At 47.6% G+C, this 144,179-nt stretch overlaps 1 protein-coding gene across 2 annotated transcripts; it reads right to left on the reverse strand.

Annotated features, from left to right (window-relative positions):
- Positions 1 to 23,732: 23,732 nt before the first annotated feature.
- LOC144158615 (serine/threonine-protein kinase TBK1-like) lies at positions 23,733 to 87,531 on the reverse strand. 2 transcript variants are annotated; one of them, XM_077689627.1, is made up of 21 exons: positions 87,304 to 87,531; positions 81,768 to 81,891; positions 80,176 to 80,316; positions 75,269 to 75,398; positions 73,369 to 73,459; positions 70,923 to 71,013; positions 65,483 to 65,640; positions 58,634 to 58,744; positions 57,650 to 57,829; positions 51,555 to 51,744; positions 49,044 to 49,225; positions 47,483 to 47,584; positions 42,710 to 42,818; positions 41,347 to 41,471; positions 36,113 to 36,189; positions 35,311 to 35,350; positions 34,291 to 34,392; positions 30,902 to 30,998; positions 28,513 to 28,715; positions 26,568 to 26,639; positions 23,733 to 25,127 (listed from the first exon to the last, which is right to left on the reverse strand). In XM_077689627.1, exons 2-21 carry the CDS (start codon positions 81,861 to 81,863, stop codon positions 25,076 to 25,078), a joined length of 2,349 nt encoding a protein of 782 aa, XP_077545753.1. In that variant the 5' UTR covers positions 81,864 to 81,891; positions 87,304 to 87,531; the 3' UTR covers positions 23,733 to 25,075. The 2 variants fall into 2 exon arrangements, with proteins under 2 accessions (XP_077545753.1, XP_077545754.1); XM_077689628.1 differs by lacking the exon at positions 87,304 to 87,531 and having other exon boundaries at positions 81,768 to 81,894.
- Positions 87,532 to 144,179: the final 56,648 nt, after the last annotated feature.

The following is a 144,179-nucleotide window of genomic DNA, read 5'->3' on the forward strand; positions in this document are numbered from 1 at the left end:
TCTAGTCGGTGTTGAGCGGCGTCCTTTTCGTTTCGGGGGAGTGAGGGGCGTTCCCGCCGCCCTTTGTACGTGCTGGCTTAAAGGAGGGGACGGAAGAAGAGGACAACAAACGTTCCTCTTCTTCCGTCCCGTCCTTTTGCGCAGTTTTATTGTTATTATGGAACACCAACTAGCCCAACAACGTGCTTTACTCAGCTTAAAGGAGCACTGGCACCAATTTTCGGCGTTAATATTATTGCACAGTTCGCTTCGTTCACTCAACAGGATACCCTGGCTGAAATATGAGCGGCCTACGACGCGAAGAACATAGTTCAATTGGATCGCATTTATCGCGCCGACGGAGCAGCGCGCGGAGCGGCACTCAGCAAATGGACATCAGCGTGACATCACTCCAGGAGAGGAAAAAGAAGTGACGCGACAGCGCTCGTCAAAAACTCGTGACGTCACTTCACGCGCGTGGCCCCACGAGCGGCGAGCAGGCGCAACACCCTCTCAAGCGGGCTCCGGTGACGTCCGCACAAAGCGGTGAGGTCAAACCGGGAGGCTGTCCTATGCGCCGTTCGGGATGAAAGAGCGGGAATTTGAAACAAGCGATTTTCAGGCCGTTCAATGCAATTAACTATCGCGCGCTGAAGTATTTGAAGTGCTGTTTCAGGTTCGCCAGACCATTAAGCATCGATAAAGCAATAAAAGTGTAACATAAAATTTTCGTGTCAGTGCTCCTTTAAGTGGCTCGTGCACCCGGCGGTCGCTTTGTTCGCATTCCGGAGTAGGGGGGACGGGTACTTCGAGTGGTCGGGGAAGGCGGAAATGTATCCGTGAGTGCGACAGCGTGCACAGCGAGCTAGCTGCACGTGCGGTTGTAAGACGGACCGCGCGGGCCGGCGGGCGTCTCCCTCGGATCGGGTGCGCGGGTCGAAAGAGCGGATGCTCCCGCAGTCGTTTCGCGATGTCTAAGGTGGTAAAACTGAAAGCCAAGCAAACCTCTGATATTGTTGCATGGTCAGCTGCCACGACATTAACAAGAAGGCGAAAGGAAACAATCCATCCGTTAAATTCAACGAATTCCCGGCGAAAGCGCGCCAAAAAGAAAGACGGTAAGCATGGATCACTGTGGTTCGAAAGGTGAAATAAATTGGACCATTTTTGTTTGTATGTGTGCAGTTTCAGTTTACATTTCCCGGATTTGAAAATGCGAACTAGTGTTCTAACGAGTCCTCCCCTCTTCCATTTTTTTTTTAATGCGTGCTGCCATTGATTGTTTTCCGCTATAATAAATTAACTTGGGATTTGTTTAGCTGGTGCCGTTCGATACCGTCCATATATATGGCACAATAGGTTCGTATTTTGCATGGGTGAAAAAGAAAAATAGTTTCTAGCAATTTAACTGGCTGTAGTAGCTCCGTTCGTTCTTGTTATTATAATTTGTGTTCTCGACAGGACTGCGTGTTGTTCGTTTTTTTTTCTCCCACATTTACAAATACTGGTAATTAAAAAAGTTATACACCAAATTCTGCGTATTAATAGTAATTAAAAGTTATACACCACAAGCTGTTCTGTTGTTTCCGCGAACTGTAACTCTAACCCATAGCTGCACTCCAAGCGGGTGAAAAACATTGCGAACAAAAATTCCATCAGGGACAACTGAAATGGAAATGCTGTGCTGTGTAGCGCACCCCTTAATTAGCCTGTGCCTTTTTAATGCATTTTTATAAGATGCAGCTGATTGTTTCAAGAGTAAGAAATAACCTATTAACCATAATCAATCACATTTCTTGCAAGCCTCAGTGTTGCTGCAGTCCATAAAATCCGAATGTCCGAAGCGCGAACCCGCGAAGGAAGTAATAAACAAGAGAAAACTACGCTGTGACAAGCTGAACAGCTGTCGCCTTGCAGACGAAAAGACAGCAGCCGCCGAACAACGGGCTTCCCCCCTTGAAATCGTCGGGGCAGTCTGCCGGTCGAGCGGCGGGTAGCACACGGTGCGTCTGTAGCACACGATAAGACAAACGCCGACAAAAATTAACTCACTATATACTCTACGTTTAAACGGAATTTTATGGACATGTGCTGACGCGTACGGTTTCTTAAGTCGAAAGAAAATTTTACCCAGCCCTCGTTGCTTCCAGCCTGCAGACAGCATCAACGAGCACGGCAGAAGAAGCCGCTATAGCCCTCGCCATCGTTCACGCTACGACTCCAACTGTCACGGTGCTCACGCACTCTCAAGCTGCCTGCCGCCGCTACGCTCAAGGCAGAGTTTCCACCCTGGCACTCCACATCCTGTCCCAACGCCGCACTCTACCGTTAACCCGCATCGTGTGGACACCGAGCCACACATCCCTCCCTGGGAACGAAGTGGCTCACGCCACGGCCCGCGATCTTCTTACCCGGGCCCTCCCAGACGAGGCCTGCCGCCCCAACCTAGACCATGGTCCCCCTGCTCTGACCCCTCTTCAACAGACCTACACCGACATCCTGTACCACTACAGGGCCTCCCGACGCACTTATCCCCCTCCTCACCCTTCGCTCTCCGTTACTGACGCCCGCATCTGGCGAAGACTTCAAACTCACACATACCACAACCACGTCGCCCTCCACCGCATCTCCCCCACCTGCTATGCACCCAACTGCTCACGCTGCGACACTCCCAACACGACCCTGCACCTTGTCTGGATGTGCCCACTGAACCCCCAACCACCCGATCCCCCTTCTGTAGAGCGATGGGAGAGCGCGTTGCGCAGTTGCCAGCTCGAGGACCAGGAAGCCCTGATCTCTCGGGCGAAGGCGGCGGCGACCCTGCGCGGCCTACCGGAATAGGATGGCCACCCACCGCTCCTAACTCTCTCTCTCCCCTCCTCTCTCCCTTTTTCTGAATAAACGTTTTCCTCCTCTCCCTCTTCCTAGCACGAGAAATGCAGCACGCGCGCAGAGAAAAAAGCACGTGCCGAAGCGGCGGCCGCCCCAGCGTACTCCCGCGGAGGGGAGAGTGCAGCGCCACCCGGTGATCGTTCCGGAGCCTATGGTTCGCGATCAGTGTCGTCCTGTGGTGGTAGAGTTTAGGCAAGTGAAGTTTTCTAAGTGGAAGCCAATTAGTAAGAAGTGCCGGGTTGCAGGTAACGGTGGCTCTGCACCCTACAGTGTAGATAGTTTGCTGCATATGGCAGTTGGAGCGACATTTTATCAAGAAAACTATGCTGGAAATATGTTTTTTAATTACGAACTCCGCCTGCCTTCCGTCATCGCCTGAGCCGATGCGTCAGTTCATACAACCAACCCAACTTATTTGAACCGAGATAAACTAAACGTATCTCACGCGGGTAGCTCACTTCTTTTTGTGGTCGAGGAACACAACCGAGCTGAAAACCTTTAATGCCGGGTAGCGAGTTCCTGAACAAAAATAAAATAGGGTGAAGAAAACACGAGAAACGGCTTTATTTATAAAAAATGCCCGAACGAAGTGTAACCAAAACCGTGCCTTTTCGATGAAGACGCGCCAAATACGCCTTGCTTCCAGTATCAAAAAAAAAAATTCACAGCATATCCACGGGGTGAATGATGATGATTGGGCCAAGCTCCTTAGGGGAAATCATCGGTAAAACCGTGACTCTTCAGTGAAAGTTCGCCCACTACATCTGTGTCCGAACGTAACGTCTAGAAAGTCTCGCTTAAACCGCGCGTCGGCACCTTGGGGCTGAGCTCGCCTGATGCGTTTTGCAGACGCCTCACGAGCTCTCACTGCATCGGGGTCTGCCTGCCGATACGCGCGCTTTCTCGCCGCTTCCCGTTCTCTGACGTTTTGGAGATCCTCTTCGCGCCGCAGCCGTGCCGCTTCGCGTACGGCAGGGTCCTCGCGCCGTTGCCGTGACGCTTGGGCCTCTCGTTCTCGAACGCTGGGATCTTGGCGGCGTCGTCGCGCAGCCAAACGACACGCTTCGGCCTCCCGCTCTCGTACGGCAGGATCTTGGCGGCGGCGTCGCGCAGCTTCACGGAGCGCTTCTGCCTCGCGGGCTTGCACATCTGCAGCCTTATCCATCGGGCGACTCCGAGCGCGCGCCAACAGCGAACGGATTTTATTACAACGCTCCCCGCCATCTAGTAAACAATCCAAGAACTAAACTAGAGGTAGCCACGCCATCTAATAAACAATCCAAGCGCATCTTTTCATCATATACAAGTACCGCCATCTAGTAAACAATCCAAGAACTAAACTAGAGGTAGCCACGCCATCTAGTAAACAATCCAAGAACTAAACTAGAGGTGGCTACATACATGCGTCGAGGATGGACAGACCCACGCCTTAAGGAGCTTCGCCCCTAAAACGCCGTCCTTACAGGCAAAATACCAGCTACAATGAAGCTCGTTCAACCAGTCAGGAGGCAGTGCCGGCAAAATATCCCTACGGACTGATGGCCCGGCTGCCCGCAATACATCTACTTCCAAAAGAATTAAACTCAGATCTACCTACAGTAGTTCTGCTTAAAAAGCCGAAGTGTGGTTCTCCTGAGTCGACTGGAACGTAAGCAGGCACTCGCTGAGAAGGGCAGCGCCGTCGCCACGCAAATTCTATGGTTCGCGCAAAGGAATCAGCACCTAAACATCGGCGGCGAGAGGTTCCCTCCCCTCTCCCTCCATTAGCGGGACAGAAAGGAAACCACCTCTGAGATCACTTAGCCCTCTGTCGGTTTCTTCGAGGCCGTCGGCGTGCCTAGAAACCTGCTCCTACGCCTGTGTGACGCACGACCTTCGGCAGGCGGACCTACAATAGCTCCGCTATTTAGAAAAATGGTCAGCTCCCTGCCCTCGAACGCGTGCGAACTTTGCGTACCCGTAGAAGTCGTCGCACGGGTGCACGCTCGTGTTAACGGATCCCAGGAAGTCGTCCTCGAGCGAAAAACAGCCCGTCGGACAGCCGACGCTGCCTGTGGCCCAAGCAAGCAGAAAGGGCACCACCACCATGCAGACCGACGTGGTCGTGCCAACGCTGGCCACAAATGCTGCGTACCGGGGCAGGCAGGCCACACCCGAGACGTCCGCGAGTTGGAGGTCGTCGTAGTTCTCGCTGCGACGGCAGCGAAGCCGTTGGAAGCCAGAAGAGAGAACAGGGTAGACCACAGAGCGTTTGGCTCTGTCTGGAACAGCCATCGTCATTTCTTTCTCATCCCCTTCGTGCTATTTTCCGTTGCCCGTGGGTGGTGGAACACGAAAGAACGACCGCTGCTCTAAATGTGCTGCAGTGCAAATGCGTAACAGGAGAGATGTTTTTTTTAACTGTACGCTCATGAACGGTGCTCAGTTGTTAGGCTAAAAGTGATGTGGCATCATGGAAGGTCGGTATACTGAAGAGACTTCGATGAAGATGAAGTTAAGATGGAGCTGCGGAATTGAAGATGCAGGCCAGCAAGTAACATAAATGTGCCAAAGAAAAAGAAAACATACGGGACAGGCTTAGAACTTCCTAGGTTCTAAGCCTTAGAACTTACTAGGCGGAAGCCTAGTAGGACTTTCTGTTGATCTCTGGGGCCGCGCCCATCATCACTTGATCTACCCCCTGGACAGCACCCAGGGAAGCTCGTACTTCTCGTTCGCCGTCCCCAAGAGCTTCTTCTGTTCATCTCTGTTCAAGAGCAATGCCTTCTGCGGGTGTATAAGCATTGTTCACATGGCAGGGATATTTGAACAAAATAAAACACAGTCATCTGGCGGGAAAACGTGGTAGTGAAAGTGCACTATATATTTCTGCGGAGTACATGTAGTGCCACAGCACACCGTGCTCGTCAGTTTGTTGCCGGCGTACGGGGGTGCACGTGGTGCACATTGTACTCTGGTTGCGTGGGTTTCCTCACTGCTGTTTTTTTTTTTAATCATGAATATCGGCCGTGCTGTCATGATGGATCGAACTTAAAGTAACACCCTCTTCAATTCGCCTTGCCGAACAACGGTCGAGTCTCTCAGTGCTGTGCAAATTACGACTGCGCAAGTGACAGGTGCGGATGTTGAGACTTCCCCAAGACGAGGAACAACGTAGAGAATGTGTGCGCTCGATTCCACAAGAGAACTTGTGTCCTGAATAGTATTCCGGGGTGAGTTTGCCCAGCGCAATTAAGAGTATACGCACCGTTTTGCCTTCAAAAAGCACATAATATTGGAAGTCTACCCAGCGCGCACCTGAAAAAAGTTGATTTAAAAAAGGACTCGTTCTTTTAAAGGTCTGCGAGCTGCTTTTCCTACCCGAAGAGGAATTCCGAAGAGGAATTCGTACGTTGACGAAAAAACAAGCTGAAGTGTGAGAATTGCACAGAAACATTGACACTGAAACATTGACACAGAAACGTTGACACTGTCAGTTGCAGAAAAGCACAATGCACATGATGGATCGAGGACACCTTGTGAATCCAGCAGTGTCTGCTGCAAATGTTATCTCATATAATTATGCCATCGAGGAGCAATTGTTGTCGCAAGATGAAGTGTTCTTGAAGCTATCTGAACCAGCGCCAAATGGTTACAGACCTCACCGCGGAGCTCCTGACCAACGACGAGTCGTCAGATTATGACACACACGACGACGGACACACCAGCGAGCCAGTTCTGAAGCACGTGTTGTGGAATAGCACGAACATTCTCTTGAAGACCTTTTGTAGAATAACGAATGACCAGTTTTTGCAAGCTCGTTCGGACACAAAAAAAGAGAAGAGTTGCAAACGCTAGCTAAAACATAGCATGAAAGTGCCTTTGTTTGCGATGTAACTAAATTTGTTTAGAAAAACGCACTCAGTCTTTCGAGCTCGTTTATAAAGCATGCTCGATCTCTTACGACCTGCATAACATCTGACAGTGGCATTTGTTTACTATACCTACCCGGCTGCTGGCAATCACAACTAAGAAATGATAATGTTTGGATGTGCATTATATATATCGCCAGACGAGATCGAGTCAACCTTTAATTTTTGCTTAACATCGAATGTCAACGCGCTTCTACGAGTCATTTCTGTTATTTTAACATTCGTGAATGCTTTACGTGTACATAAGTCTTTCCGAGATGCGACTATGACGTGCGTTCAAACTGTTGTTTTTGTCCCATATATTAGTTGGAAATATACATAGCTAAAAATACAAATGAGCTTCTGGCATCAGATATCTCTGTTCGTGTTTACTACCGCGCTGGAAATGTAGTGCTGGAAGTTCGACAAGCGACATTTTCAAGCGCTCGCTATTCCTTTTGAGCAAGCATTTTTTTGGGCGACTAGAAAGAAGGAAAATGCTCAGAGCTCTCCTTAACACCCGCCATGGTGGCTCAGTGGCTATGGCGTTGTCCTGCTGAGACCAAGGGATTCGTTGCCCGACCGCGGCGGCAGCGTTTCTGATGGAGGCGAAAAGCGAAAACGACCGTGTGTTCGCCATTTTGGAGCAGGTTAAAGATCCCCAGGTGGTTAAAATTAATCCGGAGCCCCCCATTACGGCGCTCCTCATAGCCTGAGTAGCTCGTTGCCATAAACCTCACAATCAATCAATAGGTAACCGGTAAAACGCGCAAAGGCTCATGGGTACATTGCATGCTCCCGCGGAGCTCCGCCACTTCCGGTTTGAGAGCTCTCCTAGCTCCCGTACGCCGGCGGCTCTCACGCGCGCGTGTTCTTGTTTATCTGTTTCCACCGGAAACAAAAACTCTCATGCATCGCGCATTAACTGAATAACGACGACGAATCCTACTAGGGGCTCCTCTGAAAGGTAAGCACTCTGTGACAAGTAAACAACACGCACACACGCGCGTGAAAGCCGCTGGCGTACGGGAGGCCAGGCGACATAGGCGTAGAGTTTTCAATTTCCCGGTGGGGGCAAATACACACACACACACACACAACACACACACACACGCACACACACACACACACACACACACACATATATATATATATATATATATATATATATATATATATATATATATATATATATATATATATATATATATAACTGGCATGCTGGCGATGGGGCCGAAGGCGTGGTGAACACAAAGTAACAGCAACAGCGGAGGGTTTATTTCGACGTTTCGACTTCGAGACAAGTCTTCTACGGTAATGATGGCTTCGGTCGCTTCGGAAGAGAGCATATATGTCGAGAGTGGAAACCCGGTTTATGAATGGAAAACGACACCACACACAAACATACGTGAATAACACAAACACGAAGCGGGAATCTTCCTTATTATAAGAATGAACAAAAAATGAACAAGACATGAACAATGAAGACAGAGACGCCAAGATAGTTAAAAAAAAAAGGAAGGAAGGGAGAAGAAAGAGCACTGAATAGGAATTCGAGTGGTGGCGGAAACACGAAAAGATCAACAGCGCCCGAAAGTGGGGTTGTAGAACAAAGGAGAGAAGGCAATATATCTTCCGCCGCTAGCCGTCACCATGTAAACGCCCAGACGCTCGGAGGGATCGCGTTTCCGTTGATTGAAAGCGAGTGTCCCACCATATGTTCGGAAAGTGCGAACAAGGCATTTTACAGCCCGTTTATGAGCCCTTTCCCGGAGCTGAGACAATTAAAGGACGTTTTGTGGTCGTGCAAAAGGAAACGGTCCGCCACCATTCCACCGTTCCCTCGCCGGACGGATGGGACCGACGCCTTCCGAGAACGGGGCGCTAGGCCGAGTTTTCAGGTCTTTGTTAAGAGCTGCCACTTTGCAGCTCAGCGACAACCCGTGCGTCGTCGGTGTCTCCCCTCCGCTGAGTGGGGGATGCGGAAAGGGGGGGGGGGGGGGGGGGGGGCAGCCAAACCAGAACGCACGCTGCTCAACGGGATGGAGGGGAAAACGGAGAAAATAAACCCTGATGGTTCGGTCACGGCCGCTGGATGAAAGGCGCACTGCGTGCGCTCTCATCCAGCGGCCGTGGTTCAGTAGCCCGGCTTATAGAAGACGACTGTAGGTGCAAGGGAGGGAAAAATAGATTTGCAAGCCGTCAAAAATGTAACCATGTCCGCGGGGGCGAATAGTGATAACAGCGGCAAAGATATGTGCGCTAGAGAGAATTGTATTGCTTATTTTCTGTGTTATGCGCCATATCCAATTGAACGTTCAAATCTCCCAACCAATTTTTGAACACGTGTTTTGGGGAGAAGGTAAACAGAAGTTATTGCTGAAACAGCAGCGGCACTAAGCAACATTACTTAATTGTAAGATTGTGATGGAGATTTAGAAAAGGTTTCCAAAGAACACAATGTTATAAAAGAGAGAATTAAAAAAAAAACGGAAAAAGGATAGGAGTGAACACAAATAGCGGAAAAGGAGAGAAGGAAGAAAAATGAAAACAAAAACGGAAAGACATCAGCAATGTGGGAAAAATCCACTGAACAAACGCTCACGTGCATGTGATTTCGAGAGTCTGGCTCCGGCTACATACACAGCGCCACTGATACGGTTAGGTAGATGACAATGTTTTAATCGCTGCAAGTGTGCCTGGGTCCTCATTTATACCTTTTTTGATTATATTGAATCGGTATATGAGGTATGAGTCACGTTGTTTTCGTTCCCGGTTTGACCTGAAGCCCGTCTCTAAGAGCGTGACGCTTAGTTATCGAAAGAATGATCTGGAAGGCTGAGGTGTCTGGAGAGGGGCAGGGTCGGGCGCGTTTTGGCGTGCGCTTTGTGATTATTGAACCGGAGCCTGAAAGAAGTCCCTGTTTGCCCTATATATCGCATTCGACACACATTGCATTCAATCAAATAAATCACATTGGAAGTGTCACACGTCATGTTCCCTCGAATTTTTAAAGAGTACTCTGAGTTGGAGCTTTGAGCAGTGCTTGTCTGTTGCATTGTCTTGCAGACAAGGCACCGCGGTTTCAGGCATGGCCGGCATTCATTATGCGCGGACAATGAATTTGTCCTTGCGTTCACGAGTGTGTCTTTGAGGTTCCGGGATCGTCGGTAGACGACGCCTGGGACGGACGGAAACGCCCATTTGAGGCGTTCACTTTGTTCGAGAATGTTGTAGTGCCGCTTCAAGATGTTTTTTACGTTAGGAAAGTCTGTTCGTTGTAAGTCGCGTTGTGGTGGACGGTCCGCAATTAGGTCCACGCGGTTGAGTGCGTCGGCCTTTTTTATGGCGTCATCAGTTACACGCGCTGGGTACCCCTGCCCCTCCAGCATGGTTTTTAAATTTTTGGCGTTGGTAGTGAAATCTTCCGATTTTGAGCAGATTCGTTTGAAACGGTGGGCCTGGCTATAAGGAATGCTATTTTTACAGTGACGTGGGTGGTCGCTTTGGTAATGCAGATATTGCTGGCGATCCGTTGGCTTCCGATACAGCTTTGTCGTGAGTTCACCGTCTTCAATTGTCACGGTCACATCCAGGAAGTTTATGCTCTCTTGAGAGTAGGTGTGAGTAAAATTGATGTTCAGGTGTGCAGAATTGTAACAGTCGATGAAGTGGAGGAGCTCATCCTCGTTGTAGGTCCAAATAAAAAAGATATCGTCAATGTACCTTTTGTACAGGAGGGGTTTTAAGTGGGTTCAGACAGGAATGTGGCCTCTAACTTCCCCATAAACAGGTTGGCGTAGCTTGGTGCCATCTTGGTTCCAATGGCGGTTCCACTAACTTGCCGAAAGTACTCATTGTTGAATTCAAATGAATTTAGTTCTAAGACGAGGGCCGCTAACCTCGTAGTTGCGAGGTGAGCGACCCTCGCGTAAGGTTACACCGCATACGCGCACACGCCGGCATGGTTATAGCCTCCTCCGCAGAAGTGGCGCAAGGAGGGGAGCGGTTCTTTATCGAGGCTGCAACCATGGCCGCCGAACCACGTGCACTTGTTTCGAAGAAGTCGCTTCCTTTACTAGTTGCCGACGACTGGGGGGTCCGCAGAACAGCCGGCCAGCCCCATTTTCCGCCTTTGCCGATGCCTACACTGCGTGGAGGCTGGAGCGTTGGGTTACTGCGGCTTCCCTGTGTCCCACTGGATTGAAGGCCGCACGCTTCCCCACCGGCCGCCTCCTTTCCAGCATCCACACCGTTTCTACGAACCGTGTGTGTGCGTGCGCGCACGGCTCAGGACGCATTCCGAGAACAGTGCGCCGGCAGCTTCCGAGGCATCACGGGTGCGTGTTCGTTTGCCGTTTGGGTATCGGAGGGTCCTGTCAGCATGCGGCATTTCGGGACGTTCCGCATGCGTCACGACGAACGGTTTTAGGCCATCGACTGATTTGTAGTGGGGGTGCGACCTTTGACGTCACGTTTATGCGGGGAGCGCAGGCTTGGGAACAAGTCAAAGATCCTCAGAGGTGCAATAAAGCCTCTTCGCTTCTAACTGATTTCGGAAAAGGGGACCGCTACACCTGCATGCTGCGGAGCATCGAATAATAACGACGAGTGCCCTCTGATTTCTTCTTTACTGCTTTTTTACTGTCTTCTTTTTTACTATTTTTTCGGTATCGAAATTCGCACCCCCCCCCCCCAAAAAAAAAAAAAAAAAAAAAGACAGAAAAAAAAAACAGTCTCTGGGACCGCTTATGCACCCAGCCAGGGTTGTGTGGAAGACGTTCACGCTTTCGTTGTTTTTCTGGGAAAACCGAGATGTCGCAAATTTAATTAAGCGCACAACGGGCGGAGAGCCGCACCTTTGCGGTCTTGCCAGCAGAAAGGCCGATAATTTGTATGGGAGTATTGAAAGACGCGTTTTCCTGTGCGACTGCGTCGAAGGGGCCTGAGAGACGTCGATGTTTCTCTTGTAACGCCGGCGAAATGTCAGTTGTCAGGGGTAGTTACCGCTTTAGAGCGTGCAAAGAGCGGGTGCGTACTGGTCGGTATAGTTACACTAGCTGCGAGGTCATTACAGGTTTCACCAACTATCAATAGGATGGCCCCGGCTGGCCGGACGGAGAGAGTTCCACACGAACTTCCCCGATGGGGGCGACGCCCCCACCGGGGAAGCTCGGTGGGGGCACGCGCCCCGTTGCCCCCACGTAGTTGACGCCTATGCCAGGCGAGATCTCGAACCGGAAGTGGCGGGAGCAGACGACGTAGCCATGAGCCTTTGCGCATTTTACCGGTCACCTATTGGCCCTCCTTAACCCTCCTCCCGCACTGCTGTTTCCCTTACCTGACACTCAATCGCCGGCTCACGGTAAACTTGAACTTGTTTTTTTGGGGTTTTGTGTACCTCACAACTATTGTTTGTACGTCGAACGCTCTTTCCGTGAAATATGAAAGTGTTGTGCTTTGGCCTCAAAAGAAAATGTAGACGTTGGAAAATTCTGGCCGGACGAACATCGGGTGCCCTGTGTTGCCCGTCGTGGCGACTGTCAGAGAACTCTCATGTGACGACCAAGAATAAGCCTCGTTTATTGTTCAGCACCAAAATATACACAGTCCTAACGGTCACATGACTTCCGTGGCGCAATGAAAAGGCCACACGCGCCAGGCGCACACACATCACGGTGACGTCACATCTCCCTTGTATTGGAAACACCATTGTCCACAAAAACGGAAAACACCTCACACCTCAACCGATGACCCCGCACCTCACGACGATGTACACCCTGTCTAGGAAACACCATTGTCCAAACGATAAACAAAAAACACAAAGCATATCAAATTTCAGTCGTCGAAGCCGAGTCTTTTAGCTGACCGAACAACTCGGCGTACCCTGTCGTTCTCTCTGGGCCAGTAGCATCCGTTCACTCACCGCTCTGCTACCTAAATTTGGTCGGCCGTTGCACCAGGATGGGTGGAGGTTCCCGTTTGAACCCATTCCCATTTCGACCTTCTCGTTTGTTCCCTGCCCCTTCAACGCGGCACAAAACGACCTTCCCGCTTCGTGTTTTCCCATTTAGCCCCTTCCCGGAATAACGTACCCAGTTCGACTTAGGGTAATTGTACCGAGGCGTGCGAGTTCTGAAATTAAGATTACGTCCGACTGTATTTTAACCCCATGTTTTGGGTTACCCCCGACGTAACTCAACGATGATGATGATGATGAATAAACTTTATTGGAGACCAGGTGCTGATGTTAGGGCACCCGCCCGGTGGGAGGCTTCCTTAGTCCGGGATGCCTTGGGCTATGCTGGCCATCCGTGCCCTCTCCACCAATCGTCGCTGGTGTGGAAGGTCGGAGCTGGTCAGCAGCTCCACCCACTGCTCATAAGTAGGGTTGGGGTTAGGGGTGAGTGGAGGGGATTGCTGGCACTCCCATACAATGTGGTACAGGGTGCCTGGGTGGGGGCAGGAGTTGCATGTGGCAGGGTATTGGGTGGGATACATGGCATGTAGCAGGGTGTTATGTGGGTAGGAGTTTGTCTGTAGGCGCCGGAAGGTAGTAGCTTCATCGTGAGAGAGGTTCGGGTGGGGGAATGGGTATTTGCGACGCTCGTTCCTGTAGTGGGCGAGTATTTCGGCGTATGTTTGCAGCGGGGTGGGCTTAACTGTTGCTTCCGATGGGGGTTCGTGGCCCTCGTGGGAAACGGCCCGGTGTGAGTGAGCGCGGGCAGCGGCGTGTGCCGCTTCGTTACCCCGAGGGATTCGTGACCTGGAGTCCAAACTATTTGCAGTTCTGGGAGTAGTTTTGCTTGTTGCAGAATTTTCAAGGCGGGTTGTGATATGCGTCCTTTTAGGTAGTTCCTGCAGCGGCTTGGCAGTCAGTAACAATAGTTAAAAAGTCTTGGCCTGTTGTGGCGGCAAGGGCAATGGCAACCTCTTCAGCCGTTTCAGTGGAGTTGGTAAAAACAGACACTGCAGCGAGCTCAGTTCCTCTGGCATTAGCCACGCTGGCGGCTTGTGCAGATTTGTGGGGGTATGGCGATGCATCTGTATATCGGGTGCAGGGGAGGTGGTGGTATTGATTATAAATGGTGCGGGATCTTGCTGCTCGGCGTGCTTTGTTGTAGGTGGGGTGCATATTTCTTGGGATTGGAGCAACGCGAATGTTTTGTCGTATAGCCTCAACGAATAGTATAACTCAACGAAAGTAAAAAAATTACTTGCGTCCGCCGTAACCTGAAAATTAAATTGAAGTTACGTCAAATGTATTCCACCGTAAAAAACGTAACTGCTGGTTTAGCCAAAGTATGCGAATGCCCTATTAACATCCAACTTTATTGCAATGGTCCGTCTTAGGACACGCGGCACCAATTAAAAAAACAACCCGTAGGTTGCTGCGTTACGCCCGACCTGGTCTGGAATATGTGTTGCTCACATGCGTACTGCGCCGTGTAGGCTCTAGTCCAGACGGTTGCACATCTCAGTTTCAAAGTATTGAATTGTTTTATATACGAATGCACATGCACATCTTTCCATATTCAATACGCCCAAAAAAAGAAAAGAAACTGGAATTAACAAAATAGAACCTTTCCGCGGTCGCAGTGCCTGTTTGTAGCGTTCGTAGCTCCTACCGAGTAGCGTCACTAAATAAGCTTTTATTTAGTGATGCTACTGCCGAGAACGAAGTTTTGTCTTTTAACAAATACAATTAATAATTTATTAGGGGTAGCAAAGGGCCACTGTTTTATTTCTGCGCAGGAAAAAGATCTCACAAAATATAATTCTTAAATCTAACTACACAAAAAAATTGGCTCCAATCCACGCTGTGAAAGTGGTTGGAAAGCAAAGCTTTAAACGGCACCCACAACAATTGCCCATGCGACGTGACTTGAATTCACACACGTGGCGCTACAAAGAGTGAAACCAGAGATTCTGCCAGCCGTTACCTGGAATTCCCGGGGGCAGCGTCCCGAACGCAGCAGCGTCGGCCACGGCGGGGCTGCAGCGGCGGACACCGCCGCTGTAGCCCGGACGTGCGACGGCAGAAACAAAACGTAGAGAAGCGTCTTTCGAAGGGTGCGACAGCGGTACCTAGCCACATAGGCGTGCGCAGAGTTCTCGATTAGGGGGGGGGGCAAAGTCTTACCGCTGCGCCCCCCCCCCCCCCCCCCCCCCCCCGGTTTCCAGCAACTCCCGACCTCTTCCCACTGAAGGGCTAGCGGTCCGAACGCAGTGCAAAGAGGGATGGTTATCAAATTTTTATTTCAATGCGATGGAATTGCAACACATACAAAATATTTCTGAGCAGAAATTTTTACTTTACTGTGTTACATTGGCAAAATATGGGCCAATTTGGCGCCCCCCTTCAGATGATTAGGAGGGGCGGCCGCCCCCCCTGCCCCCCCTGTGCGCACGCCTATGCCTAGCCATCCTGATGCGCTAGCTCGAGGCTACACCACCGCGCGCCGCAAGCGCAGACACCAAAATAATTCGGATGTGAGCTTAGTGATTCCCATTCTATTTAAAGGAGCCATGAAGAGAAAATACAAATTTGTTTAATTTGAAAGAACTAGGGTTCAGTATCTCACTCAGCTCCATTACAGCCCCAAAAGACGTTTTTTAACGAAATAAAAGCAAAAAGTATCTAAAAGCTTTCAAATTTTTCCGCCACAGTGACGTGTTATGAGCAAGAATGACGTCATACGGGCCAACAATAAAACATAATTTTCAGTGCGTTAACTGCTCGTTAGCATTGAAGTGATGCGGTCAAATAGAACTAGAGGCCCCATTACAGACGTCCAACCATGTGTCGTCGCGACAGGTCAGTTAGGCGGCCGCCAATCGCACAAACAAGTTTCCGTGACGTCATAGAAAAGTTGCGGGAAATTGGCTAGGGGGTCGCGACTGCTTCACACGTTTTCTTTAATATCTCCGTCATTTTTTCGAAGATTGCGATGATATTGGTATCATTGTTATCGGAACGAAGCGGTCTTTCTAATAAACCCAACTTGTATTTTGTCTTCATGGCTCCTTTAAACTAGTTAATTTTTTAAGTTTGAGAATTGCGAGAAAGCTGAGGAACTTTTAAAATCGCTATTTATTAAAACCTGTTTCTTTTTTTTATTGCGGAAGTTTGATATTCAGTATAAGGGGAGATTAAATGTACAGATACAATCCGGATTCCCAAAGGAATCGGAGCAGGGGACCATGATGTGATCCTTGTATCCACACCATGGAATCTGGCGGACGTCCGGGGTGCGGGCCGCAGGTGGCTTCGCAGAGCAGGGCAACTCCACACCAGGTGCTCTGCTGTATATAGCCTGGTCAACTGGAGCGAGGCAAGAGGGGCAGGTGGAGTTGAACGGGGCATGGTATTGAGGTGGCCAGGACCTCGTCACAGCTGGCGTGAGGGCGACTCCCAGGCGAAGACGTCTGAGCAGGACCTCATCTTGGCGAGGCAACCCGCCAGGGAGATCCGTACCGCGCGGGGGTATGAGAGCGCGCGCGGCGCGCCGTAGACGTTCTTTTTCACTGGAAAGGCGAACACCGTTTGACGAAGGTGCAAGAGGAGCTGGATATTGCACACACACGGGGTATGTTGCGGCATCTGCAGCCTGCATTGCGGGGTGGCTGTTCCGTTGGCGCCATGACACGTGCACACGACATGGATAAGTGTCCACTATGTCCTGGATTTCTAGGAGAAGTTCGTTGGACGTGATAGTTTTACAAAGCTCTCGGACAGCTGCCGACGAATCAGTGTAAATTGTACACTGTGGTGAAGCGTAGTTGATTATCAACGATGTGTGTAGCAGAGCATCCCGCACTGCAAGGAGTTCTGCCTGCGTTGATGGCCACTTCTCCGTTGTTATGTAAGTGCAGGTCACTGGATGGGGAGCCACAGTCGGACAAAGTAGAGCGGTATGAAGTAAGTTGCTCCTTCCGCCTTTTGGAATACCTCTTAAAACACAACCGAATTGATATTCACCAATTTAGAAAACGAAGTCCCATTCGTGGCAAGCAGTGCGCAAAAGGTAGCGTTTCTCTAGCGGCGAGATGTCTGTATGTGGTCCCTACATTTTGTTTTCCAGCCCTGCAAACCACGTTTGCCGTACGACCACTTAATTCCGTCGGGTCCGGGTTACCCAGGAGGTGCTGTTGAACAAGTTAATCAAGCCGTGCAAAGGAATCGCGCAATGGGCGCAAAGCTGCGCCAAAACAGGCCCAAAACAACCGTCGCTAAAGCAGACGACAAAGCCGACGGAATGTGTCCAACTAGGTGGCGTTGATGTGTCCTGCTGACTAAGGTTCTGCTGACACGCCCGCCGCTAAAATCCACCTTACCGCCGGGGAGCAGGCTGCAGCGCGCGGGGTACGCTGGGTAATAAGGCCCCTTTCTGCGTAACCATTCGCCGCGCCATCTACACTGTGCTCCGTGAGTGAAAAGCGCCCCCCGCCTCCCCAGCCGCGTTGGGAGTTTCTTGTCCCGCATGCCACGAAAGAACCGTTGGCTGGTTCTTTATAAAGTTTTGCTTTATAACGTAATTTATGGAAGCGGTAACTATTATGGGCCAAGCCAGTGGTACGATCCATTTTAATGTGTGGCTGACGGTCACTTTATGTGCAAATGTCTGTAAAAGAATGGCCATTGAAGTCTAAAGCTGACATTTTTTCTTGGAAGAAATGGTTCTCACACATTTTGCATCCAGACGTTAAGAACACCCCATGCTGTATTCTTTCGCCTGTTCTTTTTACGGATAATACATATGGGGGCGCGCAGTACGTGGAAAAGCAAAAGCAAACATTTAGGTAGTCATATGCTTAAAACAGATTTCGCGGAACCAGCTGCCGGCTTGAGAACTTTTCTGCGAAATGCCGGCCCAGACATGCATCACATGCAATGCATGCAGTTCCGTCGACTGGGTCCTTACAGTAGTTGTATGTGCACTTGGGTGCACGTCTCTTGACTATAAAAAAACCGTGCAATTGTCGGAATTTGAACCTACATCGGTGCAGATATTTTGTGCACAAGTTTTTTTTTGACAGTGAAATCTTTCCGGCCCTGACTGATTAGTTCGCTGTGGTGGCTGCTAGGAGCACCGGTAGCGGAAAAAAGACTTTCGGCAGCATAATTAATTGTTTAAGTTGTTTCCTTTTTGGCGAGAATCAGGAAGGAACGAACAAACTTTTTTGATTCCATACAGGAGGCAAACAAACGAAAAATACGGAAGCATTTCCTTCTTCAAAAAGCTTCAAGAGTACAGTATCCGCCTCAGATGTTCGCAAACTTTTATCGCCGGAAATATCGGCCGTATGCTCAATTTCAGATAAGTTGCTGCATAGAAGTTTTACAGTATGCATGGCCCTTCCCTTGGATGCACATTTTGGGGAACATTTTCAAACGCAGTAACGCATATTTTCAGAAATTGGAGTGGGTTGAAACTATACGGGTTCGAATGGGAAGGGTGTTTTGGGAGCGGGTTAAAACGGGAAGGGCGTTTTGGGAACGGGTTGAAACAGGAAGCGGTCAAACAGGAAGGGCGTATTGGGAACGGGCGCACACGGGACGGGCAAAACTGGATGGGCGTTTTGGGGATGGGTTCAAATGGGAATGGGTTGTTTCGGGCTACACCTGGACGGGTTGGGTCGATGGGTTGGCTGGTTCACCTGTGACACTTTCTATTGCGTCTGAAGACTGCAGTCTACTTCCTGGTCCGTGGTTGGTGCAGTTGTTAAGTATCGGGAAGTACGAACAGTTGGCGTCGATTCCTGCGCAGGACTTCATCCTTCGTCTTGTCGCAGTAAGACCTTAGAGTTTCTGAAAGACCCACGACTGTGCTCGCGGCCCTTCGGTCCTAGCGCCACACCTTGTCGCCTGTGGATGAAAGAGGTTTATAGCAGCATGACCTTTGTTAAAGTACAGTTTTTACTTGTGCCTATATATCTTAATTTCATCCTGCTTTTTCCAAGATGGGCCTACAGTGCGTGAATTTGGCAAGAAATTGGGAGGGAGCTAAAGAAAAATATAACGTTCAATATTTTGGTTTTACTGGTTTCAGTGTGAAAGTGTGCAAGCCAACATACAGATGGGCAATCAGACTGATAAACCTATAGCCTCACCAACCGGCTAACAAACCGATAGCCCCACCAACAGACCAGCTAAACCGACAGCCCTGCCAACAGACCCACAAGCTTACAACCCCACAGGCTGATAAGCTGACAAACCAACATGCTAAATTTTTGGATCGGCTGCCAATCCAACAGCTTGATGGTCTCGCAATTTCTCTTGGGGGGTTATCTAGCCACCATACTCGGAGGGCAACGCCAAGACCACTCACTGCACAAGGACCTGTACATGGCAGCGCTGGCCTGCCCCGTCCTCGAGAAGGCCAGACCATTTGGTCCACCAAACGTGAAGTTGTCAAATCAGGGTTCCTCGACTAGGGGACCCTCCCCGGTCTTTTTTATCTTCCTCCCCCTTTTTTTCTTCAATTGAGTATTTCTCTATTTCACGCTCTCCCGGCCAAGGCTACCACGGCAGTGTTACTCAGCCTATGCATATGACACACATGTGCACTTGCAGCGCCCCGTACTAGCCACGTATTCTGAAGCACGTAAAACACCCGACAGAAAAAATGGCTCAAGCGTTCCAATGGACACCGCTCCCAAGTACACTCATGCAAAGGAACATCATACGAAACGTGGTGCAGACCGCGTTTTTACGGTGGCTCGAACGCATTAGTAGCCACCATAGCATTAGGCAAGGAAACGCTGCATGGCGGTAATGAAAGACGATGAGGCAGTGAGCACTGTGCCTAGAGAAGACAAGCGGAACACTAATGCGTAGAGGCCATGAAATACAAGGAGTGTGGTTTCAAATCTTCGCTTTATGTCACTTCCCATGTTTGCATGAAAATCCACCATTTTTTGTGTACACTTAAGAACCCACTGCCCTCTTAAAGCAGTCCCCGACTACAGGATCCACCATATGGTGCTAACAAAAGGTTTCTTAATGTAGAGGACAAGGATATTATTCGTGACTTGTGTGCACAGGTGAATAAAGGTAGTTTACAATGTGTTATCTACAAATATTAAAGAGTTTCCCGTCAAATGTGCACTAACCCTGCATCACTCTTTTCACGTCACAATACGTATATAGTTGGCCTTTTTAAAACGGGTGGGCAAGAACACCTGCCCTAATTGAACTTTTAAACACTCCACTCCGAGCACTCCGAGTCCAGGGCACATGAAAGTCCAGTGTATGCACAGCCAGAAACCAATTGTCCCAAGCTTACACCATGGCAGATGCTTGTCCCACAGACCAGAAAAACCAACCACTTCTCCCACCATACACAAACTCTCTAAGCGTACAGAAGATAAAATTGATCACATGAGCTAATTTATAGGCAGAGCAGATGACTCAGCACCAAGCAAAACTCCAATGTCGTCAGTCGGCACAGCACAACGGGGCAGAACAGACAATTCAATGTCGGTTCGCATGCTGTTTTACGTGCCTTCAGCGATATTGTGGACTTTTTTGTAAACACAAACGAATCATTGAGCAGGGTTTCCAACTACTTCCGGTGTGCCTGGAAGGTAGTTGACGAAACGGCGGTATTATTACACGTCCTAGGTCATTATGCCTGGCCTTTTTCCGCGATGCTTAGGGCACAGATTGACCTTGTAGATCGCTGTGTTGGTCGCAGCTTTGAAGACAGCTTCGAAGAGTGTGTATTGTTCCCACAGCTGCTTCCAGTCGGAATGGCAGCTGATGGATGTTAGCTTCACACCGAACATGCAACGTGCAGTCACCTTCTGTGGTTTGGCTGCCAGTTTCGCACTGATGGTGTGCAAGCAATCCAAAGCCGCAACATCAGTGCAGCGGCTGTCAGCATACAGCACGTCACCTCACTGGGATTTGTGTGCACGTCCGTCAATAGTAATCGAAGCGCTAGTTTCCTGCTGCCAGCTGCCATGCTGATGAACGCCTTGGATGTGGTGGAATTGCCGGGAGAAATGTGGTCACCCTGGTCTTTGACATCAGACGTTCCATCCAATAAAAATCCATCGGCCATTCAACTCTGTGGCGGCGGTTGACCAGCGAAGCTGCATTGGCGACACGACGGTACGGCAGTACCCACACCTGGCCCCCATGTTGACGGGTGTTTGGGCTTACATGCCCATATTGCTCCACATCGGCATCGATCACAGACATTCACCATCTTCCGTCGAATTGCCGTGGTCTACAGCATTCCTGACAGCGAGTATACAGCGTGGGACTCAATGCAGGCCGGCCACCTTACTACAGACACTGGCTGTTTGGACCGTGACACCAAAGCCTTTTGAACTTGCTTACTGAGAGCTACCTGTTTCAGTACATTTAGCCCCACTCGTCTCCACAGTGATGCGGAGTGAACTCTCGAAATAAAAAAAAAAACACCGTACATTTTACATCACATTTGAGATTAATGTTTCTCGCTGCAGCGACACTGCCATCTTGATGCCGTTTCTTGCACTCAGCGCTGCGGCCTCTTCCTACTACCCCGTGGCCGGATTGGCCCGAAGGTGACAGTTACACTCGGCGGTACAAGTGCGCTCTCATTCTCTCACTGTCACATCGGTGACGGTGACATTCCCGCCGCTGCTTGCGCCGTCGTTCATCCAACGCGTTCGAGTTTAACTAAATTCATTTCGTTTCAGTTCAATTCTGGTTAGACTAAATCATGTACTGAAGTTCGCGAACTGGTTCGTGAACTTGCCCTCTGCTTGAGCGACCAGAAGCAACATACCCTTGCAATATCGCTACACACCCTTTTCCCAGTGTTGTGGCCATGAACAGAACACTGATTGTGCTGCGATTGATCTGGAGAGGCAAAATGCACGAAGTATTGCGAAGTTGATGGTGCGTGAAAGAGAGAAGCCCCGAATGGCATTGACTGCCCATTATAAACATTGAATATTCCAACCATTTCGTCGTGAACCAGTCACCGTTATTTATTTCAGATGCGAAGCATCTCGTGCTCGGGGCTGTGTCCCTCCCTCCCTCGTTGTCGTTGTCCACCATCCGCACTCTACTGCGCATGTGCGTCTCTTCAGCCCCTTCAGCGTTTGGGCTGACGTCAGCGCAGTCCACTATAAAAAGAAATAGTTAGGCGGCGCCCGCTTTCGATCCCACGACTCTCTGGCCGCAACGGGAGGTATGTGGCGCTCTTCCCACTGCGCTACAAACCGAGACGGGAGCATGCGCTACGAACACGCCTTGTGTCCTTCACTCATTAAAACTACGTCAACAAACTACTGACACAACGAAGGCACGTGAAGCTGAACGTCAATGGAAACGACGAAATGAAAACTAATGGGAACTTCAGTCGACCCCATGGCTGCTTCGCATACTACTAAGGCTTCCCCTCCGGGAAGATGGTGTAATTTTTTTTTCTAGTTCCAGTTCAGGTTCAGTGGGATAAAAAATAATGGTGCAGGTTCAGGTTCAGTTTCAGAAAAATACCGGCTCGGTTCCGGTTTTCGGTTCACTTTGACACCCCGATATAAATGTATATACATGATGCATGCGTCACTATGACTCCCACCAAATTCGGCAATGGTAGCCCCCCCTTCTCAGCTTTCCAGTATTCAAACAGGACTACAAATGCAGACTAAAATTTGCTGTGCGAGAAGCCAGCTCCTACACCTAAACCACGATAAAACTCCTACAGAAATTCCCAGATATGCCGGCTTGTGCAATGTGCTTTGAAATTAATGCGTGAACCAACATTCAATCATGATGAAACAACTTTATTTGCATCAACTGCACAATCGATGTGCATTTTAAACACAAGCGCAATACTCGTAACAGTGCGGCAGAAGCCTAGGCCAATGAACTGAGGCATCAAGGCTCGCGCATTCATGCATGCAAGTGCACACTTTCTACGGGCTCTTAACACTTGAAATATGGTAACCTTCACAACATGATTTCTTTCTTGATTTGGTAATGTACATGAACTGCAATCTTAAATGGTAACAGCTTAATTAAAACAGTTCAGAGAACATCGGGCACAGAGTGTCACCAGCCCAGTGGAAATGATGCCGTTTAGCTCATGCATTACAGCTCCACACTTTAGTTTGGTAGATTCTGGGTTGCTCAAATACAGCAAAGAAATGAAAGGAATTGTTTTGCTTTTCTGCAGAATTTTTCTCTGAGATATTTTCCTACTGCTACAGCCAAAAAGAAAAAGTAGGGGTGTGTGCATCGTTATTTTTGTTTTCAAAGTGAATATGAGGCAAATAATGACTTTTTTTTTCAAATAGTTGCATACTGGAGTAAATATTTCCAAATTCAAGCGAATATTTAGTTATTTCCAATTTCAAATAAAACTGTTGAAATTTATAATTTCTCAAGCACACTTCAGTACCTACATCCTGTAAACAAAAGGCTTATTAGAAGGCGTCGCAAAATTTTTCTATGGTGCAAAACAAACATACAGAAGCTATCGTGCTGCATTTATCTTTACTGACTGCATTAAATTTTCAAACATATGGAAATATCAATGGATAAAAAGGGTTGAGACCAAAATTGAAGCAAGTACTATATCTATATCTATATATATATATATATATATATATATATATATATATATATATATATATATAGTCGTGAAGTAGAGTTCTTAGTTGCTGCAGGAATATGCACAAAGTAAAAGTACGCTCTTCGGGGACTTTACTTCCAACGTTTCGACCTGAGAGGTCGAAACGTTGGAAGATATATATGTATATGTGGTAACTATACATGTCACTATATATGTCAGGTAACTATATATGTCAGAACCAAGTTGGCTTACTAATACATTTCCCCAGCATTGCGACCACATTACCATGATGCAAAAAGACGAGGAGATAAGAGGCCCTAGTTGCTGTAGGGGTTCCTTCGCTTCCTTCAGTGCAAAAATAAATACAAACAGCCATTTGCCTGCTTCCTCTCTCGTCCCTTTCTCCTGTTTGTCTGCTTTTTGCACTCAATGAAGCCAAGGTTCCTCTGGCCATTTAGCTTTGCTGAAGTATTTCTCATTTGCAACGGGACACAATTTCACGCATCTGTGTGCACTGAAACTTAAATATATTCAGAAAATTTACTAGAAATTTTCAAATACTTGCTGTTTGATTCAAGGGTGAATCAAATATCACATCATTCACTTCAATATTAAAAAGCCTCAGATATTTGCACACCCCCAAAAAACAGTGTTTCAGCTAGACAACGAGATAGACATCTGAACAGAGAAACAAACACTTAACGTAAGTGTCGCAACACAACAACGCAGTGGAAGTTCTACAATTACCACTTCGTGTGTACAGCATTCAAGCAGTAGTAGCATTACAGACATAAAGAAAGGCAAAACTGGTTGTACCCCATACACGATCCCAGATTACCAGAGCAAGATCGCACTGCAGCGAAGGGTAAAGGAATGTAAGATGCTGTTTCAAACACTTTCTTGGTGAAAGAAAGAAGAAGGATCTGTCTAATCACATGAACATCATCATCATCATCACACTTATTGTTTTTAGTACTTTGAGATATTAGAAACGTATATACACTTGCAAAAAGCTTAAAAACTTTGAAATGCTGACAACACTCTACCGTAACAATAACGCAGACATGAGAGACAAAACGAAATCAAAAGTGTATCAGCTCAAAGCAGCACTGCACATGATGCAAAATAAAAACTGGGTATGCAAATCGTTCATAAAATATAAACTGCCCTGATCAGAGTAATACTTAATATCAACACATTGAGCTTCTTTTAGAAATGAATAAAGCTGATCACAACTAGCAGACCAGACAGATCGCGGCACAGAGACTCTAAAACTGGCAGTGGATATTGCAGCATAAATGGAAAGCCAAGTTTGATGTTCTCGCCGTAACAAAACACAGGAGTGATTGACAACTAGGAAGATGGCAACACAACTACCATTCACACATGCAAGAAAAAGCCACGTTGTGTTAACTTACAAAGCCAACCTAGCCCCATCGTTGGCAGCAATACATACCAAAGTTGCCAGTTCCCGAGCTCTGCACAAACGCACACAGGCTCTTAAAAATGCATTTACAGTAAGGCAGGGTTTTTTTTTTTTCCACTGAACATTGTGGCTGGACAAAACACAACTGTGACCACAAACGCTGGCGGTCTGTCGAGTTGCCCCAACAGACCTGCGAGACTTCGCAGCATCGAACGGGACTGAAGTGTTGATGATGCGCAAATACTGCTTTTAAGGCCCCGGGCTGACAGAGGGTGTCGGCCGTGAGAAGTCTATCAACGGGGCTTGGCAAGTCAGCCCTCTTCATTGGTCGATTCCTGAGGCGCTAACGAGAGGTTGAAGAGCCTGGGGAAAAGCAATTTCTCGCTTGAATTCCAGCTCAAACTGGCACCAAAAAATGAAGGAAGCTACGCTAACGCATAAGACTTCAAGGTAGCAAAGCTGCACGCAACCATCACGACCATCACAACGGTTTAAGTCTACGATTGCAGCCGACTTGCTTCTTCGCCGCCCCAACACCTTTACTCCATCATTGTTGCTATAAGTGTGAGCTTTTTATTTTTTTTTTTAAGGTGATAATCATTGGACATTACGTTGGAGGGGCGTATGCTATTATGTGTCTTTCTCGTTCCGAGCAAGTTTTGCCTCGATTACGGCAAACGCTGGAGTTTTTTTTTTGGCTAATCTTGGCCAAGCTTGGCCAAGCACTCAGCGTTTTCTTAGTTTTTTTTAAACTGCCAGGCGGTCGACGCAAAGCCCTTGCTCACGAGTGCGCACTCCCCAATTTCTTGGTATTTTTAACTGCGGACACTAAAACTTAAATTTGCTAATGAGATTCGCTCTTAAAATTGCAGTCTAGAAAATTCGGTAAAGTGACCGTATAACGTGTAATTGATCCATCCCGCCATTTTTGCTTACATTGTGTTGTCGAAATGGTACCGTCCCTACCCTTCCTTTATTATTGGAGCATTTTTGTACAAGGCTGGGCAACTACGGTGCTCTCACAGTTCAGAGTGCATTCACGACATATTCAAAGCACTCTGATTCGTTCTCTTACACAAGCAACATTGATGGACTGTTCAAGCAGAACCATGGCCATTTAATAAAGAATATTCTGGGCACATCCTGCCTGAACATTCTTTGAACTCAAAAGGGGTAACACACTAGTCTGAACAAAGCCGAGTTCCAACTAAAATGAGGTCCTCTAAAAAAGCTCCTATTCTCTGTCTGGGAAGGTTTGTTCAGCATTTGATGAACACTGCTACCCATTTTTTTCATTATGCCATGGCGAGATTGGCGTGAAGCTAAAACCCTCGTACAAGGAAGTTTTGATTCCCAAATGGGTATTCGTTATGTTTAATCCTATTGGGAAACGCATGTCCTCCCAAAGAAGATAGGCAAAATATAGGAAATGGGCCAGTTCTTTGAACGCCCCTTTCCATCGCCACAAAGGAAAACAATTGAATAAAAAGAACGAAATGTTCCCACTGAGCGAACTTGGCAAACAACCTACACTGCATCTAAAGGATGCAATTAATGTTGGGAAGCTGCTGCTCTTGCTATCACGAGAAAGAGAAGAGCGCAGAGTCCTTGTTTGCAAAACGCACAGAGGGCATGGTGCTTTCCAAGAAGGGAAAAAATCTACTCTACTTGGGACTGTCTCACATTTCTCAACGTTAACAAAATTCATGATTAAGCACTCCTTTTTGCCTCTGTTCCTACAAAATTGTTAACCCCTTCCTCTAAAGAAGAAGAAATGACAAAGTAGAAAAAAGTGAAGCGTACTTCATTGTGACGGCGTAGTTGTCCTCCATGAGTTGAATCAGCTCGGCCGTGCTGTCTTCCAAGCTCATCAGCCTGCAACAAAAATGAGAAAAAAAGGAAAGGTTGATCAAAAAGGAAAAGGGCACTTGTACCTCAAGCAACAAGCCCTTGCTCTTAGCTTCTGTACTTCCACACATGCTTCCCACCCAGCCCTTCCAATGCGTGGGATAGGAACGTGCCTATACTCGAGTACAAGTCCAGAACGGCAATAGGTCATATAGTGCATCCCTCTGCCGAAGCTACACACCCAGATATCAGCATACATGCATGTTTTCAAAGAAGACTGCATTAGTGTGTGATATTGAGTCACAAACTCAGGCCAGGGCACTCAGTTTATTTGTCCTAGGGTGGACCATTGCGGCTTCCTCACCGCAGCTGGCTTCTTTTTTTTTTTTTTTTTTGTCGCTTCTTTTTTGTCTTTCATACCAGAGTAACCCTGTATTTTTTTTAGTCTATGTTTGCTTTTTCCCCCCTTCGTCCTTGCAACAGAGTGGTGTCTTGACAGCCACAACTGTCTCAAGCCCGTGCCAGCCTCTTTCCAGGAGGTGATGTCAAGAAGCGAGGGAGCGGAGGGCGGGTTGGAGGCAGATATGCCATTTTTGCCCTCCAGTCGGCTTATCGAGGATTTAGGGCTACAACGAGAGGTTTCTGCACTTCACAGTAAGGCAAGGTACTAAACAACCTTTGATCACACCAATCTTCGCTTCTTTGTGGCAAAATGCAGACACGAGCCACTTTGTAGGCTTTGAGAAAGGTGCTACCTCGGAAAACCCTCCAAGTCACTCATGCCAGCCCTGCTATCACATTACTGTTCAATGCTTTTCACAGCGCCTAAATTTTATTTCCTTGTGCTGCTGAGCACGACGATGCGGGTTCGATTCCCGGCCGTGGCAGCCACTTTTCTGATGGAGGCGAAAAGCAAAAACGCCCGTGTGTACGAGATTTCGGCGCACGTTAAAGATCCCCAGGTGGTCAAAATTAATCTGGGGCCCTCCAGTACGGCGCGCCTCATCGCCTGCGTTGCGTCGGCGTGTTAAACCCTACAATCAATCGATTTTATTTCCTATTGTGCTCAAATTGTTAGCACTGGTGGCTTTGGCTGTGTTTACCATCAATGGCCCACTGGCTAAGAAAGACCTCAAAGCTTCATACACTGCTATTTGATTTGAGCCCGAATTATATATCATATATTTGCATGCAGCTGGCTATCTGAGACTTGAAAGCCTCTTGCTCAGACCCCTTTTCACATAACCAGATGGCCGGAGGTGCGGCCCGCTGCTGCTGGCACTGCTATCGCACAGTGACTGTTCTTAGATCCTGAGGCGCACATTTCAAATGGGTCAGCTGGAACGGTGGGTGGACTACTGAAGGCAGCAGGCCACCCTGATAGTGCAGTACCGCTTGTAGCGCGGATTTTTGCGACTGCCGCGACATACATTATAATTAATCTACACTGTATCTAAATTATTTGCTTGAAGTTTGCGATACGATTCGTGCCACTGTTATCGGGAGAAAGCTGTCTTTGTATCTCCCCTAACGTGAAACCCGGGGAGGGTAGAAGCACGCAGTGTGTAAGTGTACACTTGGTGCCCTGGCATTCTTGCCTACGGAGATGAAACTGTTGGGGGGCAGAGGCATACAGCTTTGCTTGAAGCGCAAGTGTTCTAGCGTGAGGTGCTCGAAAATTATTGTCCCGGTGTTTTAGTTCCGTGACTACGGCGATGACGAACAGCAACGACAACAGGAGACGCTGACAGCCCGAGCCCCTAAGGGCTTGATTCGCTTCTAAAAAACTTATATTTGATCCTCAAGGCCCCCTTTAAAACTCATGGAGTTCCAACAATGCTCCCGGCATTAAAAAGCAAGTGCACACGACCCCAAGTTGACAGGCAAAAACAAGACGCACCCGCGCGTGATGGGACGCGGAAGCCGGTCTCTCCGACTTCTCGAGCTGTTGAACGACGACATGTCGCCGGAAGCATGAACGGAGTTGGCGTCCGGCATCAGTGAAACGGATGACAGCGTGCTGGGCTGTTCAGGCGACGAAGTCCTCTGGGCCTTGAGCTCCGAGACCAGACTGTTGGCAGTCGTGTCAAACACCTCGCCGGCCTGGGTGGGATGGGGGAGAGAAAGGCAAAATCATCATCATCATCATCATCATCATTCGTCAGGGCATGTCATGGGTCACGCGGGAACTCAGCCGTCCCAATGGGACGGCAGGGCGGGGAACATGAGGTCATTCAGGAGGTGAGAAGGGACCCACAGGGAGCCTGCGGGGACTGGACGAGGCGACGACCACCAGGACAGAAGCCGGAAGAACCGGCTCGTCTCAGCTAGCATCAACCAAAATTGTTCACTGGTAGCGCCGGAGTCAACCGACTCGGCCGCTCCAGCAACGTGGGACCCATCGACGACGCAGAAGACGGGAGCGCGAGAGTGGTTTGGATAATAAACCACCCCAGAGGATTACCGCCCGTTGTCCTTGCCTCTTGCCTGCCTCCCTACGCCAGCGCTGTCCACACGGCAGCCGCGTGCGGAGGATCGTCCGAGTCACACCCACGCCACAAGGAACACAGGAGTGAATTTGTCAAAATTATGTTTTTGCTTGCATTGCATAGACCAGCTCAAATAAACACACACTGCATAGTTTATCCGGTCAATAAATCAGTATTCAATTTATAAAGCCCGAAAGGTGAAAAAAAACGATGCGATCTTTGCAGCGGCTGCGACCTAACAGCTGTGGCGCATATTCAAGTTGCGATGTGATTGTACGATGTCCAAGACTGGAATGCAAACCAGTTTCGGTTTCAGTTCTGTGAAAAAACATTCTTGGCATCTGAAGTCATCGTTGGCTGGGCATTCTTGATATCTCACCAATCGGCATACCGCGCTCCTGCCATGTTCTTGGCTGTAGAAAGTGTCAGATAAGCCTGCCAGCACCACTTGAAATCCCAACGTTCACTAGCCGAGGTGTACGCAGCGGCTCAATGTCCTCTACGTCATCGCAAACATTCAACTGCGAGGCACTTTGCCCCTTCCCCGTTTTTGAGCTTGCAGCTCTCGTCCCGTGTCGTAAGAGGCGTGTTATCACCAGGCCAAGGGTCGGCTGATTCGGGACTGTGCCCGCAATCAGCCAGTGCTTATGGCAACACCACGACAACGAGAACTCGCCAGTGCGTCAGTGTCAGCCTGCACACGTTCCATGAACTTGCTCATGGAGCAATACGTCTCAGCGCAAAAATTGCGAATTCAGTATAGAAGACATTACCCAAGTACAAAAAAAGCTACTAAAAAGAAATACAAGTCTTATTGAGGATTTGAACTTGCTATACCAGTTCTTTCGACCACTCGGCTGTTGCCCCAGTGCTGTCAGGGACGGAAACAAAGTATATATCAGCCTGTTTGTTTGTTTTTTTGTTGTTGTTTTCAGCATTCCCAGCAGCTTAGATGACTATTTTTGAATAACGCTTGCCCAGTAAGCGTCCACCAAATTTTTTCATATATCTTATCACTAGAGACTGCGTTCCTGCAGTAATACGATAGCGAATGTGTGGTCATGCTGCTGACCACTGTGCTAGCTCACCTAGCGCAAAAGGTGCTTCCCGTACCTAGGTTTTATGCCTAACAATAAAAGTTGCAGTTGATTTTAATTCTTTGGTACCTAGATTATCTTGGCCCACTCTTCTCCCACCTTTAATTGGCCTTAGATGTTCCATAGCGTACCAGTCAGTGTGCTCGTGTGGAGCGACTTGAACTTTTAATACAGTCTACAAACTACCAAACTAAAGGCACATTCTTCCAGGCACTAACGTGTTGTGGCTTAGTTTCAACTGAGCGAACAAACTGCACCGACTCACCGATGGCCGGCCAACTAAACGCTGAGCCAACTGACTCTGTCGGAGGGTCGGCGAGGCATGCAGTAGCGCAGTCAAGCCAAGCCATCTTGCTTTGACGTCATACAGAACGTCATAGGAAATCAGCAAGGAGGATGCAAGGAGGAAGACAGCCTTTTCGAATTGATTTTTCTACTGATTTTTAGTTGACTTTTTGATTGATTGATTGATTCACTGATTTTAATTGATTTTTCTATCGATTTTTCTAAACGCAGCTAGAGTGGACAAAACATGGCCTAGAGACTCCAGATCACAATTTGCCCAAGCAATCCCACAATGTTTACAAATCACTTCAGTGTCCCTTTGATGAAATTAATTAATGGTGATGCGAGGGTAAAGGCTGTAACCGCAACGTCAGGCCCTCAAAAAATCATGCAATGCACTCTGGAAGACTGCACGCACCTTGGTGATGGTGGCGCTGTACGACGCCAGCATGTCCAGGCTGCCGTCCATTTCTGTGTCCAGCCGTCGGCCCTGTGCATACAGCTCCAGCGCGTCCCTGCGGTCAACACGGCGTACTCAGCATTTCTTCCCCCCCCCCACAAGCTCTCGCACAGCAGCACAGGGCCCCGCAGTGCACTGAACAGCACTGCATCAGTCCTGGCCACAAGCGCGAAAAGAAATGCCATAGAAACTACCCAGTAAGAATTGTCACACAGTGCATGGCAAGCATTCTGATTGACTGAATGATCGACTGTGGGGTTTTAGGAGCCACTTTCGAATCAGTTTGGAATATACACAATAGTGAAACAGCCTTTTGAGAAAGTGTTCTTTAACAGAGTATCACAAAGTATGAAATGCACTGCCTTCTCTCAAGCGTCTTAAATTGTCTGGAAGCCTTACGCATAGACAACGTAAAGTGCCGCCAAATATATCAAATTGAAAAATGCTCCAATCGTAAGCTGCTTTTGTCTACCATTTGAATGCTAAAAAAATTACTTCTGTAATCTCAGACTGCATTGAACGAATGTGTAGAGCCAAAGCAAAGGTTGCAGTCCTCAACCTGTGCTGTGGCTCTACACTCTACTGTGGCTTTGCTCTGCAACCTCGCTGCAGCCTACCAGCCCTTCCCTTACAATCCCCAAGGTGCACGTTTACCACTATCGTAATTAGAGTAATATTGCTATGTTTAGACACCTCCCATTTCCCCCTAAATTTCTCTTCACCTACGTCAACTATTAGTACTCGCACACAATAAATAGAAATCAGTCCCACTATCGGGCACTGCCTGAACACACCACAGCAATGCAGTGTGGGCCGCAACATCTAGCCTGTCGATCGTTCCATTCCCGAGGCTAGCAAGCTCACTGTCAAACACGGCAATAATTTGGCGTTTTATAACATCACAGTGAGGCCAAAAGTTCACTTCACGAACCCCGATTATAGATGCACGCACCGCATTTCACATTCAAAGACGAACCACGGAGAATTCGCGGGCACCACACTGTTTTCGATGAACGCTTTCGAGCTGTGCAACTTCCCGTAATCTGGCACACATTCTGAAGAATTATGGCCGCATTGTCACTATTAAGCACAGCAAGAGATAAAAACGACTAAATGGGAACCCAGCTGACTGCATAACCTAAACCAGGGAAAATTGATTGATTGATTGTAGGGTTTTACGCGCCGACGCAACGCAGGCGATGAGGTGCGCCATAGTGGAGGGCTCCGGATTAATTTTGACCACCTGGGGATTTTTAACGTGCGCCGAAATCTCGTACACACGAGCTTTTTTGCTTTGCGCCTCCATTAGAAAAGCAGCCACCACGGCCGGGAATCGAACCCGCGACCTCGTGCTCAGCAGTACAACGCCTTAGCCACTAAGACACCGCGGTGAGTTAAACAAGGGAAAAGATTGGTGAAGCACATTGACTGCCCAAACTACGCAGCAGCCATGTTTTTTGTTGCCATAGAGACCCCCAATCAGGAAGGCCATTTTCAGTGATCCCTGCTGGAGATCCAATCGCGCTCTAGAAGCTATCTTTTGCTTCATTTCACAGTCTTTTTTTTTCTGCTAGTGATTTCACGAGTGAGCAATGATAAAAGAGGTGACCGGAAGGCAGAAGATGCGGGATCGGCTGACCTAGCGATACCAAGGTCTGATCACGCCACCCCCAATAAAAACAACCCCTCTACGAGCTGCCTGGAAAATCATTTGTCACTCGGCCTTCTTGCCCGCTTAAAGGGGCACTGACACAAAAATTTCCCATCTTGTTTTTTCTTTTCTTTTTTTTTTTTTTTTTCGATAAGTAGCTAGTGACCTACTTATCACCTGTAGAAACCTCGTTTGCTTCAGCGTGCGACGGTTGTTTAATTAGAGGCATTTTCAATGCGGCCAGCCGCAGTTTCGGTTTCAGCGGGTGCTGCGAACCGGTGGATTTTGTGTCAACAAAGCTGACCACATGACCGTCGGAGGGATATCACAGAGCAGAGCTGTCGTAGCACTGTCGAATCCGCATCGACGGCAGTTTCTGCGAATGCCCCCACGTACCGATCTCGTGAGCCACTTAATTAAAAAGCGACCGTGGACGTGACGCAGGTGCTGCGAGTGCAAATGGTACCGCGGCTAAAGAACAACGCGCGACGCTCGAGACAGTGGGTCGCAAGACGGGCGCTGGGAGCAGCTGGCTGGTCTGCCTACAGGTCCGCCTACAGATGCGTTTGGCTTAGCACTGCGGCGGATATTCGATTGCCGCTCTCGTAAGCGGTGCAGATGACAATTTTTAATGCAACCCGCCGTTGCATCATTAACTGCTTTCTCATATAAGCTACCATGATTGGGACTTGGGTACAATTTCGTGCAGCGGTAACAATCTATCACTCCTGCTACCTACGCCGGCCTGGGCCACTTCGCGGCCGTGGCCGCCGCCTGCACAGCGACCGTGCGGCTCGCTCAGTGGGCTTTTCATGTCTCCGGCGCATTTTCGCTTCCAATGTAAATATACAGTAATAGAAACAGAGTGCCTGGAATCGTTGCAGAATTTTGGTCGTGGCCAGCTGCCCGATGAGCTGACGAAATCACAGCGCCTCCACCGCCAACGATCGGGTCATTCGTTTTCGAGAGCAGAAGCCCTGCCCTCCGGCCGTCCGATTGGAGCGGCGAGCCGGGCGAACCGGCGAAAAACGCCGGCAGTGTGGAAGCGGCAAACACAAACTCGTGGCGTGTTTGGAGGTTGTTTATTTACAAAATATCCGCGAGATGTCGATTGCGCGTGGTCCTCTGCTGGCTGCTCGGTTGCGTTTCGCACACTTGAAAACTGATTTTAAATATGTTCTAGGCTGTATTCGCCGCTGATATTTTGCAGATGATGTATATGTGTTCACACCAATCTATCTCCGAAGTTATCTCGCCTTCAAAATTTTGTGTCAGTACCCCTTTAAACTGACTTGAGTGTTAAAATTCTTGCTTTTCAGGCTGTTTTGGAGCAGTTTGGCACAGTTTTTGCAATTTTCATGAGTTCCATGCCATTGTATCAAACCTGCACAATATGCACACCTGTCTCACCCTCGTGACTAGAAGACTAGAAGGATGCCCGTGAGTTTCTGCACCGAACTACACCAAGGCGACACTATTTACATGACACACTGCATGAACTGGCACAGGCACTCTGACATGGCCCGGCAGAGCCTCATAAACACTCGCATACATAAAAGCACCAACGCATGAATCCTTACCCTGCCCACACTGCTACAGCTCTACAGTTCTACTTTCCCTGTCAGCTATACACACTCCACTGCATCGTAGAAGAGTTAAGCATGCAGTGACAGTGCAACAATTCTGCCGCACTCACTTGGTCCACGATTCGAGCGCCTCGGCCATCTTGTGGCACGCCTGGAGACAGCGCTCCTGGAGCAGCGACAGAAGCTTCTGGCACGTCTGCCGGATCTTGTTCCTGCAAAATGAAGTGGGGGAGACACCGCCGTGTGATTAGCGCCATTGTAGCCACAGAGTAAGAAGAAGACAGGAAGGGAAGCAGCACTTTCTGGTGCGGCCAGATCCCACCCCAAGTGGTTGGCGTGGGTGAAGCTAACAGCATCTCTGTGCGGCCACCCCGATCGCCATTCTAGCGCAGTGCTCCTGCATGAATTGTGTCTGCTATCGTTTCATCCATCAAATGCTGCTACCCCCTCCTTCGCCATAGCAGCTGCAAGGCTTCGTAGTTCATGTTTGTTTTAACTGAGACATTATCTGGTTGCTCGCCCGGGTTTGCCGCAATGGACTGTTCGCCCTCCTATATAATTCTTGCTCTCCGACTGTAGCCCACATTTGCAGCTGAGTGCTATGCGAAGAACAATCGGCAAAAAGTAGTCCCCATAAGTCAGTTCTGAATCAGGATTTTTAGTCTGCAGTAACTAGTGGAACGTATGGTTATGTATCAGAGTTGCTACCACAGAACAGGATACAATGAGCTAGCCCTTTGACTTTTGTAACACAGGTGCACATTTCCAAAGTAGACCAACTTGTTTATGTTGAATCCCGGCCGCGGCGGCCGCTTTTCTGATGGAGGCGGAAAAGCAAAAACGCTCGTGTGTACGAGATTTCGGCGCACGTTAAAGATCCCCAGGTGGTCAAAATTAATCCGGAGCCCTCCACTACGGCGCACCTCATCGCCTGCGTTGCGTCGGCGCGTTAAACCCTACAATCAATCAATCAATCAATCAATGTTTATGTTAAATGCAGCCCTGGCATACTGTGTTTTCACTGCAACTAAAGTACTCCCCCGGCATCAGCGACTGATCCAAAAAGAAAAAAGAGTACATAATATACCCCCCTTACCCCCTCCTTGAAAAGGTAGAGTCAGAATACTCACTTCTCGAGGGTGTGGAACTGCTTGTCATGAAAGGATAGCTCTGCAAAAGTGGCAAAAAGAAATACACATGGCTAAAAGGAATGCAGCTACTACTAGTTACGAGTGCTCTGAGCCACAAGTGCCTCCTCAAACACCGAGGTGAAATCAAAAAAGAAATGTGCGGATGCACGGACAAAAGATTCATGCAATGCTACCCAGCTAGATTGTATAGCAATTGATTTTTTTTCTTAGCGTGCTAAACTTCCAATGTCCCTATGCACTGTAGCCGCTACGAGTAAACAAAAACTATGCTGCCCTGATGAAATCACTTGATTGAACGTTGTTAGTCAAAATAACTTCGAATGGGCACATACCATGCCATTCATTTTCATAATATACAGACGTGTAAAAGTTAGGGTTTCGACTGTGCCTACTTTTTCATTTTTATATTTTTCCTCTTGTCTTTCTTTCTTTTTCTCTTTTTGTAGCAAGTTGGTCAAGCCTCAAAATAATTATGAAAGCAAAGCTGGGTCTCGAAATTAACAGTGCGCTTTTTTCCTGTTTGTTTTTTTTATGCCGCCCATTTACCAACAAGCTGTCAGCACTGGTACCATAGGAAGAAAAAAAATGCTACATGAGCGAAAAAACACCAACAAATTTTTAAATTTCTTTTGTTTCTCTCTGATAAAGGATATTTACACAACTGCCCACTGAAGGTAAACACAAAGCGCGATCCGACAAGCTTTTCCACAGACTTAAAAGCTACAAAGATGGCAGGAAAAAACAGCAAAAGGCTCGGGCAGTGAGCAGTAAATCCACTTGCCCCTGGCAGCCTTGTCCCTAGCGAGCGCTTGCCAGCTCTCGCGAATCTTCTGTACATGGGTGGCAGCGGTCTCGGAACTGCGAAAGAGAAAAAAAACACAGGAAACCATGAGAAAAATCAATTTAGAATGAGCTTGTTGAGGGGGCTTCACTATGACTTATTGCAGAGACAGACAAGAATCCAAACTAGCCAGAACCCTCACGCTTTTAAGAAACCAACACTCAATATGAAGATGCCATCTTCCAATCAAAGTTTAAGTTTCTCGCGCCTCTCTACCTAACGGGTCCTAGACTCAAGTTTATGCAGTAAGCTGCAAGCCTCACTCGTTGCGAAAACTTGTTCCAAAACATCTGTAGCCAAAAATCCCATAAGGCGTTTTTACACAGGCAGCCTTTGCAAAGGCGGCCATGAGGCGGCCTTTGCTTGGGCTGCATATTTGAAGATGCATATCAGTCAGTGACACTATTAATTGAGGAATGATACAGTAGAATCTCGGTGATACGAATTCGGTTGATACGAATTTCGTTGTGATACGAATTTTCAAAATTCCCCGGCCAAAATGCATTGTATGCAATGTAAAAAAATTCGGATGATCCGTACGCATTTATCACTCCGGTGCGGGTGATACGAACACGCAAGCCGCGAGCAGACGACTGCGGAGTGGACGGGAGGCGGAAGTATTGGTGCAGCCATGCGGCTTTGGTTGCGCGCGGGCACAAAAGCATTACTCCTCCCCCGCTGACAGTAATCCCGGTAATCCTGCTCGTGGGGTGCTCACAAAAGCGGCACGAGAGGTGCTGGCCCAAACGAACCAAACATGTCACCCTCTCGACGCCTAGCTGTTCTTTCTCCCTCCCGTCTTTTATCTCCTGCTACAATCTCTTCTCTCCGTACCTGTCGTTTCCACTGGCTGCAGCTCGGGTGCCTCTAGCTTCCTTTTTTGTATTATACTTTTTGAATGAACCACGGTAATCAAGCGTTGTCATTTTGCCTTCTCCGCATTCCTCGCTTCCCTCTATGCCCCGCACTCTTGCTACCCTGTTGTCGCCTTGCCATGTTGCCTGCACCACTTGTGCGTTGATTATGTTGACGCATGAACCGCATGGAGCGTTTTCTGCTCACGAAATTGTGCCGCGCACGCCACAAGCGAGCTGGCGCCGCCACGAATACCACCCGCATAGGAGGCTATGCCACCCGCATGCTGCGGCAACATGGCAACGTCACCGACCGCTTCTGCCCGCTCTTTCAGATGCCGCTTAACTCCTACGCTACCGCCGGAAAATTGACTAAATTTAGGGGTCCAAGAAGACATTTTTTTTTTCCTGCTAAAAAATTGGTTAGGCACTAATTGCAGGAACACAAAATGCAGATTATTTAACGGCCTTTCCAATAACACCAGTTTTTTGAAGGTTTTTATATATCATAGTTGTAAAAAAAAATATCAAAATCAAAATTTTTGTCAAGTTGTCGAAAAAAAATGATAAAAAAGGAGTTGTGTATATCAAACCACCGGTAGTAGAAAAAAATTAGAATATACATTTTGTAGGAAAACATTTCAAAAACACGCCCTAGAAAAAATGTCGACTTGCGCGGAACAGTTTGTCAGATATAAAAAAAATGTTAGCATGCACGGTGCTCGTGTCATGCGGTGAAGCCCAACCTCCAATTCAAAATGTGCAATTTCGGGTGGCTTCCTGGAATAAATCTGGCGGTTTGTCATTATCAGAGGCACCAATTTGCCCCCACACAACGTAAGAACATCTTGTCAATGGCTGACTTTTCATTTACAGCGAGCACAATATTTGGGACAAACACGCGAAGCAGAAAAAAAACATGCATGAAGATGGAAACGAAACGCCGTGGCTGATGCTTGTTGTCGTTCACGGTCAGCTATCTCTCAAAACATAAAGCTGAGCTTTCTTATAATGTTCTTACTCGCAATTGTAGCCTTGCTCGCAAAAATGAGGTACGATGAGCTAGAATCGTGCCCTGCGATCTTTGGCCGAGTAGCAGTTGCGCGATGAAAAAGATCAGCACAACAAGCCTCCCCTATTGCAGCGCCACCTAACAGTTTTTAAATGAAACAGTACAAAAACTTATCGGAGACTCCGTCCGAATAGACAGTTCAACTAAGCAGCAACATTAGACACCCGGATATACCCTCGCATGGAAACTAAACTGGAAGGCGAACAGCTGGCAGTGTAAGGCCGGTTTGAAGCGCTGTCCTCGGCGGAACAGATATCTGGCGACTGGGTGTGACCTTTTGACTTGCATCTGAAGTTCTTATCGCAGAAATCGGGTTAGGGTGGGGGGAAATCGGGAGCGGCGTGCTTTGTTCGAGGATCAATCGCGGCCGCTCCAGGCGCCTTGGCAGGGAGCCTTGAAGTTGGGTAACTGCGTAGTAGCGCTAAATGTGAATTTAGCAATGCAGAAACGAAACCGAAACTGTTGTAAACTGTTCGCGAATGGTCCTGGGGTAAGTAGAACTACCACAGAACTTAGACCAACGTGTGCAAAGGTAATAAAACTGCCTAAAATCATAAAGTAGCTTAGCAACCAGGCACTGCTTGACATTTTCAGCCGATTTCTGGGATTATTACTGTCAGAGTGCAAACCTGACGATTGAAAATCGTTTGCTGGTTCACCATTCACGCCCTGATAGCAAAAAACAAACGCTGGTGCAGAGTAATTACGAGTGGCACGCATTCTTCGCTGGTAGCAGTGACATGCGATGAACACGCCCCTTTTCCACTCCCAGGTGATTCAAACGCGTGTCAAAAATCATGTTTTTGTTGCAAAAATGAAAACAAAACTGATTTTGAAAGGCCATTTTCTGATCTAACTCCAAACAGCTTTACTTGTTCGAGCAATGCCTGGAACGCTATGAAAACGCGCTCCCAAAAGTATCGATCAAATTGATCGATTTTGATAGGCGCGGTAGCGAAAGAGTCAAGGAACAAATGAAGTTGCCTGTACAGTAAAGGAGCTGACAATGTGGGTGAAAACAACATAAAGCATCTTCCACACCGATAGGGAAAGCACCAATTAAATATCCGCCACCGTGATAAGCCTAAACACCTCCGACGGGCCAGCCGGCTGTCCAGAGTGCTTTCAAACTGCCGCCATGAAGAGCGCGCCTCCCCATTGAGGCAAGTCGGCAGGCTCCTCCCACTGCCGCACACGTCGCGCATCATTTTGCACACACGTCGCGCATCAATCGTTGACGCACATGAATCGCATGCGGCTCACGCTTGAGTTCGTGTGCGCGCCTCGCGTCGGCAATGAGCACACATTCTTTTAACGCCCGCGTTGACGATTCAGCCCGGCACCCCGTCGCCAGCCTCTGCCTCGGTTGCCGCGAACGGCAGAGGGAGGAGCCTCACGACTTGCGCCAATGGGGAGACGCGTGCCTCATGGCGGCAATTTCGAAGCGCTCGCAGCAGCTGGCTGGGCCACCTCCGCGGCGGATATTTGGTGCAGATGATATTTTATAGAGCAGTTTTCTCCCACACTGTCAGCTCCTTTCCCGCATGCACAATTTTGTTTACACCTTGAGCTGCGTTTTAACAAAAGGTTAGAAGCAGTCGCTGAAGCTACTTGCACCTCTTCAAGGCAAGAGCCGACGCCATGCTGCCGCCGCCTGTCGCATGCGCGGCACGTTTCCATTTTTTCTCGTTTTCTGATGATACGAATTTTTGGGTGATACGAATATTTTCGCCGCCCCTTGAGATTCGTATGACCGAGATTCCACTGTATTCATGTAAAAAAAACTGGCTCTAGAAGGCTCCCCCCCGATCTTTTAAAACACCGTAGAATCTTAACAGTGATCCTACAGCACGATTTGAACGATGATTCTGTCTCGTCGTTGGATGATCACCAAAGAAGGCGACCACATTAATCCTTGGGACTCAAGTGGTTATTAAACGAAACCTTCGTACCTGATCCATGAACAGGGTACAGCCACCAGCTCCACTAGTTGGAGTCTTGCGAGCGGTGATCGATTGATTGTAGGGTTTAACGCACCAACGTAACACAGGGTGATGAGGCGCACCGTAGTGGAATGCTCCGGATTAATTTCGACCACTTCGGGGTCTTCAAGCTTTTTTGCTTTTCTCCTCCAGAAAAGCGGTCACCGCGGCCGGGAAGCTTGCGAGCAGTGGCCGGGCGTGAGAAAGTCACCTCGAGCACACACACATGCGCTGAAGTGCGCATCCACTACAGATCCCACATGAAGTTTGCTCGAGGTGAGGTCGCACTTGGAATGATGTCGCAAAAAGGCCAATCACAACTTGCTGCTCAAAACTACTGACCCTCAAAAAACCAAACACACTACACTTGGCCCCAGCTACAAACGAACCCACTGCCACACTAGGACAGGGTCCGTACTGAATACTTTATGGCCAAGCAGGATACAGTGCCAAAAAACAAGCTTTGTGAAAGGAAATAAAGCAAGAGAACTTTGATGAGTTGCCAACGGCAGCTTATGGAAAGGCACTAAAATCATATACACAGAGGAAGAGAGACAAACACACCAAAGGAACAACAAATGCAAGATAACAGCAATGGCATCTGTTGTTCAACACTCATCCTGTCGCCCACGCCAAAGCAACACTAAACTAAGCCAAAACTGAAACTTGACTCCATTTGAAGGATTAACTAGAGATAACTGTTTGCACTTCACAGGGGGCAGATAATACGCAACAGCTTGTGTCTGACTTTGGCTTTCCCAAACCCATTTCTCCACCCAAATTTCTGGAAAAAAAAAAGAACGAAACATACCGTATTTGGACGATTCTAATGCGCATGCTTTTTCGCTAAAAGTAGCCTTCAAATTTGTGTGCGCGTTACAATCGGGCGCAAACCCGACATCAGCTTCAAAGCATCCAGCGGCATCGCCCTAGACACAAACCCCTCCCAAAATCCAACTCAATCAAATCCAAGACCATCCGTCAATGACACGCGAGTAAATTTTGACGTACTTATCTTCCGTTGGGCATACCTTGTCCAGCTGCTGCAAAGAATTATTTGTAAGTTACTTTTTAGATTAAATCTTTTCCAGATTTTCCTGAGTAAACTTACCTGTGCATTACAATCATGGAAATACGGCACTGCCGGCTGCATCGCCCCATTAGCGCAAACTACGAGGAAGGTTCTGAATAGGTCCTCTGAATTCCGAGCACTGCAGTTTCTTCAGGCATGCCAAGACAACCAGAAGATGGTGAGAAGGTACTGACCACCCCCGGAGGTGCGGCACGGCCCCGCACAACGAGTCCCAGCGCTGGCGCAGCAGACGCCCCTTGAGAATCTGCTGCTCCGCGTGGCTCATGTCCGTCGACAGCTTGGACAGCTGCCCCGTGATCTGCCAAAAGGAAGAAAAGGCACTCTTAGAGCTAAAGCTCTGTTACTCCAGGTCAAACCCAGAAAACGGCTCATTCCTGGAAGTGTCCATCTGACCTTCAAGCTCAGCCAAGGTCACACCAGCACCTCGCATGGTCTGGTGGAGTGAAAGCACCCATACTCAGGTACAAGTTAACAAAGGCAGCAGCTCAAGCAGTGTATCACTCCACCGAAGCTACTAACCTAAGTGTCAAACGTGCACAAGTGTTTTGAAAGGAGATTGCGCTTAATGCAATGACATAGCCTCCTCTTTCCCACATGGTTTGTCTGTAATTTCGGGAGTAGTTTATAAGCAGATTAAGCCCTAAAGAAATGGAAACAACTCTTGTAACTTTCAAAGTAACCGAAGTAATGCACTCTTTGCGTCACTCGGAGCAACAGGCAGCTGCGCTGGTGAGACGCAGGAAACAACATCCATTGCAGTCCTCAAGTAGTGCTTGAGCATAATTGCTTATTTGCTTCAAAGGGAGGGGTGCAGAGAGGGAGACACATGGGGAAGGAACAAGGGCGCATGAGACGAAAAAATGACACCGGGAGGCGCTGGCTGCATCAAATCTGAAAGGGACAAATAGCTCTTACACAACAGAAATAACTGGAATGTTTGTGTCTATTACCCACTTCTACGCACAAAGTTTTGGCACTTTTCTTGCCGGTACCCAAAACCAAGTGCATGCTACAATGAAGGGTCATCACTGGCATATCAAATGCCAATGCAAGGATTGAGACACAGCAAGAAAGGACTTAGTGGCTGGGGTTTAACAATGAACCAGAGTTAATTCACTTCCCTTTCACACAATGAACCAGAGTTAATTCACTTCCCTTTCACATTTTATTAATCCACGTCAGTACATTTCAATGAACCTTAAATGAATTACAGGGTTTTTTTTTTTTGTGTGTGTAGAAACTGCCCTCGAACTATGAGGCGCGCGCGCTCTCATCAAAACCTCATCACAGGAGCGTTTTCACATTTCACATCCATCTCAAAAGCGGCCGCCACAGCCGGGAATCAAACCAGTGTCCTTGTGCTCAGCAGCACAACGCCTTAGCCACTGAGCCACCGCAACAGGTAATCAACCTTAAATCAGCCCCACAAATTTCAGCTCTGCAGAAGGTAAAGTGCCTGCAATAACGCTAGAAAAATTTTCTTTTGCTTTGGCCTTCATTCGGCCAGACACCGGTCGACAAAGTGAACTAACTCACAGCTGCCTGGCTCTCCTGCTTGTCGGCAAGTGTACGGCCGATCCTCTGCAGGTCCGACGGCTGGCTCTGGGGCTTCACAAGCTCCACCAATTCCGACAGGTTGGACTGGCTGCAGAGAAAAATGAAGACAGCGAGATTGAAAGACGTGCACCCCAATGGTGACCCCGCATCTGGACTGCTAGCCGCTCTCTCGGCCAGAGTGTCATTAAGGGGGGACGTGGCTTTCAAAATCAACTTTTTTATTTCTTTGTGGATTTTGATGAAAATTGGCACAGCAACTGGAAATGCTTCTGTGATAACACCATAAAAATTTGAAGTTAATATTTTGATAACTTTTTTATGTATGAAATTTTCTTTCTGTTCCGCTTGTACCGAGCTTGAGCGGCTTATAAAACACGATAGAAAACTTGTTCGAAGTGCTTTGCATTCCCAAATGAATGGACGAGGTCGTGACAGTTTTAGAATTTTTTTTTTACAACACAATGTTTTTTAGTTTTCATTTTTTTAGAGGTTAATGTGCAACAGGCATGTCAACTGTGAACGATTATTTGAATAAAAAAATCACAAAAAACAAATCTGGAAAACTAAAAGTGTCACGACCTGAACAGTTCATCAAGGAATGTAATGCAAGAAACGGAATCAAAATAGACCCAGCGGTCACGAAGAAATCCCTGGGACAAGCGACACAGGTGGCAAAAAAAACTGTTTTGAGAAAACGGCTTCCGAAGTTGCAACATAGGTTTCACATATCAAAAGTCATCACGGTTGTAGCCTTTCATGTCTTTTTGAACATGGGGCTTCTGGAAGGCCTTGCCTTGAAATTGGAGTGCCTTTTCAGCCTTTCTCTTTCCAGAAAACATCATTTTAAGCTCCTCCGTGAAGAGTACATACCCCCCTTTGCAAACCAAACGGAGGGGAGATGGGTTTCAATGGGCTTTCAATGCAAAGTAGGTTAGTTGGTTGGCTGTATTGCACTGGACAACCTCCTTTTGCAGTGTTGTCACCATGGCAACAAGTTAAGCATTTTTTTAACTTAAATTTGAACATTTTTGGCTTTTTTTTTCATGTTTTTCTTGCCTGGCACAGCAACTTAGTACTCATAGTGCAGGTGTTCATTGCCAAAAGTTTGCATACCACAAGGTTGAAAATGAGCTACTTTGAAGCTTGGTAGAGTATTCTGCATAACTCCCAACTTCAATGCAAGAGCATATTTTTTTTACTACTTTTGACATTCAAGGCATCCAATATTTCTCGCAGCACAGCTAGTATGCCCTGAGCAATGGTATCAATAATTTCCCTAAAAAAATCACTGTTAAATGCTGCCACAGTAACGTACATTTTTAACGCAGAGAGCATATTTTTATTCCTATATTACTAACTCAAAACCTGTTTGCATGAAAATTACAAGTGCACGGGAAACGTTGCGCAAGAAAGGCGATATGGCTCGCGCGCATCGCAGCGCACGCTTACCGCGACATATCGAGCTTTGATTATACCTGATATGGCTGGTCAGGTCGCTTTTAAGATTAAAACTAACGTCGCAGGCATTAATTACAACTACTGGCGTTCAATCGTAACCGGTTGCCCAGTCATGTGATGCTCCAATGCGCGTCGGCTATGCCGTGCGCGCCGCAGCGTTTGACGCGTCGACCGTTTCTTTCTGAAGGCTAGCGAGCCCACAGTCAAAACACAGCAATAACTAAGCGTGTAAACATCGCAAATCCGACTAAAAGTTCACTTCACGAACCGCTATCGCAAGCGCGCACACCGCGTCACCCTCCGGGGTCTGGCGACGGTAGAGTCACGCGCACCACGAAACGTTCGATGACCTCCGCCTTTCGAGCCCCACAACTTCCCGTAATCTGGCTCGTTATCTCTGGCATTCCCATCGCGATAACGTCCGTGTTGAATACCACAGATTGAACAGAAACTCGGCCGAGCGAAGCGGCGAAAATGAACTCAATCCGCTCGCTACGCAGCTCAGGCGGCCGCCATCTTGCGTTGCGCCCGCGACATCCAATCAGGAGGGTCGCTGTTCTGTGCCCCGACCGGAGGACCAATAGCGCTTCAGCATCTATTTCTAGCTTCGTTTGTGCGTCGTTTCTTTTCTGCCGTTTGTGCGTTTGTGAATGAACGAAGATAAAAGAGACGAGCGGAACGGGAAAGACGATCGCTCGGCCGATCTAACCATATCAAAATGGCCGCGCCCGGTGGCACCGTTGCGGAGATAGAGCGCTCCGAAAATTGCCGTTTTTTCGCCCTTTTGCGTTGATAGTTTGTCACCGCGCCTGACAAAAGTATTTTTTTATGCCACTTTGCGACGCTTTTCAGCGTAAAAACTTTGCAGACGCACAGAATAGGAAACATAGAAGCCGAATATGTGGGTTTCAAAAAAACGATGTTTTGGTCACTTTTCCGAAGTTGAAAGCCGCGTCCCCCCTTAAGAGGTATAGGCTTCAAAAGCACTATGAAGGTATTAGAGTACCATTCTAACTGACCAGAATACAGGGCCGCTTTTAAAGACAACAGTCTTTTTTGGCCTACTTAATTAAACGTGAAAATTCTTGCATGTCTGTATGTCCATCTAGGCTAACTGTCTGTCCCTCTATGCAGCCACCCAGTCAAAAGTTAAATGAAATTTTGCATTAGACATTTACATATGCAAAACCTTTCCAAATTACAAATGTTGTGGCAATGGTCATGCTTCTCAACACTGTCTAGAAAAAAATACATTTGGCATATTTTAGGCAAAACATCAATACTAGATAAGTAGTGTTTAGAGCGTTCTTTTAATTAAAAATGCATGGCTGCTTGATTTTTGCAATAGGCTTAAGAAATGCTGTGGCCCAAATACACAAAAGGTGCTGCCCCACCACGATATTAGCTCTCCTGGCGACATTCTAAGAAGTCCCACAGTAACGGAATGTTCCAAGAGAATGGAGTGCGAGGAGTTGAACGTGTTAAATTTGCATTAACTGGAGGAAACCTCCACCGTGGGAGGAGTGAGACAGAAGAAGAGCTTGACAGTCGGGAGGGGGACAGATGATAGGAAGTTACATGGCAGGGGCCATGGAGTTTCATACAATAATAACTAGAGGGGAAACTGGCGCTAGTGTCAAAAGCGAACACGGCGGCGGCGCTTGCGCTTCAATGGGAATGATGGGTAGTTCTAAAACCGGATCGCGTAGGATCGAAACGGGCCTATGGCTGCACAAATGGTGTTTTTTGACAAAAAAAACTCTTATTGCCCAGTTCTACATTTACAAATTACATGGCGAACAAGAAAGTTAGTGACCAAAAACTGGTTTTGTACGAAATAAAACGGCGCATTTAAATAAAAACCAAGTGCGGAGTCGAGGAGGTTTGTAAAGCAGGTATGCCATTTTGCCGCCAACCACAGCAGGACACAGACTTCTTTAAAAACTACTTGCAAAAGTTTCGGCGCTGGTGGTTTGTAATAGGAAGAGAAAAGTTTTGTGCTAAAAAAAAAAAGAAACTGATTACCTTTGGAGAAGTTTTTTTGCCTGAATTAGTGACATTCAACAAGCTGCGTTCCTATCAGCCGCCGCTACTGCTGGTCTACGCAGTAGGAGACGGCGTTCACACGAGACGTGTGCCTGTTCCAAGCAATTCACAACCATCGTCACCTTCAACAATAAATTGCTCTTCCAAATGAGCAGTGCCGAAACTCCAATTTCGCGGACAACTTCGCCGCACACAGCGCCGTCATTTGTGCTTTCGTGCTCACTTTTCCGGCAATGAATTGATAACCCACGCAATTCACAACCCTGGTTATAAAACATTCCCCTCAGGGCAGCATCAGTGCACACGTGGCATGCAGTTCAAGGAGAAGCGTATTTTTGATCGCTTCTTCAAACAGCCTGCGCAGGCAAATGCATTCATGTAAATCCAAAACGAAAATGAAACTGCCCGCAATCTATAGCAACTTTCACAAGCCATCGAGTGCCGATCCGAATTCAGAACTACCCGTTACGCCCATTGCAGTGGATGATCGCAGCGCCAGATTCCTCTCTAGTTGTTATCGTATGAAACTCTATGGCAGGGGCGGCAGAGAACTGTCACCTTTCAGAGACATTTGCAGCAAAGTGAGCAGATACGCGGCCAATTTTCTTTCTTGCTCACAATCCACTGGGAACCGAGAAAAACTAATTGTGGCTCCTTGAAACACCGTTAAATTATTACACAATTTATTATTACTATTATTACCATTCAGTTATTATGCAGTTCGGTTAGCGCCGGTGAAGTGTAAGCCAGGTGTAATAGTAAACATACTTGCTTCAAGCAATGAAAATCTTGTTTGTAATTTACCCCTCTGGCCTACCCAGCACTCTACAGCAGCTCAAATGCAGAACACAGGATGCACAAGATTTTGCTTGGCCGTTCCTCTCATAACACATTTTAGATCAGCCCAGCTAAAGCGTCAAGGAAAAAGTCCGGTGCTAGCTCAATCTATCTCGCTCCTACTTCATCTACTGAATAGAAAGTAAGTTCTCTGGTTTTGTATAAATTAAGAGAAAAGGCTTTGGGAAGAAACACTAGCACAGCTTAGGAAGGAGCACTCAAAGGAGACAAGCTAGGCACTAATTCTTTGCTCTCTGTTATTAGTAATTTATATAAGATCTTCAAAGCTGCTCTTCCACTTCCAAGAAATGGGTCATTTCAGAGCTACATCACTTTTTTATAAATTACATTTTGCTCCGTAACTTCCAGAAAGGGCTAAACCTGCTACGATCAGACGGGAAGGTCGCTTACCTCGTCGTGAGTAGCCTCAGCTGCTGGTCAAGCAAGCTGTTGATGGCCTTGGCTTGGCTCAACTTGGCTAGTTGCTTCTCCACTTGTTCTTCTAGAACGGAGCTATGAGAACAGAGACAGAGAGAGAAGGAGGAGAAAAACATGTTGCAGTCCTCTATCGATTCCAAAAGTCCGAATCCCCGTGGCTACAAGAGCCACGAGCATTAAATACAGTTACGCACACCGCAAAGAAACTGGGTGCACTAACTGCAGAATCTTGATGTGCGCAACCCCTCGGCAGTGATATACCAGGTATTTCAGCATGGCTCTTAATCGACGTTGCTTTGTGAATGTACAAAGAACACCATCGAATAGGTTTGTGATGCATCCCTCACTGAAAGTAGGCTTGAAATGCATGCTATGTTACTGTTTTTTTAGAGGTAGCTGTCACTGTTTTCTCAGAGGTAACTCATATTGACGCGTAAAAGTAGGTACACCAAAATGCAGCACCGTGAACACGATGAGCTGTTGCGGCCATTACAATGGTTATTTCTTCCCTTGCAGAGGACAACAAATGGGTCACTATAACATTTCCTATCCAGCAGGCAACCCTAGCTTCGCAATACTGTTCCCGACAAGATGATGTGCAAAAGTAGTACCCCTGTCACATGGCAAATCTAACGTCATTCAAAGTGAATGACATTAGCTGCTAATGACATTTGGTTTGGTGCCGTACGGGTCTACACGGCGAAAAAAATCTTATTTGATAGTGATAGCGGTGAAAATTAGCAAGCTCGCAAAATTATAGTTCAAGTGTGTCTAGAATGTTTTCATCGATAAAAGTTTTTATAAAAAAACAAAGAATTCTTTTTTTTTAATTAAAAAGAAGAAAATCACCATTTAGGTGACATAAGTAGGCATCACAAGCTGAGAAAAGCCCTCAAGAAATCTGTATCAGGGTAGCGTGCGTATTAGGGACGAGATTTCTTTTTTGTAAGTTCAGTGCAGACCGCTTATAACGTATGTTATAACGTATGGGAGCCGCAAAAAATCACCACTATAAGCAGTACCGCACCATAACGTGCATGAATCCAACCACATCACAACCTGCTTGTCAAGTCATCCTATATTTATCATCACTCCAAGGCACAGCACTTTAAAACAAAGGCGAAGTCTTCATTTCGTTTTTTTTTTTTTCACATCAGGCGCTGCTGCAGGGTCTTATCAAGCGCGGTCTTACAAACGGCGAGCACAGCAGTAACTTCGTTGTGTGTGTGTTCTGAAGGACCACATTGACTGCGGTTTTAGTGTCTATGAACAGATGCTGCGGGAAAATGTGATAACGCCAGCAGGATCTTTTTTTTAACCGACCTCGTGTTCACGATGCCAAAAGGCAGCTGCGTATCAGCGCAGTGGTAGAAATCTTCGTCTTCCCGTGGGGGCAAGTGTTCCCATGGGAACACCCGCCCCCACAACCGACCTTAAACAGAGGCACCATAGCCCGCAATAAGCCAAGGTTCCCTCACTTGGTGGCAGCAAAATGTCCCTTCCCCTTAGGCTCCCCATCGATACCCATCCGCACCTCAATGCCTGCGGTGCCCTGGCGAGCTGTCGGTGGCACCGACACAACTTGTCGAGCAGTCGCTGCATGGCGTGCGCCACGCTGCAGCAGGTCTTGGCCAGTGAGGCGTCGTGTTCCAATGTGGCCGCGGGCGACGCAAACGCCGGGAATCGCGCCGTCTGGGCTCCCGCCCCCGGCTGCACCTGGGAACCACAAAGGTAGACACCCGACACCGTCAACCAAGCTCCCCTGGGACACAGCGGGGCTCTTTGATTATCACAGTCTTGGACTTGCCACAGCCTCCCCAGGTAGCAACGATTGATTGAGCGGGGGTTAACCGTATTTACTCGCGTAATGAATGCACTCGCATAATGAACGCACCCCCAACTTTATTCGTCAAAATTAGGTTTCTTTTTTTCCCCCGGTAATGCACGCACCCCCAACTTTCCAACCCTGCAGTCTCCCAAATTGCAGTACTGTAACTTTCTCACTTCACTTTCTGCCACTGATGATGATGCTAATCCCACCTAGAGCCATCTCTCGGCGTAAAAAAAAACAAACACTCCGGCGCGGCGGCGTGGGAAAGCCCATCACGACGACGCTCAGTCGGCATATTCCACTGAGCGTCTCAGCATGGTCTCAGCCCTACTTTCTTTCACAATTGCTTTGTTACTTGCTTGCTTTTCTGCTCGACATCCACTTTCCAGTCCGGGGCGGGCTGAAATGGCGGTTACGCGGCCATTTTTAAGTTAAAGGTTGGGGAGTACGCAGTTGAGCAACCGTTCTGTCGGTAGGCATTTGGGATTGATTGATTGATTGTGGGGTTTAACGCACCGACGCAACGCAGGCGATGAGGCGCGCCGTAGTGGAGGGCTCCGGATTAATTTTGACCACCTGGGGATCTTTATCGTGCTCCGAAATCTCGTACACACCGGCGTTTTCGCTTTTTGCCTCCATCAGAAAAGCGGCTGCCGCGGCCGGAAATCAAACCCGCGACCTCGTGCTCAGCAGCGCAACGCCTTAGCCACTGAGCCACTGCGGCAGGTAGACATTTTGGAATTGACGAAGTGAAGCCTTGACAAACGAACACGAATATATTTCAACAAAACCCCGGTGTGTTTGTCAATTGTTTACGCATATATTTACTGCGAAAGGTGGGTTATTTCATGCATTATTTTGTTTCGTGGCTCATCTTCGTCACTCCAGAAAAGTTTCCGGAAAATTACCCCCCCCCCCCCCCCCCGCATAATAAACGCACCCCCAACATTTGCTTCCATTTTACAGAAAAAAAGCGCGTTCACTACGCGAGTAAATACGGTGGTAAGTTCATCGTGAAGCCCAAGTTTGCTCCAATAAACTTCATTTCTTCAAGCACCCTGCGTCATCCCTGGCTATGTAACAGTATACTCCTACAGCACAAAGTATCCTCAGGTTACCTCGGCTTATCCGTGTCCGAGATGGGCGAGAACAAGACTGTAAATCAAAGAGCCCTCCCACGTGCCGGCGAAATGCGGCCGTCATCTACTTACGTGGCGAATGAGCTTGCTAAATTCGTACGCCTCCTACAAGAATCAATCGACACAACGTTCACACAGAGAAGCCCCCATCTGAACGTGCAGAAACGTGGCGACACGTCGGGCTCTTTTTAAAGCACAACTCACAGCGCTGCTTATTCCCAGGCAGTGGCTGGACAGAAAGAACAAGCGCTCCTCCGGCCTCTGCCAATCCCAGCCCCCATCTGAAGCCCGGGAGAAGGCGTAGATGCCTGAATGCTGGAAGGTGCGCAGAAAAGGAATCCGCGTACGGAGGTTCACACTCTCTGAAGAAGGGGAAGCTGTTCTGTACCTTCCTGCAAATTTAACGCGTGAGCAGTTGGTGGGCTAGCCAAATGCCAATCCCCCCCTGAAATGCAAATTCCTTCCCCACAAGTTAGTTGCCATTAAAGAACCCGTGTTCAAAGGTTTGCACTTTTTGAAGGGAAAGTGAACACAGCTGCTCTGAACGTTCCTGCAAATTTGAAGCACGAGCAATCGGTGGGCCAGCCAAATGCCAATCCCCTCCTAAAATGCCAATTCCTTCCCCACGAGCTTGTCGCCATTAAAGAACCCGTGTTCAAAGGTTTGCACTTTTTGAAGGAAAAGTGAACACAGCTGCTCTGAACGTTCTTGCAAATTTGAAGCATGAGCAATTGGTGAGCCAGCCAAAAGCCAATCCCCTCCTAAAATGCCAATTCCTTCACCACAAGTTAGTCGCCACAAAAAAACCCGTGCTCAAAGGTTCACCTTGTTGAAGGTAAAGTGAACACAGCTGCTCTGAACGTTCCTGCAAATGTGAATGCCACTCCCCTCCTAAAATGCCAATCCCTTCCCCACAAGTTAGTCACCACAAAAGAACCAGTGTTCACAGGTTCACCTTGTTGAAGGTAAAGCGAACACAGCTGCCCTGAACGTTCCTCCAAATGTGAAGCCCAAGCAATATGCCAATCCCCTCCTAAAATGCCAATCCCTTCCCCGCAAGTTGGTTGCCGCTTGCCTGGACACGGGGACAGCCTGCATCCAAGAGCAGGTAAGGGCTGTCCAGACTGGTGGGAGGCAGCTCCTGCGTGGCCGCCGCGCTGCACGAAAGCACGCCTTCCAGGAGTCCCCCCTCAGGCAGCAGCAGCAGCTGTGAGGTGGCCGGCAGGTTCGTCTGGTGGTACACCTCTGTCTTCAGGTCGGCCAGCCTGTCTCGGAAGATTGTTGAACACACAGGATCACCGCAGGGCAAGCTGAGGCCCCTCTCATGTGCCAAATGTAATGTCATCATACGAAGCAAATCACGCTAGCCGTTAATGAGATCAGGTTAGGCCGTATGGGTCTACACGGCGAAGTAAGTGTCCTGTGATAATGACAGCAGTGATGGCTTGCAAAGTCGCAGAATTGCAAGGAAATCATGTAAATGCCTCCATGGTGTTTTCATGGTCTTCAATACCTTAAAAACTAAACAAATCGAACTTTTTTTAATAAAAAAAAAAAGTATCCTAAGCAGCATGAGTAGACATCACAAGCCGAGACAAGTCAGCAATGTATGCGTACTCGGGTAACAGCAACATGGCAGAGCTTTACGAAGTTCATCAAGGAAAGAAAGCTTAGGAGAGGCCCCGGTGACCACGGCCGCATTGGGAGAAGTGTTGAGGAAGTCACATGGTTTTCTCACTCATCAGAGTTCACTGGCAACTACATCCTAGCAACAGTGTCAAAGGCCACAGGGTTCGTACAGGCTTGAAAAGCAAAAATCCAAGGGTTTTCAAGGACTTTCAAGGACCAGAAAACACATTTTCAAGGTCCCCATCTTATGTTTTATCTGGGATTGTTTATAACTTTTCCAACACAATGCAAAAGTTTTTTATTGCACAATACGTAACCACATTAGTGCACATTTAGATAGGTGCTAACGGGTTCGTGAATGCTCCCCCAGCTTTATTTTTTATTTTATGGTTGGTATTTAGAGGTTTTTGTTTTTTCTTCGTGTTTTTCTGAGGCTGTGTGATTTCAAAACTTAGTTAATGTTGCCTGCATCTCCTGCTTTGTCAGCAAGAGTATCAGCTGAAATTAAATCAGCAAGTGTTGCTGCAAGGCAGGACGAACTATGTCCACGTCCACCATTTGGACGTAAGAGCAAACGCAGATGGAGCGTATGAGGCACAGCACACATGCAACGAGCGAGCGTCCACCGACTAGATGGAAGATGCAAGATAGAGAACAGAAGCCGGCTTTCACTGGATTGTATCGTGACATGGATTCTATTGAGGAGTGCTGCTCCCAATGTTGCCTCGTAATAATGAGAATCCACCAAACTCGCAATTTCACGCAATACACTGAAACTTGATTGTTACAATGTTTCTTTACATTTGTTAACACCTAAAATCCACAACAAACACTTTAGATTCTTGTGAAAAGACAGGGCCATTGGTTCTCTCCAGAAAAATCAAGGGTTTTAAAGGACCATTTAAAAATTACAGGACTTTCCAGGCCCTGAAATTGACACTTCTAAATTTAAGGGTTTTCAAGGTTTTCAAGGACCTGTGCGAACCCTGGGCCAGCTCACCGCAGCCCTAGTGACTGTGCGGCCCAAGCCAGTAGCCAACGGTCGGCAGGTGATGACAAAGCAGACGACAGCGATCGTGGAGAGGTAGGCCGCTGCCTCAAATGGCAGAGTACAGGGGTGGAAGCAGGGTCTAGCCTTTTGGAGCAGGCACAGGAGCAGCAAAACTCTTATTTTGGAGCAGCTTTGGAGCAGCAAAAATCCCATTTTGGAGCAGGTTTGGAGCAATTGCGGGGCTATTTCGGAGCACTTGTGGAGCACACTGACGGCCTTAAATAATGCGGCTGAGCGGACTTTTGTATCGACTTTTTGGTTTTTACTTTTATAATAATGAACACTATGTTACTAACGGTGGCTGCTTTTTTTTTTTTTTTTTTGGTAAAGTAGTTTCCAGCTAAAACCGTTGCGTGCAGTGCGCCGCCCCGCTGCCGCACTCGTTCGCGCGCCGCCGAGGCCCGACACGGACGTTGCCGCCGTGAAATCAGGCATCGTGAACGTGCCGTACCCGCGCAGCTCTCGCCGAGTGCGCATCGTCTCGCATCGATAGGCCTCAAAACGAAGACGGGCGCCGTACAATATGATGCCGTATTTGCAGCAAGCTGGCGCCGCCACGTCGACCGAGACGGCAGGCATCATAGGCAGGCAAAGGCAGGCAGCGAAAGAAGATGGCGATTTCACGACGCCTCATTTCGTGGTAGACGCGAAGGCGAAAGCAGGCACGGCATCCCATCAAGACGCCCGCTTTCGCGGTCAAGTCGGGCCTCGTCGGCGCGCGCGAACGAGTACGGCGGCTGTGTGGCGCGGTGCACGCAACTGTTTTAGCTCCCCACCACTTCTTTCATTAAAGCAGCGCGAAAAATTCGGCTTCAAATGAACTTCTGATGCAAATGGCCGTTATTAACAGCGGAGCTGTTGTTACTCGCCGTAAGTCACTGGCCAAAGAAACTTCTGATGCAAAAGGGCCGTTATTAACAGTGCAGCTATTGTTACTGGCCGGGGAAGTGGCCGCGATCCGAGAGGCACGGCGTGCTACTGAAAATAACTGTGTTCGTCAATGCTCGCGTGAAACAGCTTCGCGATTCACGTCTTTCGCGCGAGTGCAAGCTTGCCTACATTTGTTTTTAAAAAAAGTTCATGCAGGTCCCGAAAAAGTAGATGTCAATCACCACAGTAACTGCGTACTCGCACAATAATAATAAAAAAAAACTACAGATGCGAAGGATGTGCGAAGGGGTCGTTCGTCTTACTTCTAGCAGCTGCAAATTCCAGAGGCCATGCCTCAAGTTATAACACTAGATAACTGTTCAAAGTACTTTTACTCATGCTGGTGACAGCCTTACGGGAAAGCCACGGCGATAACAACGTTGCGATAAACTCCACGAGGGAACGGCATGGCCATCATAAAACCTGGGAACTTGGCGCCCCCGCAGTGAACGGGCTGCTGCAATGGGTTTCGGGGCGATAGAGCAGGCACAGTAGGTTATATAGGAGGCTATGGTGCACCCATGGGTACAGTGTACTAGAAGGGTACACCATACTGACCATACCATGGGTGCACCGAACTGCCGTGGGTATGGATGCGGCATGGATGCGGCTGCTCCTATTGTGTAGCCAGAGCTCAGTGTTGCCCGGACGACAACAAGACTCGGCTAAATTTGGCGTTGTATGCTTTCAATGGACAATAATCGCGCAAATTGCCGTTTCTGCGCAACTTGGCGCAGCAGGGCAAATTGGCGCACAATGGCGCAATTGGCGCAGCAGTTCCACCCCTGAGAGTAGTTTCACAACATGTGACATCAAGGCCTCTCAAGATTTTTTTTTTTTCCTCCACAACAAAGGTGGAGTTTGACTTCTTTTCTTTGTAAAGCAACATTAGAAAGGTCACAAAACTTCTTTTTTTATTGATCAACCGATTTGTATATAACTTGCATGGTTTATGTATTTCAACACGCTGATTCTAAATGTGGTATCGTCTTCGTCCTGAAACATGCACTTATCAAGATATAAGCAAATTAATATTATTTGTTTGGACGTGAGTTATTTACTAACCAGTAGGAAGTATAAAGAAAATTGACACATAGAAATAATTTAGAGTGATCAGAGAGTGCAAAAATGAAGAATAAATGCTCTAGGTCAATTTGAACCAGAGTTACAGCAAGTAAAACTTACAGCAAGTAAAGCAAGTAAGTACAGCAAGTGAGAACCCGCTCGTTCGATCAAAAATAATTACTTTTCTCATTTTTTTTAGAATAGTAATTATGCCTACTTTAGCCTGATTGCATTCTCCAAAAGTGGTTATCTTATATAAAAAAAATTACAGCAATAGCACCAGTAGTGCCACATTTATCAACCCTCCAAAATCGCACCACCAAGAAAATTACAGTTTCGAAAAAACGAAAAAAAAATTTCAGAAGTTCACACCCACAACTGGCATACCAAAATGATCCTGTGTGATCATGGAGCGCAATAAAACAAAAATAAATGTTCTCCACCAACCTGAACAAAAGTTATTGCATTTTACATTCGAAATGGAAGGCCCGGTTTGGCCTTTCAGACAAATCTTGTTTTTTTTTTCTGGAGTTTATTGTAAAGCTAACAACTTTACCTTGGTCATGTTGCACTTGTAGTGACAAACTCTCACGAAAAAGAAGTAGCAGGGCAAGAGCTTTTTGAACTTCCAGAACTGCTGCAACATGAAAATCTGGTCCTGTGAGAAACACAGCCCTACAACATATTTTACCAAAGAAAACAAACATGAAACTTTAGAAGTATGACTAAAACCCAAAGGTGCATAGACTGTGTGCATCCTGTCATGGGACTGTGAGGCTCACAGTCTCAAAAAAAAAAAAAGAAAGACTTACGAAAAGTTTACCAAGTGTGACTAAAACACTCCAGGAGCCTATTCGGCGTGCAACCCGTCACGTAACGTTCTCCTCACGATGTTGGCAAGCCCAGGAGAAGCTGCCCACTTCTTAGCAGAACACATGCTGCGACGCAAGTTCTTTTTTTTGTGCCTTCTGGGAATCTGTGACCGTAACCACCTCTAACCAATTCCACACGTCCACCGCATGTCTTGCAACGCAAGGCGTCAAAGAACGTGTTTAGAATGTCTGTGTTCATAATTCCATATGAAGACGCACTGTCTATGGCTAACGTCATAGACAGCGCCTTTCACAGAGCTGACACCAGTCAGCTCTGTGAAAGGCGCTGTCTTTCATGTAGTCGCCGGCGTGGAATCCAGCCCATCAAGCGCAGCTTCCGGAGCACCGGGCAGCTGAAGGTGGCCGTAAATTTTCAAATTTAATTTTTTCAATATTTTGAAAATGCAATATTGCATTTTTAGATCGCTAGAACTCAACAGATATTTCCCACATTTTAATGAAACTTGGCGTATAGGTAAGGAAAGTGCTAGGAACCCAAAAATGGGGAGACTGAAAATTTGACTTTTGAGCCAATTTTACGAGTCTAAGAGCCGTGTCCCCCCTTTAATAAAGAGAAAATAATGATTTGCTGATAGTTTTTATACAAACATAGAATATTTCAAACGTGACACATTCTATGCTGCACGTGTGAAAAGTAAAACTTTCAGTTGAAGTCTAGCAAGCATCCTTTCTGCAGCTTTCTTTATCCTCCTTGTGTAGTTTTTCCTAGTGAAACATTCAAGTCATAGCCAACTAGCCCAACTCTTCACCTTAATTAACGGGAAGGTCGGTCTTAATTTAGAAAGTGTTTTTTTTTTGTTATTTTTAGTGTCAGCTAGATAAAAATTGGCAGTCTTGAGCAGTTTCTCACGCTGATTTCAACTATGTAATTGGTTTTAACATACCTTTAACACAGCTGCATTTGTTCAAGAAATACAGCACTTTGAAATTTATTTATTGAGGCATTCCTTCAGGGGGTCTGGAGCAATTTCGCTTTACCAGACTGAATGCTGATTTATATGGACATAACGCCAAAGGTCTGCTCTGCAAGGCTATGCTATTTTTATTTATTTCAAGGACTTTTGCAAAGCATGAAAGAGGTAAACATTTAATATCAACAATTCGTATAGAATTATCTCATCTTCAGTAATTTTTGCAAATAGGTGAACTATAGAGTAATAAAAATAACAGCACCTGCTAGACTTACTAACTCAATACAAATGCAATGATGCCAGTCTTGTCATCCTAGCCCAACAGCAACATTATCTTAGAACCCCCGTAAGGCAGTGCATGATCTTGCAAAAAAAAAAAAAAAAAAAGAAACTGAGAAAAATGCATTCAAAGTTTCAGATCATGGTAACTTCTTTTACGGCATAACTACAGTAATATAATTAGCCTCACTTTGTAGCTCTCTTCTTCATGAGGAAGAGCACGACAAGTTTGTGACTGTAATGCTAAGATAACTCTGGAATGACTGACCTAAATTTACCCGAATACTTTACAAAGTGTAAAGGAAAATCAAATTTTCTACTGTAAAGAGCAATGTCTCCCCTTAATGTGAAGAACTGGTCTTGCGCACAACTTCCACCAGTGCTGCCAGCAACAAAACGATGCCCGACTCACGTGGCTTGTGCGGGCAGGTAGGCGTGTATCTCGCGGCCCTCGTTGAGGTACAGCACGTGCACCAGGCGGCAGCGGAGCACCTCGGTCACCGACTCGAAGAACTGCTCGAAGGTCCACATCTTGGAGTCGTCGCACTCCAGAAGGCCCGCCAACAGGGGCACCACCTTCTCGCGCAGGCCCCTGCAAGACATTCGCCGGAACAATGTACACCCAAACCTCGTTATATCGAAATAATGGATTCCCCTTGAAATCTCCATGAAGAAGCAAGCATTTTAAACCTCATTGTAACGAAGTAAAATGGACCTGTCAATGGATATAACGAACTAATATTAATATCCCTCCAGCCAAACAAAGAACCTGACCACGGTGCCTGAAGTATTTCGCGGAGTTCGACGCCCGTCGGCGCGGCTGTTTTAAAATTTCCGCGTCGACCTCGCGGCCAAGCGGCGATGCTATTATTGCTGATGTCAGCAGACAAAGCGACGCAAGTGATGACGAAGACGTCGGGGTCTCCAATGCCACACATTCAACGTGCCAATATCGTCCGAGGAACTTGACACAGTTGACTTCCTACGTCATTGCTTCGGCGCCCATAGCCACGGCGAAAACGGCACCAGCGCGGTGGCCACCACTGAAAAGGAAGTCTTTCACCTGAGATGTCCGAAACAAATGAGCATCGCATGCTTTTTACCAGCTATAGCTAGCGGGCAATAAAATAGGAAGTGTGCGCATCGAGCAAGCGAAACGTATCTGTTCTGTTCGATTTCCGTCGCATGCATGGTCGCGTAGCGGTACAATGGGCCGCGATGCGGTTTCCTTCTTTGCATGCTTATCGTTGTGCACCTAACTGGGCATACATTGCGGTAAACTCTTACAATGGATATAACGAAATAATTACGAGTCCCCTTCCACTTCATTATGGCGAGGTTTGAGTGTACCCCGCTCCCCCCTCCGAGCGAAGCATGCAGGTGCAGCCCCACTCACAGGGAGAGGAGGCAGGTGCGGGGCAGCTCGCGGCTCCACTCAATGGGGCCGTTCTCCGTGTGCTGCACGCCCGAGATCACCCCGGACTCCTTCTTGGACGTGATGCAGAACCTGGGGAAGAGGAAACGAGCAGCTCTCACCACCACTGGGCAAAGGCTCTCTTTCACATAATCATCATCATCACTACAGCTATGGCGTGCGTCGTCGTCGTAATCTAGACAGCTGGTTCTTTGGAGAGAGAAATTCTGTTGAAATGAAACAACGCAGAAAAGTCGGCCTGATGGTATTAGTTCTGGCCAGCTGGAAAGGGAAGAGAGAGCATGGATAGAGGATGACAGAGATGAGATGGCGGAGAAATGGAAGATGAAGGAATGGCTACATACAAACTTTGACACGCAGGAATTTCGTGTCCACTTAGGTATTTGCTCTAAGCAGCTTCTGCTTAGTTCTGCTAGCTTATCCTTCCCGCCCCATGACTAAGGCAAACCAATCACAACAGCAGCAGTTGAGATGGACATTTAAACACGTTAGTTCGTAGTTGCCAAGCAAAACAAAACTAGCAGTAACTTGGATGTGCTTGAAAGTAGGCAAAAGCAAGTGTCATCCAACACAAAACAAGAGGCATGGTCAAGACCATAGGTCGGCGTACTCACTCGTGAGTACACTCATTTGTACTCATTTGTACTCAAACTCACGAGTGAGTACGATGATGAGTGATCACACACCCAGAAAAAAACAGTGAGTATGATGACGAGTGAGTACAGGGGTAAGTCCACTACTCATGAGTAAAGTACTCATGAGTACACTACTCATGAGTATGAGTACTCATGAGTACAGTATTCATGAGTATGAGTACTCATGAGTTTGAGTACTAATGAATATCAGTACTCATGCGTACACAGTACTCATGAGTACACAGCACTCGTGAGTACACAGCACTCATGAGTACAATACTCGTGATTACTGTTTTTGCGAGTGCTTGCACTCTTGAGCATATGCACTCCTGAGTACCGTAGTGCAAACAGTAGTGCAAACAAGAAAACGGACGACAAAAGCTGCCACCCGAAGACACACAGAAAAACGCAGTTTACGGCCACGCTGCACCGACAACCCCCGAGCTCCCCTGAGCCCGACCCGGCCTGAGAACAAGAGGAGACGCCAGACGCAACGCGAGTGCTTACATTCCGTTTCGCTTTCTCACATGTATTTGCCTTCGCGCAGTAAGTCGCTCAACGACAGTGCACCGCGTCAGACGTTTTCTTCCTCTGTCCTGATTTATATGTAACCTGTGTTTTTTTAATCAATTAAACAATTTATTTTTTCTCCTTAGTCTTTTATTCGAGCTACGACCTAGCTAACAGTGCAGATAAGTTGATTATTCGTGAGTAATACAAATTGAGTACTCATGAGTGCAGAATGAGTAGTACTCATGAGTGCAGAATAAGTAGTACTCATGAGTGAAAAATGAGTAGTACTCATGAGTAGTACTCACGAGCAGTAGTACTCATTGAGTACTCATGAGTACAGATTGAGTACTCATGAGTACAGAGTGAGTACTCATGAGTACAGATTGAGTACGAATACTCGTGAGGACAAATGAGTTTGAGTACAAGTGAGTACGATTACAAATGAGTATTTGATGAGTGAGTACGAGTGATTTTGTAAACAGACGAAGTTTTTGAGTCTGAGTTTGATTGAGTACAGCGTGAATGAAAAAAATTGTGATTGAGTTTGAGTGAGTTTTTTCTGTTTTGCCGACCTATGGTCAAGACACAGACGGGACACATGCAGTACTAGACAGGAGGACACAGACAGGACATCTGTCCCACACTCATCACACGCTACCTCCCCATGCGTCCCACACTAACAGTGTGTATTGCACTACTATGTCACTATGTCTGCACTGTTTCCAATGTCTCCATAGAGTGAAACTCTATGCGCGCACTGCGAAACACATCAGAGCCAATGCGCATGGCCCAGCATTGCCTAACAGTGGGTGGTGCTTGCTCTGATGGACACCTACTAGTTCTAGATGCAAAGCATCTCTTGCTTGGGGCTATGTCCGGCGTCCGTCCGTTGTCCGCACCTCTCCCCCTACACTATAAAAAAAAGAAATAGTTAGCGGCGCCCGGTTTCGATCCCACGACTCTCTGGCCACAATGGGAGGTACGCGGTGCTCTTCCCACTACGCTACAAAACCGGGACAGGAGCAAGTGCTACGAATGCGCCTTATGTCCTTGACTCATTCAAACTACGTCAAGAAGCTGATACAACGAAGGCACGCGAAGCTGAATGTCAAGGGAAACGACGAACAGAAAACTTTAGAGGAGGATGTTGAATTTCCCGTGGGAAAGCTGTGGCGGGAAGCGCCACACGCCTTGCAGCTCAACGTGCCCCGACCTCAGCGCCTCTGATGATGATTGTGGCAGGATTCCCCTAGGGACTGGCGAACCAAAGAATCCATCACGAGATGGCTTTGCGTTCAACCACTGTCGTCATTTTCCCGTAGGGGAACCGCTGCAGACGAACAAGGAGAAGAAGATAAAGCTGCGAAGAGGAGGGCGTGTACGTTGCTCTCGCCCCATCGGCAGCGCTTCTGATGATGGTTTTGGCAGGATGCCCCTACGGATTGGCCAACCAAAGAATCCATCACGAGATAGCGAGATGACAACCACCGTCGTCATCTTCCCGTAGCGCAACCGCTGAAGAAGAAAAAGGAGAAGACAAAGCTGTGAAGAGGAGGGCGTGTACGTTGCTCTCAGCTGGTGCACCAACGTCAACAACCTTTAACTCACCAACGCTCCGATGCGAAGCATCTCTTGCTCGGGGGTATGTGACTTGTACGTGCCCCGTCTGCAGCGCCTCTGATGATGATTGTGGCAGGATGCCCCTAGGGATTGGCCAACGAAAGAATACATCACAAGATAGCTTCGCGTTCAACCACCGTCGTCATCTTCCCGTAGGGCAACCGCTGAAGAAGAAGAAGGAGAAGAAGACAAATCTGCGAAGAGGAGGGCGTGTACGTTGCTCTCAGCCGGTGCACCAACGTCAACAACCTTTACCTCACCAACGCTGACGGAGACTACCGATTCTGCCACAGAGACGACAACATCGACAAGAACATGATGGACGAGTTTCGGTGCCTCGAGAACCACCGCCTATACTCACCGTCACACAACAGTACTTGCGTGCCTTTGCCGCCGGTGTGGACCTAGACACGGAATTCCCTCTGGCGCTACTAAACACCAGATCACTCAACATAACCGCAACACAAGGGAACCACACGGAACCGCCACGATGCTTCGCATCCCCATCAGGGTTCCCCACTGGACGATGGTGTACTTTTTTCGTAAGTTCTTAGTCCACTGCGATGCACATGCTATGGAACGCCTTGCAGCGAGTGGCAAGGCCCAGTCAATCCACCATAGTGGGTGTGTTGTCAGGAACATGCAATTATTTTAATGCCAAGCCTAACTACAAGCGTATGAAGCCTAACTACGTCACATTCGTCATACATTAAGCTGCATGCACCAGTTGTCGACATTTTCTAAGCCGAAGGCGGCAACAAATTAACTAGGTGCATTCACTTTAGTCAGCTAAGACCAAGGAACCAGCATTCGGGTTTCATGCTCAACTCAAATTTCAGAGCCCCTGGTTCCCATCACCGTTCAGTTCGATGAGTACTTCCCTCAATATATATCTCTCTAACTCAATCACTTTACTTTCATTATCTTTGTCCTATATAGACCCCTTCCAGATGTAAATTTTTAGGTGCCTTGAACAACTTAGAGAACTACAAGTGCTGATGGCGCCATTCTCTAAAACTGCACTTTTTTTTTGCAAACTATGAGTTGCCCATGTATGCCCCCAGGGGCATAGCCGGGGGGGTGCGGGGGGGGTTCAGTATTATAACCCCCCTCCCCCACTCCCAAAAATTTTTCTGAGTGCTGCATTCCCTCCCTCTTGTTAAGGTTTTTTTCCTCCTATGCTATGTACACACCACACTGATAAATTGCAATAAAAAATGGCAGCATCTCCACTCCGTGGATGATGGCGAGGGGTGCGGAGTACATAGTTGAGTTGAGAGCGCAACATCCAAGTTGCACCCCGAGTGACATCCGATTTGCGCCCTGACCATCATTCGATTTGAGCCGTGAGTTGCACCTTCATTATTCCCTAGATCGCTTGATGGTGGTGTACGCACAGATGGATGTGGACGGACATTGGGAGGTCCTAATGTACTCCACACCGTTACGGGCGAGGGAGTAAGCCGTTTGACTCTCGGGCACTAACTCATGGTCGTAGCCCAGTGGGTGAGACGGCTGACACTAACTCTGTCTGGTCTACCAGACACAGGCTCGAATCCTGCCGGCACCTGCATGATTTTTTGCAATTGTAAATGCTATGCGCACGGACGCGGACGGACATTGTGCGGTCCTAAGGTACTCCGCACCTAAAAAAACGAAAAATGGAAAGAGCGCTGGTTTCTTGACAAAAATGGTCCCTCAGAGCCCTGTGTGCACCCGTCCGTATTTTTAGTAGATATTACAGCAAACAATACAACCAGCCCTGTGGCTTTATTAAAGCAGAAAAATGGTTAAAGGGGCACTGACAAAAAATTCTGCATCTCATTTTTTTTGTTGCGATAAGTAGCTAGTGACCTACTTATAACCTGTATAAACCTCATTTGCTTCAGCGTGCGACGGTTGTTTAATTAGAAGCATTTTCAATGCGGCCAGTCGCAGTTTCGATTTCAGCGAGTGCCGCGAAACGGTGGATTTTGAGTGAACAAAGCTGACCACGTGACCGTCGGAGGGATATCACAGAGCAGAGCCGCCGCAGCACCGTCGAATCCGCATCAACGGCAGTTTCTGCGAATGCCCCCACGTACTGATCTCGTGAAGCGCTTAATTAAAAAGCGACCGTGGATGTGACGCAGGCGCTGCGAGTGCAAATGCTACCGCGGCTAAAGAACGACGCGCGACGCTCGAGACGGTGGGTGGCAAGACGTACGCTGGGAGCAGCCGGCCGGTCTGCCTACAGGTCCGCCTACAGATGTGTTCGGCTTAGCACTGCGGCGGATATTCGAGTGCCGCTCTCGTAAGCGGTGCAGATGACAATTTTTAATGCAACCCACCATCGCATCATTAACTCCTTTCTCATGTAAGCCACCATGGTCGGGACTTGGGGACAATTTCGTGCAGCGGTAACAAGCTATCACTCGAGCTACCTGCGCCGGCCTGGGCCACTTCGCGGCTGTGGCCGCCGCTTGCACAGCGACCGTTCGGCTAGCTCAGTGGGCTTTTCGTGCCTATGGCGCGTTTTCGCGTCCAATGGTAATAAACAGTAATAGAAACAGAGTGCCTGGAATCGCTGTAGAACTTTGGTCATGGCCAGCTGCCCGATGAGCTGACGAAATCACGGCGCCTCCGCCGCCAACGATCGGGTCGTTCGTTCTCGAGAGCAGAAGCTCCGCCCTCCGGCCTTCCGATTGGAGCGGCGAGCCGGGCGAGCCGGCGAAAAGAGCCGGCAGTGCGGAAGCGGCAAACACAAACTCGTGACGTGTTTGTATGTTGTTTATTTACCCAATATCCTCGGGATGTCGATTGCGCGTTGTCCTCTGCTGGTTGCTCGGTTGCGTTTCGCACACTTTAAAATTGATTTTAAATATGCTCTAGGCTGTATTCGCCGCTGATATTTTGCAGATGATGTATATGTGTTCCCACCAATCCATCTCCGAAGTTATCTCGCCTTCAAAATTTTGTGTCAGTGCCCCTTTAAGATATTGCTAGGGTGAGGTTCTCTTTCTTTTTATTTTTTGTACTGGTGGTGTATAACACCCCCCAAAAAAATATTTCTGGCTATGCCAGAGCATGGCACTGATGCACCTTCCTACATTTTTAATTCGTATATCAGCCAACCTTTTCTAAGTGCAACTAACACTACTGTTTAATAATTGAAAAGCTCTCCCTTACACAGCACAGCTCTGGCTGAAGAAAAAAGAGAGAAAGGAACACGCACATGAGCTACTTATTGCCACTAGCTATTAAAGCATCCCGCACCATCTATACATTTAAAAAATATTTGTGGGCACTCTTATTCAAACCCGAATAATTAAACTTGCTAGTATAACGTCATGATTTTTTTTTTCCTCTGTGTACTGTTAAGTGACGTGCTTCTTGCTTACGAAGATCTTGCATGTATGCCGCAATTTGTGCTGCTTATATAATTTTGCTTTTCGTTCTCAGCACTGCATGTTTTGTTAACTTGTACTTTTCTTGTTTCTCTGTGCCGGTATATACAGTATGCGATATGTATTTAAGTGTCTGAGAAAGCTGTACAGCTTTCCTGTGTAGCTGTACAGCCGCATTGAGGTGGATTTCAATCTTTCCTCCGTAGAGACTTACTCCACCCTGGGGATTTCCTCTAAATATGACCGATTAACACCTGTCCTTCACTTGATCAATTTGCTCTCGCGCTACAAACAGCTAACCTCCCGGTTAGCTCAGTTGGTAAAGCGATGGCTCTGGTTAAGCAGTGGTCCCGGGTTCGAATCCGGGACCAGGACGAATTTTTCAACTGCGAAGTCTGAGAAAGCTGTACAGCTTTCCTTTGTAGCTGTACGGCCGCATTGAGGTGGAAGTCAAACTTGCTTTCGCATGTATTTAATAGATATATGTCTTCTGATAACCTATGATTCTGCTTGTGTAAGAAGAACAGGAGGTCCCCCGTCAGTCTCCGACCCTGAGGCCTCCTTCAGTAGCCTTGCACAGCAGACATTTTTGTCTAACACAAAATTGAAAATAAGCAAATTCAGAAGGAAAGCCCTGTCCCCCCCGACAGACTCACATGGTGTCCTTGTTGCGGCGCCCCCCGTAGGGCCGGAAGGGCAGGGCCCCCGTGGCCACGTGGTACAGGGTGACCCCGATGCTCCACAGGTCCACCGTCGCCCCAAACGACTTGCCCGCGCTCTTCTTCAGCACCGCCCGCTCGTACATGTCCGGGTGCTGCCATGGGCAAGGAGAGAGGGAAAGGGGGGCAACACATCTTTCACTACGCAACGGACATGCGGCATTTGAGCTAAGATGCAGTACCATAACTGGGTTCGTCAAAAAGACCGCTCTGTCCCGATGACTGTGATGCCACTTTTGTCGCAGACTTTAACCAAATAATGGAGCTGTAAGACACTAGCCTTGAAGACCGAAAATTTGCAAAAAAAAAAATCAACTTTCTTTATTAATTTTATTTGCAGTGTACAGGTCCCAAAGAATGTACCTGCAAAATTTTATAGCTGTACCATAAGTATTTACAGCGCTGTCACCTTTTTAAGTTCACCAAATTGACCATTTTCACTTATGTTTCCAATCTTCGTGCCTTGTTTTCTCAGGACCAACTTTTTTCCTGTGAGGTCAACTGTCGGGTACAATATCTTGGGATGCACTGGTCAGATTTGTACAAGTTTTGCTGCATTTGAAAGCTTTTGAACAGCACAGTGCAATAAAACCACAAAGATGTAGAAATTGTCATTGCTACCACAATTTCTTATATAGGTCGTTTTACGAAAACTTTGGTAATTGATTACTTGACATTTAATAAGCTTTCAGCAATTGTAAAAAAACCCGCCCGCATCTTTCCACGGGGGGAACTCGAGTAAATGCGTCGCAAAGTGGTGGGGGTATCGCGTGAATGTTGCATAATTGGGTATGGTTTGGGAATGCTTAATTGTTATTCGTCTTTAATATTCTTATTTATTGAATGAAGGAGAAGCGAAGGCAAGGAGTGTAAAGTTAATGTCTGTCTTTATTGCTTGGTGCCATCAAGCAAAGTGTCAAGTCAAGCGAAAGCCAAGCAAAGACGCCCTTGACTGAATTCCGAACGCGCGCTCCGCCGCTTATATACACACCGCCCGCGTTCGAGGGAGAGGAGTACGGAGGAGAGACGCGCATGCGCACACTTCCGTACACAAGCGCGCGAACTTTCCACGCACCCACCACGCCGTTATCACGTGTACACGCCCTGCCGCCGTTACTGTTGAGCGCGACGCAGCGCACAGGTAGCTACGACGCATGCGCGCACCGACGCGCTCCCCCCGCACCGCCGCAGCTGTTGTTGAGAGCGACGGAGCGCAACGGGTACACGCGCTCCTCCCGCACCGCCGCACCTGCTGTTGAGAGCGAGGAGGGTACGGGGGAGAGACGCGCACCTGCGCCTCGACGCGACGCGCATGCGCAGTGAGCGTGTGGACTGCGCCGACAACATCGACGAGTGACATCGCGAGCCTAAGAAATGCTCCGCATTTAAAACACTGCTAAAAATACTGCAGTGATATACTTGCATTCCCTGGTCCTTCTAGAGCACAAAGGGATAAAGAGTATAAGAGTATTTCATAGATAAATAATGAAAAAGCGTGCCTGAAATGGAACGGCATGACATGTTGCTCAACTATCAACATGCACCACACAGACAAAAAACTGACTGCATATTGGAGTTCAGAATGTGAAAATACACTTTATGTGTAAATCTCAAGCACATAGGCTAAAAAATAACAGAAATGTCCTCAAGACCAGTGTCCCCCCTCAACTCTTTCGGGACCGCTCCATGGGCCATCGATCACATATGATCGATGGTTTCACGAGCCTGCAGAATACAAATTTTCGCTCGATGGAACACCTAGCGACATCTAGGAGATAGTTTGAAAACTATAGTTTTCTTTTTTGTGAAGTTTCTTTTTTTATCGCCAGGCGGCAACGCATCAGGTATTTTATTCTGACGGGCAGTGGTTTCGAATGTAAACAAACATGGCGTCATACTCGCGTGAGCGCGATAAGAAATCCGCCTCATCTCGTCTCGCATATCTTCGCCTTCTACTGTGGATTTTAAAGATGAGAGTGGCAGTGAAGAGTCGGAATGCAGCTTTAGAGATCGGATTTCAGCTCGAGTGAGGATTCAGGTGTCGATCAGCCTGGAACATCAAATTGCGCTCAAAGGTGGGTGTTGGTTTCGGTTTCAATTGTCTCTGGAGTAGGTATGTGCCCTTGAAATATGTTCTGGCTGGTTTATATTTGTTTGCTAGGGTGTTAACTACCTATGGTGGTGATCTTCTGCCACCATCTCAGAAAGGGATCAAGTTTTCGCCGAGACGAAAGCCCGGCGTGTACGTGGGCGACGACGTAGCCATGGCCCTAGTGCCAAAGCGATCACGCACAAAACAAAAAACCAGTTACACCTAGCCGCATCAAACTTTCACGATGAAGAAACAAAGCATTGTGTTACATTTTGTATATCCTGAAATAATTTTATTCTTTTTTAATATTTTTATATTTACGCTTTTTTCTATCTTTTTTTGTAGTTTTTTTAGAAAGTTCTTACTTTAAGATTTTTTCATGGTTCTATCGTCAGTGTTGAAGTAAAACTTGGTATTGTATGTCAAAGAACATATAATTAGCTGCATTTTGGTATATGCTAAGGTAGGATGGTGCCTTTGCTTTATGTAATAAAAATTTGTAGCGAGACCTCACTTTTTCATCACTTTTTCGGGTGGTCCCGAAAGAGTTAAGGGAAACATACCAAGCATTGGCGACTCCCCGGACACTTTCGGGCGATTTCTCTCAGACACCACAGACTCTCGTCTGTGCCATTGCTGGCCACTGACCCAAGACACCACCAAGAAACATGACTGGGCGATTGGAGTGGGGCCTCTAGCTCCACTTGATTGTGTCCCTTGAACGCTAACATGCAGCTAACACCCTGACAACGTCACACAAACTCACCCAAACATCAGCTTCCGCAATAGCACTTGTTGACCACGAACCACAAGCCACCTTCTTTCCACGCGATTTGCCACAGCAACATCATCTGCCCATTAACCACAACTGCCATTTTGTCAAAACTTTCAGATGCTGTGCACTGAAGCTACACCGGGGCTACAAGGTGTAGCCCCGGTGTAGCTTCAAAGGGCTACAAGCTACAAGGGGCTACAAGCTACTAGTGGAGGGCCACAAATTACTTTTGACCAGCTCGTTATCCTCATCATGCGCCAACATCTTGACCCACGGCCGTTTTCCTTTTCCACCTCCGTCAGAAAAAATGGCCACTGCAGCCGGGATTGAACCCGTGGGCTCAGCAGCACAATGCCTTAGCCACTGAGCCACCACGGCGGATGACTGCCAAGGGCAACTGACTCCAGCTCTGGCTCCAAAGTACAAGGAGGAGGTTTCAAGCAACTAAAAGCAACAGGGCACAAAAAATGAGTCCTCCGTCTTCCTCTTTCCCTCCCTCCCTCTCAAGACTAAAGCTTTTAAAGAAGGTAGTCTTTCTTGGGCTACTTAAACGCAGAAATTCTGGTCTGTCTGTATGTCTGCCTATGACCCGATTCCGCCATTCGGCCAAAGTGAAACAGAAGCTGCGCAATAGTCTTGCATACCCACAGCCAAATCTAAACGTTGGAAGTCTGGTGGCAATCTTCCTATTTGTCAACATTGTTGAACGAGAACAAAACATTATGCCAATGTGAGGCAGAAAATCAATACATGAGTGACATTTACAGTGTTCCCTTATAAAAAAAATTCATGGGTGCTCGACTTTTTTGCGAAATGAGATACTACAGCCACTGCAGAAAATCGTCACCTGCTATTGCCCGCACCACTATAGCTCCTGGCAGCATTTTAAGAAATCAAACGGCAACAGCAACGAAAAGTTCCACTAAGTAAAATCCACGTTCCGCTTAGAGTGCATGTGGAGCAGAGCAACGTGGTTCTACAGTAGAATCTCGATGATACGATTCTGGGTGATACGAATTTCGGGATGATACGAATTTCTGAAAAGTCCCGGCAAAATTGCATTGTTTGCAATGGGAAAAATTTCGGCTGTTACGAACGGACCTGTGCGGCCCGGCGGATGATACGAACGAGCCGGCGAGGCGCCCGACTGCCGAACAAGCAAGTGACGGCTCTCTCTCCCCATTTGTCACTCTTCTTTCTCCAGAAACGGCCGGGCTGTTGTTTTCTGCTCGCGAAAACGCGCCCCGCACGCCCCATGCGCGCCGCGAAACCTCTTGCACGCTGCGCGCGCCGCCGCCCGCGCGGCAACATGGCGGTGGCTTCAGCCGCGAAGTGGCACAGCCGCTTCAGCGACTGTTTCTAGCCACTCTTTAAAATGCCGCTCAAGGCAGACACGAAGTTTCTTGTGCAGTAAAAGAGCTGATAACGTTGGCGAAAACGGTACTATAAAACACCATCCACGCCGCTAGTGAAAGCGCCCATAAAATATCTGCCGGAGTGCTAAGACTAAACATCTCGGGTGGAGCCAGCGGGCTGTCTCGAGCGTTTTGCAAGTCCTCAGCGCCTTTTTCTGACCGAGGTAGGAGATACCGCGGGCACGAAATCGTCAATGCGGCCTTGAAAATACAGCGCGCGCAAAGCCGAGGCGTGCGAATTGCGTGCAAAAACGCACCATGCGGTTCCCGCTTGACTGTTGCGGCGTGTAGCGAGCTTGTACACTGGGAGTGAGGAGACATCACGAAGCTAGGCGAAGCGTTACGCGCTCCAGAAAGGACTGCTTTGTGACGTGGGGGTTTAAAAAAAGCAGAAAAAATCATGGATTTGTTCACGCAAAAGTAAGAAAAGAAATAAATGAAAACTTTTTTCAGCGCTCAATTTTTTGGTCTGTGTTGGTTCATACGAATTTCGGATGATACAAATATTTTTCACGGTCCCGCGAGATTCGTATCATCGAGATTCTACTGTATAAATATTGTAATAGGGTTCCTCAATTCACATGAGTCTCCGCCGCATGGTAGCGCTGGCATCGAGGCACCCGACTAGAAGCAGTGGAATGCAGTAAATTTGAATTGACCTCATCAAACCTCTAGAGTGTTATGTTGAGAGGTACGAGGCGGAAGAGGAACGGCATCAGAGGTGAGCGGGAAAGAGAAAGAAAGCGTTCACACGGCAGGGGCACCAGTCAACTATCGTCTTTCATCGACATTTGCAACGAAAGGAGCCGATACGCAGCCATTTTTTGATTTTCAGTCCTTGACTAACCGCGGAAAATCCTCGAATCATGCCCGGACTGCCCATTGAGAGACCGAAACTGCAAATCGAATAGCCCCACCTTCAGCGTTTGTAATGGGAAGCATGCCTCTGATGTGAGCACAGAGCTTGCATAACAGTCTACAGGACGCTCACAGCCCCGCAAGGTTTTCAACGAGGGAACACTACGCTTCTACCCTGCACCCCCCGTTTCACCGCACAAGAGTGGCCCCCGCACGCCACCAGCCCCAGCGACTCACCAGGTACTCCTCAGTGCCGTACAGGGACATGAACTGCTGGTCGTCCTGAAGCTCTCGGGCAGCACCGAAATCGGCAAGCTTGTACACAGTCCTGGGAGACAGTAGGGTCAAACCGCTGCATCTCTTTCACAGGACACAGCACGTGACAGCATGTAAAGTTGATTTAATTTAATTTAATTTAATTTAATTTAATTTAATTTATTGATTGATTGATTGATTGATTGATTGATTGATTGATTGATTGATTGTGAGAATCAATGCAACGACTTCACGCAGGCAATGAGGCGCAATGAGGCACACCATAGTGGAGGGCACCGGATTGATTTTGACCCTAGGGGATCTTTAATGTGCGCCGAAATCTCCAACACACGGGCGATTTCGCCTCCATCAGAAAAGTGGCCACCGCAGATGGATGGAAAGTTGATGTTGACTCACAAAAACACACAGGGCACGCAGTTGTCCCGTGAATGTTTGCGAGTCCACGTTTACATTCTTCACTGTTATGTCTCGCTTTGCAAACACCTACTTGCCCAACCACAAATTCTTTTGCAAACTAATACAATATCTGCCTCTCTACAAGTAAAGTATCTCAAAAATCTCAGAGAAGCACAGTAGTGTGAAAGTGTAGCCTCCCTGCTAAAATTAAGCCGAGGTCCCACTTAAGCACCTCTTTAAAAGACATACCTGCAAGTGGAAATGAAAGAAATGTAAATAACTTCAGCATGTAACACTTGGGAAATAAGCAACAAATAAATGCCAATTACAAAATGCTTATGTTTTGTTTTCTAGAGAAAAAAAATCACACAGTGATCGTTTATTCATTAAGGCTGATAACCATATTCTTTACTACATACCAGACATGCCATCAAGCTTCATCCGTAAAAAACTGTACAATAAAAAAAATCCCCCCACCTCCCCGAAGGGGATCGTGCGGAAATGCGAATGCATTGGGTACACCGAATTCTTCTTTGCGGTATCGTTGCCGCGAGGGATTCGACTTCACCGACTTCCATCACTATCAAGGCGCCAGTCGGCAAGCAGTCACGGAGAGAGGCGCGCGCTCCCTGCATTTATATGCGCAGCGAGCGGAGAGGGGTACGCGGAGAGGAGGGAGAGACCCCCGCCAGCCCGCGTGCGAGCTCTCTCTCCGCCCCGAGCTCCGCGATGCGAGCGCCCTCACACGCCGAGCGCGCTCCTCCTCTCCCCTTTCCCTCCGCTACTCCGCCCCTGCTCCGGTTGCTAGGCGCGCGCCACAGCTGTTTCTAGGTGCTAGCCGCTCAACGACGCAAGACAACCCGCGGCTAAGAAATGCATTCGCATTTAAAACAAAATCGGACCCAGAATGAGACCTTGAGGCACACCTTGTAACTCAATTCCGATTTGTCACTGTTCATAGCTGCGTACTAAGTTCTGGCTGTTAAATATTTTTTCGGAAGTAGTGAAGATCCCCTATGCCTTACCCACAAAGATGAATTTTTAATAAAAACAAAAAACAGCTGAACCTCGTTATAAGAGACACTGATGTAAGAGACAAATGGGTATAAGAGACACTATTGACCCACATGGTTGGCTGCCCTATCTTTCCCATTAAATCGACCTCTTTTATAACAGACATCGGATGTAGAAGATTGGTTATAAGGGACAAGTCATCCTTGAACTTTAATCAATAATCTCGCTTGTAACAGACATTTTAACTTCAGACGCACTGCAACCAGTCACTAATTGCAGTTGCTTCCATCCTGGAAGCACAGGTGAATGACAGACGCCTGCAGTCACTATTATAACTTCAGCAAACACAGTGGTTCATTCAGTCAGCTATGAGATGACGATGAGAAGCCCTGCCAATGGAAATGCAACTTACAGAAGTGGTTGAAGCTTACTGCCATCTATTGGATGGAGTGCGATCGCACATGCGGGTTCTCCCACTCGCATAGCTCCCAATCAAGAAGCATCGCAGATGTTGAGTCCTGCAAGCATAATGAATAGCCTGAGCCCACAACAGAAGAAGCTGTGCGCTCTGCCTATTCACCAGGCTTGTGAACTCAACATGTACGATTCATCTTCCACAAACGAGGAAAGAAAAAAAAGCTTGCAGAATCGGTTGTAAAATACAGTGTAAATACAGTCATGAAGCAAACAAGATTCGGAACTGTTTCATAAATTCTTGGGGCCAAACATAAATTAGAATGGATCTTTTGCAACATGCTGTAGCGTTCTTTTGAGCTTATTTTAGTCATATGGTGCCCACATTGAACTAGGGTCTGATTAGTAAGTGAAAAAATGGTTCCCTGCTTATAAGAGACATCTGATATAAGAGACAGAAACTGCTCGCCGGTACGTGTCTCTTATAAAGGGGTTCAACTGTACTATTTTAAAGTCAAGGTATCCACCCCAGCTAAGTATATTTGTGCGTGTCCCTCTTGCGTTACAAAAGAGTCCCACCCACCTTCCATCCTCGGCGACGTACTTCATGATGTTGCCTGGCTTCAGATCCCGATGGATGATGTTGTTGTCCCTCAAATGCTTCATGCCAGCACCTGAAAACCCGTGAAAGTGGCACCATGGCATAAGAGCCGCCTGTCACTTTAAGGGGGGACGTGGCAAGTAAAACTATTTTTGTTAATTATGAACCAAATTTAGCCAAATTATGAGATTTTATGTAGTTAACCAACCTAATAACAAAACTTAAATCAGTTTAAAAATATCTTTTATACTTTTTGAGTTACCAGACTAATTACCTTCACAGTGTCACAAGATTAACTAATTAGGGAAGAACTCAAGATTTTTATGTCAGCATCCCCAGGAAGGTCCATTCTGTGCAAGGAAGCTATTTGATTATTGCTTTATTTCCTTTAGGTATCCAAAAAGAACAACAGAAGATTCCCTTTCTTTTTGACATGAGACTTATTTCTGATTTTGAAAGGTGAAACTTTCTTGTTCTTTCTTTATGCCTAAAAGATATAGTGCAGTAATCTAATAGCTTCCTTGCACAGAATAGACATTTCTGATCACACTGACACAAAAATCTAGTTGACTTCTTGCCTAACTAGTTAATTATGCTGATTTCAAGCTTTAGGCAATTACTCTTCTAACTCAAGTATAGGTATCTTTAATCTGATTTCGGTATTTTTGTTAGAATGGTTAGCTACATCAATGCTCCTAATTTGATTCAATTTGGTTCATAAATAAAAAAAGTATTTTTACTACATGCCACATCTCCCCTTAAAGGGACACTGAAGTGATTTGTAAACATTGCGGGATTACTACCACAAATTGTAGTCCGGAGTCCATAGGCCATGTTTCGACCACTCTGACCACGTTTACGCAAATTTATTTAGTAGAAAAATCAATTCGAAAATGCTGTCCTCCTCTCTCACCCTCGCCCATTTTCTGTCGTTTTCGTGTGACTTCAGGGGGAGATGAGCTGGCAATTGGCTGCGCTACTGCACAGCTCGCTGACCTTCCGACCGAGTCAGTCGGCCCAGCGTTTAGTCTGCCGGCCACCGACGGGTCGTCGCAATTCGCTCGCTCAGTTGAAACTAAGACACAACACGTTTGTGAAGAATGTGCCTTTCCTTACTTTGTTAGTTTGTACACTGTATCAAGCTCCAAGTCCGGATTGCTCCCCGCAAGCGCTGCACAAGCGCATATGCGATGCTTCCCTGACTTTACGCTAGTAGGAAAATCTAATGCCACTTGAAGGCGAAAGAAGAGTCAGCGAAGTCAATATAGGTACTAAGGAAATAAAATCAACTGAAACTTTTACCGTACAGTGCAAAACTAGAGAGCCGGAAGCACTTTTTTGCGCTGGGTGAACAAGCACAGCGGTCAGCAGCACGACCACACATCGGAAAACGCTTTTCCATCTAAGAAATGCAATTGCTAGACGTAAGATATTGCGGAACTTTGGGGGACGTTTACTGCACGAGCGCTATACAACAAATAGTCACCTAGAGTACTTGAAATGCTAAAACTAAATAAAAGCGTAAACTGGTTATACATTATATACCCTATATATCCAACCTCCGCAGCACTGGCTCGTGGCCGAGTGGTATAAGGTGCTAGGATTCCTTAGTCCATTCCTTAAAATTTGAAAGGCCAAATTTAGGCAATAGCACAGCGCAAACTTCAACAGCAAACCAAAAGTGCAAAATTAAAATAACAAAAGAGGTCATGGATCACTTGAACCGCTGTGAATGTGTGCTTACAAGGGGCCAGCGAGCTCCTACTGCTTGCACATGCTAGGTACTAATTTTTGGTTGAAGGACCTTTTAGTAGAACAAAGTAAAGCCGCGATCTCAACGACTCTATTCCACCAAGGCTTAACCGCAGACAAGGCCACGCACTGAGGTCTCGCAGCACGCAGAGGAAGTCCTGCTCCTCGAGGCCGTAGTTGTTGGCTGGGTCATCCAGGATGGTGAACAGGCTGCCACCCGTGCACAGCTCCATCACCAGCACCTTGCTGCGGTTCTCCACCTGGGTGGACAGCGGGTGAGGGTGATGATGTGGCCGCCAACAACAGGTGGCCTTCTCCCCCCCTCCTCTCCCTTCCACTCCCAAAAACAATCAGTCACGCCAAAGGGCATGCCACGCGCCAATGAATGTCGATTGATTATTGTGGGGTTTAAGTAACCAAGCCTACACCTGGGCTATAAGGCACGCCTGGGGATCTTTAGTGTGCACCGTGCACCGGGATGTCGACACACGGGAGTTTTTGCCTCCATTTGAAAAGTAGCCACCGCAGCCTTTTATTTATATATATATATATATATATATATATATATATATATATATATATATATATATATAGTATAAGTAAAGAGTCGGATACACAGCAAGAACAATAACAAACAATGTTTACTTACGTAGCGGCAACGGGACTTGCCTTCATCAGAGTAAAGTTACATGATTTTGCTGTAACTTTACTCTGATGAAGGTAAGTCCCGTTGCCGCTACGTAAGTAAACATTGTTTGTTATTGTTCTTGCTGTGTATCCGACTTTTCACTTATACTATTTCTGCGCGCTTTGTGAGTTTATCTTTCTCTAGATTTATATATATATATATATATATATATACATACACAGTAGAACCCCACTTTTAAGTTCCTCAGTGTTGCGTTTTCCCGGCTGCTACGTTGCTGTTGTCTAGTACCGGCACACCTCACATAGAGTCCCATGTATTAAAATCCTCAGTGTTACGCCGTGGCTCAGAGTACATTCCCCGATCATTCGTCGCAATCTGACACTCCAAATCCGCCCGGGAAACATGTGCGGATCGCCATTTTGATGTTTGACGAGCCTTGGCCAGGCGTGGCTACGGAACTAACTGCACAAAGCCGCACGTAGGTGCAATTCATCACCACTAGATGGCCCTATGTTACTCTATGCTATCCCCATCATGACTGCGCTTACAATGGAAGTTTCACTTCGCGATGCCGGAAGTACGTGTTTGCCATAAAAGCAACACCGCATGAATAGCACGCGCTCTCGTCGTCATTGTGCGCTTCAAGCTTTGAGAACACCGTTTAACGTGCAACCACGAACTTTGTCGTTCCTTGATGGCGCCGCGAAATTGGGAGGCGGTTTCCCTTCAGGAAAAGCTTGACGAACTAAACACAGTAAAAGAGCAGCCAGTGCAGAAGAGAGTCGACATCACTAGGGTACCTTGCAATGCCACGCGCGGCGTTTTCCAGCAATCACAAAAAGCGGCAATCCTACATTCTCGGGTTTTTTAAGGTTCGAAAGCCAAAGGTGCAGAAATACATGGCTGCAAGTCAAAGCTACACTGTTTTCGTTAATTTTCGAAGGCTCCCTCACTGCTGCGTTTTCTTGGTTCTTACGTTTTGTTTTCCCACTCCAGTGAACAACGTATAAACGGGGTTCCACTGCGCTTTCTGACTCTAACTGCGTAGACTTGTAAAAATAACATCGTTGCACAACGGACTGGCATTGTGAGCAAAGCTGGAGGCTATGGCCATGCAAATGGGTTTTGAACCGCATGTAAACTGAACACACGCCATGCCAGAAAGTTGCCCAATAAGCCGGCAATGAGCCACTGCAGTCACCCAACTATAGAGAAAGAGAGAGAGAGATAAAACTTTATGCGAAGCCGCCCTCTGTGAGGGCGACGATATGTGGTGATGTGTAGGAGTAGCCCACAGGGCCGCAGCCAGAAATTTTTTCCGGGGGGGGGGGGGTTATGGATTTTGGGAAGGGGGTAGTTTTGCTGAAAGCAACAGTAAGTATTGCTTACGTGCTGTCTGGAAATAATTTCGGGAGGGGTTCGAACCCCCCAAACCTCCCCCCTGGGTACGGCCCTGGTAGCCCACACTTGATTTGAGACAGCCAAATTTGAAGCATTACTTCCAACACAAGATTTAAATGTTTCTTATATGTACCTGTAGTCTGGCTCCGAAATCTGGCTAGCCAGCCATGGCAACAGAGTGAAAGTGCTCATGCATTCTTCATGGCTGCTTTGAGAGAGGTTCAGCTATGGGAGCCGGAGCCCTACTTGTATTACTATCCAGAGTAAGCGGGTTTTGAATAACATCTCCAGTTGCCCACCCCTCTAGCATTCCTCGCACACTCATGGCAAGGTTTTCGTCCTCATCATCATCAGCCTACTCAGGTCCACTGCAGGACAAAGGCCTATCCCATCGATCTCCAACGACTCCTGTCCTGCGCTGCTTGAGTCCACAGTTTAGCCCCGAAGTTCGCTATTTCATCCCTCTATAGGATTACACCCCCTTTTCTTCTTCTGGACCCATTTCTTGGTATCCACTCTGTTACCCTAAAGGCCGACCTCCATGCAGCGAAATGTCGGCGAAAAGGCGGCGAACGTCGCCCGGCGGCGGCCGCTCCGCCGCCGGCGTCGAAAATACGGCTGTTCGCCGGCGATCTACGCGAGCTAGATGTCGAACGCGCAGCGGCGAACGCGACCGGAAGCGGCAAACTGCATTTTGAGGCCGCAGCCAATCACAGCCTCGTACTTCGTTGTACTTCCTGTCCTGTCTTCCGTCGGCGGCGTTCGCCGTGTCACGTTGCATGGAGGTTGGGTGAACGAAAACTGAGCGGCGCGTCAAACCACGGCGTCCGCCGCGCCAAGTTCACCGAGAAACTTCGCTGCATGGAGGTCGGCCTTAATTGTCCGCCAGTTATCAGTTCGTCTCGCTACATGGCCATCCCAAGTCCATTTCTTTTACTTTATTCTTTATTTGAACTATGACATCTTCTACTCGAGTTTGTTCCCTCACCCAGGGAGCTCGCTTTCTGTGCCTGAGTGTTACTCCTAACATTATTCGTTCCATGGCCCGTTAAGATGACCTAAGTTTGCTTTCTGGTTGTTTAGTTAGGTGCTACGTTTCAGCTCCGTATGTCATCACCGGCAGTATGCACTGGTTGTAGATTCTTCATTTGAGTGACAGAGGCAGCTTACTTTTCGTTATTTGGGAATGCTTCCCGAATACACCCCAGCCCTAACAAACTTTGTGCCCGATTTCTCTCTCGTGATTGGGGTCACCACTGACACCTGCCTGAGCACAAATAAAATTCAATTCAGGTCTTTCACCCTGGTGGTGTTATTGACTCCATCACCTAAAAGTTCCTCTACCGCATAAAGAACGAAACCAAAACTGATAGTTTTCTGCAGGATTGTTCTCCAATGATGCCTAATGCGATAGGTATCACTGCTGTTTCTATTTAGCGGAGCTGGATGCTACAAAGTAGTAGTTCCGGTGATGACGAAATTACGACATTGAGGCTGAAAAAAATGGCAATTTGAGTTTTCTTCCCAAGCTTGTAAATCTATAAATAAGTGCACTAGGAAGCTCATATTTTGTTTGTAGGTTCATGTAGTCACAAGGTTTAGGAATAGCATTGCTGAATTAGGAACACACACCCTGCTCTTGCTTTCGGATTAAACGAACACCAAGCACACTGTCCGAAACAAATGAATCTTGCTGGTCACTGCATAAGGCCTCGGCTGGTATTTTTCTCACCATGCCAACTAATTATGCCTAATTAGTCAGATTTCTCATTGCTTTCAGGTTTCAATAATAAAACTCCATACTGGGTGAATACAACAAGGCCTAATTAGCCAAGTTTCTCATTGCTTTAAAGTGACAATAACAAAAAATTCAAATCATGTTAAAACCTCCCACTCATAAGGTTTTCCGACACGGTACTTCTAGCACAGCTTTTGCCACAGGGTTGTGACGAAAGCTTCACAGGAGTGAAACATACCAAACACGGCACACCAACACATGCTCACACCATTCACATCAATCACAGCAAGCAAACATGGCATGTTTTAACTCAGTGAAGCACTTGTTGATTTTATTATGAGGTTTAACGCGCCGATGCTACACAGGCGATGAGGCGCGCCGCAGTGGAGGGCTCCGGATTAATTTCGACCACATGGGGATCTTTAACATGCACCGAAATCTCGACACACACGGGAGTTCTCGCTTTTTGCCTCCATGTGAAAAGCGGTCGCTGCGGCCAGCAAAGTAAAGCACTTGTACAGCTTTCACAGCGCAACTTTTCGAGCCTAAGTAAGGCACGTTTTGTTATGTGATGTCAGCCTGTCAGCACCCCTCCCCTTTTGTTTCTTGATAGTGGCACAGCAATTTCTGCTAAAACACCCTCCACACTGAAACCGCGCATCCCTTGGAATGCAAGGGAAGAGGACGAGAAAAAATTAAAGCCGTTCCACTCAATGCGAGAGCTGTCGGAAGTGCAGAGCAGAGATTCGCCATAATGGGCTGTAGCGCCATTATCCACTCACTGCTGCCACCCAATGCAATTCAAATTTCCCACCTCCGCAGTGCTCGTGCGCCCCCTGCCTGAAACTGCACCAGCGGGAGTTCTGTTCTTTTTGTGCTTTCTTTTCCTCCCGCACGGGCCGGCGTTGCACTGCCACTTTTTTTCGCTTACTGTCGTAAAAACCAACCCAACGAGAGTGAACGCGGGCGCTGCCAGTTAATTACGTATATTTTGCCTCAAATGTGCCTGCAGTTTTCTTTGTGCTAAACAACGGGGAGATGTATGATAAGTGCCAGCGGTTCATGAGTTGCGAACGCTTACGACTATATAAACTGCTTGACTTCCGAAGCTTCTGGGTTACGCCGCGACGACAAAACGCCGTGTGCCTCTACTAGGGTCCAGCGGGCAAGCTACGATGACAAGGCGAGCCCCTAGAGTGCTCTGCACTTAAAAGGACAAGGAAGAGGAAGGAGCGAAAGCAGCCCTCACGTCCTCCTCGACGGCCAGCAGGCGCACGATGTTCTCGTGGTTGACGATCTTCAGCACCTCAAACTCACGCATCTGCACCTCCAGGGGCCGCATCTGGCTCATCTGGTTGAACGTCTTCACCGCCACGGGCTCCCCCGTTTGCTGCACCAGATGACGAGAAAAAAGACGAGAAAAAAAATGCCATGTGCGTAAGAACGAGCATTCAACCACATTCCACTGTACTCCTCTCGGTACACAAGTACAGACACGGGCAGCTTTACCAAGCATTCCAATTACCAAAATGTTGCAAGAGGAAATAAGTCGGAGGAACGAAGCTTTTTTTCTTTGAACGTGATGTTTTGCACAAAATCCGATTGGACCTGGTTCTCAACTGCTCACAAATGCAATGCATGGTCCTTGATAAGTTTTTTGAGATTAGCGCATACGGTTTTATGTTCCCAAAGGACATGGCAACAAATTATCGAAGGAGCTAGGGTTGAACAGTAATGAAAAGCCACACAATGTAAATGACCAACTATGAGAGAGTAGAAGACATACAAGGTCATAAGGCACAATCCTGTACGATTCCACTCGCCAACAATATCAATGCGCTGTGACATCACACCAGTGGCTGTGCACGACATTTTTTTCAAACGCCTACCTGTGGCGGCACTTAGCACTGCACATTTCTATTTATCACTGTAGGCGCAACTAGCACTAAGATACTAATGATGCATCTTATTTACCATGCACCTGTGTTGATGATTGATTGATTTGATTGGTTTAACGCACCGCCGCAATGCAGGTGATGAGGCGCGCCGTAGCGGAGGGCTCCGGAGCAATTTTGACCACCTGGGGATCTTTAATGTGCGCCGAATCCTCGTACACACGGGGATTTTCACTTTTCACCTCCATCAGAAAAGCGGCCGCCACGGCCGGGAATCAAACCCGCGTCCTCGTGCTCAGCAGCGTAGTAAAGTCTTAGCCACTGAGCCACTGCAGCAGGTGCTTGTGTTGATAGAAAGCAGCATCTGAAGTTCATTATCGCATGCCTCGAGAAGAGGGCAAGTAAGCTTTAGGTGTAACATTTGGTACCGCCTCACTAAATACCCGGTGATCTAGACGATGCCTCTATCACCACTAAGAGCAGCTGCTGGAGTTGGCAACAGCAGAAGGCTCCAACTAAACTTTATACATAGCTGGATGGCACCACACAACAACAAGGCCAACAATGCAAATGGGCATCCCAATGTGCCACCCGTCCAATTTGCCATCTTCAGGTTCTTTCCCGAAATCCTCAAGTTCGGAAAATCAGCCAACATGACCAAAGCAGCTTTGAGTGCGCTTCTCAGTGGTAACTGACTGTACCGTGTATTCTATTCATTCGTTGTTCCCTTTTTTGTTCTGCTGCCGAGCACGTACCTTAGTTTCTCGCATGTAAGTCAACTGCTTCAAATTCCACGGCTTTAATAGCGCCTCCCCCACCCTTTGCCCCCCCCCCATGGGCCCTTCCGCGGTCAATTCGTCTACACAAGAACTCAATAACAGCAACTGCACAAACCCAAAAGCCACAAGCCAAGATTTTGCTAGAAAGGACTCCTGTGGGTACCAACCTTGTGGACACCGCGGTACACAGCACCGGTGGCGCCCTTCCCCAAGACCGCCGTGGTGCTCCAGACATAGTTCGGGGAACCCCGTAGATTCGACATGGCTGGTCTCCGTGTCGCAATCCCTCAGAGCATCCTGCTACGCACAGAGAAAAAAAATAAGGAGAGAGAGAGAGATACCAGCCAAACAATGCTTTCAGCCAGCTGGCATTTCATTCACCAAAAATGATCAATAAAAATCTTGCTGTTTAGACGGTCTGGTGTTGCTCTGCCCCTTTTACACTTGTAGTAACACACAACACCGATTTCCCAAAAACCATCCTGCCGAAAACATGCGAGTAGGCATTCAAGAAATTCAAATGCAGGGTTCAAATAGCCAGGCGCGGAATCTGACCTACAGCCTTTGACCACAGAGGAGGCCTAATGGGTAATTTACATCACCCAGCCCTGATTACACGAGTCTTTTGGTTTTTGCCTCGGTGTGAAAAACAGCGGTTGTTGCCAGCGTTTTGAAGCAGCGATTTCGAGCATCGCACCGTATCTCAAACCTGAAAGGAAGACACACCCAAGAAACGGCACAACGGCACGTATCCTCCCCCTCTCATAGCACTCGTCCAGTTTCACTGTTACATTTACACGACCCACTGAACTAACTAGCTTGAACGGGCCATGAAGACAAAATACAAGTTTGGTTCATTAAAAAGGCTGCTTAGCCCTGACAACAATTACACCTATTTTATTACTTAACTTCAAATGAATAATCGAGACATTAGGGAAAACAGTGTAAACTCCCCAGACACCTTCTGGCAAATTTCTCTATGATGTCACACAATCTTGCTTGTGTGATTGGCAACCGCCAACCTAAGCAACCACCAAGAAACGTCACTGGGCGATAGTAGTGGGGCCTACAATTCCATTTGATTGTACCATTTGAATGCTGGTATGCAGTTACCACATCAATAACTATGCTTATAGTCCTGGTCCATATCACATCATTCCTTCCAATATTATGTCACTGTAGCATAAAGTGACCAGACGTCCCGATTTAGGCGGGACATGTCCCGGTTTTGTGGTTGTGGTACCGCTGTCCCCGCAGCCTGCCTGTGGGGCAGTGTTTTGTCCCGCCTTCGATCGAAAGTATGAAGGCAGTGTCAAGCCCTGTGTCCTGAATGAAAAGCTGGAGGAATGGAAAAGCCAAAAGAAACCGTCTGAGGAACTTCAAGAAAAGAGCGCAGACGACGGGACTAAGCAAGAAACACACAACACAGCACCTGTGTTGTGTGTTTTAGGTACGGAGTTCCTTAGGACCACACAATGTCCATCCGCGTCCGTGCATATAGCATTTACAATCGCAAAGAATCACACAGCCACCGGCAGGATTCGAGCCTGTGTCTGGTAGACCAGACGAACTTAGTGTCAGTCGTCTTACCCCCTGGGCTACGACTGTGAGTTAGTGACCGAGAGTCAAACGGCTTACTCCCTCGCCTGTAACGGTGCGGAGTACATTAGGACCTCCCAATGTCCGTCGCGTCCATCCGTGCGCACACCGCCATTAAGTGAAATTCGATTTGAGCCATGAGTTGCAGTTTCGTTTAGAAAATAATCAAGGTGCAACTCACGGGTCAAATCGAATGACGGTCAGGGCGTAAATCGGATGTCACTCGAGGCGCAACTTGGATGTCATTTTTTGTCCCTGTACTCCGCACCCTTGCCATCATCCATGGAGTGGAGATGCTGCCATTTTCTTGCTTAGTCCTGTCGTCTGAGCTGCTTTCTTAAAGTTAGTGTACCAACAAGCCATTCAGCACACCAGTTTGCGTGTGAGGAACGGTACGTGGGTGGAAGTGCCTTAGCACTTTGAGCCTTGCAGCACTATCAAGACAATCGCCGAGTATGACATGCTTGCGAGGCACAAACGCACCAGTACAAAGGGTGTTTTCCTTGATGAGTTGGATATAGACTGGAGAGAAGGTGCACCTTTATTTGACCTAGCTCAAAGCAACGAAGGTGAATCTGCACATTACGTGCGATCAGTACTGCAGACAAATCAGCAAAAATGAAGAACTGTTGAGGGCAATTCAGGCAAAAAATATCAGTTACTGGCCAGGAAAAAACCTGCAGGATCAGGAAGGCCGCATGGTGAAGGTGTAGTAACACAAAGTGCAATTTGTCATTTAAGATATGTGCCACGTTCTTCCTTACACACCCCACCCCCCTACCCTCACCCGTCCCGCTTTGGAGCCCGAAGAAAATGGCCACTTTACTGTAGCAGGAAATTCGAAATTTTTTCAGTATTCCTTGCATTTTTGTTTCCAGTTAAAGAAACGTTTTGCATGGCTGGAACAGAGCGGAGCAAGTTATCAAAGGCCAGTCATTTCAAATTGAAAAAAAGTGTATTTTGCCTTCATGGCCCCGGAGCATCAACATGTTTTATGCCCATACCTGGAGATCTGCATACTCGGTGAAAGCCGGGGAATTCGGCAAAGATACACCTAACTCACTCCTGAAAATTCAGTAAAAAGCGAAAAAGTAGCCAGCATATGAGAGCAACAGGCATGGTTGGTTGGCTCATCTATTCAGCCAGGTTTATCAGCGTGCCCTGTCTAATTATATCCTATCAGTTATCTTTGACTGCACCACAGAGTGTGAAATAACGCAGCAAAAGAACTGCCTATTCTTTTACTTATTTCTGCATTGTGCTATACAGACAGAGTTGAAGGCATGGCGATAGAGAAAAAGCAAGATTGAAAACTAATATAGACTCGGAACTGATAAGAAGGAAGGCACGCACATGTGGTGCCGAAGCTACCCTACTCAGCGACAAAGATAAAAGTGGTGACCTTTCATCGCTAGAGATATGTGTCGCAGGTTTTCTTTTAGATGAAAGACTAAAAAGGGAATGCACGCAGAAGACACAGTGAGGAGAATTTCTACAAGTCTCAATTTTGGCTGCACTGGGCTATAAAATACACAATGGAACCAATGTCATGAATGCAAGTGATGGTGAACTATTGAGCAGAAGTTAACTATCCAGCCAGAAACCTGAGTTTATCTGTAACCCGCTGAAGCAGAGAGAACACCGCGCACAGTCTGAAGCCACTGCACTGACTGCCACAACGTCACAATGGCTTTCAATGTGCTTTGACGCTATCTTTGGCATTAAAATGTTGGTTTTGCATAAATTTCATTGCTGACACCGACTTTTTATTTGTTTACAACCAAAGTTGTACAGGTTAGAAATGCTAGCAATCCTCCGAAGGAAAGAACACTTTCAAAGGCATTCTCCTTCTTAAGAAGATGGGTGTGAATAGCTTGAAAAGACTCATAACTTCGTGCACACAATCAACTTTAATTTTGCAAGGTAACAAGATGATGTTTAAAATTCATTGCAGTGCCCCCTAGGCATAATACGTTTTGCTATATTTTGAACAGCATGCTTGGAAACTGTTCAGACTCAATTCCAAGTCAGTAGGAAATGACTTGAGCACACTCAACATAAGTTAAAAGAAATTCCCCAGCTTCAACAGCAAGACAAAGATAACATGCCAGACCCACAAATCAACAAGCACTACAATTCCACACATACAATATCTACACTGGTCAAGATGAAGACTTGAAAACAGTGCGCAACCCGCCGAGGCCTTGAGAACGTAGGTAACTCAAAGTTAAGCATTTCAATAACTTGGTGCTGCACTTCAAGTCCGAATGAATTAAAATTAAAAACAAAGTTTAACAACTCCAAGGGCTGCATACCTCGTCTGCAAGTTTGAATCTTCCAACTGCTGCAAAAGTAAAAATAAGACCAGTAGAACTCATCATCACGGCTGTTGCCTGGGCCTGCCAGACAGGATGTTTTTTGCAGGTTGCCTGTTAGGTTATTAATATTCGAATCTTTAAAGATAGTTTAAAGCTTGAGAATCAGGTGAAGTGGTGCCCGAAGATTGGAGAACCATTCACCCTGTTATCTGTCCATCTATTAACATTGGCTATCTTTTAGGCAGTATCTATTCTCACAGCAGCCGTGAAGATTACCGTAGAAAATTTCTCACAGCGGTCTCCATAAAAAAAGTTGGCCTAAAGTAAACTTAACCCAACCCAGCCTAACTACACCAAAAACAACCTATCTTAAACCCAACCCAGTACAAGTACTGCGCATCAATCACGCTACAATTGTACGAATAGCCCCACTGCAAAACAATAAAGTTGTTCCATGCCCAATGCAAATTGAAGTCTCCCCGCGCGGGTACTATACCACAACGGCACAGAAGTTGGCACAATGGGTTTTCGCAGTTTATTTGGCCAAACAATGCTTCAGGTGGCCTACACAGATCACAGGTGAATGCCATAAGTATTGACATGGCCCATCCTTCAAAACATTCATGTAAAATATTCATTTTCTTTTTTGTGGCCACCTGGTAGATTTACCAAGATAACCCAGTGTAAGACGAACTACCCACAGACAGGCTGCGAGAGGTGAGAATCAATACATAACAATTTCCCTTCATTTAAAACAAACATGCTCTTTTGGTTACGTAACATGTTGATGAATTACGCAAAAACCAGACACTGTAGCCTCTACGTATTACAATGCATGGTCGCATTGGGGGCCATGCTGTTAAAAATAAAACAAGGAAATGGCACAGCTGACATCGCTTGCACGGGGTTTATAATAAAGAACGCAGAGCTCGTAAATAGGCACGGATAATCCCTAACAACCATGGACGTTTCAGAAGTAATAACCTGCATCACTGTGGTTTACGGTAAGCAAGTTCCCAAGAACAACCCTGCGTGCACACATGTCAAACAGAAGCCTTTGTTTGCTCGAAATAAAGGCTCTCGCGACAACCTTTCGATCTTGGCGGATAGTGTATCGCGTTCGATAAAAGCTACTAACAGCCGCTAATGAACTAGCAACAGTTCGCGACGATAAGAACGCGAATTTGTCAAATGCAAATAGGCAGGAAAAAGTGATAAAGGGTAAGAGAGTAGCGCGAACACCACGAAGCCGTACCACCCGCGCCGTGACAGTTACTTCCGACTTTCTTGGCGTTGTGCACTCGACGAACGCGGCACGGTTGCGCCTTAAGGCATTTCATTAAGTTTGCTATCAAAGCGGAAATGGTAAGGACCTTTAGATACACTGCCGCTCCCGGAAGTACAAAGGAAGCATTTGCGGGTACCCCTAAGGCGGTTGAAGTGAGGTTCAGTGCCGATGTGTGATAACCGGCTTGTGATACAACAGGCCTTGCTCAAAAAGCAAGTCTACGGGCGTGTACAGTCGCCGGACCGAACCCGAAACCATAGCCGCATTAATGTCAGTGACAAGCATCGTTTGCAAGCGATCGTGTCTTTGTTTGCAAGCCCGAAACGAAAAAAGGCGAAAAGGAAGCGATGTTGGAGCGGCGAGAAATAGCACATTCGGAGTAACGCCTATGGTAGGGCGTCAAAACGGTCGGGCGTGTTGAATAACGCACGTAAACAAACGGGCGCCTTGCTCCACATTGCGCAAGGCACGAGTTGATCATCGCCTGCAGCGACTCACCCTCGGAGACGAACGCCGGAGATGGTGCTCGCAGATTGGCGTCAGTCAACTGACGTTACCTGGCCGATCCGTTTCATCGACGGCGCAGGCTGTCCTTCAAATACTTCAGCTCCTTCCTAAGCGCAGATAAAGCGACTGACACGACAGAGCTCGCAAACTTGATAAATCGCTGCGGTGCAAAAAATGTGAACAAGTGACAACAAAACAAAAACACGCTGACTTTTGCCATGGTAGCCAGACCTTTTTGTGGCAGCCGCTAAATGTAGCCACACATAGTTATTTTACGTGCTACTTTGGTTACATTCGTTTGTTTTTCTTTCAACGAAACTCAGCGCGTATAAACTGAAATAATTTTACTAAAACCTTTATTTTCAAATAGTTTCTGCGTTAACAAGTTTTAATTATTGCAGTTTCGTTTAGACCTCACAGATCTCCCCGACTTGCGCATGTGGGGCGAAATAGATTGCGTGTGGTCTAATATCGAAATGTCTTTACCAAGCTGCTACTCTGTTTTATGTACTACCAAGTACCATTATTACCGTTTTTCTCAGCGCAAAAAAAAAATACAGGTTGTTTGGCCGCACCAGCGACGATATATTTTCCCAGACAACGCAAACCCATCCAGGACTTGCTCTTTCGATACTCAACTGGTACTAAAAAGGTCCTATTGTCTGGCCTAAGGACATCCTTAGAACGTCCTCAAGCGAAAGCCAAGGGTAATTAGTGTACATTGGCAGGACTGCTTTAAAGTAGTCCTGTCAATGTCAGCTGACATTTCGAGCCCATTGTAGCTGTGGTATTATGCGCAGGGTGTACCAGAAAGGAAAGGCCCGGGCTCGTAATTCCCGCGCGGGCTGTACTGCCGCGGATATGAGCTCCTCTGTGATTATGTAACACGCACTTTGGATGACTCCAAAGTACGCAAACAGATTTCTTGTTATCCATGTGTCACGCATCATAAATTTCTCGGCGTGACAATTGATAGAGATCTGTCATGGTCAAAACATGTATCGGCACTAAGACGGAAATTACAAAGTTTCACCCACGTCCTTCAACATATGGCAGGGAAATCATGGGGCCCATCGGTTTCATCGCTGTTGCGCCTTTACCAGGCGCTCTTTATTGGCTATTTGCAATACAGTGCCCCTATACTGTGTAACCTTCGGCGGTCGTCATTACGCGTGCTTCAAAGTGCACAGGCACAAGCCCTACGAATCTGTTTGGGGTTGCCTCGATGCACATCAACACGTGGAACGATCGCAGAAGCGCGAGTCTGCCCAATTCAAGTCTACCTCGCGCAAGAACCTCTTCGTGTGCACCTCCGACATGGGACAAGACATGAGTGTCATCCACTGTCGAGTGTCTTCAGAGACCGGCCGAATTCAAACTACTCCCGAAGTATTTCGGCGCAGCAACATTTGATTCCCTTCAGATTTGCAGTCGCCAAAATATCAGAAGTGCCTCTATGGGAGGCCTGATCTACAGGTGCGGCTGTCGATTCCTGGAATCGGAAAAAAATCCCACATGGCGTCTTCGGTCTTAAGACAACTTTCACTATTTTACATCAGTGAAATGTACGGAGAGGCGACATATTTTTGTTGTCGGCTCGGTCACGGCGTCTTCGTCGGCAGCGGCAGTGGTTATGTCTGGGAAGGACCTGACCCAACGTTTCAAGATTGGTTACAGGACGTCGTCTACCGCAGCAGAACTGGTCGGTTTACGCGAAGCGCTCCACACCATTTCTTGTGAAAGGCCACAGCAGTGGGCTATCTTTTGTGACTGCAGACCAGCGCTGCAGGTACTAAGGTACCCAATGAAGCGAGGCGCGTGCGATCAGCTGACCACTGATGTCGATATCCTGTTTAAAGAGTTGAATGAAAAGGGCCACACGGTGGTGTTTCAGTGGATACCAAGTCACTGTGGCATCGCTGGAAATGAGCTGGCGGATGCAGAAGCACAGCAGGCACACCACAATGGAACTCTCCTGTCTATACCGATCACAAGGCAGGATGCTAACGCGATAGTCTATGGAGCACGGAAACAAGCTGCAGCCTTGCATTCGTCGGACCCGCAGAATCGACATGAACGCCTACACAAGCTCGATCCAGAGCGGAAGTTCTGGGTCAGTCATGCTCCTCGTCTTCCCCGAAGTCAAGAGACATTGCTACACAGGCTGCGTCTTGGAGTAGCATTGGCTCGGAAGTATCTTCACACAATCGGACGAGAGGACAGCCCAGACTGCCTTCTGTGCGGTTGTCCTGAGACTATCGAACATTTGCTTAGTGCTTGTCCAAAGTACTCCAGTGAGCGAATGAACCTTGAGACAGCTTTACTACGCTTGGACACTCGCCCTCTGTCCGAACAAAAGATTTTGGGCACGTGGGCTGACAACAGGAAGCAAAGCCTAGCCGTTAAAGCCCTGCTTACATTTCTTGGTGACTCTTTTTTGGATTCTCGCCTCTAGGTTGCGACAAAAATTGAACAGACTGCGAAAGAATGTCTGAGCAGTTTTTTTTTTTTTTCATGGATGATAGTCATGTGCTAAAAAGTGAACTGTAGTCATCTGATTCAGCGCCCCGTTGTAGGTGAGACGTTTATTGGTTTTACTGCATGTACATAGTTCATTTTTTGCTTTCAGTGTCATTTCCCATATTTTCCATATTCATTCCTTTCTCTTTCTGTCCTCAGTACCCTCCCCCCAGAGGGAAGTAGCAGGCCCAAGATCAATTTCTCAGGCCGACCTCTTCTCCTTTTCAATAAAAATTTACTCTCTCTTGTTATCAGCCTTCGTAGTGCTTGCGCATTGGTGGATTGACTGATTTATTTATTGAAGTTGAAGTTGAAGTTTATTCATAAAAAGTAAACGGTTACAAAGAAAATTTACAGACAAGGGTCCCGAAGTCAGCGACTGCACTGAGACCCTCGATGATGAAGTACACAAAAAACGTTACAGAAGCAGCAGTGGAAGCGAAAACAAGTGCAATAAAACATTTGTGAAGAAAACAAATAAGCAAGAACATGTAGCGCATGGTTTTCATATGGAAGTTACTAAAATATTAAGCTATGTACATAAACACGGCATTCAAAAAACAAATTATCATTATACACAAATAAATACTAACGGTTTACAAAAGTACACAAAAAACTACTGTGCAAACAAATGACGAAAGTCAAACCAGCAAAACAAAGAAATTAGGAAACATATCAGGTTAGAAGATTTTTTAGAGATTTTTTAAAGGCTGTGATAGAATGTGATGATTTAATATTAAGTGGTAGGCGGTTCCATAGATTAATTGTGGCAAAATGGAATGTTTGCTGGCCATAATTAGTTTTTACCTTAGGTAACAACAAGTTATTATTCAAGGCAAATCTAGTAGTGTTATGGTTCACTAAAGTACCTACGTCAAGAAGTTCAAAACATAATTGGTTGTTGAGTAGTTTGAAAAAAGAAATACCTAAGTTATAATCAAACAATGCTGTGACCGATAAAACTGAATTTTCGCGGAGTAGAGGTGATGCACTTGAATGGCACTTGATGCACTTGATTGATCGATCTATTTGATAGGACTCTTTGATTGGCCGAAATTGGTGAGGTAACTATGTTCTCCGTAAAGAGCTGTACAATACACCTCCGCGGGTATGTGATACTGTCGGCAAGATTAATTCGAGCCGCAGAGGACATCGCTTGCGTGACTTACGATGTGAAGGCGAGAGCAAAACGTCATCATCATGCTTTTTCTCGTTGACTTAGAGGCTTGGCCACTTGTCCGTGTAGTATAGGCCTATTTTAGGCGCATCTCACCTCACACAATGAAAAATACCCGGAATAATTCAAACGCGGCTGTGACGACGATGGTTGAAACGCTCAGCTTTTTCTTGAGGCACTCATTCGCTGTCATTGGGGAGTTTTGGTGACGGGACGGTCGCTATCAGTGAGGCAAAGAGGTTTCGCTTTAAATCCAAGCTGCTGCGATCGTGTCGGAATGGCGCGCAGTAGAATAGACGTCAGCTTCGTAACGCGAGGAACCCAGGTTCGATTCCGACCTCGGGAAGCGTGTTCGTTTTAAGGCGCTTGATGTGCCTTCGCTTATCATCATCATCGTCGTCGTCGTCGTCTTGCGGCAGTAGCAGAGTTGGTAGAGTGTACTAGAAGTTTTAAACTTCTAGTACACTCTAGCAGTGGAGTGTACTGCGGCACCCATTGTGTAAAGTTGGCTTTCCTGCAACGTGATTTTGTGACAAAACGGCCGCCATCAGTGAGACGTAGAAAGCGAAGCGAAGTGAGACGTAGAAAGCGAAGTATGATTGGGTGGCCTGGGTGAAGTACGACTGCCTCACTGACCCTATACCAATTCACCCTTATCCGGATCGTCTGCACGTCAACTTCTGGGTTTTCGCATCCTCGAATCTGAGCCTAAATTTTTTGCGGACAGTAGGAGGCAGGGGCAGCGAAACAGTATACAAAGGACGGAAGGTATACGCAGAGGGAAATGAAAGGGAAATGAACGAGGGAAATAAAAGGGGGAGTGAGGGAGGGAATTAACTCAAAGGATGAGCAAGGAGAAGCGAGAGGCGATAACCCATGGAAAGCAAATGCTGAAGTGGGAGAGAAGCACAGGGGGATTCTTCCAACGCGTTATTTGTTCAGCAACACCGTCTTCTGATATCTTCTGTCGGAACAATGCACAGGATATCTACTATACAGTGCTCTAGAAGAACTCTATCCTCCTTAGACTACAAGTTTCCCACGTCACGAATCAAACTTTCTCCTTTTACGAACCAGCCTGTTGCCAACGGTCGTGAGACGAAACGTGATGTGATAAACGTGCGGTATTACGATAATCTAAATGGCAAATTAACACAGGAGACACCGAAGAGCTGTGTTCTAAGGTCGCTGACATTATAACGTTTTGCCGCAGCGTCTCTCTCTCTCTCTCTCTCTCCTCGTGGTTTCGCTTGGAACAAGCACATTGAATATACAGCCACTAAAAAAGCCTTTCTGTAGGGGACCCCACTTGAGTTGGGATAATTGCCAAAATAACCGAGTTCGAAAGGCAGATCGTGCGGGTGTACGAAAAGGTAGTGCCCAAGCTAAATGTGTTATTGAAGCTAAATTTTACTCTTTTGTACCTGCGACACCCTTCTTGAGCTCTGCGGGACGTGTGCGGGAAATTGTGTGCGTTGGAAGCGGAGTTTTTGCCTTTGAAAGCGGCTTTTTTTGCCATGGAGAAAAGGAAACAGAGAGCTCTCCCCTTATCCTACATCAGGGCCGACGAAACCTCGCTTCCCTGTCATTCTGGGGATCCTTATCGTTGAAGGTGCCGAAAAAAATACCATACCTAAGTGCACGTATACCTGTGTAAAACCAGTGTTCTCTTTCAGTATGGCATCAATGTGTCCCCGCAACGAATATATCGAACCCTTCGGAGGAAGCTACGGACCCCAACTATACTCGGTGACTACTTAAGAACGGCACCGGAAGTTGCCGCTGTGCCTTATCACCGTAGCCGGATGTTTCTCCGCGCGGCACAAGTAGGGCGTTACTGGGAATATTTTGAACATGGCGTGAGCCGTTCCCGTAATTTTTTTGACTTAATATGCTTATAAACGACTCCAGTGACGACAAACAAACTGCGTGAGACAAGGCAGACGATATCACGCATTCATAGTAAACCCATTTCAAAACGCGCGCGCACTGACGTCACGGGTCCGGCACTTTGGCGGAGTGATACACTACATGAGGCGGTGCCGTTCTTGAGTTGTAACCGAGTATAGTCTTCCGCACGAACTTAGGGTGTCGACACCAACCCTAGCTGGCGCCACATCATCCCGCCACTTATGCAGAAGTAAGATCTTTGGGCAGAAAATCGCGAACAATGGTAATTCTTAAACGTTTAGACACCCTTTGCAGTGACTCCAGCACACACTTAGCCCTTTTTTGCGAAGGAAAGTTTGACATCCACCTCAATGGAGCCGTACGGCTACAAATCTGTACAGCTTCCTCAGAAACTTCGCAGTCGAAGAAAAATTCGGCCTGGGATTTCGCCTAAATCTGGTCGGTTAGCCCTTTTTTGTTGTCTTGTTTTTTACCTCGTGGTTACGCTAGTTAAAGGCATACGCTGCAGCAGGACTTAGTCTGACACTTCCAAAACCTTTATCGATGCCTTCTTAATAATTAATGCATACCGCAGTTAAAACGGACTAAACGAAATAGCCGTGACTATTTCGGAAGTGACTATTTCGGAAACTATGCGAACAACTTTAAGGATTGGCATTCGGAAGCCTAGGCATACGAGGGTGAACTCCGAGACACTCCAGCCACTAAAAAACCGACGACTGCCACCAGACGTCTAGTGAAGGCCCGCCTTCGGAATGATGTACTACTTGTAGAAACAGATGACTCACACGCACGCGTATACGAATGCGAAAACGCGCAGGCTGAAGTAAACGAAGACGCAAGTGTTTCAGTGCCCCTCCGAGCGTTATGAAGTGTCCTGCACCTTTTAAGACGTCCGCGCCTATGACGAGACACAACAGCAAAACAGCCCCGATAACATCAGAGCAGCGCTTTTCGTCCCTGTTCGCACGAAACAGAGCTTATTTGCGAATTCCGTTCCAGGGAGCTCTCTACTGGTCGCGTATCACTTGAGTCCCAACGCAGGTAACATAAAGGCGAAAGATGAGCAATAGTTGTTTACAGCTGTTGAACGGGAGTCGGGGAGCATAATTCTTGCTCGGTAAAGGTCGCCGTATCTTCGTCAGCGAAAAATGAAGCAGAAAATGATTTTAGCACACATACAAATAGCGCACATATACACATTGCGCGCGCGCGTGCGTGCGTGCGTGCGCGTGTGCATGTGCGTGTGTGCGCGTGCGTGCGTGCCTGTGTGTGCGTGTGTGCGCGCATGCGTGCGTGTGCGTGTGCGTGTGGAGAGAGAGAGAGAGAGAGAGAGAGAGAGAGAGAGAGAGAGAGAGAGAGAGAGAGAGAGAGAGAGAGAGCTCCTTTTTTTGTTTCTTTTTTTTTGCGAGCGCCACCGACCCAAGCTCCAGCTCAAACAGCTCTGCTGTTAAAATGATTTCGTTGAACGGGGAAGCTCCGAACGATGGTTGATCGTACACGGCACCGCTACATCTGAACAGCGCCATAGCAAGGACGAGATGCAGCCCCGAGAAACGAAATAAGGCCACGGATGCGTGGGCCTTTGTTCTCCTGACTCGCCGCAGAGACGCCGGCTAATCACTCGACTCGCCATTAAAATGAAAGCGGCCGAGCACAGGTTCTCGGCTGCGCAGTTTTGTCGGCAGAGCCGCAGCCTCGGTCACGCCTCAAGAACCGAGCGCCTCGAAAGAAGCCGCGTGCTTCGGCCTTCGCGTGATGCATCGCTTGCCGCGGCTGCGGGCAGAAGGCGGACACGGCAAGACGAGGAGGGTGCGTATCTTCGCAGGATCTTTGTTTGCACAGGAAGCAACGAGTGAAAATGAAGAGCATTGTCCACATATCAGCTCAGATCGCTGCAAATGTCGCCGAAAGACGACAGTCTTCTGCCGCTCCTGCCACGTAAACGACTAGTATTAACTCTATGTAAACGACTCTCCCTCTCTCTCTCTCTCTCTCTCTCTCTCTCTCTCTCTCTCTCTCTCTCTCTCTCTCTCTCTCTCTCTCTCTCTGAGGAGGTTTGCTAAAGTCAATTCAATTTTCCGGCGTTCCACTGCTCGAGCACCACTTGTTGGAACCTTTTGTTGCTTGGAATGCCGCCACGAGGTCTACGCACGGGCGCGGGCTCGCTTTGTATTTTTGCGCGAAAATATTGTTTACAACACATATTTCTTTTATATACTATCGCAAATATCAAGCCCACATGTATTTGCAATGAAAACACACTACCTGGTTTCAGCTATATACTAATGCCTTGTTCTTTTTGCTAGAAAACGCTGACAAGAACTCTGGAACGATATTTAGGGGTTTTGAAAGACTTTGCCTATATAAACTTCTCGTATCAGAATTCCTTTATCTCTTGGCCGGACGTCTGAATCGAGGTACAGACAGAGAGACAGACAGACAGACAGACAGGCCAACACTTTCGCATTTAAGTTTCTCAAGAAAGGCTGTCGTCTTTAAAAGAACGTTCTCCCTCGCAGTCACCGTAACCGCGGGTTATACCGGCAGTGAAAGTTCACGGTTCACCCGCCGCGGTGGCTCAGTGGCTAAGGCGTTGCGCTGCTGAGCACGAGGTCGCGGGTTCGATTCCCGGCCGCGGCGGCCGCTTTTCTGATGGAGGCGAAAAGCAAAAACGCCCGTGTGTACGAGACTTAGGCGCACGTTGAACATATCCCCAGGTGGTCAAAATTAATCCGGAGCCCTCCACTACGGCGCGCCTCATCGCCTGCGTTGCGTCGGCGCGTTAAACCCTACAATCAATCAAAGTTCACGGTTCACTGGAGCAGCAGTGGTTCTCCGATGTGGTTGCAAGCGCTCGCTCCTCAAGTAGCCTTCGCGCAGACCTTGCAAGGACCCGCTAAGCACAGTTCGTCCTACAATAAATAATCCTTTACCCTTTCGCCCAGCGCCAAGGTTGTAGCACTGGGTACGTAAAGGAAAGAGAGAAGACGTCATGAAGTATTCGAGTGAAGGTAACCATTTTCTAAAAAGTTACAACGAAAGTGAAAAACGCACGGCTCCGATGCCTTAGCAACACAGCTGCCTGGGAGCCTGTATTCTCCGGGGGGGGGGGGGGGGGGGGGAGAGGGAGAGAGAGAGAGAGAGAGCTCTTTATTAGAGGAAAGCAGAGAGGTATGCCGGCATGTTAACTCCGACATGCTACTCTGCGGGGTACGGGAGGAGGGAAAAAGTTGCAATAGGAAGAAAGGTAGAAGGGAGAGAAGAAAGGAGAAAATAAAAGTGAAAAAAAAAGGAGGGAGCGTGTGCGTTGGGGTCTGTCAGTGCGACACGTGAAAAGTCTATGGGCGGTTTTACAGTGCAAGAATGGTCTGGTCCTATATCAGCTCAGCGACGCCGATGTCGTTGAGATATTCAAATAATGCGGTTAGCACCTTACGCTGAGAGGAGGGAGATGGCCATGGTCCCAGAAGTGCTTTTAAAGTCAAGGAACTGTGGTTGAGGCACTCGATCTTCTGTGCGAGGTTGTTTCTTGCTTGATAGTATGTAGGACACTCCAGTAATATATGCTCGACGGTTTCTGGTGAACCGCAGTTGTCACAATAGGGGTTCGAGGTCAGGCCAAGGCGATAGCGGTAGGTATGTGTTAGCGCCACGTTGAGACGTAAGCAATGGAGCAAAGTCTCTAGGCGACGTGGAAGTCGCTCCGGTAACCTCAGTGCCAAAGTTGGGTCGACATGATGCAGGAATGGGTGCTGGTTTTCCGGGAGAGACCAGAAGGTGCTTCTTTCCCTGAAAACAAGCTCCTTTGCTAGCCTAGAGGCATCGTGCTTCGTGAAGAAAATGTTCCTCACGTTCCGCAGTTGCAATCCTCTCTTGGCAGCCTCATCTGCTTTTTCATTGCCTATGATGCCACAGTGGGCAGGGATCCACTGCAGTATCACGCGGTGTCCGGCGACACAAACTAGATGATTTAGGTAAGAGACATCGCGGGATATATGTTCGTGAATGCTGAAGCAGCTGGCACGTCGAAGAGTTTGCAGTGCTGCCTTTGAATCCGTAAAGATTACCCACTGTGCTGGCTGCTGGCGGAGAATGTAGCGAAGTGCTTGTTTGATGGCATGAAGCTCAGCAGATGTAGATGATGTTGGGCGCTCAAGACGGTATGAGAGTGCTTGGCCGGTGGATGTAATGAAGAGCCCAGAAGAACTGCAGTCAGGAGTAGATGATCCATCAGTAAAAATGTGGGTCATACGAGAGTATTGGTCACTTATATGGGCAAGTGTTAGTTGAAGGAGGCATATCTGAGGCATAACTTTTTTTGATGTGAGTCCAGGTATGTTTAATTTTATGCATAGGGGTGATAGAGTCCAAGGCGGGAAATCAGATGGCATGAGTTGTCGTCGTTGGGTAGGTACAGAGATGTTGCTTGCACGTTAATGTAATGGTATGGCAAGCTTTGGGATAGTAGCCAACGGCATGGTAGCCAAATACAGATTGAGACAGTGTGTGGTGATATAGTTGGGCCTGTTTTGAATTTAGTGAAGCGCAAAGTTGAATGTTTTGAGGAGAGGCATAGAAACTTACAGGTGATAAGGAATGGACAAGGTGAGTGCACCAGCACTAGGACCGGAAACTGATGACAAAATAAAACGTTCGAGGAGCAAGCGGTCTGTTGGCACCGTTAAGCCTTAGTTGAAAGAAGCGCAGATGTTCAGATGAGCGGAAGGCAAACAATCAAAAAAGTCCATGGGCTTCCATGGAGCCCACAAACGAATAATCAAGAAATAAAATTTTACGGCAACACTAGAGGGACGTCTCAACTTGCTACGTGAGAACAAAGGACTATGTCAGCAAATGTTAGCAACAGGATGAGGCTTTCCTATGCTGTGCAGAAGATTCCGAAACGATTGAACGAATCGCACAGGAATGGCGAAGTATCTATCCACTTCGAAACAAAAGGAAATTCCACCTTCGTTTGACAGGTATGCAGGAGAAATTAGCAGGAGGTAGCTAAAGTCCCGGTGAAAAAAGAAAGCCAGTGAAGATGCGGTTGCATGTTCTTCACAGCAAAAGTGGGTTTGAGCGTATAACTCTGAAAAGAATTGTATGAACCTTAGAAAACCCGCTCAGGAGAGACGATATTCGCCACCACCCCGATCCTAAGAAGTACTTACTTAGACATCACCATCACCGCTTCCACAACAATACAATCATCCTCGTCATCATGTTCCATCGCTGGTTTGTTGAGGAACTAAAATCTCGCATAATAAGTTGTCTCTGCTGCAAGGCTCGTATGTCAACTTGGCTTCCCCGTACGACATGCAGTACAGGTTGGTTTCTCTGCGCAGCTCTTAAGCTGCGCGTCAAAGCCAAACCCGCCAGGCGCGTTTTGAAAGAGCGACTTGTGCCCGGGAGAATTTCGGTTGTGCGTGCCGTCGTTGCACGGTTTTCTCCCAGTGTTCGCAAATTCCAAACGGGTGTCTAATTAGACGAGCTGTTTTTGGCAACTTGTGAGATGACGTGTAGAACGGGGTAAAAGAACAAGAAGGGTGCAAGAAAAATACTACCTACTACTTAATACTACTTAATACTACCTACCACATGGTGTGGGCCTGTCAAAACACCCCATCACTTAACCCCAATCCCAGACCTTCCCCAGAGCAGTGGGAGGCCTGCTGACCAGCTCCCGTCACGCTGACCAGATCTTTCTGGTCACCCGTGCCAGGGCTGCAGCCAAGGCCCAAGGGTACCTGGACTGAGGCGAACCCACCTCACCGAGTGACGGCTCAACAACCACCGTTTGCTCTATTAAATGTTTATTCTCTCTCTCTCTTTCTTCTTTTTCGCCGCTTAACCATCAGCGCGTAAATTTGTAAAAAGATCCATCAAAAGCTAATCAGTATACTTCGTGAAGCCTTGACAATAGGAATTATAACAAGTCGTTTTTTTTTCTGGGTGGATCTTTGAACAAAACGACATCATTTAGCTTTAGACCTGACTGGCTGGATTGCAGCGGCGCACGATTTGTCATTCCACTTTAGTTGCATTTTGCTGAGGCGATCGAGGACTCGAGGGACAATGGTGACATGCTGTAGGTCCTCAAATCCTGGGAATAGGTTTGCTGGGTAATTTCGGTTAAAGGGACCCTGTAACACTTTTTTTAACTTTTTTTTGACATCTCTAATGCTTGCAGAACGTAGTCAACCAACCCATCCAGTAATTAGATTCGGGGTCGAATCGCCTATTCCCATTGACTGCGGCGCCAATATACCACGCCACAATATTAACACATGCATTCGAAGGAATGGGCTTATAGCGCGATGACCTCTGCCGTCAGCAGCCAACGACCGGTACGTCTGGACGTTCTTATAGCGTGAAATAAACACATGAGGCTGTCTGTCCCTTCGTTTTCTTATATATGTGAGATATATGATCGTATATACATTGTGTAAGGACGCACACGCACTTTGTGGAAAGAAGTGGGGTCGAGCAGTGTGCGCCCCGAAGCGCTTGGTACAAGGAAGTTCCTTTTCACATATGCATGTTAGAAACTTTAAGCTTTCTCCCAGCAGATGGGTGCATCAATTAATATAGCCGTATACGACGGCACTGGAGAGAAGGACGCTAACGTCAAAGCTCCACCCAAATGTTCAGCGTCGATTTCTGTTCGCGCTGACATGTTGAGGGTGCGCGTTGAAGCCATGAGGGGCGGATTGACGAGAACATCACGAGCACAACAGATGTCGCCGCACTGTTTGTCAACATACCTAAACAGAACCAAGAAACGGTGCAGGACAGGAAAGAAATGCCCGCTCTTCTGATGCATACGATAACTCATCGCACTGTTTGCGCGCCATGTCTTCTGACAGCGTGAATTCATATCACGCTTCAACGCCACTTTTTAACAATTTTTTTTTAAATCGAGGCTTTGGTGTCCTCAGTGATGCCGTAGTACGCCTATACGCCCTGCAGGAAAGCCAACTTTCTCTGACGATGATGATGAATGATCATGGGTGAAGTGAAAGAGAAAAATTACGCCCATCTTCCCGCGAGGGAACCCTGGTGTGATGCGACGCATCGGGGGGGTTCAACGAAGTAGTCAAAGCAAGGTCACGTCAAGCGCTTGACTGAACCGCCGCTTCGCGATACCCATTTATATTCACAGCGATTGAAGGAGAGGAGACAACGGATGAGAGTCGCGCATGCGCGCACTTGCGCACACCGGAGCAGTTGTTAACGCAGCGAAGCGCGCACCAAACAAGCGCGCCAGCTGTGGTATGCTAATGAGCCGGAGTGAGAGTGTTGCACACAGCTGTGGGAGAGACGAACGGAGGAGGGATGCGGACTGCGGACGGACGCCGCGGCGATGACGCAGGAGGGACAAGCCCGAGAGCAAGAGATGCGTCGCATCTAAAACGCTTCCCGTGGCAGGAATTCAACCGGAGTTCCTCGCGTTATGAAGCCGGAGCCTATCCGATTGCTACATTTCGACATAGCCGAAACGGTTTGGAAGGCTCAGTCGACAACCACACAATCCGTCAAAAAATATAATGGCGTTGCTCCGCGTGCCGTAAGAGAGAGAGAGAGAGAGAGAGAGAGAGAAACTTAATTTTGAAACCTGTGTCCAAGGAACTGTTTGGCATCTTGGTTGGGTTACAGGGACTATAGTCCTGGCTATAGTCCTGGCTGTCTATAGCCCTGGCGTGTTTTTAGCGTGGTTCACGAGCGTGGTCCAATAGAGCTCTTCAAGCTCCTTAGGGGGTGTGACCCATGCCTCCCAGCAATGAGGGCGCTTTGTGGCAGGAATTGGTTGCAGGGAAGATGTCAGGGTGCTTTGTATGTGGGCATGACCAGAGGGTGTGTTCATGGTTTGGGTATTGGTCACAGTGTGAGCATTTTTATGTGCCTGGAAACCCGTCTATGTAGTGTTGTATATGCGTTGTGTTGGTAGCGTGCCGGTTTGTGCTCGTGGAATGAGGACAGCGTTAGGGCGGGCGAATGTTCTGGCTGTTAGCCCCAATACGGTAGGCCTAACTTCCCATTTTGAAGTTTAAGAGGTTAGGCCTTACATCACATCTTGGGGTTCGACACCTCAAACTGGGACCCGCTCAAAAATGTGCTCGCTAAACGCCACGCAGCTGGTACAGATTCGCACCGTATACACCCCAAACCCAAACATTAGGCTTACGGACTGCACACCCGAAAGGTGCCGTGGGTGTTCTAGAAAAGTGGTGCGTACTACCTCCACAGTAGCAAACACTCGCAGTGTGGGATTGGCTAACCAAAGAATCCATCACGACAAAGCTTCGCGTTCAACCACTCACGTCGTTAGGCGGAGGGGTGCAAGATTTTTCATTCCGTCCCATAAAAACCGATTCGACGTCTATTCTTTATTACAGTGGTTATCAAATGGGGGTCCGTGGACCCCAAGGGGTCCGCGAGAGCATTTTAGGGGCCCGCAAAGTCTTCCTAAAAACTCTCTCCTCCCCATTCATTTGTTGTTTTTGCCGAACCTCAATGACTGCCAATCTAGAAATGTTGCTTCGCTGCATGGCATGTATCTCTTTTTTACCGCGTAGCACATCTTTTAACGTCGAAGCTTTGCTCAACACGGCAGCTATGCAAAAAAGCCAGACTCGCAAAAGGCAGCGCAGCGTACAAGTGTTTGGGCGACTGCTAACTGCGTGAGCAAATTGTCTGACGATACCACATGCATCAGCATGAAAGTCAGCGTGAAAAAGCGGACATTGATTATGTGTGGGCGACTTTAGTGGTGCAAATTGCTTCACATTATGACACGGATCAATACAGTTCATAGTGGGGTCCTCCATCCCTTTTGTGAGCCCGCAAAGGGTCCTCAGCAAACTCGAGGTCGAGAACCACTGCTTTATTTAAATAACACTTGCACTCTCAGTTATGTACTTGCATTTTGCATCAAATGGGTCAGAAGTTTTTTTGCACTCAATAGTGCAGACATGTATAAGAAATTACCGCGTTCATTAGCAGCCAAGCAAACATGCTTGGCCAATTTTCCGGCCGGGTAGCAATCAGTTGTATCAAGACATATCTTGCGTTTAGGAGACTATCGCCTCAAAAGGATGGAAGTAGTCGTCGGAAGGAAGCAGCGTCGCCTGGAAAGACGCCAGTGATTGAGCGCGGTGGGCTAGCGCCGTGGAACTTGGAGAAACGACACCAGCTTCCGTAATGGAAACTCCAGTAACAGGACTACCATCAAGTGGTGACAACGCCAGGTTCGCCTTTCTGCATGAGCCGCTCCCAAACTCAACCAGCCGTTTCTTAGAGGGAAAAAAAGTACTGCCAGGACACCCAAGTACTTCTTATTAGTTGTGAATGCGAAGACATTATAGTGTCCAATCGAACGCATGCCTCGCTGGTGAGTGTTGCACCGCTGGGCGAAGGCAGCAGAAGCGGCCGTAGTACGAAACTCAACGCGAAGAGACCGATTTGGCTGCCGCTTCTGCCGACTTCTTTTCAGCTTTACGGCGTAGCCCTGTTGATGCCCAGGTGGCGTATTTCCATGTACTTCGCTCCATAGGGAAGTGTTTACCCAGTTTATGTTGGACGAGTTTAGACTGCAGTCACAATGATTCACAACAAAGCCCCTTTTCACCCCCCCCCCCCGCGCTCCGTTTACCCAACCCTCCGACTACCTGGCTGGAGGTGACCGGGAGCTCCTCACCAGGGCTCCTCACCAGCCACCACTAGGGCTCCAGATTACCTTGGCGCCTCCTTAGCTTAACGGACACTCTCTAGGACTGAGCCTCACCAGAAATAGTTTCTCTCTCTCTCACTTTCTCTTTCTCACACACACACACGCACGCACGCACGCACAACAACAACGACCGACCTCCGTACATGGTTTCCCCAGAAAACACATCCCCCTAAACTCGCGATAGGACAATCACACTGACTATGCGCATGCATGTCTGTGTCGTACAGCGTGAATACAAAATGTGACGCCGACTATCTATAAAACCCAGAGCTTCATATCGAGAAGTTGATGACCGAACGCTTACGGTTGGCACTCTGGGCGTCCCCGCCGGGCGACGGCGCTCTGATCGAAAGTCCCAGACGGTAGACTCCTGGATTAATTAAAGTTTATTCTCTATCTCTCTCTCCTAGTCAAGAGGTCCAACGAGTAGGAAGATCCAAAAGGTCCAATATTGGACCTTTTGACTCGTTGGATCTCTTGACTCGTTGTACCTCCTGACTCACCTGGACCTCTTGACGTGGCTGAGGAGAGTCAAAAGGTATAACGAGTCGAGCGGTCCAAGCTGTAACAAATCACCGCAAGCCCACGGGTAAAGTAAAAGAACCAAGAACAGACAACCAAGCTTTCCAAGAAATACGAAACCAGAGACGCTCCGCGGAGCGCCCAGACGGGAGTTTCGCCCTCACCCGCGAACAGAAGCTTTCGGAGGAACACTCTGCCTTGTGACCTCGACGAAGAAGACGTGCTGCTTCTGTACATGTGAAAATAATATAGTTTTCTGTTATATTTATCCTCCTACTCTCGTGCCGACGTCGTTGTTTTATTTCACTCAAAGGAACCGATCACACAAACTTTGAAAGCACTCCCAAAGGACAGGCAGCGTTACAGGTATCAGTGGGAGCAATTTCCATGTCACTTTGCGGCAACTGAAGTCAACCCCACCGTCCTTTTTGGTGCGAAAAGAGTGGCGGTCGAGGGGAGACGGATGCTAGAACAATCAGTAACCATCACAAGCAGCCATTAATCGCCAAGGTATAGACCCGGATAACTTAAACGACCAATAATCACTAGGACATTTTATTGGATCCAACCGTTTTATAAGATGAGCTGAAGATGTTCATTTATTAAAAACGGCTGAGGGGTAAATCGTAAATGGAGAAGCCAAAAAGGCAAGGATCGTTGGACCTTTCAACGCGTTGAACCTCTTCACGCGTTGTACCTTTTGCCGCATATACCTCTTCAACCGTTGTACATTTTGACACAAATGGGACCTTTCGACGCGTTGGACCTCATGACGCGTTGTACCTCTTGGCCCAAGTTGGACCTTTTGACTGGTTGTACTTCCTGACTCGGCTGTCACGTGACTATTGGACCTCTTGACTCGTTGGACCTCTTGACTCATTGGACCTCTTTACCGGAAGCGCAGACGGTATATATACACTGGAGAGTTTTAGCACTCCGTATGTTCCGTGTCGTACGTGGTTACCGTGTTGACCGGGACCCGTCTGGGCACTTGAGTATTCGACGCGGTAGGGGAATTTGTTCCGCGGGCAGGCCCTCACCATGCTCGTGCATTCGTCATGGTGGGATGCGCCTCCTCGCCCTTCCGCGCGCAGGCGCAGTCGGGTCCCGGTCAACACGGGAACTACGTAAACGACGGAACAGACGGACTGCTAAAACTCTCTATTACCGAGCACTAGTGAGTGGGCCGGAGGAGTTGTCCATCACAACACCCCAAACTCAGCAGAAAGAGAGAGAAAGAGAGAGAGAGAGAGGTGCAACTTTACAACCTGATTTCGTTGCCCGATAGTTGTATTCCGTGGCCCGTGGCCCGATAGAGGGGACCCGAAGGCTGCGGCTGTCGCGGAGCCGTTCATGAAGGTAAATGCTGTGGCGGGTGCCACTGGAGCACCCGATGACCCGCCCAGGTCACCTGAGCCACGAGAGCCGTCTGGATGCCCTTGTTGGGGCTGAGCAGGGCAACCTCCCATTCCAATTCGTCGTGAATAAAATTGTTGGTTGGCATGGTGGTGCACTGCCATAACGTGTGTTGCATGTTGGCGCAGACTCCGCATGCTGCAGGAAGGACAGGGCGGGCTGTATAACATAGGGTGCATTTTGCAGTACAGTGCTGTGGAGGGGAGGATGTTCGTCTAGATTTGCCGTCGCTTGGTATCGAGGGAGTAGAGAGGACGCGGTCCTGTACAGGCAAACAAACACGTTCCCGCATGGAACTTTATTACTTGCCATGCACCCATCAAGCTACGACTTGGAATGCAGGTTCTGCTTCGTTCCGAACACCCTGTACCCCACGGTGTGCGGGTTTGAGGACACCGACGTACCGCCCATTGCCCAAGCAAGCGAGGAGCAGTGGGAGGCCCAGCTCACCAGCGTCGACCCTGAGGATTAACTCTGACTCGTGGAAAGAGCGAGGCGGACGGACAAGACCCATGATATCCCGGACTAGGGACGTCGCCCATCGAAAACGGAATACAAGCCGTCGTAAAACTAATAGTACTACTACTACTACTACTACTACTACTACTACTACTACTACTACTACTACCACCTTTGTCTAACCCTGTGGTATGCGCCACCGCTTCACTGGTCATCCACCTTTGTAGAGCGGAATGGCTCCTCATTTTTTCCCTTCCGAGTTCAAAGACGAGTCAGGGGGCCCTGAGTCCTGACTCGTGTATTTTGTCCCCACTAAAACTGCCCTCTTCCACCCAGTGCCACGTCAGTATCAAGCGACGTCTTAACAGTGAGGTCTGAACCCGACCAACAGGGCGACGAAAAATTTTCCGAGTTGAAGTCCTTCTCAGCTCAGGGGCGTTGCTCTGACAGCACAGGGCCGTGCGATCGCGCACATTCCTGTATCAGCGCTCGCTGCTCGCCCCGATATATACGCCCTTCTTCGCTCGGGCTTCTCCCTTTTTGTTTTTTTCCGAAGGCACGAGAACTCTCACAGCCCCAAGCTTCCCCCCATTTTCTCGTTCAACAACCGACAAGAGTATATAGGGTGCGCACTTTTCAATAAGGGGGCGTCTCGAGTGGCGTACCACCCCGGCGTAATAATTTCTCCCCACTCTTCTTCGAGAACACGCTCTCGAAGGCGATCCTCTTCCTAGCCCTTGTCTCGAGGATTCCCCACTTTGTTCTTGATTTCAAGAATTTTCTGGCTTCTTTTTTTCCTCGCGCCAGAGCGCTGTTTTTCCTTTGCCGAGCCGCTGCGCGGTGTTTTCCCGGTCGAGCGAACGCCTCGTGCGGAGAGCAATACCTGGAAAGCGCTCGGGGCAGCCGGATAAGCATATATGCGCACCGCGAGTCGAAATACAGGGAATGTGGAAGAACGAACAGCGTGGGGCCGAGAGGCAGCCCTTGCGGAGCACCCGACAGGGCACAACCGCGGGCGACCGGGTATGTCGAACGCGATGGAAAGTTCGAGGAACGCGAGTGTTCGGGAAGCAAATAAAAATGCACGTTTCCGGTACTGTTACGCTAAAGGCAATTCAGCACGCGTTTCTGTGTTCCCTTTCGAAGATTGGAATGCTCCTGTATTCTACGTGCCCGCATGGGCGGAACATCGTCGTGGTCACCAGAACAGGCCGCAGGCTTCAGCGGTGAGACGTTGTTAGTCTTACAGGTATTCTTGAGGTTGATCGCCCGAAACAGCATTTCCAATTCGCCAGGATGAAGGGCTTAAGGATCTTCCGTACTCTTTCTCCGCCATGCTCCTAGTCTCATCACTCTATACTATGAGTTGTCCAGCCAACTATCCAGTTTCTATCATGGCTGTTCTCTGCGTGAACGAGGGTAAGGTGGGTGGCTCTGCCCTCCTCCCTTTAGCGCCCATGTGGCTGCAATACTGCTTGTACAGTCATTGACAAATTAAACGCGAACACGAAAATATGAACGAGAACACACAAATAGCGCGATTTCTTTCCATGCAAGTCAAGATGACGCGTGACTGAGTTACAAAAGATAAGTTGGGCAATGTGCCTTTCCAAATATGCCAACAGCGCGCCTTTGTTGGATCTCCACCAGTCTAAAATCAAAACAGGAATACCGGTAAAACCTAACAAGAATTTCTGACGTACGACCAAAAACGTTGTTGTGACAACAGAAGTCCTGTTGTTACGACAAAGCCATCTGTTGTTACGACACACATTTCTGTCGTAACGACAAAGTCAATTTTCTCAATGACAAACATTCCTGTAGGCACAACAAAACTACCATTAACGCCACTCTTCACAATGGGCGATAACATTCAAACCATGTGCAACTACTGATGAAACATCAGGATCTCTACAAGAGAGGAATTCGGCACGGCTGAACATCAAAATCAGGACAGGAATACGACACGCGACAGAACGTCATAATTACGGCACGACAAGAATACAACAAGACGACAGCACGACACGCGAATATACGACAAACTACGGAAATTTTTCTTGTCGTCTTTTTCGACTGTAGATACGTACACGCAAAATTAAAAAAAAAAACGCGTATATATATTTTTTAATTTTGCGTGTTCTTATTCATATTTTTAACTTCTAATTTCATTTGTCCAGGACTGTACACGTTTATGCTGATTGGCGGATTGCTTCCGCCTCTTTGGCGGTAAACGTTTTGAATCTCACACATTGGTCGCAGCCGGAGGCTCAGCCGCAGGACATCGACCGCCAAGACTGAGCTGGCAGCTGTGAGCGCTGCGCTCCCGCAGTTCACTGTCCTTACGAGCTCTGTTATCAATGCGGGAGCATCACCCTTCCGTTACTTAGCTAAGTTAACGCAAAAATGCGCCCTGCCCTGATCCGCTAAGCACACAGAGAAGTGCGTCATCGAAATTCCCGTTTGCTGAGAATGCGGGTAGGCGCCCGCATCGGATACGACGCGTTATTCGCCCACCTGACGTACCCACAGGTTGCGAATGCAGGTATGCGCTTGCCTGATGTCCCCATAACTGCGATGCGTCGTCTGGCTGAAAGATAACGAGTATTTATGGAAAGGCCGGGAAAAAAAAAAAAAGATCCCGGGCCATGCCCACTAACGTGAAACCTGGTGAGGGGCGAAGCATGCAGCGTATAAGTGTATTCTTGGCACCCTGGTGTTTTTGCCAACGGAGATGAAACCATTAGGGCGTAGAGGTATACAGCTTTGCTGCAAAAGTCCCTTGTCTTTAACATGAAGCTCTCTAGCGCGAGGCGTAAACGAGTGTCCCGGTGTCTTTTTAGCACTCGTTACGTTCTAGCACGTGGCGTAAAAGGGTTCCCGGTGTTTTAGTACCGTGACTACATAAAACGGCGATTAGCCCGAGCCCCCTAAGGGGGAAAAGAACATCCGAACTGCTGGCCGCAGCAGAGCTACGTAGACCGGGGGAAGGGTATGCAACGGGACACCCAACGTTAGGCCTATAACGTCACGCGTTGGGCTCTAACAACTTTAACCTGTACCCGCAGCTTGACGTATATATAACGAATTAGGCGTTCCTTGGGCATCGTTACGCTCCCTGTTAAGGCTACCTAGTGTTAAGCTAGAATATATGGGCTTAACAAGGCGATTGGCCAATGGCTCTTAGTGACAGTGACGAAGGAGAATGAAAAGCCTGAAAACACAAGGAAAAGGACGATGATAAAGAGGTCGAAATTTGGCCTGCTTACCGTCTTGCGAGTTTCGCGAAATCACATACAATAGCAAACTCACCATTACCCTTACCTCCACGTTCTCTGGACCCCGGGACATGAGTATCTGGAGGGGAATGAGCCGGCTCACGCTGCCGCCCGCGCGCATACCTACCGGGCGTTCCTCTCCAACACTCCAGCGTCACCGTCGGATGAGTACCATTCTCGCCTCAAAAACACAAAGATATCCTCTTCAAACACATACCCGCATGGCACCCTCCTACTGCTACACCTGCAAGTACTGTCCCCAACCCTGCACACTCTACCATATGATCTGGGCGTGCTCCCACACATGATGATGATGATGATGATGATGATGATTCCTATTGGTTTCCCCTTTGAAGCGAGGTGATGACATGTCATCTTACCAAAAAGGACTAATATATCCATGTTTTACACTCTTGGTTTAATACTAGCGCTGCTTAGGGCAGGCACTAAAGCTTATTAGGCCCGAAATACTTTCTTTTCCCTGTTACAGGTGGTAACTGTCCTAGGCAATATTCCCCTCTCTGCTTTTCGTCCACCAGCATTCTAATCTTCTTTTCGTCCCCTCGACAGCCTTGAAGTTAACTTCCTCTGTGATACCCTTAAATCCTAGGGCTTCTGGAAGCCCAATATTCCCTTCATGTAGATTTGGATGGATACCCTCGCATTCTAACACTATGTGCCGCATAGTTTCTGTTTCTTTTCCGCAGACCACGCATACCCCATCATTTTGTGAATACTTCCCCACAAAACTCTTTGTTCGCAGGCAACCTGCTCTAGCCTCAAAAAGCAAAGCACTGCCCTGGGAATTATCGTAGAAATTTTCCTTTCTGATGTTCATCTTCTCAGCCCTGTACATCTCTAATGACGTTTTAGCTTCCATTTTTTCCCTCCATTTATTCGTTTCAATCTGCCTTGCCTCTTTTTTGGTTACCTTGGCTGTTTTGGATTCCCCACTGTTCTTTCCGTACTTCATCGTTAGCATCACCCGTACCCCCCCCCCCCTCCCCCAACCTTGAGGAGTGGGAATGCATGCAAGCTAGCCCCGTCCCCGGCGATCAGCTTCGGCTGGTTGAAAGGGCACGCCAGGCAGCGACCGCCAAGCGACTTCTGTACCGAGAAGACCACCCATTGCCATGGGTCCAGAATTCTTATGCGCAGCTTTCCGGCTCATCGCAATTCTTTTAGAAGTAATTACTGTGCAGTTATTTAGCGCAATTGAAACTATTTCGGCACTGCTAATACTAAGGGCGACAGCTTGCACTGTGCGGAGTTTGAAGTTCTGCGCTTAACTCTACTACATTCCAGAGCCGAGGAAACTATCCCATTCATTGAAATGTATGGGCGCTAACCTTTGACAGCGAGTAAGGCAAAACTATTCAGAGTTCTCGAAAATTCCTTCACAGCGTTCATGTCCAACACGACTCTCTGCTCCCTGCGAAATATCGCTTTCCTGCAGGGTTCCTGAGAATTCGAAATTTTGAGCGAGAAAACTGGGGATGAGTGAAAATAAAGTTTATTCCTCTTCCTCCTCTTCGAAAGCATTCGGCAGCTCATTTAGCGAAAAGCCCGCCGAACGCGACATTTCCATTGGCTGCGGCGCGTTCCATACCGTGTGTCTCAGAGAAAAAAAATGGCCGCGTATCTGCTCCTTTCGTCGCAAATGTCGTCAAAAGGCGATAGCCTTTGTAGAGAGAGAGAGAGAGAGAGAGAGAGAGAGAGAGAGAGAGAAATAATTATTTATTGGAGAGTTTAGCTCCAACCCAAACAGGAGCTGGCTACTCCAGGCATTGGAGTATACAAAAGGTACAATACTTGCCCTAAGGAACCACAAGGGGTTAGATTAAGTACACTGAGACAGCAGCGGTCCTTACAGCAGTGGAATAAAGTTATAAAAAAAAACAAAAAAAAACAAGAGAACTATACACATCTATATACAGACCATTTGCCAAGGAAATGCTCCTCCTTTGCTTTCCCGCTCACCTTTTATGCTGTTTCTGTACCGTCGCGCTCATCCCAAGGTAAACACACTAAAGGTTTGCGCAAGGTGATTTGAATTTACCGCGTTCCACTGCTACAGGCCGGGTTCCTCGATGCCAGCGCTGCAGTACGGCGGAGACGCGGAGGCGGCCGACTACAAGGTTTATAGAACCGCGTGGCCGTGCTCCACGTGCGTTCCAAGCAGAGCGTGGAAACTAGCTAGTGGAACCTTTCGTTGCTGTTGCCGCGTGATTTTGAATGCAGAGCATTTCAGTAACTCACGATGTCACCCGCGTTTACGTCCGTAGTCGTAGTCCGCATCGCTCCCGGTCGTCTGTCTACAAGGTTTATAGAACCGCGTGGCCGTGCTCCACGTGCGTTCCAAGCAGAGCGTGGAAACTAGCTAGTGGAACCTTTCGTTGCTGTTGCCGCGTGATTTTGAATGCAGAGCATTTCAGTAACTCACGATGTCACCCGCGTTTACGTCCGTAGTCGTAGTCCGCATCGCTCCCCGTCGTCTGTCATTGGATTGGATTCGATTGGATTGGCTTGGCTTGGCTTGGCTTGGTTTGGATTTGGATTGGATGGGATTAAAGTGGATTGTGTTGGATTGTGTTGCGTCATAGCCGCGGCAGGGGGTTCACGGCACGTTTCACCATCTTCCTGCATCTCGCGTGCTGTTTTAAATGCAGAGCATTTCAGTAACTCACGATGTCACCCGTGTTGACGTCCGTAGGCGTCCGTAGTCGTAGTCCGCACCCCTCCCCCTACACTATATATAAAAAAAATACTATCCGGCGCCTGGTTTCGATCCCTCGACCCTGCGGGCGGAACGCAATGTACATGGTGCTCTACCCACTGCGCCACAAAGCCGACACAGACTGGGAGGCTACGAACGCGCCTTATATCCTTGACTCATTCAAATTACTGCTGACGAGCGCTCTCTCGTCAGCAGTTGCCACAAGTGCAACAACATTAACGTAACGCAAACTACTTAACGTCGTGCACCCCCGGAAATGCTCTGCATTTGATCGTGCCCCTCGCGAGGGGGATGTTATATAGTGTAGGTGGAGGGGTGCGGACAACGACGGTGCGGACTACGACGGACGTCAACGCGGGTGACATCGTGAGTTACTGAAATGCTCTGCATTTAAAAATATTGCCTCCTTGCAGCCAACAGATCCACCACTACAACATCCGTGTCCGCGGCGTCTTCCTCGCGCACGTGTTTGATGCCACCCACGATCGCGGGGGCGCCATTGTCGTGACCGCGCAAGAAAGTGTTGTCGTCTGCGTTCGACGCTACAGGCGCGTTCGAAGCGTCGCTTGTGCCGCGTGCCGTCGCACACCGCGTTGTCTAGCGGCAGTCGGCGTGAGAGAGACCCCCCCTTCCGCTTCCGGTCCCACCCCTTCTGCGGCATTGTTTTTGATCCGTCGAAGGAGCCCTTCCCATGGATGCGTGCGGCGCCGGTTCACCGGCCGTTATCGTATCGTCGTCTCGCCTTTCTGGCTTCCGCGTCGAGCCGGGCTCCCCGAACGCTGCGTAGTTCGGTGCAGTTGGGTGCACACCCGGTGCCACGCGGAGGGTGTGAGAGGGCGAGACGAACACCGTCTTGTCGGTCGCTTGTTCCCAGATCGCTGTATGCTGAATAATCTAATGACTGGAGCACTACGGTACCTATGTGTCACCAAAAGGAATGCTGTATGCGATCAATTGATTGATTGTAGGGTTTACCGCGCCGACGCAGCGCAGGCAATGAGGTGCGCCGTAGTGGAGGGATCCGGATTAATTTTGACCGCGTGGGGATCTTTAAAGGAGTACTGACACGAAATTTCAAAGCTGTGATAACTATGTAAAACGCTTCCTTTTTATCAGGAGATATCTCCCAGCAAGTTTCAACAGCAACAGTTCAGCGAAACATATTTAAAATGCATTGTAATCTTCGCCCGCACGAGAAAGCCCAGAGCGGGCCGACATGACATCATGTGCTACTTGCCCCAAACTGCCGACGTCGGGGCTCCCGTGACAAAGCCGACGCGCTGGCTGTGGTTGGCGCGCGCTGCTCGGGCGTGTGTACAAGTCATGGTTTTGGGACTGACGTCATGCTGCCCGGGCCTGTGGGGACGGCGAAGACCTCGGCCGGTCTGGGCGCGCGCGTGCGCTCGCTCGCGCGCGCTTCCAGAGAGGCAGCGATGCGGCAAGAATGGTGACGTCATGTGATACATCCTGTTATGGCGGCCGCTCGGCGTTTTTCAGTCGAAACCGAAACTGGCACGAATAAACGACGCCGTAAATGAATGTTTACGCTGCGCTCTACCGTCTAATCTGTCATTCTATGATTAGTGGGCTGGTAGGCACGCATAGCAGCGAAAAAAACGTAACACGAAAATTTCGTGTCAGTACTCCTTTAACGTGCGCCAAGATCTCCCGGGCGTTTTTGCTTTTCGCCTCCATCAGAAAAGCGGCCGCCGCGGCCGGTAATCGAACCCGCGTCCTCGGGCTCAATGCTGTATTTCGGTGACTACTTGTGGGCAGATGCTAGTACCAGTTATGTTTTATATGCCGCCAGGGGGCGGCGGTTTTCTTCAGAAGATGTAGAATATCATTTTTTATCGACAAACCAAGCATTCATGATTTTTTTAAATAAAGGAACACTGTAAATAACCCTTGTGTACTAATTTCCTGCCTTATATTTGCGTAATGTCTTGTTCTTGTTCAACAAAGTTGACAAGTATGAACATACAAACCAGGCTTAGACGTTTACATTTGGTTGTGAGTATATAAGACTATTGCGCAGTAAGCAGTTAACTTTGGCCGGGTGGCTGAATCGAGTTACAGACAGACGGACAGACAGACATACACACAGACCAAAATTTCTGGGTTTAAGGGCCAAGAAAGACTATAGTCTTTAAAAAATACGAAGATGAGACGACGCCTATACCTATATCCTCCACAACACCTCTTGTTAAAGGGGCCTTAGATGTGTCGCGTTTTCGAGCGCGCTATCGCTAGTTTCTTTACCTGTGAATACTCGTTGCCATTCAAGGGAGCACGGACGACGATTTTCGCGTGGGACGCTAGCCTCTATGACAAAGCTGGTGCTGAGGACTTCCATCAAATGCTGCAGCCAGTGAGCGTTTTCCGCTCTGGGTGAAACCGCCGGTGGTTTCGGCGGTCCGGGCGGCGTCGGCACTCAGCCACGGCGTATTTTTCTAGGGACCAATGTCGATCGCCGCTTTCGGTCCCACAAGCTTAGCTGAGTTTGTTGATCTAGCGCGTCGTCGTCGTTTACCAGATATGAATAACGCCGAAAAACACGCAGCGTATTCTGCAGGCGGAAGCGATACGTGCGACCGCGGTGAGAATGTACCTGCACGGTGGGCACGGAGCGCGCACGAATCGGCGCACCGCAGCAGCAACTTGTCGCCGCCCGCTGAAAATCTATTTACAAATGCTTGAAAGAGGTTGACAGGCCGGTGAAAGATTGTGATGGCAATCATCGTCGGCGTGGCTTTCTAAAGCGGTGACCGAAAACTGTGGCGATGCTACTAAGCCTTTTGTGCACGACCCGGCCTCGGAGGGACGTGTTTTTCGCGACAGCACCGACAGCTATGAATGTTCTTACTGCGAAGCAGTATACGCCTCGAGCGCGGCCTGTAGGGGCGCCACTGAAATCCTCCTAGCGGCCTGTTTCGAAAGCAGCCGCGAGAGTCGCCGGCCCGCTCCCCACTGTCACCGTTGCTTTCGGGGCCCGTTCACAATGAAGATTTACCGTTTGTAGGCGTTGGAAATACATATTTATGTGGAGCAGTCACTCTGTTCGCAAATGTGGTGTGTTTACGAGAGTGTAAATGTGTGTGACGCGATCTTAGTCTGTTACATTCGGTCTGTACAAGCGCCAGGTGTGCGTCACAGGTCGGCGTCGCGAAACAGGGATATGCATATGGAGATGATTGTGATTCCACTTCCCTGAAATTTACTAACAGTGTCTCCGTAAGTATAATTTCCCCAGATGGTCATGCCATGGCTATACATTACGATGTAAATCAGTTTTGTCCGCTTATATAACCTAGTGGAGCGATCGTACCTGACAGCACGCCAGTTATGCTTGCCAATATCATACCTCAGATAGTGATCACCACCCTGGACAAAAATTCACGAACATTCTACGAATTAAGTACGATGGATAATCCAAAATTATACCCGGGACGAGCGCACGACAAAAAAAAAATGCTGGGGCGTCTTGTCCTGAGCTGAGCTCCCGCAAACATTCATATATGTTACATATATCCTCCGCGAGTAGGCCGGAGAAGGGCTTCCACAGTAATGCCCATTCGCGACTAAACGTTTTTCGATGCATAGTCATATGACGCAGGGAGCCTGCAGAATCTAGCACAAACGGAAATCAGAAGGCCTTATCAGATATCCCACTCTTTTAACGACACGTTTTATCAGTTTTGAACTTGTATACCTCAAAAAAATGCGTTCACCGAGGGATCAGCTGTTAGTTGAAGTCTAAAAACTAGAGTGGCGTGAACGAGTAGTTTGTGTGTGTGATTACTAAAACATTGTTTCCTTGATTTCGCTCCGCAATCGTACGCAACAATACGTAAGCGTCATCCTCCCCCTCCCCATGTCTCGCGAAATAGCAGCGCATTTCGCACACTAGTTGGTCTTGTAAGTCCTACCCGGCTTAAGTTTATACGAACGTCTTTAGCATTTCAGAAGCTGCACTGAGTTTTTTTTTTCTTTTTCCTTTCTGCACGAGCTATTTTGTTTCTTCCGACCTTGCAGACCATTAATTTTTCAGTGGTTTAACTCACTTTTCTTGGTTCTTGCTACAAGGCATGAGTGCATCTCTTTCACGACGCAGAGCCTTTGAATATACTTAACATTTTCGCGTGGCTTATATTCTTATGAAAGGCACAAGTTATTATCAGGTATTGGGTAATCGCATCCCCGAAATATATTTTTCTACGACGTATATATTCGTAATGAGGCCGCATTCGTTGTCCGCGCTACAAAACAAAACACACCTCTCACTGTGCCAGTATCAGGTTTAAACGAGGCGACAATAAAATTCACTTGTGCCGGACGTATTCGGAGGTGACAGCGGTGGTATGCTGCTGCCGCCGCCGACGCCCGTAACAGCGGCCGAAAAGGACGCAGAGCCGCGTTCCCGGATAGCTATTGATGGCTAAACGTACTGTTTACTTACAGACGTCACCATAAGTTTTTAGCACTTAATTGGAAGGGCAAAAAGAAGCGAAAGAGAACCATAACACTGCATGAGCCCCTATGGGCCGCGCAGCGCTAATCCCGTCAACTCCGCGGAGAAGCAGCGGCAGGCGGCGCAGCGATCGCAAAGCTCGAGGCGTATACCTTTACCAGCCAAGGAAATTTTCGTGTCCCCGTCAGCAAAACACTCCCAGGCTAGATAAAAGGACTCGCTGGCACCACGAGGAATCGAACCTCGACCCGAATAGAGTAACGGAGCAACAGCTCGTCGTCTTACCGAATCAGCTGAGCTCGCACGAGGAGACGGGGAGACTCGCTGTACTCAACGAGCACAGCGGCGGGTCTACCTCCTGCGCTCATTCAAAGCCCTCGTGTGAAGGGCAAACCCCATAAAGTATGATAACGGCGTTCACATGGTTTGGATCAGCGGCAAAGGGAACGGCGGTCGGGGAGGGGGAAGCCGGGAATGTCGCTTTTTGGAGGCGACGCATGAAACAAAAGTGAGGGGGAGGCAAACAGACGCCATAGCCGCGCGTGCCGCCCTCCTGCTCACCCTTCGCCTGACGTTCCTCTCTGTTTTCTTTCTGCCGTCGCTGCTGCGTTCGGCACGTCCCTCCCGCGAAAGCCAGGTAACGACTGCCATAGTCTCTTCGTACAGCCACGTGTGTGAATTCTAGTGACGTAGCACGGGTAATCGTCGTGGGTGTCGTTTACAGCTTCGCAGTCCAACCGGTTACCTTCACAGCGTGGATTGGAGCCAATTTTTTTTCCCCAATTATGAAACTGGCCCATCAAACCACTTAAAGCAACCTCGCTTCAAGAAATGATAATAACCGCATGTTTCTTAATATTTAAAAAGCGCTAAAAAGCGCTTAAAAGTGTGATAACAGCACGTTTCTCGAGCCACTTCGCCGACACTCTGCAAGTTTTCTTCTCCGCTGCTGGGTACTTCTGTTTGTTGCACGGTTACGTCCTCAAACACTTACACATTTTCCTCTAGCTTGTGCGATATGTGAACAATGCCGACAGCTGCTCCAGTGTAAACACAACGCTCGAGCTCCGTACACTAATCTTGGACGCTGTGGACACACGCCTCGCTCAAGAACTGACAAACAACGAGAGCAGAACAAGAACGCGCGTTCCGCAACTTCGCGTGGAGAAGCCTCTCATTTAAACAAACAAAGCGTATCCCTGCCGGGAGGAGAAGCAAACATGTAAAGGAGCTGAAGCACCTTGGCCAAAATAAGGAGAAATGGAGGAGGCGCAACACAGGGCCGGGAAATTGCAGCCGGATCTTGGTTCGGGCGTTCCGGGGATTGCCGCAGACGACGCCCTGTTGCGGCGTGAAGCAGACGACGCCGAGAGGGGGCGCGTCGTCTGCTAGAGCCACCCGACCAACGATCCGTGAGCAAGCAACACGTACGTTCGGCCGGGTTGGCTCGCTTCAACGAGATCAACAGAAGAACAGTCGCAAGGCACTTGAGAAAAAAATACCACCGTGCACTGCTCGGTAGACTTAAGAAAGGAGATACGGGGAGGAAAATCGGGAAAAACAACATGAGCCGATGTACACTTTGTATACGTTACATCTGCTCGTCACGAACGAAGGAGCGCGTGCTTCGCGTCGTTTCCTTTTCCACGGCTCGTCAGTAAGTGTAGGCCAGGAAGAACTATGCGGACGGCAGAAGTGAAGCCCTATTTTGGGAGATATTACTGGAAGCTTAGAAATGGTGGAATGGTTAAACGATGTTGCTCAGGGCAAGTTGTAATTTGCCGTGACCAGTAATCCGCGCTCAACGTCAGCGCAGTTGTCAGTTTCGGGCATGCATGAAATGCGAAATTACTCACCAAACATTCTCGCTTAACTGTTTGTACAATTACTATCGGTCATGAAATTAGTGCATTGCATGATAAGATTGTTTTGTGTAAGGCACTCGACAGCCAGAAGGTCGACAGCCAGAAGACTACAAAGTACAAAAAATTACAGAAGAAACTTTTTTTTAAGAATGTGAAAGTGAAATCCTAGTTGAACCTTATGTTGTCCTGCTGTTGAACTTCATCTAGAACTCTGCGGCCGCGTCCGTCACCACTGGACCAGGCCCCCAGAAAGCACTCAGTGAATCTCATTCCGCTCGAACGCCATCGCCAGGAGCATCCTGTTCCCTCCAGTCGATACCTTTACTTCTCATGGCGGCTCGCGTCGTATTGCACGCGCAGCAGAGGTCCACCCTCCTCCGGTGATCCTGTTTCCCTTTCCCAGCTCGCGCTCGCTTCGACCACTACAACTTTTTTGCACGATTGATTTTCCGTACCTCACAACGCACGCGCTTAAAACTTACATAAAAAATTTTCAAAGAAGCTTCACTCACGCGTAAGACTTGAATGACAAAGACGTTGTAGTGGAGCATTGCCGAACCCATAGTTAAGTTTCAGTATCATTGCTTCTTTGCGTAGTTGCAGGGCTACTAATCGTCGTCAGATGCATCGAAGAGATGAACTTACGCGGCGAGTGGGGGATGCAAAGCCGTCCTCAGCATTGTAGGCTTCCACCAGCTCTTTATCATGGACTCGAGGCAGCGGTGGCGGGATGTGCAAGTAGTCTCGGGAAAAATTGACGCACTCGTAGCCGTGTCTCCAATTATTCATAACGGCTTCTAGAGTATGCGGCGGCCGCGATGAACTCTCCCAAGCAGGGTATGTTTTCAACTTCAGCATTAGCGCGTGGTGGTGGTGACAAAACGTTTAATGAGCCAAAGGAAAGGGGTAGAAGGGCGTGGTCAGCCTCTTAAGTCCAGGAGGCCTCTTGTTCGGGCTGCCTCCAGTGCGCGCCGCACCAGGGCAACCTGGCGCTCCGGTGCGGAGCTGGTCACTGGAGTTTTTTTTTACATGCTCGGTAGCGCTTGACGACAGCGCTAGAGGTGTTTTTTTTTTTTTTTTTTTTTTTCTACGGCCACTTCGCGAGTCCGAGACTCGGCGGTCGGCCGCGCGAGGTACGCGCTCACGAGCGCTCGCCATTTTCTTGCTCTGCAAGGTTTTGCCAGTATTTTTTTCTTTTTCGGTAAAGCCACTGCGCGAGCCGGGAGCGCTCGGCGGTCGGCTCTAGGTACGCGCTCACGAGCGCTCCGCATTTTCTTTGTATTTATTTTTTCTGCAACATCACACTTACGGCTTGTACAACAGCTCGGCTGTTAAAATGCGCGGAAATACTGGGCTGTGTAACGGCGAAAACACACTAGCATTTTCCTATGTTGCAGCTTAGAACATTCAAAACTCATGGTGTTTGATAGGTAAATCAAGGGCTGCTGCAGCCTATTTATGCTGGACCAATACGGTGCCACCATGAACCCTTCTTGCGGCAACTTCTTACGAACCCTTCTTGCGAACCCTTCTTGCGACATGCGGAGTGCACCGCATGTATGCAAGCAAGTGCAGTGGTGTGCAGAAACTAGAGCGCCTCAGCCCAGGACCAGTGACTTGAAAGTACTTCCTCGTCCACGGTCGTCTCCACCAGCTCAACGCAAAGCACTGGCGGCGTTGTTCGACTACCTGGACGAGATTGGCGTCATTGAAGTGATTTAAAGTTCAGAACAACGTAATCTTCAGACTGCTTCATCGCACTGCTGACCCAACTGAAAAGGTGATTTCGTTTTATTAGGGGCGAAGCCCCTTAGTGGCTGGGGCTGTCGGCGTCTCCTGTCGTCGTCGTAAGCGTCGTCTCGTGTAGTCACGGTACTAAAACAACGTTAAACTCGTTTATCCCTCGCGCTAGAACGTTACGCGCTATAAAACACACCGGGACACTCGTTTACACCTCGCGCTAGAGAGCTTCGTGCTTCAAAGACAAGAGACTTCTGCAGCAAATCTGAATACCTCTACCTCTCAACGGTTTCATCTCCGTTGGCAAAAACGCAAGGCACCGAGAATACACTTACACACTGCATTCTTCGCTCCTACCCAGGTTTCACGTTAGGGGAGATGGCCCGGGATTTTTTCTTCAATCTTTTTCTCTTTCTTCCTCTTTCTTTCATCTTGTAATCTACGGGGCCTTTCCTCTCCCTCTCCCCCACTTCCCCCGCAAAGTATCATGACGGCGTCGAGATTCGAGAAACATATGTCGAGAAACATATTGGCTTTTTCCATTCTAAGAAAGAGCCTTCTCTCTCTCTCTCTCTCTCTCTCTCTCTCTCTCTCTCTCTCTCTCTCTCTCTCTATATATATATATATATATATATATATATATATATATATATATATATATATATATATATATATATATATATATATATATATATATATATATTTATATATATATATATATATATATATATTTATATATATATATATATATATATATATATATATATATATATATATATATATATATATATATATATATATATATATATATATATATATATATATATATATATATATATATATATATATATATATTCATCATTTTACATCCCTCCCGCCCATATTACGTTACCGCTCGAGAGTTTTCTCATATTTATTGTCTTTTTCGGTTAAAGGGACGTCTGCGGCCGGAATGGAGCTGGCGAAGTTACCAGAGGTTAGTTCATGAAGTCGCCAGAGGTCACCAGAAGTTCTGGTCACCAGAGGAAGTCACCAGAGGTTAGTTAACAAAGATGAAGTGGTCGCCCAAGACCAATTGAACTTCAAGAAAGTAAAAATATATATTAACTGTAAAATTGGTGACGATGAATATTTTGAAGGCATAGATGGCATAGAAACACACACAACCAGCCTGACGTCACTGGGGTAGTTTGGCCGGTTGCCGAAAAATGCGCATGATCTCTCGGCAAAATGCATATTTAACTAAGCGCCCCAAGGGCTGCTGAATAGTCGAATAATGGACTAAATTGATCAAAATTCTCAATGCAGCTGCGAGTAAGACAGACTAATTCACTTCAACGTCCCTTTCAAGAAGGGTTTACTACCGTCCTTTCTCAAATGAAATTATTTCGATAAGCAGTGGCAACATTTCTTCCAATAATTTTTGAAAACAAACTTTCTGGAGTGACAGATTGTAGAAAGAAGGGGGGCAACTTTGTAGTGCTCTGTAGCGAAATACGATGGTAATGCATTACTCCGACGTAACGGTCCAAGCAAGTGCGGGGAAAAAAGCTGTACATCTTTGCCTTAATTATCCGTAATAACTATGGCGAAGCGTTTAAGTGTGCTTACGAGCAAGGATAACATAATTACTGAGATGATTGCTTTGTCATCGTCTAACTTTGCCGCTGTTGAAGTTTTGATAATGATAATGATTATAGGGTTTAACGCGCCGAAACTATTCCAGTTATGACGTTTTGTTTAAGTGTGTTATGAGAGTATTTAAGCGTTGTTGTGCGTGCGTGCGTATGTGTATGTGCGGGTGTGTGTGTGTGCGTGCGCGCGTGCGCGTGTTCCGTTATTTCGTGATTTATTTCAAATTAAATCTACAGCGATGATTGACTACAACACGAGATGCCCAAACTTGAAATCACTTAAGAAGTCGCAGATCCATTTTCCACGTGCGGTAACCCACAATGGACGCAGGTGTGCTTAAATGCAAATAAAAAAAAGTCGTCCTGCAAACGCATGGCACTCCACCCGCGTTCAACTTGCTATTCTGAAGTCCGACGTCGTTACAACGAAATCACACGCGCAGCGGGAATTTATTCATTATACCCGACACTCGTTATAAGAGTACACATCTAAATTACTGGATGCACAACGGGAGATGAGCCCAGCACGCGACAGGCATTTATCATGCTCAATAGAATGAAGGTAAGAAGCACTATTGCTTTACAGTATCAATGTGAGCTCTATTTTCGTGCGTATAATCTGCCCCTGCCTCTAACCCGCACCCGCATGTTACTCCCGCAAATAAAAGCAAAAAGTACCCCCCCATACCCCCCGCACAAGAAACATCCCGCACAATCGACCATGACGCGCCACCTTTCACATAAGGGACGAGTCTTGCAGATGCCTTAACTATGTACGGTAGCTTGGGTACTATTTGTAACCGCGCGGTAAGCAAAAGTCATTCGTTATGTCCGATATCCTTTCGTTATCAAACAACACTAGTGCCATCGAAATTCAGCAGGACCTACCAAATTGCGAATTTCGTTAGTTATATTCGATAAATCGCTATAATTTCTTTCGTTATAACAAGATTTTACGGTGCAGTAACTACAACACAGAGAAAAGTACTACTAAATAAAACTTCGTTTGTTCTCTGGTCTCGAATCTTTTTCCCGTCGTTTTAGATGGTAGAGAAAACACGGGAAGAGATTATTTACGGCGCGCTTTTGTGCGCTTCTCGTCGTCTGCAGCCGCCGCCGCCGCCGAAAGATCCCTCTCGTTTTCGTCTGGGTGAGATTTACTCTTTCTCGTCTGGCAACACCGACCACTCAAAGGAGACCGTCGGCCCTGCGGTTTACACCCCCTTCCCATCATGCTGAGCACCCACGGATCCTTTCGAGGCGGACAGCCCTCGTCTCCTGCAAAGCATAAAGCGCATAGACGAAGGCGGAATGCTTACCTAAATATTATTCAGAAATTTAACCGCCGGAAACCGAGAACAAAGTTGGGCGCCTCAAGAACGCCAGGAGAAAGAGGCGTTCTCGGCGTACGCTGCAAGTCTTGTCAGCGACCTGACATGAAGAGCGACTGTCCGCCCGACGAAGGCCGACGCAGTATTTCGTTGAGCTGCATTCTTTATCGTCCGGGATGCGTGGGCGCGCGTCATACGGGGTGCAAGAAAATCAACACAGCCGAGTTGGAGAGAACACCGCGCGGCTTTATTCGCCGCCTGCTTCCTTCCGATGTGGCGGCCGAGTCGTCTGCCGCCGCTGGATCTCCGCTGCCCCTCTCTCTCCGACTTTCCTCCTCGCAGCATCTGCAACAACCACCGACTCGCGAAGCCGCGCTGCCAGTCTGTTATTATTATTACTCTTTTCGCTTTTTGGTTGTGTTTTTTGTATTTCGGCTTGGATCGTCTTCTCTCACCCGTTCGCACAGTTTGAGCCTTTTGTTGTTGCCGCGTTTCATTGAGAACGCTCTTGGATGAGCGGTCGGGAGTGAAATCCATCTTTAGTCCTGGAGGGGCAGTCGTCGGAACTAGTGAATTCATTCTCATCAGCACACTGTGACACCTGTGGGGCTATTAGTGCGAAAGCCTTAAATGGCCCATTCTGCGAAAAAATGCGGTGTCCGGCGTCGGTAAAGCAAGAGCGGCTCCTTTGAAGGCGTTCTATACTACTATAAGTATGCCAGTACACCGCAGACTAACGGAACGGAAGAACAAGCAGCGAAATTCAACATCTTCTTCAACTCTCCCATTACAAAACGAGCAGCGGCGCACCGCGTAGGAGACAGATCGAAGCAATTCGAAAGTTAGGGCGGATTACAAAGCAAAGCGCTCCAAGCAGCACAGGCCGTTCGGTGAGGCGAGGCGGATGGAAAGCGTCCCGAGCGTTCAGTTGGGAATCCATGCTTTCGCATTCACAAACCATCAGAAGTTCTTTCAGATCAGTAGCGGTGCCAGAGATTGTTTTTTTTTTTTTTTTTTTGGGGGGGGGGGGGTGCAAATTTTTGGAGGGGAGGTGGGTGGGCGAATAAATAACCGCTCCCCTCCTTGCGCCAGTTCTGTGGAAGAGGTGATAACTATGCAGGCATGTGCGCGTATGCGGTGTAACCCGCTTGTGCACAAATCACTTAGCGACACAGTGGTTTTAGGCGCCTCTTAGGTGGTGCAGCGGATGGCTCGAGCCCGCATTTCTGACGGTCGCAACACGTTTGCGGCCTCGCACAAGTGCTATTTAATCTCGGGCAAGTGGAATGCTTAAAAAACAAAAAATAAGAAGCTGGGGACCTCTTTGGGAGGGGGGGGGGAAGGGCGATCGCTCCCTGGGACCGCCACTGTCTCCGATGTCCCCGTATTTTTTAACGTTTGTAATATGGCTTGCTAAGTTTGAAGAATACCATAGCTTGGTGGAATTCTGAGTGCTCCCTTTTTCAAACTGTCCGCTTGGAGCGAGCCCTGATTTGCTGAAGGCTGACGACGCAGAAGCAATGCGGATCGCGGGTTCCTGCGCACACGCCAGAGACCCTGCAATGGGAGCTATGGCACGACTTGAAACGTACGCAAAACGGCCAAATAGTTTGGTGGTACGTGAATTGGTCAACGCTTTCGTGGGATTTTACACTGTGGCGCTTTTAGGTCTCACACGAGCAGGTATACCTGCAACTTGACTTACAACGAGTTTGTTTTTGCTTGGCGCGTCGTTGGGCTCCACGTTAGGGCTACCGACCGTTAGGCCTAACAAGGGCCCTCACACAGACCCGCAAATGTGCAGTGGTCTTCGCTTACCGCCAGGATTTCTCATCTAAAAACTAAATTTGCACGAGTCCCAACACTCAAACAGTGTCATAGACACGGATTAGGGCATACCCGAAGTTAGGCAATAGCCAAAGCTTACTTTCGGGTTTTGCTACATTTCGTTTCGGTCCCAAAACTCACAGAATTATACGCCCACTAAGCAACACAGGCCCGCAGACTCGGGGAAATCCAACGCTTTACCCGGCATTTTCGCTTGCATGCCAGTCCCAAAACTCACACAATGTGAGCTACAAAGCAGTTTAAAAAGCCATTGAGAACTTCATTTAAAAGCACTTTCCGTGGCTCACACAAGGTGAGAAACCAGGGGTTATCCTTTGGGACTTCAGTGTTGACATTCCAGAACCCGACAAGCAGAACTGGTTCTTGGCCTGCAGCAGCGTCCACTTTGGACTCGCGTGCTACAGCAACCCCAATACACCAACCGCGTAGTACAGATAGTGTTTACATTTGGTCTCGGCCAACAATGCAGCCGAAGCGGTCTGAGAACCCACCGCGCTGTACCACAGCGGCCACAGTGCCACTGTCATTACCATTATCACGTTAAAGTAATAAGCTTTTGCACTCCTCTATCAGCAGTTGTAGTGATTTCCAGCATCGTCGCCGAACACCCGCTTCCGCAGGGCCTGGATGGTGACTGATTGTTTTTAAATCGAAGATTTTTATGTCTCACTGAGTCACTGGAGCCGTCCATCGTCACGCTAAAACCCACTGCAGGAAAGACAACTTACACAAGTGCCCCAAGAAAAAAAGAACGCTTCCCGTAGTCGGAATTGAACCGGAAGGTCCCTGGCGCCATGAAGCCGTCGCCTATCCAATTGCGCCATTCCGATACGGTCGAAGTAGTTCGGAATTTGGACTTTGACTTTGACTTTGACTCCGGTTGCATATGGGAGAAAACCTCGTGTTTTAACCATCTTTCTCTTAAGAAAGGGGCTTTGATTTTTCCAAAGCCCGCGATTAAATTTCGATATTTGCCCGTACAGCTGCCATAGACGTCCCATCTAGTGTCAGAAGGTATCAAAGCACCGCCACTCGGGTACGCAAATCAGTAACGGCGGCCATTTTGGTGCTTATCAGTGTTGCGAGATCGGCGCTTCTACGGCCTCACCGCACTTCGACCTGGTCGTTTGTTAATTACACAGGCAAGTCGATCCTAATGCCACATTTAGTTTATATCTCAACAACGGGCCAACATTGTACGTGATTTGTTTAACGCCGGTAAACCGGATGAGAACGCGCATTTAGTAATTTTACTTACCGAAGAAAGATGCGTGCCTGTACGCCACAGCACGCAAAAACAACTCGTCGGCGCGAGCACCGGCTGGGAGAGAACGTACATTGCGGACGGGCGTAGCTTGCTGAAATCACATTATTCGTATCCGCGATAGTATCATTGGCGGTGAGCCTACCAGTATACACCTCCTAGTTTCCCCTATCGAGCAGTCGCCTTGCCATATTCCAGCTTCAGGCGGGCGCTTGCTGCTGGCTGCCGTAGTTGTCGTTGACGATTGCAGGAGATGACGTATTAAAGACGATAGTCTTTCTTGGGCTACTTAAACGCAGAAATTGTGGACTGTGTCTGTCTGTGGCTCGATTCAGCCGCCCGGCCAAAGTTAAACAGTAGCTGCGCAATAGTCTTATATACCCACAGCCAAATTTAAACATCTTAACTCCGGTTTATATGTTCACACTTGTCAACATTTGTTGAACATTACGCAAATATAAGGCAGAAAATCCACACATAAGCAGTGATATTTGCAGCACTCCGTCATTAAAAAAATTTACGGATGCTTGGTTTTTCCGATAGCAAATCAAATACCACATCAACGACAGAAAAGCGTCTCCTGCTGTTACCCGCGCTAACTTAAGGTGGCATTTAAGAAATCAAATGGTAATAGCAACGAAAGGTTACACTATAATCCTACGTTCCGCTTGGAGCGCTCGTGGGTTGGGGCAACGTGGTTCTATAAACGCTGTAGTTGGGCGCCTCAATTCACGCGTGTCTCCGCCGTACGGTAGCACTGCCATCGAGACACCCGATTTGGAGCAGTGGGACACGGTAAATTTAAATTGACTTGAGCAAACCTCGAGCGTGTTTATCTTGGGAGGAACGAGTCGGGAGAGAAACAGCATGAGAGGTTAGCGGGAAAGAGAAGGGAGGCCTTCACTTGGCAGGGGCGCCAGTCGACTATCGTCTTTCGTCGACATTTGCAACGAAATGAGTAGATACGCGGCCATTTTTTTTTTCTGGGATGCTTGACTCGCACGGCTGATAAGGATGGCTGAACACCACGGTAGCTGCGGATGAACGGAAAATTGTTCAATGAGTGTAGCAGTGCTATATCGCGTTAGTATAATCCTGGTTACAGCCTTCAATACTGGTTACAGTCAAAGCACTGCTGCAATTCAAGATTATTTTTTATGCGATAACGCTTAGGAATCGCCGATACCTCAACTGATCGCCGATCGCCGATACCACAGTGAATAATAGTATTTTCTGCGGTGCACACAGTCTTGCGGTGAACGGCGACTTGGAAGGGGAAGAAGCTCGCCAGCAGTCGTCAAGGGGTGCTTTTTTTCTTGCCGTCGGCTTTTGTTTGTTAAAAAATAAAATAATCTCTTTGGTTGATTTGTTGATTGATTGTTCCCTTGTCGGTTTGTTCATTATGAAGCAACATAAACATTAACGGACATGTCATTTTGTGTGCCCGCATCAAGAAGGATGTCGAGACTCTCCTTTCGAAATGACGCCTGAGCACGGCCAAGAAGAGATTGCGAGGGCGCAGACAGTTGTCTCAACAAACAGTGACAAAAGGCCCCCTCAACCTGGCCCATCCTTTGCGTCTCGTTTGCCAGCATCGCTGTCTGGACTCTGGTTGCTTGTCATGCTGTGGCGGCTATTCGAGTATTCAAAGCTGACTTCGCCGAAATAGAGCCAATTTGAATATCATGGAGGAGAGATAGAGAAAGCAATTAACGTAATGACAACTTCAACCTCACCAGGGAGCAGTTGTACCACAAGGCACGAAGAATGGGAAACATACAGTCCTTGCCGACCGGGAATGGGGTAAATGAACGCTGTAGGATCAGCTTTCTCGTATTACGCGAGAGTTGTGAGGGGAAACATGCTTCTGCGCAAGAGCTTTGTGGGGAAGTATACACAAAATGACGGGGTCTGCGTGGTCTGCGGAAAATAAACAGAAACTATGCGGCACATAGTGTTAGAATGCGAGGGTATTCTCTAAATCTAGAGGGAAATATTCGGCTTCCAGAATTCCTAGGATTTAAGGGTAGCATAGATGGAGTTAACTTCAAGGCTGTCGAGGCGACAAAAAGAACATTAGAATGCTAGTGGACGAAAAGCAGAGAGGGGAATATTGCCTAGGACAGCTACCACCTGTAACAGAAAAGTATTTTGTGCATAATAAGTTTTTAGGGGCGAAGCTCCTTAGGGCGTGGGTCTGTCCATCCTCGACGTATGTATGTAGCCACCTCTAGTTTAGTTCTTGGATTGTTTACTAGATGGCGTGGCTACCTCTAGTTCTTGGATTGTTTACTAGATGGCGGTACTTGTATATGATGAAAAGATGCGCTTGGATTGTTTACTAGATGGCGTGGCTACCTCTAGTTTAGTTCTTGCATTGTTTACTAGATGGCGGGGAGCGTTGTAATAAAATCCGTTCGCTGTTGGCGCGCGCTCGGAGTCACCCGATGGATAAGGCTGCAGATGTGCGAGCCCGCGAGGCAGAAGCGCTCCGTGAAGCTGCGCGACGCCGCCGCCAAGATCCTGCCGTACGAGAGCGGGAGGCCGAAGCATGTCGTCTGGCTGCGCGACGACGCCGCCAAGATCCCAGCGTTCGAGAACGAGAGGCCCAAGCGTCACGGCAACGGCGCGAGGACCCTGCCGTACGCGAAGCGGCACGGCTGCGGCGCGAAGAGGATCTCCAAAACGTCAGAGAACGGGAAGCGGCGAGAAAGCGCGCGTATCGGCAGGCAGACCCCGATGCAGTGAGAGCTCGTGAGGCGTCTGCAAAACGCATCAGGCGAGCTCAGCCCCAAGGTGCCGACGCGCGGTTTAAGCGAGACTTTCTAGACGTTACGTTCGGACACAGATGTAGTGGGTGAACTTTCACTGAAGAGTCACGGTTTTACCGATGATTTCCCCTCAGGAGCTTCGCCCACTCATCATCATTCACCCCGTGGATATGCTGTGAATTTTTTTGTTCCTGGCCTAAGAGCAGCGCTAATATTAAACGAACAGTGTAAAACAAGGTATTTTTGGTAAGATGGCGCGTCATCACCCCGCTACAAAGGAAAGATCACTATCAATCATCATCATCATCATCACCTCAACCACCACCATCATCATCATCATCATGTAGCTGGTCTCGATGGCTGTCAAGTGAGCCGTCTCAGCTTGTCCTCCTCTGTACCTGGCCTGTGTATCTTAGCTCCCATGACTGCCTAGAAGAACATTGCATCTTGTCACTGAAAACATCAAAATCTCTAACAAAACCCCGTTCAGCAGTTCCACGTTCTCATGCTGGCTCTGTAAACTTATTTGTGAGACCGGGCAAACAGACTGGTAATTTCTCAGTCAAGTACGTCTGCGTACTATCGGTCAAAAAAGTAAGCGGACCATGCAGCCAGACGGAGCGGCCGCAGGGCCGCACCGCGGCGCTGCTATCGCACTCCGCGCGCTCACTCCGAGAGTGCTCCGCTTGACGCCAAACTTCGCCCTCGCTCTCGCACGGGTGCTTGTCATGTTTGATATATTTCTAGTGAAGCGTCCGGTTGCTCTGCTGCTGACGTTCGCAGCGAAGAAAATCGTGCATCGCCGTTAATCGAGCACATGGCGTTGCGCTGCTGAGCACGAGGTAGCGGGTTCGATTCCCGGCCCCGGCGGCCGCTTTTCTGATGGAGGCGAAAAGCAAAAGCGCCCGTGTGTACGAGATTTCGGCGCACGTTAAAGATCCCCAGGCGGTCAAAATTAATCCGGAGCCCTCCACTACGGCGCGCCTCATCGCCTGCGTTGCGTCGGCGCGTTAAAACCTACAATCAATCAGTAGTGGAAGGCCGCACGGCATCAAACCGCGGCGCTGTGAAGGAACGAAGGCCCGTTTTGTTTTGCAGCGAAGCTGTTTGTGTCTATGATTTTGGAAATCAGTTCCGACTGCACAGTGATGTAGACAAGAATCGCACGCGAGTGAGCACCACAGTATAACAAATTTAGTAACATCGCCTCAGGGCATTCGTATTATCGTATGACGGCGTTTATGTCCCCTAATAAACGTCTTCCCAGCAATGCAAACATGTCCAAAGGTGAAGCCCACTATGAAAAAAAAAAAAAGATGGTGTAAGCTTGGTTTTTGTGAGAAGGCGGCTTCCCCACACCAAGTATCGCACAGTCAAGCATGTCCGCGTACGGAGAAAGGATGATTGCAGAAAACGGCTTTAGCTCCTGTTTTGTTGGACTATCCTGAAGTCAATTAGGTGACAATCAGCCGCCAAGACGACTCTACCATTTCGCCGAGTTTCATTTACTTTTCAATGTTACATGGAAGAAATGGACGTGGGCAGGGCATGTAATGCGAAGGCAAGATAACCGCTGGTCATTAAGGGTAACAGAGTGGATCCCTAGAGAAGGCGAGCGTTGCAGGGGGCGGCAGAAAGTTAGATGGGGAGATGAGATGAAGGAGTTTGCGGGGATAAATTGGTCACAGTTGGCACAGGACCGAGGTAATTGGAGAATAATGGGAGAGGCCTTTGCCCTGCAGTGGGCGTAGATAGGCTGGTGATGATGATGATGATGATGATGATGATGATGATTACATGGTCCACAGTGAAGTTGAAAATATTGTGGCATTCCCGTCTGTTGTCTGTACATGGGCTCCTACGGGAGCGAAACGGACAGCCCCATGCTCGTCCACTGCAATAAAAATCTAGTCTTTCCAAGTTTCATTCTGCTAACTAACCAAAGTGTCTTCTCAATCGTAAATTACAAACAAAGGTGTTTTGTTTTGTGCACTCCTTAGACTACGCCTTGAATAAAGGATATTGTCGCTCACTTTGAGGGTCGCCACCAGCGGTTCGCTGGTAATCTTTCTTCACAAAGTGGAAAGGCGCTGTATTTTTAGCAGCGGAGCTTTTGTACAAGCCGTAAGTCCGCTGCTGCAGGAAACAACACCCAGAAAATGCGGAGCACTCGTGAGCGCGTGCCTTGCGGCGACCGCCCAGTCTCCGGCTCTCCTGCAGTGGCTTTAGCAAAAAAATAAGAGAGAGAGAGAGAGAGAGAGAGAGAGAGAGAGAGAGAGAGAGAGAGAGAGAGAGAGAGAGAGAGAGAGAGAGAGAGAGAGAGAGAGAGAGAGAGAGAGAGAGAGAGAGAGAGAGAGAGAGAGAGAGAGAGAGAGAGAGAGAGAGAGAACTCCAGCACTGTCGTCAAGCGCTACCGCGCATGTAATGCGTGGCATCAGGAACACGACTATATCGATGCATATGACGATGACTACTACAAGCACATAGATACCTCTACAGTAGTCGTGACTCGTGACATCCAGGATAATGCCGAACGAAGAAGTAGTTCAGCGGAGATAGACATCCCACCAGTAACGACAGGAGAAGTAAAGAAGGCTTTGAAAGAAATGCAAGAGGGAAAAGCACTTGGGGAGGGTCAGATAACAACATACCTGTTGAAGGATGGCAAATTGTACTAGAAAAACTGGCAAACCTGTACGCGCAATGCCTAATGACCGCGAGTGTACCGGAATCTTTGAAGAACGCGAACATCATCCTAATCCACAAGAAAGGTGACATGAAGGACCTGAAAAATTACAGGCCGATCAGCTTACTGTCAGTCGTCTACAAGGTACTTACCAAGGTATTCGCTAACAGAATTTCTGCAACCTTAGATTTCAGTCAACCTAAAGAACTAGCAGGGTCCCGTAAAGGCTATTCAACAATGGACCATATTCGCATGCTTAATCAGGTGATAGAGAAGTGCGCGGGGTACATTGAAACCCTATGTATAGTCTTTATAGATTATGAGAAAGCATTTGACTCGGTCTAAGCCTCAGCAGTAATTCAGGCAATGCAAAAGCAAAGTGTATACGAGCATTATAGGTAAGGATACTAGAGGATATCTACAATGGGTCCACAGCTACCATCATCCTCCATAAAGAGAGTGATAAAATACCTTCAAGGAAGGGCGTGCGTCAGACAAGGAGACAATCTCTCCAATGTTATTCACAAGATGTTTACAAGGGGTATTCAGAACATTGGATTGGGATCAGGTGGGACTAAGGGTTAATGGAGAATACCTCAGTAACCTGAGATTTGCTGATGATGTTGCCTTGCTTAGTAACTCGGGGGACGAATTGCAAAGCATGCTTACCGCACCGGACAAACAGAGTAGAATTCTGTAACTGAAAATGAATATGCAGAAAACCAAAGTAATGCTCAATAACCTATGGAGGGCACAGCGGTTTGAGATAGGTGGCGAGGCAGGTTTTCTGATGACGCTGCCTTGCTAAGTAACTCAGGGGACGAATCGCAACCTCCACCTCCCCTCCCGGAATTTTTTTTTCTTGGCAGCGCGTAAGCGAGACTAAGTGTTCATTTCGGCAAAGCTCCTCCCTACCCATAACCACTCCCGAAAAAAATTTGGCTTCGGCCCTGACATGGACCTCTGCAGGACAGGAGTTATGAGTGCTTTGCAGCTTGGACAAGAGACAGGGCCTTTCACTGTATACCTGAAACCACTATCATTTTCTTATGGTTTTAGTAGGCATGGCGCTGCTGGCTAAAGCTGAGAAAGATGTTCAGCACAGCTAGCTCGTTCGTTGAAAAGGTCACATGATGATCTGGCTCTGTGGTTCTCGAAGTTCTCAAATGGGGATCCGCAGATCTTAAGGTGCCTGTGAGGGCACTTCAGGGGATCGCGAGGGCATTTCACGACACTTCCCTTTTGCTCATGTTTTCCAAACCTTCCAAAGTAAAAAAAATGTGGCTTTGCGGCATGGCATGTACTTCGTGTAGCAGTTGGTTCGAAGTCGGCTTTCTAAGAAACACCACAATGGTGCGGAAAAGCCAAACACGCAAAAGGGGGTCCTAGAATTAGGTGCAATATGGGAGACTTGAGAGGCACGAATAAATGGTTTTACAATATTACACGTACCAAATATACTCTATCGACAAATATACCATCATTTTAGGGCGCACAGAAGGCGTCCCTGGCCCGCTCATGGTCGAGAAACACTGATCTAGCCGACCATCCGGGTCGAAACCGAAACGAACTTGCTGACCGCTGAGGTCAATGTGTAATGTATGGGCTGGGTCCGCCCGATATTGTTTCTGTTTCTTTAAGCTCGTCCACGCTTAAACATGATGCTATAAAAACTTCCAGTTTTGTTTTTATAAACATTCGGACGTAGTGTTGTAGTATTGGTCGTAAGATTATAATAACCCCTACCGGTGCAAGCTCCCCAATAGCCGGTGGTTGTGATACTTATCACCTTTTCGCAATTTTCTGCATATTATGGAAATGCTGCACTTAAGAGTGGTACATTGGTGTTATTGGGAAGCTGAACTTTCATTCTAGGTCAACTTTGCAGCAATAGAGAAAGATGGGGTGGCTGGTTCATGGTCATCTTGGTAAGAAACAGCACGCGCCCAATCCTCCGCACTTGTATTTTGTTTTCTGTGTCCGTTTAAAAACCGCTCCAATTTTTGTGACCCACGCTGTACCGGCGCAACCATACGCAATGTATACAGATGAACAGAGGGGCGCGCTTTCCGTGTGGAAGACAGAAACCGTCTTGCGCCACTCAAAAGTCTGTTTTTGGAGCACCGGCTGCTCACTAGATTCGGCTTCTGATCAAAAAACCGCGCAATGCTCAACGCTGACAACTTTGTTAAATATGCTTATATTATCGGCATATACCAGAGAAGAATACTGAATTCGAATGCTGAGGCATCCTTAACAAATAAACCAAAAACAAAAGAGGCCCCAGATCCGATCCCTGAGGCACACCACTGATTCCACACTATACAGCAGATCTCTGATCGTTATTACAGTCGTGACACGACCTGTTTTGGAGAAAGCAACTATGCAACTCGATGATGCAAGCGGAGATTTTGTGCATGGACAGCTTACGAAAAAGCCAGTAATGGTTAAGCAGATTAAATACTTTACCACTTTGCTAAGATCGAGGTACAGAGCAGTCGAACTGACCCCACCCGAACATTTGTAAAACGCATGAGCTCTCAGTGAAATTTCCAGTTTCCGCGAGGTCTACAAAAGCAAACTGAGATTTTCCTTCACCGACTTCGCCTAAACGTTGCCTACACTGGTAGTTTTCTTTTTAAGATAGGCTGGGCGGACTCGCCATTCTGCTTTGTGTGCTCTGTGAGAGAAGACATGCGGCATGTCTTGTGCTACTGCCCGCAGCATACAACTCAACGCGAAACAGCGACAAGAACTCTTGTGCGACTGCTACGGGGAAACTCTTTAGAGCTGCATCACTTTCTTGGCCCGTGGCAAAATCACGCTGACGGTGCGCGAGGGACAAAGGCTCTCAACTTTTTTGTCTGACACAAGATTAATCGAGGTTCTTTAACTGTGGGATCCGCAGATTTTTTCTCCAAGTGCTGTAATTTTTTTCTACGTTCCGAACTGATTTTATTTTTTCCTCCTTCTTATTCATTGTTGCTGCGTACAGGTGCCGTCAGAAGTAATTGGAGCACGGGAGCTGCGGCCGAACCGCATAGGAGCGCCGTGCCGGCGGCAAACGAAAGGACGAGAACACGCATGCGCGCCTGCAGACGGCGATAGCCCACCTATACATCTCAAAACACCCCTTTTAACCGGTATTCGAGACCTGCTCGCAGCATACTGGTCTCGGCGATGGCGCTGATAGCGTACACACCTAAAAAGATTTGAAGAAAAAAAAAACTGTTAATGCAGATCCCTGCGACAGCAGCTTGCGTGCGCTGGAAGCGTGCCCAAGACGTTGTCACACGTGTCTCTGCTATCAGCGCCATCGCTGAGACCACTATGCTGCAAAGAATGCTCGAAGATAGGTTAAAAGAAGTCGTTTGAGATGTATAAGTGGGTTATCGTCTTCGGTAGGCGCGCATGCGTGTTCTCGTCCTTTCGTTTGCCGCAAGTGCAGCTACACGGCGCTCCTATGCGGTTCGGCCACAGCTCCGGTGCTCCTATTACTTCTGACGGCACCTGTACTTCTTCCCATCTTCTTTTCTTTTTCGCCTCACTATGTTCACCTCCATCTGAAGTTGCAAGCCCCGCCGTTTGTGGGGCTAACCTCTTCAGTATTCCTTAAAGCTTTCTCTCTCTCTCTCTCTCTACATTTCGGAGTGTATTGATTGCTAGTATCTGTGGTATTCTCGGTAAAACACGATGTAAGAGGTACCAAACCGTCCACAATTAAGCAAATAACACATATGCCCTTCGTTACTTTCAGAAAATTTGCAGAATAAAAGTCTTTACCAAGAAAGAATGCAAGAAGCTCGCAGGGGAGCTTGAATACGGGACCAAAGTACACCAACTCAAAGCATTAATTACTCTACGCCACAGCGCCGAACATCCCTTTACCCGCCGTGGTGGCTCAGTGGCTAAGGCGCTGCGCTGCTGAGCCCGAGGAAGCGGGTTCGATTCCCAGCCGCGGCGGCCACTTTTCTGATGGAGGCGAAAAGCGAAAACGTCCGTGTGCGCGAGATTTCGACGCACGTTTAAGATTTCCAGGTGGTCAAAATTAATTCGGAGCCCTCCAATACGACGCGCCTTACCGCCTGCGTTGCGTAGGCGCGTTAAACCCTATACAATCAATCAGCATTCCTGTATTTTAGCAACACCCTTAGGAAAAGTTGCCACCATTTAATGGAACCAAGTTTTTTGGCGAACAGCAGCGTTGAAAGGCGGTTGGTATACTAATGCTATATTAAAGTGGGTAGCCCAAACAAAGTTAAACAAGTTCAAAAAAGAGGCGGATGAGATGGTACAGGCACATGCTTTTGACGACGGCGGAGGTAATCCCTTATATTCACAAGATTTCGCATAATACTAAAGAAGGGGCCACTAAGCATGGAATACACGTAGTGCTTCCGACACCGTATAAGCTAGCAAGCCTCTGTCCTGAAACTGAAAAGCGGAAACCAAAGAGCATGCCCACAACCCGCCATGCCACAAAATTTACGAAGTGCACAACAAATGTTATCTACCGCATACCGCTGTACTGCGATTAAGTGTATGTATACAAGTGTATGTATGTATACATAGGGCAGACCAGAGTTACTCGATATAGGCAGTTGCGCAGACGCTGAAACAATCGCAACATAAAAACTGGAGTTAAAAAAAAGCAATGAATATATAGAAGTTATGAAAGCACTAAAATAAAGAATTGTGCTCATTTAAAATAAAGTTTAGCGTTAAATTGTCAGTATCCCTAATTACTGTGTTTGTTTGGATAGTCCGTGCGGTGGCGGTGGCGCCACCGTACGCACGATCCAAAGTTGGAGGGGGGGTCCAGGTGCCGGCCGTTTTTTGAGGCGGAGTTTCGCAACTGCCTACATCGAATAGCTCTGGGGCAGACGGGATGCTGTTTCGACGTTCGTCTACAAGAACATGAAGCATCTGTCACGTTGTGAGTAGGGGCAAACGTGCCTGCCCATTGCCGTTGCTGTGGCTGCACCCCCCTTTTTGATAGAACTGAGATTATTGGTAGGCGAGTCACAAAGCGCGAGAGGGTGGAGCTGAAAGAAGCATATCAAATGCGAACGCACGGTCATATTGTGTGCGTGGGTGTTCCCCACTACGCTATTAGGCAAAGGGGCCGGTTACTTTGAAAAGTGCCGATACTGAAACGTGTCGTAAGCATGCTTCTATACTTTGTTTCTTACGGCGCGTGCTCGATAATGGTTTTCCATCGCATTTTTCATTCATTAATATGTTGCTAGGCCAAGCGTGTGTGCCCCGCTTTCGTCAAGGCCAGGTTCCGTCGTTTTATCCAACAACAACTGGGCCTCCACAACACGGTGTCAGAACTTATTGAAGGCCATTTATCCAGTCAACGTCTCCGTCTCACCCAAAGACCTGCGGGCATAGCCCTCTTGAAAAGTCTTCACGTCCCATGTTAATCCAGTGCCTCTCAGCCCCTCCCTCATCACTGGAGAAGTGTTATCCGGGTTCGCCCCTTGCCAAAAAATATGCACCCTGACCTACATACCGGCCGCCGAAAAGCGCGAAGCCGAGCGCATGAGACTACCCATGAAAAGCGTGCAGCGTCTCATGGACGCTAGCTCCTACCCCCAACGGACAGCATAAAGTAGCCGCAGTCAGCACCACACTCTTGTAACTTCTGCAACAATCGAGACGTCGTCAACATGGATTGCCGAAGAGTTCGCCATCGCATTATCCCTCATTCATACGACGAACCCCGTCATCACCACAGATTCTCAAGAAGCCTGCAGAAGCTTCGTAGACGGAAGGGTGGCCCGCTCAACTTTGAAACTACTGCCTCAGCATCAACCATGTCGGAAAGTCACCCTCATCTGGACTTCTGGCCATTCCTCACTGACGGGCAATAACTTCGCTCACCAGCACGCTTGCGCCTTGTACCTCCAAGCTACTGAGAATACCGCTCCGTCCGTCCCTCTAGTTACTTTCCAATATATCACTGAATATTATCACTTCCCAAGATATCACTAAATATTATCACCAGCAAGCCTGCACCCTGTATATACTAAGGATACTGAACCGTCCGTCCCTTTAGTTACTTTCCGAAATATTACTAAATATTACCGGTCCCAACGACGGTACTTCCACCCTCCACATCTTAAACTATCAAAAGAAGAAGAATCACTACTTCGCCGACAGCAGAGCAATACCTTCCCTCACCCTTCACTTATCCTTCAAATCGGAAGACAGGCAACAAAGCTGCCACTGCCTATCGAAGAACGTCCAAGCAGCCGTGGACACGCAGCATTAAGTGTGTATAGCGGACACAAGGCCATCATAAGCTCCGTACGGGCCTCGTCGCAGTGCAATTTGCAAACAGAAAATTCTAATGCCGTCAACTTCATAGAAGGTGATTAAAGTTCTTCCTGTTTTCTTAACGATACAGGTTTTCACGAGTGACTATAGAGCCTGATAAAAGGCCGATTAGTGCGCTCGCGTGTCCGCTCCAGCTTCCTTCTTTTTGAATTCCCTCTCCAACCTCCTGAACTCCGCTCCCTCAGTGCTGGGTAGCAAACCCGGATCTACACCTGGCTGACCTCTCGGTCATTTCGTTCGATTTTCTACTCGTCTCACCCTGCGTTCACGGAATCTAAAAAAAGAACTGCGCTTGACTCCTATGACCCACTCCCTCACACGCCGGATAGTGATAATAAAGTCTTGTTCTCTCTCTCTCTCTGTCACAGGAATCGGTAAAACACGAAAGGGAAATGGGCAGCGAAATCTGCAGCTGAGCATGATTTGCGGGTCAGCGGCGGCTGTCTTGTGGGTGTGCTTGGCGATCGACGTTCTGCTGGCGGGTCGCTTCGGCAAATGTGCACTGGCGTCATTTCCGTGACTGATGTGACGTCAGTTAAATCTTGGTGTATCCCGGCATAAAGCACTTTCTTGTTAAAATATAAAACCCGACACCGAACAACAAAATCAAATTACTGATTTACAATGCCTCATTTTTTAGTTCACTAAGTTACTGCAACCTTGTATGGGGTAGAACATCAGCAACAAACTTAAATTGTCTCTTCCTACTTCAGAAAAAAAGCAAATGGAATAATTTGCAATAAGCCGTACGATTTTCCTACCGAACAGCTTTTCAGTGAGCTCAGGTTATTAAAACTTGTACACTTATTTTTTTATCGTTTGGCATTACTGTACGATAGGGAACAAAAGAATAATCTAAACTATATCTGTGATATAGCTTCTCTGGGGCGTCATAATATTTGCTACAACACACGATCTCCTGATTTCTGGCAAATACCCCAATCAAGAACTAACTATGGAGTACAAATGCTACGCCACACATTACCAACCTTGTTAAATTATCTTATTGATCAAAACGTAAATCCTGGATCCCAATCAAACCTACTGGCATTTTACCTTCAGCAGTGATGTATACTTCGTCTGTGATTGTGTTTCTTCCTAGGTATTTTCTCGAAATCTTATTTCTCCCGCGTTTTTCCTGTTGCTATGGGGTGACAAAGGTGTAATTTTTTTTAACTACAATATACTGGTTATTCTTGTTGGTATTTTATTTCTGTGGTGACAAAGATGTCAATTTGTTTTGATTACATTGTACTGGTGATTTCCTGTTTGAATTTTTATTTTTACTTCTCTTTTTCTTTTCTGATTTTTTTTTCTCGTCCCGCTGTCTTGCTGCCCTTTGTGTCTACCAGGCTTTTGGGCTGGCCAAGTTGCCTGCGAGCAACTTTTTCCCAAATCGTCCATCGTACTGTTTTTGTAAGCTCTACGAGAAAATAAAGTCATTCATTCATTAAGTACAACGTACTCTTTAGTACCAAAGATTGTTTCCCCGAAAGAAGACCCTGTGTGCAGGGGTGCACCCTTTAGAGGCTGCTTGCTTCGTTGTACTGGCGTCCTTTCCGTGACGGATATGACGTCAGTGAAATCTTCGTGTATACCGAAATAATAAAAAAAAACCTTTCGTGTTAAAACCGAAATAAATCGTTTCACAGATCGTCTCTCAATGCCTCACGCATTTCAATATCGTTTCTTAACAGACGGGCACGGTATCCTTCTTGGATGGATCGTTAAAATGGCCGGTGTGTCTTCATTATCCACCTGGAACTTAAGAAAGCAGGTACGCCTTCATTACCGGGTTATTAGTTACAGCGATGGGCACGTCTTCATTGTCACGCACCGTCGACTTGTTCTGGTGTCGTGTTTGCGTCGCTACCGCTTTTTCGCGCTCATTTCATTCCTTAGAAGGAAGAATGGCACGATTATTTTAATGCTGCAGCTGTGTAGTTAGCGAAGTCAGAAGCATAATCGCGACCATGATATATGCGTTCATCTAAATGAGGTGCGAAACCATGAATGAGGAACGCTGTAAAGCGAAATAAAGTGTTCCGTGTTTCGGGGGCCTGATCGTGCTTGCGACTTCATTCAAGACGTCATGCACTGTTCCGACATAATGCCTCTTTGTGGTACTTCCCACTCTAAAATCACAGCAGGAATACCCGAAAAACCGAACAAGAATTCTTGTCGTACGACAAAAAACTTTGTTGTGCCAGCAGAAGTCCTGCGGTTACGACAAAGCCATCTGTTGTTACGACACACATTTATATCGTAAATACAAAGTTAAATTTCTCAACAAACATTCCTGTACTAACAACAGAACTGCCATTTACGCTGCTCTTCACAATGGGAAATAACATTCAAACCATGTGCAACTACTGATAGAACATCAGGATCTCGACAAGACAGCAATTCGACACGACGAAACTTCAGAATTGGGACAGGAGTACGACACACGACAGGACATCAGAATCGCGACACGACAAGAATACGACAAGGCGACAGTACCACACGCGAAAATACGACTACCTACAGAAATTTTTCCTGTCGTCTTTTTCGACTGGGTTTCTCGTGCTGTTTTGCGTATCATGATTTGTTGTGCGTTTTTTTAAACCAGTAAGCTGCTAATGCTCCCGTTAACAAAATTGTGCAAGGCTGGGAAATAAACGAATCCCGGAATGGTGTGAATTTCAGAGTCAAGTGCGTGGCGGAACATCATCATTACGATGAACCAGTGAGATTGGTGCCACCACCCCCACACACCTCTTTTAAATACTTAAGCATTTCTATGTACGCTCAGCGAGTAATTCGGCCGGTCTGTTTGTAACGCTCGATGTATCACACTTTCATCGCATGTGAAATTCTGATAGTAGATGGCCCTTAAACCATGTGGCGATACTTAAACGGACCCTGCAACACTTTTTTCAACTCTTTTTGAAATTTTAAATGCTTGCAGAACGTAGTCATTCAATACAAACAGTACTTAGATTAAGGGGTCGCAAAGTACCTCAGCCAAAAATTACTGCTCTATGCCCATCAGATAACTTGGAAACTCGCTCAAAAGATTCTTCTCTCTCCCGGTCTTGACGTTCTTCGACGGGTCGAATTACGTCACTGAGGTCATGTCGAGGCTGTAAGCTGGTTTCCTTCAGTTGAAGCAGTGAACGCTTTCCGATAGCGGCTTAAAAAAACACAAAAACAAAGCAGAAACGAAAGGCGTATTTGCTGCGACGAGCAAATCATCCGCTCCGTGCTGGCGATAACTGTAACTTTCGCAGTGCTTCCAGACGCGAAGGAAAGAGTGAAAGCGTTTATCGAAAGTGTTGCAGGGTCCCTTTAAATGCAAAACTTCTTCTATTGCCCCTGAAAATAATGTCATCCCTGAAATGCATTTAATAGTGACGCCGACTTTTCTTTTTCACAACGCAACTTTACTGAACCTATCTGGGAAACAATACAAACATATTTGAACCGATTGCCTGACGCCATCCGGAAAATGACCGGTGCATATTGCTTCAGAGAGATACTTGGGGTTTTAAGGAGGTATTTATTAGAGGCTCTAGAGCCTCGATGCGTTATTAACAGACTGCTTTATATAGGCTTCGAAAAATTGCCCTCCCAGCCAAGCATTTAACAGGGACGCCTACATTAAAAGGGCTCAGTGCATAGCGCTTCAGAGGGTACATCTAGGGTCCCATAGAGGTATTTATTAAAGGCTCTTGGGCACCCATACATTAGTCGCCAAAGACACTTCTCAGCAATGCTTAAACGCGTATGGTGCAGCCGACTTTAAAGGTGGCCGGTGTATAGCAGCGCTCTTTGATCTCTGCTATACAGGATTTACACTTTGGAGTTCCGGCAATTTTCTTCTTTAGATATTTCTATTAGATGTATTAAAAAAAAAAAACGCATTGGTGTGGTTCACCGTAGAGTGCCAGGATGAAAAGCAATTTACACTGTTCAAAAGGGCAAAACACTGAATAGAAGGTTCGGCAACCCAATTTACTTTATGTAATGCAAGCTTGACGTTTGCATTCTGTGGTCTCAACTGGCATGACTGAACTGTGTTAAACGGGAAAATTATGTCTCGGGCCTCGTTACCGGTCACTTTTCCGCCTTTGGACACGACCATTGCTCACTCAGCTAAAAGTGGCCATGCAGACCCACGGAAGTTGTAAAGTGTGCTGCAAAGATCTCGTGCTGTCTGTGTTTATTTCGTCGAAATAAACACAAAAATGCCCTGTTTGCCGAAAACCTGCACCTTTTGTACGGCTTTCTCAAACAAGCCGACACAAATCACCTGTTATGAACCTGTCTGTATTACTATAAACAAGGTGAACTCGACGCGGAGACCGACCCCCCGACCTCGAGCTGTTGGTCTCGGGGCACCATTACAGAAATACGTTAATTTGTACCAGCAGGCATATTACCCCATGAAAAAGAAATTCGTTGAAACACGAAGACGTAATGTAAGTTGCTTTCATGCTAAACGAGATCGCTACGTATTTGTCATTTATTTACAATGCTGATAACCCCAGATAACGGGCCATAGAAGGGGAAAAAAGTGTGATATATGACACAATCAAATGAAAAAATTCCCCCGCATTTCCCCGAGGGGGAGAATGTGAAAGTGCGAATGCACGGTTGTCGGCCCGCTTGCGGCGCTTGCGCTCGGCCCCCGCAGCCCACCGCCTCGCCGCCTTCTCTTCCATCTCTTCCATCGGGTTTGTAGTATCACGTGTACACCATGGTTATCAAGCAGCTATAACGCCGCTGAGTCTCCAACGCACGCCGCTGACGACGTAGTTTGAATGCGTTAAAGATATAAGGCGCGTCACTAACACTGATATCAGCGTCGTGTCCGTGGCTTGGTCGGTAGAGCGTCGCGCTGCGGCCGCAAAGTCCTCGGATCGAAACCTGGCGCCGGATGCTGTTTCTTTTTTAAATATAGAGGAGCACTGCGGACGCCGACGCCGCCGACGCCGCCGCCGCCGCCGCCGGCGGTGGATGGTTTGGGGTCGCTTATAAAGTGCATTCGCACTTAAAAGATAAAGTTAGGCGGCGCCCGGTTTCGATCCCACGACTCTGGCCGCAACGGGAGGTACGTGGCGCTCTTCCCACTGCGCTACAAACCGAGACGGGATCATGTGCTACGAACGCGCGTTATGTCCTTCACTCATTCAAACTACGTCAAGAACATACTCATACAACGAAGTCACGCGAAGCTGAACGTCAACGACAACGACGAACTGAAAACTAATGAGAATTTCAGTCGACCCCATGGCTGCTTCGCATACTACTCAGGGTTCCCCTACGGGAAGATGTCGTTTTTTTTTTCTTTTTTGGTCTGTAGGCGAGCTTAAGGCCTGTGTGAGCGCTTAAAAAAGAAAAAGAACGAGTGTGATCAGGAAAAAAGGGCGATCGAAAGTGATTGCCTATTAGCAGAGGCGCGCAGATTACATCTGTTGAAGGGTGAAGGGCATCACCATCAACAAGTAAAAACCGATACACACTGCGGAATAACACGCAGAGAAAAAGGAAGATTGCACAGCAGTGTCCGACACACAGGTTATAAGCCGAGAATCGAGACAGAATTATGCAGAAAAAAAAAGATTTAAAAGGCAAGTAAACGTGCAAATTTGATATCAAATTTCCCGACAACGTGACATTCAGGGTTATACCATTCAATCATGGTTCTAGGAGAAAAAAAAATTCTTACAGGCATTGTTTTCCGGCTGGAATGAAGTTAAGTTAAACGAGTGCCTACGTCGTGATTAATGACCGGAAGAAGAGTACCTAATGAATTAATAACGGTCGCCTTTGAGTTGCTTTAAAAAGAAAACGTAAGCGGCGTAACTTAACTCTTTTCTCAATTTTCAATGAGCCAGCCTTAACTGCCAACTCAGAAATTGAGGCGCGGCCATCGATATTAAAAGTTAAGCGGACTGCTTTATTTGGTGCGCGATTTGTTTAGGTGGATTAGCCGCTATGAATTGGTACCAAATTACACATCCATAATCGAGAATCGGTAACACGGTGTTGCTACAAGCTAATAATTTTGTATCTCGGGGAACAACGCAAAATTGGCAAACAGGGCTGTTCCCAAAGGTGCAAGTGCACCAACTAGCCCAAGTGGCCGCCTTGCCACAGTTAATAATTTTGTGCTTGTTGGGGCATTTGTACGGGTCCGTTTCAAGTAGTGAACTTTGGATATTGACTGGTTAGGAATGTTTGAAACATGTTTATCCCACCATAAGTAGTTACATATTTGTGATTAAAGACATTTACATTGTGGTGCCCGCGTTAACGCGTTACCATGGATATGCAATTGAAAGCAATAGGTTGCTTTTTGGTTGTGATCGACATAATAGCACTTTTTGAGTAATTAACGGACATCTGCCATGTGTTATATCACTCAATCACTTCCTTGACTTTGAATTGAGGTTAATGTGATCTTGCAAGGAGTCAGCAGTAAAAGAAATCAGGCACTCATCAGCAGACAACCTCATTTTCATTTCGTGCAGCAATAATATCATTACAACAAAGAATAAAGAATAATGGACACAGAACGGAACCTTGGAGAACACCCGAGTTTACATTTACCATTTTAGGACTGCCGTTGGAGATGACACATTTGTAACGTGAAATAAGCTACGACTGAATCCAACTGCAAAGCGTTTTGTTTTTGAGAATGGCACCTATACAATTTGATCATTAGTTTGACATGAAATATATTGTCAACTGTTTTCACGAAATTTATAAATATTGCATCTGTTTACGGTCATTGATAGTTACGGGGAAGTCGTGCACAGTTTCGACAAGTATTGGCCATCGTGGAAAATCCACGCCTGAAACCACGTGGGGCTGAATAGAGAATGTAATGTGCTGTTACGAAAACTTTTATACATTTATGAATGACATGTTCTCATAGCTTACAGCTAGTACAACATAATTATTTCTATAGGACGGTAATTCGTAACTTGTTTGTAGTCCACTTGTTTGTTTAACGGTGTCCAATGTGGTGGTACCCAAAAAATGCAAGCGCGAAATTAAAACTAAATTTATTGTTCATTAAAAATAATCTGGCCGGAAACTGGACCAATTCCATAGGTGGCTTAAGAAAGTTCTCTCTCTCTCTCTCTCTCTCTCTCTCTCTCTCTCTCTC

Source organism: Haemaphysalis longicornis, unplaced genomic scaffold, assembly GCF_048455015.1.
Source record: "Haemaphysalis longicornis isolate Haplotype H1 unplaced genomic scaffold, Haemaphysalis longicornis Haplotype H1 scaffold_10, whole genome shotgun sequence".
Lineage (NCBI taxonomy): Eukaryota > Metazoa > Arthropoda > Arachnida > Ixodida > Ixodidae > Haemaphysalis > Haemaphysalis longicornis.

What these genes read in the sequence shown, in the direction of transcription:
- LOC144158615 (XM_077689627.1), bottom strand. Translation starts at nt 81,863, where the DNA reads ATGTCGAATCTACGGGGTTCCCCGAACTATGTCTGGAGCACCACGGCG. An exon ending in CTGCGTGCTGCGAGACCTCA is followed by an intron (nt 73,460 to 75,268) that starts GTGCGTGGCCTT and finishes ACGGGTTTTCAG; the next exon opens with GTGCTGGCATGAAGCATTTG. An exon ending in AGCAGGAGAGCCAGGCAGCT is followed by an intron (nt 41,472 to 42,709) that starts GTGAGTTAGTTC and finishes TCCTTTTGGCAG; the next exon opens with ATCACGGGGCAGCTGTCCAA.